A 144,179-nucleotide genomic window follows, 5' to 3' on the forward strand; every position below is an offset into this window, starting at 1 on the left:
GATCAAGGTGATATTCTTGGGTCTTGTCATTCTTCACTGTATGGTGGTCATCATGGTGGAGCAAGAACGGCGGCCAAAGTTCCTGATTATGGTTTCTATTGGCCTACTCTTTACAAGGATGCTAGTGGTTTGGTGAAAATATGTGATGAATGTCAACGGGTCGGTGGAATCTCAAAGAAAAATAAAATACCTCTCACAACCATCTTGTAGATTGATATTTTCGATGTTTGGGCCATTGACTTTGTGGGACCTTTTGCGAACTCTTGTGAAAACACTTACATCTTGGTCTCGGTGGATTATGTGTCCAAATGGGTTGAGGTCGTCACCTTACCCAACAATGAGGCGAGAAGTGTAGTGACTTTCTTGAAGAAGAATATTTTTACAAGATTTGGTATCCACGTGCAATCATAAGCGATGGGGGGTCATACTTTTGCAACAAAGCTTTTGACACTTTACTTATCAAGTATGGTGTTATCACCCACAAGCTAGTGGGCAAGTGAAAGTCTCCAGCCGAGAGATAAAGAGTATCTTGTCTAAAACGGTGAATGCTAATCGGACGGATTGGTCCAAGAATCTTGATGATGCGTTATGGGCTTATCGTACGGCTTACAAAACACCTATCGGAATATCTCCATACCGGTTAGTGTTCGGAAAATATTATCATCTTCCGGTGGAATTAGAGCACAAAGAAATATAGGCTCTAAAAAATTTGAATCTTGATTGGGATGTAGCCGCTAACTTGCGAGTTGCACACTTGAATGAATTGGATGAGTTCCGGTACCATGCATATGCAAGTTGGCCCTTGTACAAAGAAAAGATAAAATATCTTCATGACAAATACATGTGGAACAAAGAGTTTAAGGTGGGAGATCTTGTATTGTTGTTCAACTCAAGGTTGATGATGTTTCTCGGGAAGCTAAAATCCAAGTGGAGTGGTCCGTTTGAAATCATTGGTATGACACCTTTCGGTGCATTAGACTTGAAGAACAAGAACAATGAAGTATTCCGAGTCAATGATCACCGGGTAGAGCACTACTTGGGCAAGGTTGGAGATAGCCACGTGGTGGTGACCATTTACTTCATTTGAGGATGCTTTGACATTGCGTCATGCCGCGTCGTTAAATCATGCGCTTCTAGAGAGGCAATCCATGTTCTTTTCCTTTTTCTTTTATAGTTAGATGTTATTTGTTGTGTTAACTTGATTTGAAGTGCGCTACAAGATTGAGTGTTACATGTAAATGCAAGAAGGGTGGACGAAAACAAATAGCTAAGTGTTGAAGAGACTACGGACCGCACTTTAATTGTGCGGACCACAGAAGTTCATGTGCCACAGCAGAGGTGCTTGTATGGCCGCACATTTCACATGCGGACCGCACAATTGGAGGCTTGCCATAATGTCAAAATGTAAACTCTCTGAAGTTTGAGTCTATCAGTGCAGGGCAAATCTGCGACCGCAAGAACAATTGTGCGGCCACACTCAAAAATGTGCGGACCGCACATGAGGATTCAGAGAAGTCAGGCCCAGGTGAAAGAGTGTGGACCGCACTTGGAGTTGTGCGGCCGCACTCTATCTTTTTCCCTCTTATGACTCTTAGTATAAATAGAACTTTTGAGTTCATTTTACTTCACAATCACTGTTGCTCTGCAAGTTTTTTACTGAGAGATTTTAACTGCCCAGCATATACACCTACCTTTGCTCCCACACATTGTGCACTCACTCTATCTGGTATGTTTTATTTCATGTTAATCTTTGTAGTAGTTTAATTTTTGAAATTTTTAATTTCGTTTTAGGTCATCTGCTATAAGAGTTCATCCATGTGTCCATGTGGGGTAGATTTGTACTGGGTAGTTGATAATACATGTTCGGACTGCAGTTCCCTTTCCTGTAGCATGTTATTTCTGTAGTGACCTCACTGTGTCCACAATGTTCTCCCTTGCCTACATAATTCTTGACTTTGTTGAATGATGACTTGCAACTAACAATCCTCTTTGCTTTGATACAGATAACGGTTCGATCGCGAGGCTGCGACGAAACTACAAAAGGTAGAGGTGACTCTTCTAGGGGTCGAGGTAGAGGTACCTTTCCCCTTAGCCAACCCAAAACTATCATGAAGAAGGCCACAGCAGGAAGAGGGAGGGGTATAGACTTCTCAGAGTCTAGCTCTTATGTTCCGTCTAGGGAAGCTTCTGAGGGCAACTCCGTGTCCGTTCTAGGGGAGCAGTCAGTTGCACAGTCTAGGCCACAAGGGCAATCTGAGCCCATGGATGAGGCCTCTTCATCTCAAAGTACTTCCGAGCTGAAGTAGTGTATGCGATGTTTTCTACTCCTTCCACTCCCAGATATGATGATGATGAGATACAATTAGCAGACCCAACATGAGATGATGCTGATGGGGACACTAAGATATCCAAGGATGCTTAGGGATTTTTCTTCGCTCTCTCTCATTTCACTCTTATTTTATTAAGCATTGGGGACAATGCTTACTGTTATTCGGGGGTGGAGTTTATTTAATTGACACATTTGGATACATTCGGATTGTAATAATTGGATGATTCTGTTTCTCTTCTTATTTTTAGTTTATCTATCTTTAGTTAGTTATTGCTCTCATTAGCTTCTTTAATTTTCTACTTGGTTTCTATTCTGTTAGTAACTTCTTTTTATGTTAGTAGCTTATTTTTATGTTTTTCTTAGTAGTGTAGATAATAAGCCTTTGGTTTTCTTAATGCCACGATTCTTTCCAAAGGTAGTTTCGTGTGAACCTGGTGACTCTTCCCGAGGATGGATGGTGTGACAACCTTCTTAAGGGAATGAGTTCATTTTTGTGTTTAGGTAATAATAATAGTAATAGCAATGAATAAAACCATAATCAAGTCATTCTCTAAAAGGAGTTATTCATGCTTCATTTAGTACCAACACAGTTAAATACGTGCTTATGGTTTGAAACAAGGTTTTTGAAAGAAAATAGCTCTAGTTAGTGACTTTGATACTCTTTAGTTGACTTTGGTAATCATTGAGTGGCTTATTGGACCATAGTGATCTTTAACTTGATTGTGGTTGTTGTAGACTCTCGACTCTATCCACTTTTACGGTCTAGTTGCATGGGGGGTGAGGTGATTTTTTGTTGCTAGTCCAAGTATCTGTGCGAATGGTCTAGAACTTGCCCCGAATGTGTTTCAAGGTGAAATCCTAAGTTTGCTTGGTTTGAAAAATGATTGTAGGCTTTCCTTAGTCCGTTTGAGCTTTCTATTGCCAACTAATGATTTTATCCCTAGTCAATCCCCTTTGAGCCTTTAGCCTTTCTCATTTGGTAATCATGTTATAAGTCTTTACCCATTTTGTCGTGATCCTCTCTTGGCACCCGGACCTTTCTTAACACTCTTGTGAAATAAATGACTTAAGGCATAAGTTTGGGGGGCGGGGGGAGAATTGAGAAATTTGAAAGAGGTATCAAGGTACCAAAAAGAGAAAAGAAATGATCTCTATGAAAAGATAAGGCAATAAAAGAAAAGGAACAAAAAGAAAATGCCAAAAAGAGAATAATAAGAAGGGTTGATAAAATCAAATAGGGGTAATTGTCTCTAGTATTAGAATCAAGGGAGAAAAAAGAATGAAATGAATAAGAAAGAGTGATGTCAAGTCTCTCTAGCCCCCAAGAAAGAAAATAAAAAAGAATGCCTCTAAGAGTTGGTAAACATGAGCCAAGAAACGAAAATGTGGAATGCTTAAGGAACGGTGTAACCATTTACCCATACGATATCCTACCCCAATCCAAAACCTTCATTACAACCCGAAAAAAGTCCTACTTGATTTTGAACCGAGTAAGCTTACATTAGTGGTGATCTACATGAGGGGCAAGCCTATGGTATTTGAAGCCTTACTTGGAACATTCGTTTGTGAGAGAAGAGTGAACCTTTCATCGATTTAAAGATTGAGTGCTAACTCTTGAAGTGAGCTTGGCAAATGGAAGGTAGAGAAGGAAGAGTTTGGAGTCTACCATGATCTACATGATAGAACAAGATTCCTTGATGAGTAAAGTCAATTCTTGAAGCTCAAATGTCACATTAGAACTTATATGTGCATAATATGTGATTTGTCACATTGTTGATAATGCATGAGTAGTGTGGGTAATTGTTGGTCCCAACTGAGTATGATTGGCTTACCATTGACTCTCTGAAATGACCTTTCACTCTGAGAAGGTGGGAACTAATCTATTAGCTTGAGAACAAGCAAAGACTTAAGTTTGAAGGAGTTGATAAGTGTGGATTTCAACCACTTATTAGTACCTTCTTGCTTTAGTTTTAGTCCGAAAGTATTGATTTCTGTTTCCAAAACTAATAAAATTGTGCAAATTACAAGAATGTTGGAGAATTGAACTTGAATAAAGAAATCTAACTTAAAAAGGAGTATTTCGGCTCATAAGGTAAGAAGGAGCGCGGCAGGCCAAAAGTGTGGTCTGCAGAAGTAATTATGCGGCCGCGGAAGAAAGCGCGGACCACAGAATTCTCTATGCGGCCGTAGAACTGATGTTGATACTCAAATGATAATTAAAGTAAAGTGCGGACCGCACAAGTTCATGGTCGTACTTACAAGAATTCAAAAAGTTCAGAGAGTTTGCAAAACGACCAAGTATGAAGCCTTGCCAAGAGTGCAATCGCAGAAGGAAAAAAGCAGCCACAAAATTTGAAGTGCGGCCACAGACCAAATTGTGCGGCCGCCAAAGTCTTCAACCTGCATAGCCAAGAGAAGTGCAGACCGCACATGGAATTGTAGGCCCCGATCCTCCCGAAGGGCATTTTTGTCAGCAAATTTTGGGTCAATATACATAAACGAGAATCATTTTTTTAGCTGTAGCCATTGTAGTTCACCACTTTTGATAATTTGTAACCAATTTGGGTTTAAAACACATTAGTTTAAGTCAAGGTCAAGGTTGATTGATGAGTTCAGTGGACAGAACAATCGATGTGAGGCCTAGGTTATATTTTAATTTGTTATTATGGCTTTAATTAATGTCTCTTCTTTATTTTCTTCTATTTCTATTATGAGTAGCTAGATATTTTCTAGGGTTGTGACACAACCCTAGTGTGTAAACCTTATGGGTAATTAATCTAATGCTTTATGATTGGGTGTTTGTTATTTAGCCTTGTTCATGCTTTAATGCTAGAATTAATGGTTGCAAACATTGATTCATGCCTTTTTGACTTGATCTTTACTTGAGAAAGAGGGATCTAGTCTAGGAAAACTTAGTTAATAAGAAATTGGGCTAGTTAAGGTTTTGACTAACCTAATTAAAGGGTTTGAACTAAAGATAGAGAAAACCCGACTTGAACTCATATCAACTATTTGATTTGATACCCATTTGGGCTTGAGAAAGTCAAATTGGGCAAAATCACTCTATGACCGAGAGATATTGAGTAGGTAACTTAGAGTTGAGAGCTATAATACACCCCGATCACTAAATTAAGTGTTAACACAATTAACCCATTAGGCTAACACCTAGATGGAGGTTACATCACTAGGCCTTTTACCTATTTTTTTTAAAAAAAAACAATTAATCAATCTATAGTTTTTTCTCTCTAGTTAATCACTGTTAGCATAAATCGTAAAAGTAAATTACAAAACCATCTTGTTTGGAAGCGTATTTCTGTTATTTCTTCTACACTCATCAAGTGTACACTTTAACACCCACACTTAACTCCTGAGAAAATCGACCCCGACTCATTATTGGGTAATATTCTTCCAACGACCGTTTTCACTCATTATTAAGTAAGGATTGGGCATGGATCATAGAGTAACCACCTGCCTCCCCCAGAATCCCCCTTAACCCATCAAGTTCGCGTGTGAACGGTCCCGTTCGCTAAGGGTAATCCACTCATTGCTTTGCGTTCGCGATCGGTTCTCCGTGTTCGCGAGAGTACTTTCGCAATTGCGAAACACAAGGCCTCAGACACCAGATACAACTGAAACTAGCTATTTCCTAAGTCCAAAACTGACTCGTAGCCTATCCGAAACTCATCAGAACCTCTCGGGCTCCATACCAAACATGCACACAAGTGTGTTAACATCATACGAACTCGCTCGCGCGATCAAATACCAAAATAACACCTAAAACTATGAATCGGACGTCAAAATGCATGAAACTTTCAAAGAAACTCAAGAACTTCCAAATTTACAACCGAGCGTCTGAATCCTATCAAATCAATTCCGTTTTGCACCAAATTTGGCAGACAAGTTTTAAATAGTAAAATGAACATATACCAAATTTCGGAACCGAAATCCGAACCCGGTAGCAATAAAGTCAACCTACGATTTTTGACAAATCAAGTCAAATCAAGTTAGGGACTACTTCTGAATTATATTCCGGGCATACGCCCAAACCCAACATAACGATGCGAACCCACCGTGATCTTTAAAATACCAATTCGGGGTCGTTTACATAAAATATTGATCGTAGTCAACTCAAGTCATTTTTAAAGCTAAAATTCATATTTTTTTCAATTTTTTACATAAAAACTTTCTGGTAAAAGAGACGGATTGCGCGCACAAATTGAGAAATAGTGAATGGAGCTAATCGAGGTCTCAAAACACTGAAATAAGAGCTAGAACTCAAAATGACCTATCGGGTCATCACAACAAAGCTTCCAAATACTAACACAAAATATTACCAATCACCAGTTTAGTCGAATAACACAAAATCAAAAGATTCACTTTGTCTTCTTCAACACTTTCTAAGGTCCAACAATGGAGTTTTGAGATTTTTACAGTAAATCACCAAAATATGTATTTAAACTGAAAATTAAGCACAAATTATCAATATTCAAACGATTTTAACAATAATCAAAAATTAACTTTTATTTTCTACCACAAAACAAGAATTTCAAACTTTAAAAATTAAAGAACTATGGTATTCAAGTAAACAATGGGGGATATTTTGCTAAGACTATAAAAAATGGGGTCATTCCGCCAAAATCACCAACCCTGCACCAATTTTTACGTCAAATGCTATTTTGGTGTAAGATTTGGTGTTTTGGTGCTCCAACTTAATAGCATTTTTTATACCATTTTGGTGTGTGAATAGTGTTACACCAAATTTGGTGTAACACTATTCATCAACACCATTACTATTCATCAATATTTTATTATTATTTTTTATTATATAACACTTTTAATTTAACATATTACTATAAATTTTGTAATTACTTATCCTTTTTATGTAATTTAACATATTACTATAAATTTTGTAATTACTTATCCTTTTTATGTAATATCTTTATAATATTAATTTTACATCTTTATTTTGGTGTATAATTTTTATATTTTCTTATATATTATTTTTTATAAAAAATTTTAAGTTAATTTTATTATAAGTTATAATCGTATAAGAAAATATAACCATCAAAAAAATAAAAAGTGCAATATAAAATATAATATTTTGTTAATAAATAGCACAATGTTCATTAAATAACATAAAAATAAATATTTAATACAGTAGCGACTGACACAGATTAAAATTAAAAATACATTAAATAACATTATGGGATGAGAAAATTATAACAATAATTTAGTACTCTGATAGGTCGCTTCCAGATCCACCAATATTATTAAAATATTGAGTGTATGGGCAGAGGATTGGTATGGTTGTGACTGTTGAAATTATTGTCTTTTTTATCCATTATTCGTTATTTTTGTTCTTGTCGAATAAATTCACAATAGATGCTCATTTTGTATTTCGTAATGCATTAATAGAGCATTTATGGGAGCAACATACTAATCCTAAAAGTTAAATATTTATGTAAAAAATAAACTAAATTTTACCATAATGTAATATTTATTTAATTATATCATATCATTTCACTTTTATTTGAATTATCCATTAATATGTATAATGTATAATATTTACTTATAATTTATATTATTTAAAAATTTATGGTATAAAATAATTTTATATTAAATAGTTATATAAGAAATGAATATGAATTATATGGGATGAATATGTAAAAAGGAAACAAAGAAAGAATTTATTTTATGAAATAAAAAAATAAATTTAATAATATAATATAGAAGAGAGAAGAATATAAAAGGGATATTCTTTTTTTGGTGTAAAAAATAGTGTAATGGGTTGGAGTTAATTTCCACCATATTGGTGTTTACACCATTTTGGTATAAAAAATAGTGCTTAAGGTTGGAGATGCCCTTACAGCTTGTTTAGATGGTTGTTTCTTGTTGTATTGTATATATTGTATTGTTACTTTAAATACAATGTTTGTTTTGATTGTTACTTAATTTTTATTGTATCATATTGTTTAAATCCGTCGTTAAGTAACGGCGAAAAGTATCACTTTATTGAAACGACCGATTTGATGTGGTCGCGTCGTTCCCTTATTTTTTTCGTCTCATATTTTTCTTTTTATTATTAAATAATCATATTTTATCCTTTACCCTACCTTTTTATATAATAATATTACCTCGTACCTTACTTTTTCTTTATAATATAGCAAGTTTATTCTTCATATTGTTGGTGCATGAAATCATGAAACAACAGCAAATAATACAATCTATCCAAATATTGTATACATTAAAACGATAAAGTATAATACAATACAATACAATATTATATGATAAATTATGAAACGATACATAACAACCGGCCAAACAAACTGTTTGGTAGTCACACCGTGCTAATTTCAGGATAAAAAGAACTTAGTGGGCTTGACTGGACTTCTCAGCAAGTATCATAGAATTGTCTGAAATCATTTCTGGGGCCAACATAAAGCAATAGTTTGTTTTAGCAAAAATAACACTTTATAGCGTTTTCAAACTAATAGCCGAAAAATATTTATATATATATATATATATATATATATATATATATATATATATATTTGTATGTTTTATACAAAAAAATATACAAATTTATACGCTTTTGCGACTACCAAATGTAACTAGTTTCAGTCGTGGGCTAAACGTTAATTTTTTTATTCTTTATATCACCCAGAAGTGTATAAGATTATTGATCGAACCTCAAAAATAAAGAAAAAATATTTAATATTTAATCAAACGTTTTTCTGTAGTGAACTTACCAAATAGCAAATACATATCTGAAATAAGTCGGAATTTTGAATGTTGGATATCAATTGATTTCTTATAGAAAAAAGTAAAATCCTTTGGTGGCGGCTAATAAAGCTATGCGAAGTGCGAACTGTGACCTTTGTGCGTGCTAGAAAAGGACATGCATTATTTCTCCGTCCAATGAAAAAAATGTTGACATAATATAAATAAAGTCTATACGAAAGGAAAACCGGCAAAATTTCTCATAAAATTTCTAAATATACTTTTATCTTAAATTAAATATTTGTCTTCGTTTAAGATATGAGTATTGAATAAAAGTTATAATAAGAAACAATTTAGGTAGAAGGCAGGTCACTAGTAAATTTTACATTCCTTGGCCTCCTAAAGCAATCACGGCCCTATTTTATCTATTACTACCCACCCTCGTCCAAATTTCGGAGGTACTTCACACGTATCGAATGTCAATTTAACTAGTTAACCTAGAAAGTAGAAACTATACAAACGTACTAAAATATTTGATTTTGCATATCAAAATAGCACATGAATTTTATAATTGGAAATCATAGTTTATTTGTTTTGAGAACGTACTCTTAGAGACGAAGTCCCTTCGAAGACATTCAATAAAATTAGAATTAAGACTTTTAAAGACGAACAGTGACTAAAATAGTATTTAGCATTAAAAGAGTATCGTTGTGTTGAATTCTGATACGTAATAATAAAATTTGCATAAAAAGAAATGTAAAGAGCATATTGTAGAACTTTTGGAATTTTATGTACATAATAATTGTTGCTTTTATTACAAGTTTTATTCTTAACGAGAGCTTATCAAATTCGTCTATAATTATTGCTTATTGAATTATACGGTCAAAACCGATTTTGCCCTTCATGTGATTAATCAAGATTGTAACATGATGGACCGATGGTCATTTTCATAATATCGAGATGAGATCCGAAGCCAGGTTACCAAGCTCAAGATTCAGGAACCGATCAATACCGAGCTCGAAGTCATTATCGAACTCGAGTCCAAATCGAACTATGATGTGAAGTGGCGTCATCGAACTCAAGACCCGAGCCCAAGTCAATACCGAGCCCGAGTCAACATCGACCAAGATCGAGCTAAGAGACAAGAGCCGTTGTAGCCGCACTTGGGGAGAGAATCTCGGCAGAAATTAAAGAAAAATTAAATTAATTAATCTATCATGGAATCCCCACTATATATTTTTTATTATATCTAAAGTAAATTCCTCCATTATAAGAGAGTGGCTATCATTTATTTAAAGGCAGGAACATTAAGTCATCTACACACTCCCATATTGAAAAGATTATTGAAGGGAGGTTTTTACATTTACCAAAAGCCTCAAGGAGTTTTTAATCAGTAATGCATGAATAAGCAAGGATCTTATGACATAACGATATCCTTCTTAATAAATTGCTATACTCAAATCAGTCAAAAGTCAACCTACACCCAAAGTTCACACTAAAATTGCTGAATTTTGAACAATTTTTAACACTACTGGCTCATATTTTGGTTCTATAAATACTTCTATCTTCTCAGTCTTTCCTCCATATTCAACCTCTTTTAAAGATAAAACAAAAGAAGTAAAAATGATTAATAATTTTTCTTCAAGAAAATACTTCATTTTTATTTGTACTATAGCTATAATTGTAATTCCAAAATGGATCTCAGCTCAGAAATGTGGGTGTGCAGAAGGCTTATGCTGCAGCAAATGGGGTTATTGTGGCACTGGAAATGATTATTGTGGAAAAGGCTGCCAAGGAGGACCTTGTTATGGTTCACTAATAAGCAATGGATCAGCTTATCCAGTTTCTGAAATTGTTTCTGAAGCATTTTTCAATGGAATTGCTAATCAAGCTGCTTCTAGCTGTGATGGCAAAGGTTTTTACACAAGATCTGCCTTTCTTGAAGCTCTCAAGTCTTATCCTCGTTTTGGAACTGTTGGTTCTTCTAATGATACTAAGCGTGAGATTGCTGCTTTCTTTGCTCATGTCACTCATGAGACTGGACGTAAGTCATTTTCCTTACAACTCTCTGATGCCATAGTCGTCAAAATAGCACGGGCTAGCCAGTTTTCGAACTGGTAATCGAAAATAGCCAGCGTTTGCAAAGTCATTAAAAAATAATCATTGTTTTGCTGAAACACGAAAAGTTTTAGCATAATATGCTGGATTATGCAGCTCTTGCGTATAAACTTCCAGCATATTATGTTGGAACTCCAGCACACTGTAAGTTGCAGCATAATATGCTGGATTATGGAGCTCCAGCATTTAAACTTTCAGTATATTATGTTGGAACTCTAACACATTATGAAATTCCAGCACATTATGGTGGAATCTCATATGTAAAAAAATCCGAACTTTCCGGATTTTTGAGGGTGTTTTTGTTCCGATTTTATCTTTACATGAAAAAACGGTTAAATTTCGATTACTTTTGAAACTCAGACTATTTCTCAATTACTAGTTGTAAATCTTGCTATTTCTGTTTTGTTTTTTCCCAGGCATAGTCTGATTTCACATTTGTCGTGGGCTTTAACTTTACTCAACTAACAACATAGTTTTTTCTTCCCTTTTTTTTTTTTTTTTTTGCAATGCAGACATGTGCTACATAAGTGAGATAAATGGACCAACCAGGGACTACTGTGATCAGCTAAACATAGAGTACCCTTGTGTTCCTGGCAAGAAATATTATGGCCGAGGACCGATCCAATTGTCATGGAATTTCAACTATGGACCAGCGGGAAAGGACATCGGATTCGATGGCCTAAACGACCCTGATATCGTGGCTAGGGACAGCATTATATCATTCAAGACAGCCTTGTGGTACTGGATGAGCAATTGCCACTCTCTCATAACTTCTGGCCAAGGTTTTGGGGCGACGATTCGAGCAACTTATGGCCCGTTTGAGTGTGATGGTGGCAATCCTCCGGCTGTTGCTAGAAGGATTGATTATTACACTGAGTATTGTCACCAACTTGGTGTGGAGACTGGGAATAATTCCTCTTGTTAGGAGAATCTGAAATGTCTGAATAATGGCTACACAAGGAAAAATGTCAATCAAATGAAAAGGGTTATTTCACTATGAATGAAAGACGATACTACTTGAGTTCTCTTTTCTTCGGTAGCACAGACATTTACAAGCCAATTAGACCAACCAATGTTCATGGTTCAGAATAGGCTTGACCCATAAATCTGGCTCAACTCTACCCCCTATTAGCTGTTGGGCTTGAATTTCGTAGCGGGATCTTTATACAAATAGCACAAAAGATTAAATGTTATTAACACCCAACTAAACCAATACAAATAACATAAAAATAAGTTTTAATCCAGATAACCGCCAAATAGAGTGCCTATTTCATGACTTACTGGTTCTGGAACTTATGAAAAAGGCAACCAAAAAAAAAAGGTAGAATAAAAAGAACTACACAATCTCATGTTAGGTTCTGACAACCAAAAAGTATGTATAGCTGCAACCAAACAAACTACAAGATGGCATTGAAGTAGGTAACTAGTCTAATTTGGTCCACTCTACTCTAAGATTGCCACAGCTGTTCTTCAACGAACTAAAAATCAAGTTTATGACAAAATCTCTTCAAAGTTCCATAATACCAACAAGCTCTTCGAAAGCTTCACTAATTTAGAAGTGAAAAAATTGAGTAAAAACATCTCCTCTCATCATTCTATGCAGTTGGAGTTATAATGCAGTTTCAGACTTGTCATCCCAAATGGGAGTCAAATCCGACAACTCTATCCTAGAAACAAAAGTGGGGGAATAAACCAAGGACTAAAGTTCATGTAGAGGCCTTTTGAGCAGCTGATTTCTTCTTTGACTTCTCCAACTTTTTGTCAGAATCAGCAGCCTTTCTCTTGTCCTTTCTCTCCCTCTTTTTTAGTGCAGTCAAGCGGGCCTTCAGCAAAATCGCATAAGATGCTTGGAAACGCTGGTGATCTTTTGCTCCAACCTGTTAGTCCAAAGAAATCAAGTGCATCAGTGGCTACAAGAAGTGAAATGATGTATCAAAACATAAATAATAATCAGATACTACAACACTAAGTCAAACATGAATACAAATAAAGTAAAGAAAATTTAAGTGTGTGTACTTGTCTCCACTCTCCATTATAGGATGTAGAAAGACATTCAAGAAGGAAAAATGAGAAGGGATAGCTACCAGACATACCAGTCAAAGTTCTATATTAGAGGATTAACACATCCTTAGACATAGACACATGACGGGCTTCATCAACCCAACCTTCATTCATATACATGTGCACCACGGGGAAACTTTGGCAAGTTCAATTTCAAGAAGTAACAAACCAAGGAGTATTTGCAAATGCAGGTAAGCAAAATTCAGAACCAAAGTCTGCAATTAGGATTCAGCTCGCAAATGAATTCAGCACTACAATTTGCCGATCATAATTCATGCATGCCTAACATAAAGGGGAAAAAAACTACTGAAAGCAGGATTGTCCCTCTACAGCCAATGCTACTTCTGTGAAAATGAAGATGCTGAGCTTTTATTCATACACTGCAAAATTTGCTGCTTTAGCTATGAGGGCCCTTTCTTAGATTATCTCGCAGCAGTGGGCTATGAACCAAGACTAAGAGATATGGAGACTAAGTAACCACATGGAAACTAAGAGATATCACCTCCTTACCTGTAATCCCAGTCATCTCCCAATAGTTAACAGTTTCCTACAGTCCTTGAAGTAATGCATGCAGAAAGAGCTCACTATAAATGACTTATTGCTATTGAACTTGGATTACAATTCTGCAATAATGAAATGACCCGGTGATCAATGAAGTGGGTTTGAAATCATGAGGTTTCAGGCTCAAATCCAAATGGAGGCAAAAAGACTAGGTAATTTCTTCCCATCGGTCCAAGTCTTGATGGACAGAGTTAAACGGGTTCTATGTTGGTGGGAGGTAGGAGGTACCCCAGGGAAAAAGTCGTGCAAGCTAAAGATCCAAAAAGGAGACAGTTGTTATGCAGATAAAGTGACCAATTTCATTAGCAAGATAGCATCTGCTAGCAGACACGTTAAAGCTCAAAGGTGCTTATCAGCAATAGGGGTTAAAATAAAAGAGCATTAGACAATGTTCCCTGGAACTGACAATATATTGATAGCGAGAAATTCTCATGACAGAAAGCTAAGGAAGAAAGAAAGATTGATGTACTTGATGCAGATGTCATTTTTAGAAAATGAGCAAGTGACATGAAAGAATAAAGCATCTTGGTCAAACTAAAAGGAGACACGGATCGTGCAATGATCATGTATCTAGTAACTCCATAGATCTTAAACCTAATATCCCTCCCTCCCTCCCTCTCTCACACACACAGTGAGCATGCAGATGGGTGCAAATTCTTCAGCCTCTTATAGATCCACATATTAAAGGGTTTCTCTTTTTCAAAATAAGTCTCTCTCTTACTAGTCATCTTCATAGTCACCCGCTTGCAGAAAACTTGTGCCCAAAAACGCAACCAATATTAAGTGGAAAATTTTATCATTCCACCAAACATTGTTTTCCTTACAGTTTTTGCTATCAAATTTAAATGCTAACCCCAGATGCTGGAAGCATCCCCCAAAAGCACATTCAGATTCTAGCCTTAGATTTGTATTTTAATTAATAGTAAGGAAAGATATATAAGATTTCTTTGACCAGAATTATGGACTCACTTCTTATATAAGTACTAGGAAGTAGGAACTATACGTTACAAAATATGTCAAAATCAAACTCCACCAAGTAATGCACAATCAATCGCCAACTTTGCTCTGTTACTTTACTTGTTTTCTTTCTCCTTCCATCTTAATTGTTAATGTTGGGCATCACTGGAGGAACCGAGAAAGGAAGGGAACACGATGATCCAGAGGGCACAAAGGAGGAAAGTGCATCTAAAATAATATAGTTTTATGTTTAATAAGAGGAACAACAAATACCATCACTGTTGGTGCACTAACATTATATTACAAGAGTATACTTTAACTATTAATTATCAATCAAGTAAACAAGGACGGTATTATCATTCCAGTTAAACCACAAGGCTATCACCCCCTTTCTAAAATTTATTGCTCCCTATCTCAAAGGCAAAGACAAGGAGCACGAATTTATCTAACTTTTATCTACACATTTAAACTTATGCTACAACAATTAATTCATTAAGACGCTAACACAATCACATCTTCCTATCAGAGAACATCCCAAAGTTTTGTTCAACAAAGCAAAAAGAAAAGAAAAAGAGGCAAGACTTGCAGAAAGAAGCACTAAACCACACTCCAAACAACAAGACTAAGCAATGGGAAAGAATGACATGCTTCAACTGTTACCATTGTGGAAATATTCTTTTTCCCATCAGTTGCTCGAATGAGGCATTTAAATTCAATATTTTCTCCAGCTGTCTTCATTTTGTTCCGCTGGGCTTTAGATTTATCAGAAGCTGTAGATACAGGGGAAAAAATTGCTCATTCAGTATTTCAATCTACAGCTCCGTTGTTAATAGTTCAAAAAGAGAATTGCCAAAAATATGAAAAAAACTAATAAAGAGGCAAACTCACAGTGTTTGAGAGTAACCCAAACAGAACCATGCTCGGTAGTTCGCTCAAACATGCTTGTCAGTTCATTGAGGAATGGGTCTGGCTGTAATCGTACCTGAAAAATTCAATTCCAATTAATAGTTGTCAACTTATGTTCGACCAAAAAATGAACAAAGCCACTCCTTCATATTCCCTAAAATTAGCAAAAACACCATATAGTGTATTATCCACAAATAGGAAGCAAATTCAGCTTCGCTATGTGATTTTGACATAGCCAATTTCAGCATCGCATTGCTAGTGCGGTAGTGCCAAGCCCGGATAAATGAGGAAGAATTACAATAGGTGTGTGCCTGGGGGCGCACAATGAACTCAAAGTGCAGAGTTAGAGGATTCATGGAATTATGACTATTTCTACTTTGGCTATCAATCTATGTATTGTTCCTCCTTTATCCGGTACAGGAGGTTGACAGCCAGAGCAAATATAGTCGTAATTGCACGAATCCTCTAACCCTACACATGGAATTATCGTTACACGCTCTCCTAGGAACGCAGTACATCAGCACCTGGGTGTAATGTTAAACGGGTAAAGGAATCCATCAGCTCAACTAGTTTGAGACTGGGATGTAGTTAATTGATTCAAAAAGCACACTTAAACTGGTACTAAGTAATTTTCAAAATCAATATACTGGGAATTATGATGCAAATATATACCGATGCAAGCAATGCAAAAGATCCTGCATTAATTTTATAATCTACTGACCCCAGAATCTAAACAAGAAAAATTAAGATCAATGTGCTATTTAATCAGAAAAACAAAGCACTGATAAGTAAGAATTATTTATCGCTACGAATTGATCCATTTTCAGATTTGCTTCAAAGATTTAAACAAAGGATAATTTTGATGATGTGAATTTTGGGGTTACCATGTTCGAAGCCCTTTTCTCTAGTAGCAACGATTCCAACAGAGCAAAACCCAAAAACCGAAACTCAGAAGACGAAACACCCAGCAACGAAGAGGAAGGCAGAAAAGATGCGAGGTTTATATGGGTCAAATAAAGGTCGTGTAGAAATATGGGGAAAACCCAAAAAGATAAAAGGAGGCAATAGTCAAAATAATTAAATGGCAAAAAAAAAATAAAGGTAAAAGAAAAGAAAGTGAATGAATTATTAGGGGAAAAGGGTAATTAACTCTGGTTAAGTCGATATCATAGTAGGGAAAATGTTCGAATTTACTCCTCTACTTACGGATATTGTCAACATTTAATCCCCGTTATACTATTCGGACAAATATATCCTACTGTTATACTATCCGATCAAATTTATCCCTATCATCTATAAACTTTTAAAAATTACCCCTCAGTCTATTAGGTAACCCAAAATCTCCCAAATCCTTTTTATTTAAATCACTTTATTTTTTTTCTTGATCCATTATTTTCATAAATTACTATTAAGGAGAATGCTAAAGGTACTAAACTATATAAATTATTCACGGATATTTTTAATGGTCATTGCACCCACTTCTCTTCTTGTGATAATGATTTTAGAATTGATTTAAAAATTTTATAATTTTTCAATCATATACACATCGCATAATTTTTTGGTTCTATTTGTTATGTATTATATGTGGCTGGTCATCATGTATGTACATGTACATTCGAATATATTTTGTAATTGTCTAGTTAGTATCCGATCGACTAACTTAAGAGCGCACAATGCGTAGGCATTTAATTAAAGCAAAGTTGAATTTGACAATGCAAAATCTCCAAGTAACTTCAACATCTATCACTAATACTTGCAAAATCTCCATACCTTTTGTGGAACGAATTCATTAAAGGTAGGGTATTGTAAATACTTTTGCAATTTTGACAAGCTACCTAATTTAGATTCTTCAATTTACTATACTTTGTTTACTAACCACTGTATTATTTTAATATTTCTTTCTCTTATTTCTTTTTTTTAATTTATAAGAAAGCTGGTAAATACCAACTATTTTGAAAATAGTGGATCAAGAAGAAGAATAAGCGACTTAACTAAAATAATTTGGGAGATTCTGGGTCACCTAACGGACTAAGGGTAATTTTTAAAAGTTTACTGATGATAAGGGTAAATTTTGCCGGATAGTACAATAGTAGGGGTAAATTTGACCGAATAGTATAACGGAGGTTAGATGTAGACAGTATTCAAAAGTAATTGGGTAAATTTAGACATTTTCCTCATTATAGTATAGATATTATTTGCAATGATAATAATATAAGAAATATTATGTGATGATTAATAATTCTAGAATTATTTTAGCTGTCAATGATAATAATTGAGGAATTGTTTGATTAGTTGCATTATTAGTAAAAAATAATTTCCTTATAAAATTCCTCAAAGCTAATAAATATTTTATACATCAAAATAAATTTTCATAAAATTAGTGGAACAACAACAACAGCTAATCAGTGAAATCTCATAAGTGGAGTCATAAAATTAGTGTAATATTTGGTCTATATATAAGAAAATGAAAAAGGTTAAAACTGCCCTGAACTATAATCTTCGGACTAAATATACCCTCTGTCCACATATTGATCTAAAATTGCCTCTAACGTTCTTTTTGGCTCAAGTCTACCCTTATGATTAACGATCATTTTCACCAAAAATATATTTGTTTAGTAATGACATGGCAGCTTCTTATTGGCCGAATTTAAAACACATCTTACCATTAAAAAGACCTACACATACGTACTATTTTCGAACTAACCCGACCCGAAGTGCCTAATTTTTATTACCAAATCAAAACAAAAACTGTTACACCCTATATTTTCATACGTGAAAGTACGCCATAAATAAATTGATGAAAGCTCGGAAATGAGATGTTACATCCCGCATTTTTGTACGTTAAACTTTCGTCGTAAGTTAACCGACGTGAATTCGGGAATGAGGTTATTTTGGAATTAAAAGCATTATGCTATTTCAAACAAGTGATGAGTAAATTCATGAAGTTGAGATGGTAAGTAAATCGAAAAAAATAAATTTCGTCGAAGTTTGACATTTTGGGATAAAATACGGCCCGAGCTAAAATACTCGGTATTTATGGACTAGTACCATACAAGGTACCACATGCCCATGATAGTAAGGTGTATAAGGTATGTTTAAAGTGAGTAGTATTATAAGTAATTTGAGATAATTCTTAATTATGTGGGTAATTGGATAATTACTGGATAGAGTGAGATTATCAAATTAATCATAAAATTAGTGGTTAATTAATGGTAATTTTGGATAAAGTTTGGACTACAAAAATGTGGCAGCCCATTAATCTAAACACTGTGACTCTTATATAATACTTGAAAGGTAGCAAAAATTTAGTAAGATTATGTGACATAGTCATCAAAGTGGGGCCAAGTCAATTTGACAAAGCAATAACCTCCCTTCAATCATAAAATGGAAACGGAAGTGCATATCAGCAAATCTTTACTTTAATAAGAATTCAACCAAAATTCATACAATTCCTTATCCACACAACAATCAGAAGTGAGAAGTTAGCAATTCTTATAAGATTTCAATAAATTTCATTCTCAAACCACTTCAATCGGATTCTAAACATTACGTTGACAACATGATTTATTCAACCAAAATCCAATGAAGTTTCTTAGCACAATTAGCAACGCAAAAATTTTGGGGTTCTGAAGGAGTACGGTGCAACCTTTTCTAAAAATATCATACGAATTTTTTCCTACTCCAGGTATGTTAAGGCTATACCTTTTTTCTTTTTTGCATGATCCAAATGATACAAACGAAACGAGCAAAATACGCAACTTTCATAAATGACTCTATTCATAGAAATACTAGGGGTGTCTATATTCTTGATTCCCTATGTGAATTATTATTATATCTTCTATTTATGGGTCTCAAAAAAATACGTATTTGATAAAGTTTGTCCGAAAGGCATATTAATTTTATATTCGAGAAATCTTATTAACGTATTTCTTATGCATTTCATGCATTTATACATGTACATTGACCCATGACCAGAAGGCGTTATATACGCGTATATATATATATATATATATATATATAGGATATGGAAAAAAGGTTACGGTGTTATATACGCACCACCACCTGATCAGCTGTTATACATTGATGATTTGCCCACAGTACCCGAAATAATATGATGGGATGCCCTTAGAGGCCTGACGATGTTATGAAACATGTACCTATGCACGACATGACATTCATACGCATATGCGTAACACTATAATCATTTCATGAATTACAGAGTTATCCAGACTTATAGGTTGAGTCATTTACTCAATATTTCTTCCATGTCTATTATGTACTTATTTATGCGCCTTACATACTCGGTACATTATTCGTACTGACGTATCTTTTGCTTGGGGACGCTGTGTTCCATGCCCGCAGGTCCTGATAGACAGGTCGAGGGCCCTCCAAGTAGGCTATCAGCTCAGTGGAAGATGTTGGTGCGCCCAATTTGCTTCGGAGTTGCTTGTTTGGTTAGTATGATTTGGACGTGTATTGTTGGTATGGCGGGACTATGTCTCGACCTTTATGAAAATTATGTATTCTTAGAGGCTTGTAGACAGATGTCATGTACATAAAATATTGTATGGCTTTGTCGGCGTATGTTCAGTATACAAGTGGTTATTTTGGTCTTATAGGCTCGCATGTCTTGTGTATAAGTTGGTGGTATTACATGTTGTATTCTACTTATCCCACGGCAGCCTTCCAGCTCAGTTATCTATAATAGTATGACATAAAAATATACGTTATGTTGGTACTCGGTTGAGTAAGGTACTGGGTGCCCATCGCGACCCATCGGTTTGGGTCGTGACAAAAGTGGTATCAGAGTAGTTCTGTCCTAGGGAGTCTACAAGTCGTGTCTAGTAGAGTTTTGTTTATGGGTGTATTGTGCACCACACTTATAAACATGAGGCTACAGGGCATTTAGGACTGTCACTCTTTCTTCTTACTCTAGATCGTGTGGTAGAGCTCAGTTGTAAGAACTCAATTTCCTAAACTCGATCTTATTCGTAATGCAACGATTCCTACATTCAGAAAGACGATCGGTAAGAGATATAGCTGTGGAAGTGTTGAGTCAGAAGAACTCGATTTTGCATCATACTTATGATAAGTAAATGTGAGATCTTCAGCAGACCATGCGTGTACTAGAAGGTGTAAGGTTCTTGATAAGGAGTATTAAGGCAAGAATACTTATCCACTCTTATGGTAAAAAGGAATAACAGAATCGGAAGATGGACACAAGTTTCAGCAAGTAAAAGAAGCAAGGTGAAGAAGGGTACGAGGTACCCAGTTAATAAAGATTATCATTATTTACCCTTCAGGAAGGGAGATATAAGCATTTTGAGTTACCTTCAACGGTAGCGGAGATATGTACAATTGGCCACACCCATCTCATTTATGCCACATGAAAGCTAACAGAAGTAGTATAAGAGAAGAACGGATATCAGGATCCGGCTGGGGTTAGAGTGACCTAAAAGGGTGGATGGAATGTTTGTATTAGTTGACATTTCCGAAGGATATTCCAAATGTGCTAACAGATTTCCTTGTGAGACACCCAGATGGTGCACTCTAAATAGTATAGCTAGATATGAGTACTATAAAGATAGACACTGGAAGCCTTGAAGGGATAAATATTACCTCAATGTGGCTCCCGTCCCTGGTAGAGAAAGGATGCTAGGTAATTCGAAGAGCCAATGGATGGAGCAAGGGGAGCTAAAAAGCAAAAGAATGTCTTGTTCGACTTTTCAGAATAAAGTAATATACATAGATGTTAGTGGGAAATAAGAAAGGAGTTAATGAAACATTATGAGTAAAATGTGATACATGGAAGACAACGGTAAGTCAAAAAAAGACAGTATTACAGAGTCTATAGTCAAGTGAAGGAAAAGACGAAAGATGACAGGCATTGAGACGACAAAAGAGTATAGGCCATAAAGTCGTATCCTCATTTCGAGAAATAAGTTCGTGACGCTAACGTGATTACCAGAAGAAAAAGTTAGATCCCTAAGTAATAGAAATCAATATGGACTGGTGAACAAGATAAACTAAACATGAATTAAGGACTGAGTGATTTGATGATGACTGTCATCATGAGAACTTCATATTGTGTTCCGGCAATAATAGAATGGACCACATAAGAAGATTTATGAGAAATTCAGAGAATGGTTATTCAGGAAGACGCTTCCCTAAAACAAGCAATGTGAGCAAAGTCAAGCTTAAGGGACTGTATGTGCCAGTTACACTAAGTGTCACCATCACGAGTAAGGAATTTTTTTATCCTTGGAACAAAAGGATTACCGCAAGGCGAGTAAGGATCATCGATGATGTGAAAAATGCCAAAGTTGAGAAGGTAAAACATCTATACGTAGATCATCATATCACTAAATCTTAATGCTCCCCTAAAGGGGCGAATATGGAGTTACGCGGCATTAAGTCAAAATTAAGGAGTTCTAGTAATTATGGAATGGTAAAGGAAGAGTGCGACAAAAATGAAAAGGGATGAGATTTCACTTGTTCAAATCCTACAGATGTGCTACGATTCCAGAATATTATGCAAGCACGACGTCAAGGAGAGGAAGTAAGGGTTTCTGCCTGAGATGTTATTGATAGATAAGGAGCACGTGCGAGACGTAAGCTAAGATAAAGGGAGATAACCCAAGAATATTACGCGGAATATAGATATGAGAATGGACCAACGAATAATTAGCAGTTGATTCAGGAAGAGTCTAGTTATGGCTAGACAAGAGGATACAAATAAATCAAAAGATCGTGTAAGATAAATGTATTGAACCCCAGCATAGGGAATTCAGTCTCGCAGATGCGAGATCGCAATTGTTGAATATAAATAAATAAATAAATAAATAATAATAATAATAATAATAATAATAATAATAATAGTAGTAGTAATAATAATAATAATAATAATAATAATAATAATAATAATAATAATAATAATAATAATAATAATAATAATAATAATAATAATAATAATAATAATAATAATAATAATTCAGATAGGAGTTGGGGTAACTAACGATACCGTATGAGTGTTACGGAAATAAAAGAGAGTACCTATGGGAAGACAGTAAAAAATATAAGTTCAGGAGCAACCCTACAAGCACAAGGGCGTGGAGGTAAGTAACTACAAATAATTATAGGTGAGGAGGGACATCAAAAATTCCATCGGGTATACGATATAATAAGCTCACAGCTTTACAAGAGTCAGAGGATCCTCCCTAAATACTACAATGAAATACTAGCTGAGTAAGTAAGGAAGAAGGCTTCAACCTAAGCTCAGTAATCTAAGGAGGGAATGGTCTTATAACAACAGTCTCACAACAACTTTGTATGCACTCCATAAGAAAGTAGCACCTACCATGGCCAATGAGCGGGGAGTAAAACCAAAATTAATATTCGAGACCATATGAGTTGCACAAAAATCTCGGCATATGTAAGAACTCAGATAAGCTAAGTATGCACGCAACAAGGGGAAAAGACCAGGAAAAGCAATTGCTTACGTTTGAAGGAAATTGAGATGGAACGAAAGGAATTATCCGATTAATGATCAGGCGTAGAAGACTCCGGTATAAGTTAAAAGAAGGAATTGGGTCCAGATCATATACAAAGGATTGAATCATTAGAAGATTGTATCGTGGTTTTCCATAGCGTCCATGAAAGGCTAAAAGTAATAACTAAATGCCATGAGTCGTAGATTGGAAGATAGCTTAAGCCTACATAAAGGCTGATCAGAAGGAAGAGGAAACTGAAGAGTTATATCAACCAAGTAAATCAGGAGTCTGATACTCTGATTATTGGCCCCAGACAATTATAGAAAACGTGATTAAGAACATTGCAGGATCATCCTTAATATCAGAGGCACAAGAGATATAGTACAACAAAACCACCATATTCCATAACGACTCTACGATAGAGCCAGTTATAAGAGTACCAGTGTGAGATTGTGTATGCACCAGAGGTGCAAGTATTATAATAGAGCTTCAAGTTGTGGATGTGAATTATACCTATGTAGAAGGGACGTCATGAAAGAAGTAGAAGATATAATGTAAGATTTTTAGGGCAAGTAAGGTAAAGGTGAACAACGTACGAGATACACAAATGCAAAAGGTTGTGAATAGTCCAGACTTTGGATGGAAGGATAGAAACGCGGGGATTCAGTATCCAGGAATAATAGCAACATCGTTAGTGACATATTTTCTAACCTATGGGTTCTAGGTATCAAGGGGTCTAAATTAAAAGAGTAAAGAAGAGTTTGAGACAATGCGATGTCTCGCTCGATGTTCCAGAAATAATGTAAGGTGAATCGCATTGGGATACTATGAAGTACGGTTATGGAAGTATAGTATCACCCCTAGGTGGATCAATCTAATTAGTCCATATGTCCCCAATGGGACGTGATCCCTAGCGGCAATGTTACATAAGAGATCAAGTTAGCAGTGGCAGATGATAGATCAATATTAAGGTGAATCAATAATAGATGGACACAAGTCACAAAGTATGAGGTGAGATTAGGCCGTTATTCTTAAGATGAACAAGTAATGAGGAAGCATTAAAGGACTTAGATTTATACATATGGGATAAGTAACGAAAGTAACCTGGAGTTCGGTAACATACCTCAATAACGATATATCAAAGTAAGATTTATGGTATAGTATGACCTACCTAGATGAAGTAAAGTCATACGAATAGATAAGTGGACCTATGAAATAAGATATAACAATATACATAAGTTCAATAAAGTATCGAGTGAAGAACTTCATTGTACTTATAGATGCCCAGAGGGACATCTTATTATGTTTGTTCACAAAATTAGGCCTAGGGATTGGCTAAAACCTTGAGGAAAAAGGAGAGAAGAGTCGCATAGGCGCACTTACAAAGTCAGAATCGTATATGTTGTGCGATAAAAGATAGCAACAATTACAAGATTGGAATGATTCCGACCACGAGTCGCGGTGTGAGAAAGAGGCCAAAAGGGGGGATGCCCTAGCATTTTGGATTCATTCACACAACAGTTGCCTAGATGGAAAGAGGAGTACTAAAGTATTCGCAAGAGCTATGAGTTATGAGAATGATAAGTACATCAGTCAACATTCAAGGACGAATGTTCCAAAGGGGGGAATGATGTTACACCCCATATTTTCGTACGTAAAAATACGCCATAAATAAATTGATGAAAGTTCGGAAATGAGATGTTACATCCCGTATTTTTGTACGTTAAAATTTTGTCGTGAGTTAATCGACGTGAATTTGGGAATGAGGTTATTTTGAAATTATAAGTATTATGCTATTTCAAACAAGTGATGAGTAAATTCGTGAAGTTGAGTGGGTAAGTAAATCGAAGAAAATAAATTTCGTCAAAGTTTGACATTTTAGGATAAAATACGGCCCGAGCTAAAATACCCGATATTTATGGACTAGTACCATAAAAGGTACCACATAGCCATTATAGTAAGGTGTATAAGGTGTGTTTAAAGTGAGTAGTATTATAAGTAATTTGAGATAATTCTTAATTATACGGGTAATTGATTAATTATTGGATAGTGGATATTATCAAATTAATCATAAGATTAGTGGTTAATTAATGGTGATTTTGGATCAAGTTTGGACTACAAAAACGTGGCAGCCCATTAATCTAAACATTGTGACTCTTATATAATACTTAAAAGGTGGCAAAAATTTCGTAAGATTATGTGACATTAGTCATCAAAGTGGGCCCAACTCAATTTGACAAAGCAATAACCTCCCTTCAATCATAAAATGAAAACGGAAGTGCATATGTTTGGGAGGCAGCAAATCTTTACTTTAATAAGAATTCAACCAAAATTTCTACAATCCCTTATCCACACAACAATCAAAAGTGAGAAGTTAGCAATTCTTATAAGATTTCAATAAATTTCATTCTCAAACCACTTCAATCGGATTCTAAACATTACGTTGACAACGTGATTTATTCAATCAAAATCCAACGAAGTTTCTTAGCACAATTAGCAACACATAAAATTTGGGGTTCTGAAGGAGTACGATGCAACATTTTCCAAGAACATCGTACAGATTTCTCCCTACTCCAGGTATGTTAAGGTTATACCTTCTTTCTTTTTGGCATGATCCAAATGATACAAACGAAACGAGCAAAATACACAACTTTCATAAATGACTCTATTCATAGAAATACTAGGGGTGTATATATTCTTGATTCCCTATGTGAATTATTATTATATCCTCTATTCATGGGTCTCAGAAAAATACGTATTTGATAAAGTTTGTCCGAAAGGCATATTAATTTTATATTCGAGAAATCTTATTAATGTATTTCTTATGCATTTATACATGTACATTGACCCATGACCAGAAGGCGTTATATATATATATATATATATATATATATATATATATATATATATATATATATATATATATATATATATATATATATATATATATATATATAAAGGTTACGACGTTATATACACACCACCACCTGATCAGCTGGTATACATTAATGATTTTGCCCACAATGACCGAAAGGATATGATGGGATGCCCTCAGAGGCCTCACGATGTTATGAAACATGTACCTATGCACGCCATGACATTCATACACATATGCATGGCACTATAATCATTTCATGAATTACATAGTTATCCAGACATACAGGTTGAGTCATTTACTTTATATTTCTTCCATGTCTATTATGTACTTATTTATGCGCCTTACATACTCGGTACATTATTCGTACTGACATCTCTTTTGCTTGGGGATGCTGCGTTCCATGCCCGCAGGTCCCGATAGACAGGTCGAGAGCCCTCCAAGTAGGCTATCAGCTCAGCGGAAGATGTTGGTGTGCTCCATTTGCTTCGGAGTTGCTTGTTTGGTTAGTATGATTTAGACGTGTATTGTTGGAATGGCGGGACTCTGTCCCGACCTTTATGAAAATTATGTATTCTTAGAGGCTTGTAGATAGATGTCATGTACGTAAAATATTATATGGCCTTATCGGCCTATGTTCAGTGTACGAGTGGTTATTTTGATCTTATAGGCCCGCATGTCTTATGTATAAGTTGGTATTACATGTTGTATTTTACTTATCCCACAGCAGCCTTCCGGCTCAGTTATCTATGATAGTATGACATGAAAAGATACGTTACGTTAATACTAGGTTGAGTAAGGTACTGGGTGCCCGTCGCGACCCATCGGTTTGGGTCGTGACAAAAAAATCAAAAAATTAAAAAAATAGTATCAATGTTTGATCGAATACACTTATGTTCATGCTTTGTTTCTCAGTTTTCAAATTTCATTGGTATGAGCATTTGAAAATGCGACTAGGTTCATTGGTGGAATTGAGAATCGCTGATCCCCTGCTGAATTGAAGAGTTTTAGTGCTTAAAACTTTCCTTGATCATTCTACTGATTAGGATCTTTGGTGGGTCAAATTCGTGGCTTGAAATTGTCAAAGTTGTTGGGAGAGTTTGGTATTGAAAGTCGAAATTGTTGATTGGAACCTACTTATTTTTATTATTTGAAGCAAAGTTTATCTAATGTCTTGGTTGCTCGAAAATGCAAGGAACAAAGTTGTCCGGCATTGAAGCTAAGTTTCGAAGGTTGTCAAAATTTTCAAATCTGAAATTTTAGAGAGTATTAAGTGATTGTGAATGTTTATTTATGTCTAAATTTGTAATTTCCAACTGATTTGGACTGATTTTCTTGTAGCAATAGCTAAAAGTTTCATTGCAACCATTGATACGACTCTTCTTTCTTTGAAAACCCCTAATTTGAAGAAGAGGCACTTAGAAAAGAAAGAATAAGAGTCAAGGGCGTGGAGGTTTCCCTTTTTCAATTGATTTTGGGTTCGGGGTGGTTTAGTCCGGAAATGGGTATATATGGGTTGGTCTTCTTAATGGGGACAAGTGTTTTAAATTCGACGAATGTGAAGTTGCCACATCATTATTAAATAAATCTTTTTTGGGGGGAAATGGCCGGTAGTCATAAGGGTAGACTTGAGTCGACAAGAAAACTTTGGGGGTAATTTTAACCCAATAGGTGAACGTAGGGTATTTTTGACCCTAAGCTTATAGTTCGAGGGTAGTTTTGGCAATTTTTTATATAAGAAAAATGAATCATACATAGTTTGATTGAGTAATAATTTAATAATAATAATATTATCCACCATCGGATGTAAAGATCGATTCTTATTGGTCTATTTTTTATTTTATTTTTTTCTTATTTCAAGCTTCAAATAATTAGTAGCACCGATAAAATTCAAATAATCTAGTAGTATCATGAAAGATTTATTTCCACAACCCCCTCCCCCTTCCGGGATGGAATAAAATTTTTTAGATAATAACTCGTTTAACATCTTCTTCTTTTTCCCTCAATAAAGTGGGTTTAGATTTAGAAAAATAATGATTTTGGTCTTCTAGATATTGTGTTAATCTGATTTTGATCCTTCTTTTGTTCAACTTAACACGTTTTACTTTTAATCATACTATATTATAAGTGTGAAGACTTTTAGGTAAAGCTAATTTGCTAAAATGCCCATAAAAAGCTGAATTGCTATTTTACCCTCACTTAAACACAATTTCTTTAATATTTTTGTACAAAAAATCTACCTTTTAATAAATGATAAATTAAGTTGTACAACAATGAATCTGGTAAATGGGTATAGAAATGGGTGGAATAATTTTCTTACAACAGCCACTTAGCAGCCTATTCAATGCCTTATAATTGTTTCTCATCTTCCTGTACCTATTCAATGTTTGGAAATTCTTTTCAACTTCCACGACTAATTTTTTTAAAACTTACGGATTGCCAAACTATTGAACTTTTGAAGTTCTCTTCGGGAAGTGTTGATATCCATTATTCTTCTTCATCATCATTATTCATCTTCTCTGTTATGCGTCTATGTCATAGATTTTAGTGATATTGGCATATTGCTCATGCATCAACTCTCCTAACCATCTAAGTAAGCAATTATTTCTACCATAAGTTTAAGTTTCGATTCTTGCAATGCATAGGCCTGCTCCAAAATGATGTGTTAACAACTATTTTTTTTTTACAATATAGATCTGGTACATGAAAATTGAAAGGATGCATATTTGTTGCTTTTTTAGGTCTCATTGTTGGAAAAAGTACTACAATATTACCTCTCTTTTTTGTGTGTATTCATTTATTTTTATTTCTCTAGTGATTTTTATTTCTAACTTGAAGATTCTTTTTTAAATTGAAATTATTTGAGGTGGCTACTTCTGCTTCGTATTTATTAAATCATCTTTAGATATTCTAAAACAACAGAAGCATCTATATATAATTATTTATAAATTTATGTGAAGATAGGATTCTAATATATGTTGGAAATTATACTCTTTTATATATGTTAAAGGAAAATATTAATTATTGCAGTGATTTGGTAATGATAACATGTGCAAATGCTTAATGTGTTTAACATTTGAATAACTTTTATTTGTATTTAATTTTATTCTTTATTATAGAATCTAGGTAGGTTAGTCTATACCAATCATTACCATCGTAATGAAGTAGTACTATTGGGTGACAAAGAACTAAGAGCTAGAACTCTTCAGTCATGGTTCTCATGCTTTGGTCGTTTTAGTAGAAAAAATTGAGGTTGCAAGAACTCTAAGAGCTGACCTCAATAGTTACCTTTTTAATGGCCTTGAGGTAAATACAAATAATTCTTGAAAGAACAATTTTATTGTCTTGATATGCATAAGCTTTCGAAAAATTCTCACAGCATAATACGTGTCACATATGTACAAACTTGAATTGAAAATTACATAAACTTCATGAGTTTTGGTCATGGTATACCAGTTGAAACGTGAGAATGAAACATATATCAAAAACATCATTTCAAAATAAAATATTAGGTGTGAGATACGATTGTATCATATGTTTGGACCTAATAACATCAAAATTAATTCATTACACATTATTTCACTGTATTTACAGACCTCAACTTCACAGGTTTAGAAGATGTCAAATAATGTTGCATTAAAATTTTGTGTTACTCATCACACTCATGCATACTTCAATACAATAAAGTTATTTTTAAAAGTGTTGATGTGAGATACACATACAACGTACGTGTCTAGAAACTAGTTAGATTAAATATGTGATTCTTCAATTAAACCAAACATGTGATTTAGTCCTTACAACTATAACAATGTTATATGATGGAAACCAAAACTGCTATATTTTCAAATGAGGAAGGAAAAAAGGCATAACATCCTAAATAAATGGTATGGGGTAGAGTGTTAGTCGGTCAAGAGCATCCATATCCAGAAGATGAAGGTAACAAATATGAGAATGTTGAGATGGATATACGGGCACACCATGTTAGATAGGCTTAGGAATGAGGTTATTCACGACAAGGTGGGTGTGGCTCCTATTGAGGACAAGATGCGGGAAGCGAGGTTTAGGTGGTTTGGACATGTGAAGAGGAGAAGCACAGACGCCCCGGTAAAGAGGTGCGAGAGGTTGACATTGGAAGACCTAAAGAGGGGTAGAGATAGGCCGAAGAAGAAGTGGAGAAAAATGATTAGGCAAGACATGACACAACTTCAGCTAACCGAGAACATGATCGTTGATAGGAAAGTGTGGATGTCGAGGAGTAGGGTAGTAGGATATGTGGTCTGGATTGTTTATACCGGTAGTATTAGTACGTACTCTAGCATTCTGTTGGTATTAGTTTCTATGACTACATGTTGTTTCTTTCATTTTGGTCATCTTAATATCTTGTTGTATTTTATGTTATTTTTACATGACTTTTTGGTGTTGTCCTTTCTTGTCTGTCTTTTCATTAATGTGATGCTTATGTTTTTTTGAGTCGAGGGTCTATTGGAAATAATATCTCTATTTTCACAAGATAGGAATAAAGATTTGCATACACATTATCTTAGTACACTCCCCGGACCATACTATGTGGGGTTATACCGGGTATGTTGTTGTTGTTAAATAAATGGTATTATGACCCATAGGTATAAAAACTCTAGCAGAAATCTTGAAAAATGACACATTTAATATTTTAACCTCACAAAAAATGTCCTCTTCCCTCTACCGCCGTCTCCATAATGTCTTCACCAACACCGCTAAATCTCAAGTCCTTACAGCCATCACCGACGCCAAACCCAAAGTTCCTCCACCCTTCAACCCAATCAGTGAACCCGAATCCTCCAAAGAACAGAAATTTCGGCCACTGATTCGTAAATTTAAGCATTTGTCAAAAGATCCCAGATTCCGCCGCAGGCATGTAAATTATGAATCTTTCGTACGACGACTCAGCCGAACTCAACAGTTCTCAGCTATTGAAGATATCCTCGAGCACCAAAAAATTTACCCAGAAATAGAAGATGAGGGTTTCGTTGTACGACTCATTTCCTTATATGGGAAAGCTGGTATGTTCGAGCAAGCCCGGAAACTGTTCGACGAAATGCCTGAGTTAAACTGTGATCGTACAATCATATCATTCAATGCTCTATTGGCAGCTTGTGTTAACTCGAAGAAATATGATAAAATTAGTGAGATTTTCAGGGAATTACCTGGGAAATTAGCTATTGAGCCAGATGTTATTTCGTATAATACGGTGATCAAGGCATTATGCGAGATGGGTTCGCTGCATTCCGCAGTTTTAGTAATGAAGGAGATGGGAAAAAATGGAATTGACACTGATGTTGTTACTTTCAATACGCTTTTAGATGCGTTTCACAAGAATAATATGTCTTCTGAAGCTGAAAAAATGTGGACTTTGATGGAAAAGAAGAATGTGATTTCGGATGTTAGGAGTTATAACTCGCGAATACGTTGGTTGGTAGAAAACAATCAGGTAGTAGAGGCTGAGGAATTGTTTGAGGAGATGAAGAAAAGGGGAGTAAATCCTGATACATACAGTCATAATTCCATGATTAAAGCTTGTGCAAAGGATGGCAATTTGGAATTGGCTAAAAGCTGGTATGTTAAGTTGGAGGAAAACGATTGTGTTCCTAATCGTCCCACATTCGAGTTACTTATTACGCTGGCATGTGATAAAGATGATCCTGATTCTGCTTATGACTTGTGCAAGAAGTGTATTAATTTGAAACTAAATGTTTTTACTGGTACAATCCAACGGGTGGTTGATGCGTTGGTTGATCACTCGATGATCGAAGAAGCAAAGGAGCTTCTGGAGATAGGAAAGAACTGTCCTTTCCGTTATAAGCTGTCAATGCCAAACGATCTCCAGTAATATCACATCTCTGTTATCTCGAGTTGTTTGTCTCTACTCTCTACTGATTTGGGTTATGATTTAACAAGTTTCTAATTTCCTTGAGTGAGACATTCGTGATCGAAGAAGTAGAATATCTTGTGGAGTTAGGGAATTAGATGCCACCATTATAAGCTGGAAAAGGGAATAAATGCCCAGCAATACAATATTTCTGTCAATGTTTGATCGGTATATGTTTCCTCCATTGATTCGGGTTGCACTATATCATGAGCTTTTTTTCAATCATGAGACACCACCTATTCCAGCATTGATTTGAGTTGTGCAATATGTAATTACTTTTTTTTTTCCAATTGAGACACCACCTATTCCAGCATTAATTGGCACTTTCAATTGCCAGCTAATTAAAAAGATTAATTTTGGTGTTGCAAAAGGGTTCGTGAATATGTGCAATTCTGACATGTGTTTTACTTTAATTCCCAATGGAAGCTTATCTTAAGCTGAACTTTATTTGCGCAGTACTATTTTGCTAAGGCAGGACATTACCCATTTTCTTCTGTTGGACACAAAATTGAAATAAAGAAGAATAAGTGCAGTTTTTCCTGTTTCTTGAATCCAAAATTATCATACAGACCAAACTGGTTTGCATCCATCTTCTAGGATTGGAATCAGAACACGGACACTTATTTTTAGAGGAACTTCCTATCTCAAAGATTACGACAAAGGTTAAATACTAAATTGTATTTAGAGCAGGAAGTTGTTGACCCATAAAATCAAACTTGTAGATAGGGCAGCAGCATCGATCAAACCATGATCCAAAGATAATCGTTCTTAGCAAACAATTACCAGTGTAGGAGAGAGGAGATATGATGAGATAGGAACCCAAAGGAATCGAAAGGGACATGTTTAACATTACGCAACACAGTAAAATACAGTGATTAGCACACTTGGTTCATATGATTTAGGCATACTTTGGGCATGCAAAAAAGAAAAGCCTTATTATTGTCGTAGGCGATACATGCATAATACAAATTATACAATTAGGATGAGTGATTCATATATCAAACTATACACGTTATATCTTGCCATAGCTTTGTAAAGACACATGCATTTACATGGGAAAGAATGGAATAATGCAATTAACAAACTATCTGGGATGAAACTATCATTTTTGGTTTATTTCAAAAGCCTTTACTAAAGCTTATGTTTTGAGACACAAATAAATGTAACTGGGACATACTAATTACTTTTGAAAAGGTAATCCACTTTGCTAAAATGAAGATCCAATGATTCAAAATGAACTAATATTAAAAGTTCCTTTTAAAAAATTCTTCAATGTCTTATTAGAACGAATACATTTTGGCCGGTGATCGAACTTCCGTTCTCTTGCAAAATGTCTGTATACGGGTAAAACCGGGGCTAATGAGCACCCCGATTTCCCGGTGAGTCAAACAAAGTAAGGACATAACTACATGAAATCAGAATCGAAGCTGGGAACTTCTCGTACTAAGGCCCGAACGGAGTGCTTGCCACCGAGCCCGACAAGACAACACCCCCAGAACCCAGTATGAGCTCCAAGACCTCGAAAAGCACTACAAACGGTTGCACACGACTAACAAAGGGCCGTGATATCCGCACCCAACCGGATATTATGGCGCGGATCTCGCCTGATGTCGGTAGCATATCAGTAATTGATGTAAAAATGGATTATTATTTTTTTTACCTTTTTTAGAATTGTACTAGGGGTAAAACTCCCTTACTATATAAAGGAGAAGTTTCTTATTCAATGGAGATACGGTAACATACATATCAAGGTAATACAAACGTGTTTCTCTGCTTTCTAGTTATTGAAAAGTTCTTATTTTAATCATAGTTTTTCATACGCAATTGGCCCCGAATCGAGGGTCTGGTCGAGGGCAGAACTGTTATTAAGCTTAAATTCGACCCCGGATTCTACATCACAACTGGTTTGGTTATCCACATTACCTTTTGAAATCAGGTTTTGGGAACGGTTACGAATTGTTTAGAAATTTAGTTGCTAAAAATATTTATCATTTACTCTATGAGTTCTATCCTTGCTGTTTCATTAAAGAAATTTTGATTTCAAAAATACTAAATGTGTAATTAAGTGAAGTTTGTATTATTGGCTTGCCTGACAGTGGTGTTCAGCGTCATCACGACCTTTAGGTGAGATTGGGTCGTGACAACATGGTATCAGAGCACTAGGTTCACTTTGGTCTTACGAGTCATGAGCAAGTCTAGTAGAGTCTTGCGGATCGGTACAGAGATGTCTGTGCTTATCTTCGAGGGGCTACATGGCTGTTAGGAGCATTTCCCTTCTTGATTCTTCATCGTGAGATTCGATTCCTTTGAGGCTTATGCCTTCATTTCCTTCATATTCAATCCTATGCGGGGTGAAACGCTTGTTATAAATTGGGGATCGAGAAAATTTTTAATGGAACTATAGATGTAGTGCATGATGCTTCTCCCTGCATATTTAATTGGGCTATTGTCGTCGCCCTGCGGAAGGCCGCTCTGTTGTTTCAGTCCAGTATCAGTACTACCTAAGGTTTTGAGATTTGACATTGATTGTTATGACAATCCGTGTTTTGTTATCGCACAATGTTTATGTAATGGTAGAATGCCTGTTTATGTGTCAGGGTAGTAAACGACTTGAGAGAAGGTTTTTCTCAGTACATGATTCAGAGGTCCAATATTTTATTTCCAGTAAAGAAAAGGTAATCGTACTATGAATGTTCAGGTTTGGGGTTGATGGAGTAATGAAACTTGATATTTCCGAGCGTGGTGGAATTTTTCATCTGTGATATGTTAACGTCGTCCGTGATTGAATATGTTAGGATCGTCGGTGATATGATCTCCTTTGATTTTTCCTTTGGGGCAGGATATTATGAAATGAGGCCGGGAAAACGGCTGTAAGAGACCGCGAGGTGCAGTGGTTCCAGACCGAAGCAGTGTTTCTAGTATTGACGGCTCTAGAAAGATGATCTTCCAGGAGGATTAAGGCTGGTAGCAATTTGTTAGTTCAGTTGTTACAAAAATGGATATTGATTTAATGCAATATTTGGGCAGCGAAGGATGAGGAAGGACATGTGGAAGGTGTCTTGTGGTGGTTAGGTTCCTAAAAGGCCAAGTGTGAGAAACAGAAGTCGAGTAGTTGCTTAAAGGAGATGGTTTGACCAAAGTGGGAGAGTGGCAAAGTAGCATATGGGTTATGGGGTAGGATAACTACATGGCTTGAGGAAAGTTTGAAGTGATTGAGGATTCATGATGGACAGTAACTAGGTCTACAGACTTAAGTTGTAATATTGGCTACTATATTGAGGAAGATTGGGCGTGATAGGAGGGAGTTATTTAATATGAAGAGGGATACAACATGACTTTGGATTGGGATGTATGGTTGCACCTTTGGTTGATGTCAACGGGGAGTGAATCGACTGGTACAGCTGGTGAACGAGCATAAGCTCAGGATGGTTTATCGGTTTTGAACTAATAGTACTCGGTGCAGCATTGTTAGAGATGTCAGCATGGAATTTCCACAGGTGGGATATCTCCTGTGAGCAGATTAACGATTGAGTGGAGTTGATGGAGCCTCTAAGAAGGATTTTACTTGTTACCCGGAAAAAGGTCGAATAAGTGATTGTGACTGATGGTTCAGAATGTTTGGGGAAATCTTAACAAAAGAATTTTGAGAATTTGGCGGATAACAGCGCGAGATCATGGTAAATGAGGAGGGGGAATAGTTGTGGGCTCGATATTATGTAATTGTAGCTTCAAGCTAAGTGGGAGAGCCCCACCGTCTACAATTGGATTGCATGGTTGTATATTTGTGAGGTTTCTAGTTATCGGTATATTGGTGGGTCATTTCAACCAAGGAAAGAAAACATCAGTGGTAATTTGAGCAAAGGATTTGGGGGAATGTGTTCCATATTTGGCCTTATCGATTCATGTTCAGGTTTTGGGAAGACTCAGAGTTTATGTTTTATGTAGATGTAATGCACAGGGGAAGTGAGACAGTCGGGTGTTTCCTTGATAAAGTGTCCATGTGTTAACAAGGCCTTGGAGTTGATCATGTTTGGGAACAAGTTAGAGCAAGTGACTCTCAATAACGGTCGTAGTGGGTTCAAAAATTTAAGTACGATGTCTAAGGATCTCGAGTCCGAAGTATGGTTGAGTATCGAGCTTTTGCAGCAGATTATGAAACGGGGCTTGGAGTACTCTGCGTTTTCTTCAGGTTGTAGTGTAGCAGTAGAAAAACGGAAGTAAATAACCTCGGATTCATAAAAGAAGTATCAGAATGGGTGTACAGTTGAAGATGTAAAAGTGGGCACAAGGAGGAGTATGTGATGATTCAAGGATTTTGAAACTGCGTTGTCTCGTGAAATAAGGTCACTCGGGATGAGTGCGGATTTGAATTCGTTATGTAATGAATGGGACTATTATCATTTCTAAGGCAAGTTGAGAATAAATTGAGAAAAGACGGGTCGGCTAACAATGGTTGAATTGGCATGATGGTGGCAATGATCAGTTCCTTCAGAGCATTGAGTTATGCATGTGATTGTGGCGGTACGTGTGAGGTTTGACGGCCGTCGTAATTGATTGTATTTGGAGGAATTCAAGTATTATGTCATGTTATGTGTAGATGGATCCCGGGAGAGTTATGGTGGTTTAGACCATTACTTGAGGAGTTTATTTCCTGAGGATATGGGAATTCAGTCGCGTGTTGCAATGGTTCTCCTAAATTGAGTTAAGAAAAAGGTTGTTATATGATGAAGTGTTGGGTCTGTTAGTGGTTCAAGAGTTATGATGGAAATTTTGTACTCTCGAGTATTGGCATGCTAAGTACAGTGAACGACATGGGAATTTGAAAGTTGAGGATCGAGGTTGCAGTTCGGTTTTGACAAGAGTGTTATAAGCTCGGACGAGCAGAAAAGGATTTAGAGGTTTAAAGCAAGCTGGTATTGTCTTCAATGTCACCTGAGATCGGTGTTATGTGTAAGAAGCTTTGTGTATTGATTTGTGGATCCTTGATTTTCCTTACAATATTAGTATGGCCGGTGGTATAGATGTGCAGACTTGTCATCAGTTGCGGAAGGTCGTGGGAGCGTATTCCACGGGAAGATTGTATAAGTGTGCTAAGTAGTCACCTGATTGATTAAATATTTTAACAACCAAGTATGAAGATTGTGGCGGTATCACTAATTCGAGAATTTATGCCTGGAGGGCACTCAGTTCATTTGGTTGTGGACTGTGGAAGTTTGTTCCAGTTATGATGGTTGTTCTTATGTGTTATGGGAAAAAAGGTTATTATGGATCCTTGAAAGGTTATTAGCCTATTACGGTGCGATCAGAATCGGCTTGAGGTTTGTGGATGGATTTAAATATGAATACGGGCTTTATATCAGGTCAAATGTGTTCATTTCAGCATAAACGCTCCCTATGGAGGAGTATTCGGACGTTGGATGTCATTTTGTCGTTGGTTATTTCATGTAATACTATATTGTGCCGTGTGAGTTATGAAACAACTTGATAAATTTCTTATGTATTGAGGTTCCGCGTAGCGATGGTGTTGTGTGAGCAGGATGGCTCTCGAGTTTCAGATCATATATCGCACCTTAGTTGTGCTTGCATTTTGTAGCATATGGCGTTGTCGGTCCTTCCAGGGATGGTATTATGCACTTAGCGTGCTTGTGTTCGATATTCGAATATTTTGTAGTAATGAGCATTCTAGCCCGGTAAGTATTTCCTTATAGATTCTTTTTGTGCGGATCGTGTGGCACGCCGCCACGGGTATGTTGTTTGGATCAGGTTGCACGCCGCAACAGTGTGATGTTGAGTACAGTCCCCTATATTCTATTTTGTGTGTTTTGTGTCCCATTTTCTAAGGAAGGTTCATGACACCTTTTCAGTTGTCTAATTAGTTACGCGGGTTGAGTAGTTCTTTCCAGAGTTCATTTTTCCTTATGTATCACATTCCAGTTTGTAGCATGCTGGCGCATTGTTGGCATCATACGAGGCCTTAGTCAGGGTTTAAGGCAACCTATTTCCTCTGTAGTTTATACTGGGTGAGATGAGACTATTGGACCTGAAATCAGTGCAATCAGATTTATATAAGGTATATTAAAGAATAAACATCGCTATCCAGTTCAGAATGAGATAATGGTCCTTGTCAGAAGGAGAAACTCAGTAAATTATTGACTCGGCAGTTGGTTATGAATTCCTACACATTTCTTCCATCGTGGAAGCATTGCGAGAGTTGGAACATGACTTATATGTATCATGAGATGTGTTGTGGACACCAGATTCGTGGAATCTCGACTATTGTTATCGAGTATGTTTTTATGGGCATGTGAATGGTGCTGTGCATGGTTTAAATTCAACCAAGGTATACAATCATGTATTGGTGCATCGTGTAGTGATTGATACAGTGCTCATATGTTGGAAACAGGGATGGTGGAAAATTCTGTATGTTAGAATTTGGCTCTAAGGCTTATTTGCCAAGATAAATGGGAGAATCTTCAGATTGGCTCGAGCTAATATGCTCAACTGGGTGTGGTAGAACGGGTAGGTGCACGAGGTGTTAAACAATGATTTTGTACAATTCAGGAACAGTCTTTAGCACGTTCGAGGACGAACGTATATTTAAGTGGGAGAAAATATAATGACCCAACCAGTCATTTTAACTTTTAGAACCCCGTTCCCTAAAATAAAACTCCCTGAATGTGCTTTTATTGATTTATGACTTACGGGGATGGTTGGTTCGGTGCTTCGGCCAAACACTTTTTCTCGCTGGTCGAGCTTTCTACAAAAAAAGCGATGCAAGAACGTATTCTTTTATCTAAGCTTCTTCCTTGTGCATTAGCTCCCCCCATCGTAGATGGTTCAGCCACGCCCGGTGCCACGAAATGATTGAGAACTACGACGGGGTCGAAATGAATTTTGTTCTTTGTATTCAATAAGTATTGCATGACCGAATAATTCAAGGAAGGGCGGACTGCGGGTGGTTGAAATCGGAACACTTGGTTCCTTAAGTTAGCCTTAAAAGGCAAAGTTTGACTTCGGTCAACATTTTGAGAAAACGACCCCGGAACTGGGATTTGACGGTTCTAATAGCTCTGTATGGTGATTTTGGACTTAGGAGCGTGTTCGGAATTTTATTTGGAAGTCCGTAGTTAAATTAGGCTTGAAATGGCTAAATCAAGAATTTAAGTTTGAAAGTTTGACCGGGGAGTTGACTTTTTGATATCGGGGTCGGGATCCAGTTCCGAAAATTTTCATAGCTCCGTTATGTCATTTAAGAGTTGTGTGCAAAATTTGAGGTCAATCGGACTTGATTTGATAGGTTTCGGTACCGAATGTAAAAGTTGGAAAATTTAAGTTTGAATTGGAGGATGATTCGTGGTTTTATCGTTGTTTGGTGTGATTTGAGGTTCCGACTAAGTTCGTATGATGTTTTAGGACTTGTTGGAATAATTGGTTGAGGTCCCGGGGGGCTCGGTTGAGTTTCAGGGTGGTTTCAGACCATTTCTAGGCCATTTTTAACTGCTGATTTCTGCCTACAGAGGTGTGCATCGCGATCGCGAGCATTTGCTCACGTTCGCGAAGAGCAAACAACAGTTTGGGGCCTTGTGAATCGCGATCGCGGAAGCTCTTTCGCGATCGCGTAGAACAAATCTCTGATGCACTGACGCGATTTTGGAAGCTTATATTTCACAATCTATAAGGAATTTGGAGATGATCCAAAAATGAAAGTTGTAGCCCATGATGTGTAGTTTTCATAAAGATAAACCATTTGTGATTTGGAGTTGTGTACCAAAGGTTATGGTGGATACACTATAGGCTATCTGGGAAGAGTTTAGAAATCTCCGTTGCACAGGACTGAGTTTGGAAGCTTATATCTAGAAATCTATAAGGAATTGGGAGATGAGCAACAAATTAAAGTTATAGACCTTGGTGTGTAGTTTTCATAAAGTTAAACCATTAACAATTTGGAGTTTTGTACAAAACGTTATGACCATTATACTAGAGGCTGTCTGGAAGAGTTGGGGGTGTTTGTTCTTCGCGATCGCGATTAGTTTTCCGCGATCGCAAAGAGCAATTTTGGGGCTGAAAAAATTTGTGTTTCGCGATCGCGAAGAGTAAATGCCTGGACATAAGATATATTTTGAGGTTTCGGCCATTTTAACATATTTTGAGTTATGAAGCTCGGATTGAAGCGACTTTTGAGGCGATTTTTACCATATGGATTGGGGTAAGTGTTCTATATCCGAAAGTGATTATACTTCATGATTCTATGATTATATTCATCATTTATTTCAGATTTACATAGGGAAAAAATCAAGATTTTGGCAAAATCTTCCAAAAACAAAAATTTAAGATTTGGAGGTCGAGTTGTTATTGGAATTTGATAAAATTGGTATGGTTGAACTTGTATCGGAATGGGTGTTCGGATTTTGTAACTTTTGTCGGGTTCTGAGACGTGGGACCCACGGGCTATAATTTTGAGTTAATTTCTGATTATTATTGAAAAATATAGTATTTTCTTATGGAATTGATTCCTATAATTTTAGTGATTGTATCGAATTATTTTAGCTAGATTCGAGTCAGACGAAGTTGGATAATCGTGAAAAAGGTCTTCTAGTGGATTTAATTGGAGCAAATTGAGGTAAGTCTCTTGTCTAATCTTGTGAGGTGAAAATTTCCCTATAGAGATTAAAATAAATGATTGTGGTTAATTGCCGGGGCTACGTACGCACGAGGTGACGAGAGTCCGTGCGTAGCTACTATTCATGGTAAGGTTCGGGTAGTTTAGAACTCAAAGCATGAATTACTTGTGTAAATTGTATTCTTTATTATTTAAATTATTCGATGTATATATTGTGAATTGTTATGAAAGGTAGTAAAAGATAAAATTTTCATATGCTTAAATTTTTGTTTAAATTAATTATTTGTTGAAATAAATTATTTATCCTCTCGAATAAATTTTGCAATAAATACTCTCATTCCGGAGGTACATAAGAAAATATCCTCCTTTCTTGTGGATCGGGCCGAACGTCTCGGCAGGATAGATGCATTTATGGATCGTGTCGCACGTCCCTCGGCAGTGTACACGACACTCTGAGTCGGGCCGTACGTCCTCAGCAGAAATCGTGCTTAATAATAATAATAAATACACGATACTTTGATAGTTTATTGCAGCTTGTGAAGCTAATTGATAAATTGAAAATCTTTGGAATTTAAAGAATTATTATTCCTGCTTGTTAAGGAATTATTGTTATTTCTGAAAATGAGACTAATTGATAAATTGGAAATTTATTGGAATTGAAGGAATTTAATTACTTCTGTTGGTTCAATAAAATTATTGTTAACTCTGTGAATCATGTTGATATAAATATTTCTATTTCCATGATTATTTAATATTATTGACCCATAGTGAGTGTCAAAGTCAGCCATCTCGTCTCTACCTCTTCGAGATTAGGCTTGATACTTAATGAGTACACGTTTTTTTCGTACTCATGCCGCACTTGCTGCACATTTTATTGTGCAGCTACATATATGTCTAGCGGCCTTGTGGGCACAGTGGTGTGGTTAATAATTGTGGAGACATAGGCGAGCTGCATTCTGTATTACGATCTGCAGCCAACAGAGTCTCCTTCATAAATATTATATTTTCTTGTCTAATTTGTATTCTGGACAAATGCTGTATTTTATTTTTAATTCCTTAGTAAATGCTCATGCACTTTGTGATACCGGGTTTTGGGAACGGTTACAAATTATTTAGAAATTTAGTTGCTAAAAATATTTATCATTTACTCTATGAGTTCTATCCTTGTTGTTTCATTAAAGAAATTTTGATTTTAGAAATACTAAATGTGTAATTAAGTGAAGTTTGTATTGTTGGCTTGCCTGACAGCGGTGTCCGGCGCCATCACGACCTTTAGGTGAGATTGGGTCGTGATAATATTAGTAATTGATGTAAAAATGGATTTTTTTTTTTTACCTTTTTTAGAATTGTACTAGGGGTAAAACTCCCCTACCATATAAAGGAGAAGTTTCTTATTCAATGGAGATACGGTAACACGCATATCAAGGCAATACAAACGTGTTTCTCTGCTTTCTAGTTATTGAAAAGTTCTTATTTTAATCATAGTTTTTCATATGCAATTGGCCCCGAATCGAGGGTCCGGTCGAGGGCAGAATTGTTATTAAGCTTAAATTCGACCCCGGATTCTACATCACAACTGATTTGGTTATCCACATTACCTTTAATTTATTTATCTAGCATTTTTGATCATTTGTGTTGAATCAATCCACATATCTTTAAAACCGCGTATAAATTCAATTGTTATCCGTTTTAAAGGTAAACAGTTTGGCGCCCACCGTGGGGCTAAGGATAATAGTGGTGATTTGATTCAAATTACCATAACACACTTTATTTTATGCTTGTTCTTTAAGTTTTTAGTTTCAGGTTTGCTTAAAGATGTCAAATTCTCAGTATGCTCATTTGAACGTTGATGTTGAATCTGGCCATCATGGCAAAACAACAATATGTTGCCTAGCAATGAGGTGCCCCTTGCTAATCCCAACGGATTCCCGGTTGCCGATTCAATCGACGCCAATTCACAGGTCGTTATCGACGCACATTTGCCAACTGACCCCGAAAATAGCGTTCGTAGAGGCCCTCGACCAACAGTCTGCAAAACGCCTGAAGGTGAAGGTGAAGGTGATGGATAAGTCTGCGGCTTATCTTCGTGATATTGCAGACTCAACAAACGGCAATAACATAACTACATAATCAAGGCCACCCCTCGGTAGGGTCGCGGCCGAACGATCCCGGGAAAACACCCGAAGAAATGAGCAAACCACCGAAAGGTCGGGTAAAGTTATGCCCAGGGCCAGCCCTAAGATAATGAAAATGCTTGAAGCACTATCGAAGCTGGTGGAATCAGACGAAAAGAAAATTGAGGCCAATGACCAAAAAATGGAAACATATAACTCCAAGATCGATCAAATCTCGGGAGCACCCCCGATATTAAAAGGAATGGATTCTAAGAAGTTTATCCAAAAGCCTTTCACTCCGAGCGTCGCACTAAAGCCGATCCCAAAGAGGTTTCGTATGCCTAATATTCCAAAGTACAATGGAACCACAGATTCAAACGAGCACGTGACCTCCTATACATGCGCCATCAAGGAAAACGCCTTCGAAGATGATGAAATTGAGTTGATTTTGCTAAAACAATCGGCGAAACCCTGTCAAAGGGAGCAATGATATAGTATCACAACTTACTCCCAAATTCTATTGATTCGTTTGCTATGCTTGCAGATGCTTTTGTGAAGGCATATGCCGGGGCCATCAAGTTCGCAGCCAAAAAATCGAAGCTTTTTAAAGTTAAGAAAAGGGACAACGAGATGCTCAGGGAGTTCGTGTCAAGGTTTCAAATGGAATGAGATGCTCGGTTCTTCTCACTGTTGAATAAAAGGAATAGTTTTTCCTCGACCCCGGAATGCCAACAAGCTTTGGAAGAACTAAAACAGTACTTATCAAGTTCGCCCTTGCTCCACACTCCGAAGGCGGATAAGCAGGTGTACCTTTACTTGGCGATATCCGAGGTGGCGGTAAGTAGAGTTTTAGTCTGGGAAGAGGAAGGTACGCAATTTCCTATTTACTATGTCAGTAGAACTCTAGGCGAGGTCGAAACAAGGTACCCTTACCTGAAAATTTTGGCGCTCGCTTTGCTCAGCACCTCCCTAAAATTAAAACCGTACTTTCAATGTCACCCCATATGTGTCGTAAGATCTTACCAATTGAGGAACATCACGCACAAACCTGAGCTCTCGGGCCGGTTGGCCAAATAGGCCATCGAAATCAGCGGGTACGATATCTAGTATCGAGTTAGAGCCACCATCAAATCACAAATTTTGGCAGACTTTGTGACCGACTTTACACCGGCCTTAATACCCGAAGTCAAAAGGAAATTATTGTTAACCTCGAGGACTTCATCTGGAATCTAGACCCTTTTTACGGATAGTGCCTCGAACGCAAAGGGGTTGGACAATCTATTAGAACTGTGAAATTGACTAATAATGAGGCCGAGTATGAGGCCATGGTTGCAGGTATCGAATGGACCCTGCAACACGTGCCTCGAGATTAGAACAGTAAGGCCGATGCTCTAGCTAATTTAGGGTCATCGATCGATACCGATAAGTTCAACTCAGGAACAGTAGTACAGCTCATGAAGTCGGTGATAGAAGAAGGCCACGCCAAAGTAAACTCAACAAGTTTAACTTGGGATTGGAGAAATAAGTACATAGATTACTTGAAGACTATAAAATTGCCATCGGACCCTAAAGAATTGAGAGCTCTGCGTATGAAGGCTTCCAGATTTAATTTGGCCGAAGGGATTTTATTCTAAAGAACATTCGATGGTCCACTAGCCATATGTTTGGGGCCGAGAGATACTGAATATGCCTTGAGAGAAGTTCAAGAAGGCACTTACGGGAACCATTCGGGGGAAGAATCTTTGGTTTGGAAATTAATCAGGGTCGGCTATTATTGGACCAAAATGGAAAAAGGATACGAAGGACTTTATACGAAAATGCGACGGCTGCCAAAGACATGCATCGATGATCCATCAACCAGGAGACCTACTCTATTCGGTCTTGTCCCCATGACCATTTATGAAATGGGGAATGGACATCATAGGTCCCCTGCCCTGGACACCTGGTAAGGCTCAAATCATACTATTCATGATCAATTATTTTTCCAAATGCGTCGAAGCTCAAACATTCGATAAAGTCCGAGAAAAAGAAGTCATTGACTTCATTTGGGACCATATAATATGCCGATTAGGAATACCGTTCGAAATCGTTTGCGACAATGGAAAATAATTTATCGATAGCAAGGTAAATAAGTTCTTCGAAAAACACAAGATTAAGAAGGTACTATTAACACCTTACCACCCGAGTGGAAATGGACAAGCAAAATCTACGAACAAGACCATACTGCAAAACCTAAAATAGAGGTTGACCGACGCCAAAGAAAAATGGAAGAAAATCTTGCCCGAAGTCTTGTGGGCAGTACGACCTCAAAGTCTAGTATCAGAGCCACCCTATTTTCATTGATCTACGGTGCCGAATCTCTAATGTCAGTCGAAGTGGGAAAACCGAGCCTGCAGTTCCAATATGCGACCGAAGAGTCGAATGGCAAGGCCATGATCACGAGCCTAGAACTATTGGATGAAAGGAGTGAGGCCGCCCTAGTCCGGTTGGCTTCCGAGAAACAACGTATAGAAAGATACTACAACCAAAGAGCCAACCTCCGCCACTTCAAGATCAGGGATTTGGTGTTGAGAAAAGTAGCATTACACACCCGGGACCCAAACGAGGAGAAGTAGGGACCGAACTAGAAAGGACCATATCGACTCATCGGAATTATCAACAAAGGATCATACAAACTCGAAGCAAGAAACGATGTACAACTACCGAACAACTGGAACGTAACACACTTAAAGCGGTACTACTGCTAAGGTACGATTTCAATTAATCTTTAATAATATCATGAATCAGACTAACACTTGCAGGCAACAGACAATGATGAATGTGGTTGTTAGGTCTGAAAGCACGCGTTACACTATTTTTCTCTTGAACCAGTTTTGTCCCAAAAAGGGGTTTTCGGCAAGGTTTTTAACGAGACAACAGTAAATCGTGCTAACTTAGATTTGAAGGTCGGTCTTAAACCGGAGCCAATGGATGCATCAACAGTATCCGAGTCCTCTCAAGCTTGACCTCGAATACCGGGGCCATTACCCTCGGGTTAAGGTTCTTATCAAGGAAAGAAAGAAACTTTGTACTTGAATAGCTAAGGCTCGGTGGTTAGGATTCATTGTAAGGGCCAAACGATCGTGAGAACCGTGCTCACGTATCACGCCTTAGCCATGTTACAAATTTTTATCATGTACTTTACACATTGAAATAAAAGAAAGTTCTGCATTGCTATTACACATTTTCTTGCCTCTTAAAACCCGGATCCTAAGAGCCCATGTGCTACCTCTATTCGGCGACTTTCGAGCCCAAGGGCTACTCCTACTCCGGGACTATCGTCCAATTAAAGTTCGGATAAATCGGGCTACCAAATCTCGGGAGCACCAAACCTATTAGGCGGTGCCCAAAAACAAAAAGGCTACGGCCACCCAAAAAATAGCTCGGAGATGTCCGAAGCTCTTAATCAAAAGCAAGGCCTATATAAAAATTCAAAACATGCTAAAAGTTTACCCTCGGCAAAAGCATCGTCTAAAATCACTTAAGCATCTCGATAAAACTTTCGGTCATATCGAGTTTTCAAAGCCTTGAGCAAACAAACTTGTATCGAAGTTAGGCTCCATTCAGACCTCTAAAAATGAACGCCTTATACTAAGGCATTAGAAACATTACAAGTATAGAAATCTTGAAAAGATGTCGAAAAAGTAAAGACTCGAAATTGCCAGAAAGGAAAACTTTTATATATATTATGGAATATACTTACAAAGGCCCAATAAAAACTGCATCAAAATAAACAAAAAATGTACATAAGACAAAATCTAAAAAAGCACGAAGGCATCTACGCCTAGCCTTCACCAGGGCCCGACTCGTTACCAGAACCGTCGGAGCCTTTGGATCCCTCCGAGCCCTCGAAACCCTCAGAGCCTTCGGCACCTTCAGGTTGGTAAAGCCTCTTCGCCTTGGCCTCGGATTTTTTGGCTTCCTCGATCTCAACCGATAGGTCAAAACCTCGGGCGTGGATCTCCTCGGGGTGTCTCTCCGGGATAACTGCTTCATATATTCAGCCTTCGCCTTCAGGCGGACCTCGGCTGCCTCCACATCGGCCTTGTATTGGGCCACCATTTCTTCGGCATCAGTGGAAGTTATATCTAACTTGGACTTCACTGGCTCGTATTCTCTACCGAGGGCGTCCCGCTCTATGACAACCGAGCTCAGTTGTGCTCGGAGATCGTCATTCAACTGAGACCACTTGTCAGCTTTCTCTTTCGCCACCCATGTACCTCTACCGATTCCAGCTTTGCCTTGGCGGTTTCCTTCTCCGAAGCTAGCATGTCCATTTTCCTTTTCCACCCATCGTCCATGGCTTGGATCTCGTTCATCTCTGCTCGGAGTTGGTCGATCAGGTCGATCTTCTGTTGGACCTGCGAGGTTGTGTTGTTAGTCACAATGACTAGCTCTTCATTTTTAGCTTCAAAGACCTTTACCTTTTCAACTAGGTCGGCATGTTCCCGCCTCAAGGTCAAAACTTTATTTTGAGCCATGTACAGATCGGCGTGAAGGTCCTTGATGGCCCTGTCCTGTTGCTCATTGAGAAACTTGTACATATCCTTCTTTCGAGCCTGCTCCTTGAACTCGAACTCAAGTTGGTTGATCTCATAGCGGTACCGGAGGAAGCTCTCATGGTGAAGCACCGAGGCCTGAAAAGCAACAAAAACAGTAAGAGATATTGAAACCTAAGTGGAATTCACAAGGTAGTATTGATACCTTACCCAGTTCAGCGCCTGCTGAGCCTCATTGAAGAGACTCGACGCGCCCACCTCGTTCATATTCGCTGGGTCCTCTTCGATCACCAAGCATCGAAGGTAGCTGGCTATGCCCACTAGAGTAGATAAGACCCGAGAATCCTCCGGGACCGTAAGAATGACTGTTTTCTTGCGGCCGAGGTCCACACTCGAAACAGAAAACTACTTCACCAATTTTGGGCTCGAGCTCAGTCCCCCTTTTTCAGAAGGCACGTCCTTCTTTGGGATCTCCATGTCGCCCAGCCAGGTAAAATATTCCAAAGTGGACATGTCCACGCCATCGAAGAAGAAGTGGATATGGTCGTATGCACCGTGAACTCCTTCACTATACTTCTTCTTCTCTTCCGTGTTAGTCGCTTCCTTCAAAACAGAAGTGGCTTCTCGGGAGGTCTCAACCCTGTCTCCATTTCGGCCACTCGAGTCGGACGGAGATCGGCCTCATGGCTCTCTTCCTCAGCCTCCGCCTGCTCCCCGACAAGGGTTGATCTATGAGCGACAAATATGTCATCTTCTTAACACGCATCCCTGAGCCGGTGAAGCGAGTTAGAATCCGGCACCCAGGAGTTGGTACTCTTCTTGGGCTTACGAGCCCGGGAAGGCGCCCTTTTTTGGCTCCACCTAGGGACTCGGGGAGCCCGAAGACTTTCTTTTTCTCTTCTTTACCTCCCCCGCGGCAGCCCCGGGTTGTCCCGTAACGGAGGGATCAACGGATAGGGACGCATCCTCGCTCCCTTCCAACGATCTAAGTTCGGTGGTCTTAGGCAAACGTGCGAAGGAAAGTGAAAAGGTCAGTGTTATGTAATTTCGGGGCGTAATAACAACTATTCTGAGAAGAACCTTTCCATGGGAACGGGCCTCCTATCGAACCTTCAAAATCTTGCGCCACGAGCGCTCAAAGTACAACATCTGCTTACAGATGCTTTTAATCCACTCCTTGAGACGGGGGACCGTATTGGGTACCCGAGCAATCGTTGCACGATCACAAATGCTGATGGTGAGAAAGGGAACAAAGAAGACTCGACACTTAAAGAAAGACTACACTTAGGAGATGCATTCCACTTCTCGGGAAATGGCAGGAACTCGGGAGGGATCAAATATTCAGTCTTTACCTGAACGAAGTGCCCCTGCCAGCCTCAGTCTCGATCCTCGTCGATACTCGAAAAGGGGGCCTTACTGGCATAGCGAGTGAACTTTATTAGTCCTCCTCGGAAAATTTGGGGACTGTATAGACTGAGTAGATGGTAGAGGGTGAACCGAGAAGATTCATTGTTGTTCACAAAATAATGCAGGAGGATCATGATCCTCTAAAAAGATGGGTGGATTTGCCCAAGGCACACTTCGTATCTCTTGCAAAAGGCCAAAACTACTAGGTCTACCAGACCCAGTGTAAAGGAATATGTATAAACACTTAAATACCCCTCTACATAAGTGGTAATATCGTCCTCAGGCTCGGGGACTACCACGTCCTTACCTCCCCATTTTACAGTCCTCTCGGACTGTGGGAAGGGTATTTTCGATAATAGAGCATATATATCTTGATGCCCCTTTACCTCAATCTTGTTTGGATGAGGCTTTCTCGACTTTGAAGTCGTCTGTGATTGAACAGCCCCCGGGAATAAAGTTTTTCATAGGGGGTTCTGGGGCCGCTTTAGTAGCGGCCATGCCGGGAGTAACCACCTCGGGAGCAGCTGTCTCGAGAGCAACTACCTCGGGAACGACTGCCTCGGTACTTGTGGCTGGGTGGGAAGATGAAGAGGCAGCATGCTCAGGAACCGATTTAGAAGTCTTGGCTATCGTAAATCTGGAAAATATATGAAGATTTGGAGAAGGCGTATAAAGATTTGAAGTTTAGATGTGAAGATATGAGGTTCTGGGTTGAAAATTCAAGAAATTGTATGAAGATTTGGAGGTTAAAGATAAAGACATGAAGGTTCAAGAAATGAGGTACGAAGATTTGAGAAAGTCGAAAGCCTTTGTAGAGTTCGAAGGTAAAATCCAGGATCAGAAAGTGAATGGGGCGAAGCTTTTATTAGAGGAAATTAGCGACGTTTTGCATTCAGAGGCAGTCAGCCATTGAACGACACGTGTCCGAAGTTAGAATGACGCGACTGATGGGACGTTTCGTCTTATCCGCCATCTCGGTTGTAACGTGCAAAGGAAGGAACCAGGGTTCATCTATAGCTTCTCATCGTTGCGGCAAACCTACTCTCTAGGAAACGAGGGGACTATTTGTATACGGGTAAAACCGAGGGTAATGAGTACCTCGATTTCCCGATGAGTCAAATGAAGCAAGGACATAACTATATGGAATCGGAATCGAAGCTGGAAACTTCTCGTACTAAGGCCCGAACGGAGTGCTCGCCACCGGGCCCGACGAGACAACACCCGCTGAACCACGAGCTCCAAGACCTCGGAAAGCACTAAAAACGGTTGCACACGACTAACAGAGGACCGTGATATCCGCACCCAACCGGATATTACAGTGCGGATCTCGCCCGATCTCGGTAGCATTTTAGTAATTGATGCACAAGGAGTATTTTTACCTTTTTTAGAATTGTTCTAGGGGTAAAACTCTCCTTCTATATAAAGGAGAAGTTTCTTATTCAATGGAGATACTGTAACACGCATATCAAGGCAATACAAACTTGTTTCTCTGCTTTCTAGCTAGTTATTGAAAAGTTCTTATTTTAATCACAGTTCTTCATGCGCATTTGGTCCCGAATCGAGGGTCTGATCAATGACAAAACTGTTATTAACCTTAAATCCGAGCCCGGATTCTACGTGACAACTGGTTTGGTTATCCACACTACCTTTAATTCATTTATATTCTTGAGCATTTATGTTGAATCAATCCACATATCTTTAATAATGCGTATAAATTCAATTGTTATCCGTTTTTAAGGATAATCAATGTCATTAACCAACCAAACTTACATTTCAATAAAACAATTTAGGTAAGGAACTGCTGTTTTCCCTAATTATATGCTAATATTATTACTCATAATATTTCTATTATTAACCTACTTAACCTCTAGCGGACGCCTTCCTAGTCTGTAATTACTTCGAATGGATCTAGACATACGATGAGTGCCTTATTTAGAGTTCTTATATATAGGTACATGTTGACATGATTCCATTAAGGAGTGAACAACTATTTCCCAACTCCACAAGCTCTTTGCTTTTTTGAATGGGTTGATCCTGTAGCACTGTGGAATAGAAATTTGTCTCAAATCAGTAGACTTTTTGTTATCCATAAGTTGATCATGAAGTTTCTTACAGAAATTTGTATCACAGAAACAAAAAGTCCACCACTTGGTAAAGATTCTACCACTATGTTTACAATTAACTACAATTATCAAGGATATCAAGAAGTGAAGCAAATAATATTGGGGGAAAAAAATACTCCCATAAATGTGACACTGAACAAATACAATTTAGCTAAAGATAAGCTTTCCTTGGGGATCAAGGTAAAACACAAGTCAAAAATGCCTGTAGTCTGACGTTGCACATGAAATTCTACAAGTAAACAACAGAAGAACCCTTTGGCAAGAGTAAAATCTTTCTTGTTTAATTAGTTGGCAATTGGAAGTTTGGAAACTGGAAGCGCCAATTAATGCGAGCGGTATCTCATCATTGAAACAAGAAACTCCTTATATCCTGCTGCCAAATTCCTTACTTTGACAGAAAAGTAATATCACTAGGCATCTTTCCCCTTCTGTAAGCATATAATGGTTGCAGCTAATCTTCACTGACTCCACAAGATCTTCTAATTCTTTCACAAGGATCGCTTAATCATCGAAACAGAAAACTTGTTATATCATAATCCCAATCAGTGGAGACGAACTGTCAAAGAGATGTGATATTACTAGGCATCATTTGGCACTGTCAGCTTATAATGGAACGAGCAGTTCTTTCCCATTTTCACAAGCTCTTTTGCTTCTTCGATCATGGAGTGAGCAACCAACATATCAACAACCCGTTGTATTATACTAGTATAAACAGTATGTTTCAAAACAATACACTCCTTGCACAACTTATAAGCAAACTCAGGATCACCCTTATCACAGGCCAGAGGAATAAGTAACACGAATGTCACAAGATCAGGAAGACAACCATTTTCCTCCAACTTTGCATACCAGCTTTTAGCCAATTCCAAATCGCCATCCTTTGTCCGAGCGGAAATCATCGCGTTATGACTATGAGTATCAGGGTTTACTCCCCTTTTCTTCATCTCCTCAAACAATTCCTCTGCCTCTACAACCTGACTGTTCTCTACCAACGAGCGTAATCGCGAGTTATAACTCCTAACATTCGGAATAACATTCTTCTTTTCCATCAAAATCCACATTTTTTCAGCTTCAGAAAACTTATTATTCTTGTAAAACGCATCTAGCAATGTATTGAAAGTAATAACATCAGGGTCAATTCCATTTTTTTCCATCTCTTCAATTAGCAGAACTGCGGAATGCGGTGAACCCATCTCACTGAAGGCCTTGATCACCGTATTATACGAAACAACATCGGGCTCAATAGCTAATTTTCCAGGAAATTCCCTGAAAATCTCTCTAATTTTATCATATTTCTTCGAATTAACACAAGCTCCCAGTAGAGCATTAAATGACATGACCGTACGCTCACAGTCTAAGTCGGGCATTTCATCGAACAATTTCTGGGCATGCTCGAACATACCAGCTTTACCATACAAGGAAATGAATCGTACAACAAAACGCTCACTTTTTATTTCTGGGTAAACTTTTTGGTGTTCGAAGATATCTTGAATACCTGAGAACTGTTCAGACTGGATGAGCCGACGTACGAAAGATGCATATTTTTGATAACTGCGGCGGAATTTAGGATTCTTTGAGTCTTGCTTGAATTTACGAATCAGCGACTGAAATGTCTGCTCTTTAGAGGATTCGGGTTTACTAATGGCTTTGACGGGTTGAGGAACTTTGGATTTGACATCGGCGATGGCAGTAAGGACCTGGGGTTTGGCGGTCTTTGTGAATACATCATGGAGACGGCGGTAGAGAGAAGAAGCCATTTTTTGCGAGATTATAATATTAAACGCAATTTCGGCTACAGGTTATATACTCTACCGCTTTATCTAACCAACTAGGTCATGACTCATGAGTCTTTTTTATTTTTATTTTTAAATTATTATACTCATTTTAATTGAAAAATAAACTAGACGATAACTTAAACCTAAGTTTTGTTTTTTGTTTAATTTTTGTTTATTATGCATAGGGAATAGAAAAAGGGGAAAGAGAGACGATTAACTCGATTATATACATAAACTTCCACCTTGTTTAGCCTAGTTATTTAACACTTTTTTGAGGATGGGGAGACTTGGGACATTCTTTCGTTGTCATTTTTCAAGGTTTTATTGATGTACAACGTTATGAAAATAACCTCAGAAAACTTTAAAAAGGTGTTGATATTTTTTAGACACATTTTAACAAGAAAAATATAGCAAATATATTAGGAGGCTCACCTTAATTATCTAAGTCCTAAGGAGCTCATTTGCACACTCTTCTTCCTGTTTTTAAGCACACTATTTATTTTTGAATTTCTATACATATTTGACCTGAACGCAAGACAAAGAAGAAAGGAAAAAAGATAAAGAGAGAAAGATGAATACACTGGGTGTTTTGAAAATCAGAGTACGCAGAGGGATTAATCTTGCAGTGAGAGATGCTTTTGGTAGTGATCCTTATGTTGTAATCACCATGGGCGGCCAGGCATGTTCTTTCTCTCTCTAAATATTATAGTTTCTTTTTGTTTCAATCAATATTTTTGCATGGTTTTCATAATAATGTGGAATTATGATGGCTATTTTTGAATTATTTTTCATATCCACAAACAAAGACCGAATCTTGGTTAGATTTTGCTACACACATATCCCAAATTAAGAGGAGGGAAGATATGCTTGTGTTGCCTTCATGATCCCCTTTGTTAGAGTTAATACTTCTTTAGTGACTCAAACCCATGACTCTGAGGTTATAGGTGAGGGTGCCGATCATCTAAGCAACTATTTTTGTCGCCTTCACGAGGTTTAATTTGAAACTTCATCTATTTTACATTCCGTGTTGTCACATGAATGTGAGGAGACCATATTTTCCAATTTATGCAACCTTTTCTACATGGGAGTATGACCTATATATCCTTGCTTCGATTTTGTTCCCAATTATATTCTATAGAAAGTGAAGACTCGAGTTATCAAAGAGAACTGCAATCCTGTATGGAATGAGGAGTTGAGCCTTGCACTCTATGATCCCAGCCTTCCTATTACTTTAGTAAGTATTCTCCTCTTTATTTTTTCATCTTAGCAAGTATTCTCCTCAATAGCTGAATTTATATAAAAAAAGGTTAACGACGCTTATATATAGAATATAGGTTTGACGTTGATCATCCAATACTGTTGAATTTGTGGGACAAGCTTATCTTAGGAACTTAAACTGTTAGGAATGAGATACATTTAATTGTGCTTTCAGATAAAATTGTCACATAATTCAAATACTCTATCTATTTCAATTTAGATAACATATTTCGATTATGTCAGTTTGACTAAATTTTGAAACTAAATTGGATTAGTTCAATTCAGTATTTTAAAATTAAAATTTAGATATATTCAAAAACTATAAGAAAAGTATTATAAATTGTAATTTTCTTATGTCAATATGATAAAAAAATATTTTAAAATATTGATCAAACTTTATACAGTTTAACAATCGATTAGCGAAATGTGTCATCTAAATTGAAACAAAGGGAATAATATTTTAGGACAAATACATGTGTTAGAGTTTTAAGTCACACCCCCATGTATTAAAAAATTCACATGTTTAATCTATAATTTAAAAAAAAGGACTAAGATTTGCATGTGAGGGTAGTGTTGTAATTAGTTTAAACTTTTGGATGAAATAGTTATACGTTGGTTCAAATGGATAGCTTACATGGGTTGCCTAATTGTTCTTTTTTGTAGACAGTGTATGACAAAGATACATTCACTGCAGATGACAAAATGGGAGATGCAAAGATAGACATAAAACCCTATATTGATGCAATAAACATGGGATTAGAAGGACTCCCAGATGGTGTCAAGGTGGATAGGGTTCAGCCAAACAGGGACAATTGCCTTTCTGATGAAAGTTGCATAATATGGGAGAATGGAAAAATGACACAAAACATGATTCTTAGATTGCAACATGTAGAATGTGGTGAAATTGAGATTCAAGTTGAATTGATTGATGCTCAAGGTCGTAGAGGTGGTCTTTACATCTAAAAAAAAAAAAAAAAAATTGTTCAGTTTTGATATACGTAACCTATCAATTTTGACATAAATTTACATAACTATATTCGTTACTGTTGTAACTTGTAAGTACTGTCTCAAGATCTATTTATATCTTATTAATTTTTTTTGTTTATTGTATTGATATTGTATATACGTCCAAATGATAGATGAGATATTTTATATGTCAATGCCATACAAGAGGGGTGATTTGTGTGGTGTCCAATTTTCGCGTGTACTGGATTATCGAAGGACCTGATTCTTCTAAGTGTTCCTTGACCTACTGTTGCTGAAATAGTAAATGCGGAAAGTAAAGAACACAAATATTTTTACGTGAAAAATACCCATCTCAAAATGTAAAAAAAACCACGACCTACTACTTAGTAGAATTTTCCCCAACACTTCACTAAATCACTGAGCCAAAACAGCATTTACAAAGACTCTTTGTAAACCTAAGGATTACCTCTAATCCTGTTGTGGCAACCAGCCTCTGACTGTTGCGACAACTTCAAGTTAACTCTAACTTGAATACTCAGAGTACCTATTAAAATTGCTTCTAAATAAAGCTGAAAGGTGCAATTTGAAAATCACCTACTACAATTGAACTAGAATAAAAGACAAACACTTGGAACTGGTTCTTCTATCTGGTTCACGTAGCTTTAGGTTCGCACACTTGAATCACACAAGAATTGCTTGCAAATGCCTTGCTATTTTGCTCTCAACTCACGTTTAACTTTTGCTATTTTGCTCTCAACACACTAATATTTAGAAAAAAGGGAATGAAATATAGAGTAAAGAAAGAAAAAATATCAACTTGCTTAGATATCATGAAATCGCCACCGTAGTTACAAAATAACGAAATAGAGAAGGAGGACTAGAGATGAAACAGCTTCAACGACTGTATTTGAGCATCACAGATGAATCGCCCTCCTCGGTAATGACTTTGGAGCTCTAAATATCTCTAACACTCCACCCGTGGAAGGACAAAGGAACGGGGAAGGGGGCTGTGAAAGAAGCGGAGAGGATTATTCTCTGACTTGGAGGAAAATTTCTAAAGGAATAAAAGGGGTATAGGAGCAAGGGTTTTGTTGTTTCTTCGCCAAAACTGGGGGAGAACATTGAAACAAAATGGAAGGACAGAAGGGTTTCTTAGAGTGTAAATTTTTTATTTTATCTTTTAGGTGGAAAACTAAATAATTAATGGCTCGCTTTTAGGAGCGACATAGTCGCTACAAATTACATTTAGGGGCAAGACATTACATATCGCCACAATTACTTTTTTCAGTCATATTTTATTTGCAAAATTTAATACATATTTGTGATGGCATAATCATAGTCGCCACTAAAATATTACTTCTAATGGCAAGTTCAGGGTCGCAGCTAGAACTATCCTCTTTAGTGGAGACCTTTCCAAGTAGCTATAAAAAGTCTTACTTCTGTAACGACTAAATGAGTCGCCACAAAAGGTCGTCACAGAAAATCATATTTCTTATAGTGGTACCTGTGACAAGAGTGGGTTGCTCTAGTGGTAAGCACCCTCCACTTCCAACCAAGAGGTTGTGAGTTCGAGTCACCCCAGGAGCAAGGTGGTGAGCTCTTGGAGGGTAGGGAGCCGAGGGTCTATCGGAAACAGCCTCTCTACCCTAGGGTAGGGATAAGGTCTGCGTACACACTACCCTCCCCAGACCCCACTAGTGGGATTATATTGGGTTGTTGTTGTTGTTGTAGTGGTACCTGTAGAATGAGAACATCCTGAAATATATAGAGTTAGTAGAATAAAAAACAACTAGAGTTCTAATGCTACTCTTCCTTGGTGGAAGAGTTCTAGTTATCCTCAACTTCTAACTCCTCCCTTATCTTGAATAGTGTTCTCTTTGAGTAATGTGTACTTCTCCTTATCAATTATGCAACATTTTCGATCAGGAGATAACAGATATAACAAGTTAAGCTTATCTCTTTCTCGTGCATTCCTCATGCTCGAATATGTCTGTGTTTGTGTACACATGGGATGGACCTGGTTTATGCCTGAGCTTCCTTTGCCAATCTTCAAAATAAAACTTCACTTGGGCCAACAAATTCCCCCTTTTTGATGATGACAAACTCTATGTTTTTCATAATCTTAGGCCCTGTTTCAACTCAGCTTAACATCAACACAATGTTAGAATATTTTACCTTTTTAAAGTCACTTATCATCAAGGACCGGGTTCATTAGGTTATAAACATTACTGTCCAAAGAAATCATAACCTTTTTCCCCTTTTTGGCATCATCGAAAAGTTGCATAATAATGTTAGATAACTAAATTTTAAATAGAAATTACTCATGGCCACTGGAGCTATTTCACATGCAATCATGGATTAATCATCATATATCAATCTAAGGATATTAGCCATCTAAGAAATATAAACAAATAGTTAGAGTAAAAGACAGTGAATTTTATTGATTGATAAGATCCTACCACAAAGCATAAGAAGAATAAAAACATTGGAACATGAGTAAAAGAAACAAAAAAAATCCCGAAGTGGGTCACTGGTTGATCTACACTGGGCTAGGAGGCTTAAGGCTGGGAAAGACCAGGTTCTTGGTTTTTGGCTTGGAGTAGTTTCAGCATATCCTAAAGAATGCCATCATTCTTCTCCTTTTCTTTTGCCAGATCAACTCTGAGAGCATCTCTCTCAGTCTCCACTTCTGCCAACCTCTTCTTCAGCCTATCAATCTCAGCATCCTTAGCCCCACTCTCTTGCACCAAGGCTCGCACTTTGCTATTCATTGGTACCTTTTTGGATGAACCAGGTTCTTTAGGAGTGGTTTTGACTTCATAGTCACAAGCAGTCAGAGTATTTTCCTCAAAATGATCCTTGATTGTACCAACCTCTCATTTCTTGATGGGTACCTTGAAGTGTGCAAGTACAACCGTGAGTATAAAGCCATAGGGTATGACATGAGTCTTTGTGCCATTTAGAATCCTATCAAGAAGCTGGATTATAAACCCATGCCAATTGATTTGCCTCTCATTGTCCAAATATTCCATAAGGACCAGGTCCATGAATGTGGAAATGTGCCTCCTTTCCTGCCTAGGCAGCACACATTTGTTTACAAATTCGAACAACACTTTGTGGGGTGGCTTCATCTCACTTTTGTAAATAGCCTTGGGCTCAAGTTCCTCTTCATTGTCACCAAATTTCCTAGTAATGACAAGGGCAGTAGGGAGATTCTCTAGACTTGGCCATTTTAGTTTCTTATAATCATTGTACCCTTCAGCAGGTACACTCCAAGATCTCTCCCAGCTCTTTCTCGTCAAAAGTTACTTTCACCCCCTTTACCACACTAGTGACCCTACTATCTTTTATCTCACAATTGGCCATAAACTCCACAATTTCATTTATGGCCAGCCTACCATCCATCTGAAGGACCATATCATTCCAGCCTTGCAACTGTAACTTCTCCAAAAAGCATCACCATTCCTTCCTCCTCCAAGTCCCTGGGGAGTCTGCCTTTCAAGATAGTTCTCTTTCCAAATTTGACCATCTTGTCTTTCTCAGCATCAGAATCATCTTTTTCTTCCTCTCCACTCTATTCTTCTTCCTCCACAATTTTCACTTTTCTTGATTTCACAGCAGACCTAGTTCTTTTAGCCAAAGTGGATGGTTCAACAGACTTTAACTTTGAAACAAACTTCTTTATGAAAGTCTTGGCTTTCTTAGCTTTAAGAGTCAGAACCTCCACTTTTTCTGTCTCATCTTCATCTCGAAGGACGAGGTCTATCTCATCATTTTCAATAGCCTCAACAGGCTTACCCATCATTTTATTTCCCTTAGCAGTAGGTTTTCTTTTACTTTCTTCTAAGGCTTTCTCCAGGTCAACCTCACTCTGCTTCTTCTGACATCTTGTGGCTCTTCCTCTTGTGGGAGGAATTTCAACAGGGATAGAAGAGGCAACCTTCTTTTTCTTGTTTGCCCTAGCAGTTCCAGGGGTGTTAACTCCTGAACTTCCTTTCTTCTTTGGATTGTAACTTACAGTCACCCTTTTCAGTAGGTCTGTGAGAGTTTCCTGTTTGTATGGAACAAGTTCATCTACATTTTTCCTAAGTTGAACCAGCCCCTCAATAGCTTCTTCACATCCATTTTCCCTTGTTTTTCTCACACTCTCCTCTATTCTAGGAGATTCCTCACCCCAAACAACTATTGCACCTGATTCTTTAGTTAGACTAACAAGAATGGGTGAAGAACCAACCATTCCTTTTCCCTTTCCCCTCACAGTACTCCGAGCACCCTCACTCTTTTTTTCTTTTCCTTTTTTATTTTTACCACCAACCCTTCCAGACTCAGTAGTTTCAACACCTGCCATGGATCCTACCAGCACAAACCTATTCTCCAGATTCGTAGTAACCTCATAAATAGTTTTAGGAGTAACTTTAGGGCCAGATGATACATGTTCAGTCTCAAAAGAAACCGATTCTTCTCCCTCAGTAGCAGACTTAAATGAGTCTTCAGATTTCTGAGGTTCCTGGACCTGGCTATCCTTCAATTGTTTATCTAATTTCTTAGAAAATGTGCTCCCAGCCACAGTCTTGCGAGCAAGCATCTTAGTTTTTCCTTTATAAGACAGAGGTGTGGTTGAATATGTGATAGATGGTGTGGATGTGGTTTCCTTGGGTGGGGATGAAGGATTTTCAGAAGGGTTTGCCATTTCTGAGTTTGGGAGCTTTAGAAACGAGTTTGTGTGAGAGTAGAAGACGAGAGAAGTTTGAGAGAATTTGGACGACTTGAAAATTTAGAAGTGAAGAAACAAATTAATCCCAATCAATATAAAGTGGAGGAGTTCACTTGATTAACGACAGCTTTTGCAGAAGTCTAATCAAATTGCAAGTCTGTTTGAGAAGACATTCAAGACTATCCCTAGAATCTAGGCACTTAATATGGTTAGGACTTCTTTTGAACGGAACTGGTTCATTTTGTAACGGATAAGTCCAAAAAGATTTGTTATTAGACGGGACTCTTCTTTTAATCATGATCCAAATATAATTATTTCAAATTATGCAGAGTGTAGAATACATACCAAGTAATCTTGATGAACCAGGTTCTTCAGTGAGAAATCTCTTGTGTAAGTCTGAATTTTCCAAGAAAATATAGATAATATCATTAGAGATTAATAAGTCATTTTAGCACATGGCACATGAGTATACTATTGAAAGTATTAGACTGAGCAAAATCTAATCTAACTATATATAAAATTTATAGATTTTCTAACCAAAAAAAAATCGATTGTGAAATTTTAAACTGGTCCTTTTAGGTGATCTTAATCATCCCTAATTCTAACGTGTTCCTTTCAAAGTGATCTCTACTTAGAAATTTTGTGAAGATGTCAGTTATTTACTTGTCAGTAGTACAAAATTCCACAGTGATCAAACCATTTTCATAGTTGTCCCTCAAAAAGTGATGCCTAACATCTATGTGCTTAGTTCTCTTGTGATGAATCAGGATCTTGGTCATACTAATTGCACTAGTGTTGTCACAAAAGATGGGGATACAACCAACATCAATTCCAAAGTCCATTAATTACTGTTTGATCCACAACAATTGAGTATAACATGAAGTAGCAACAACATACTCAGCTTCAGCAGTAGATAAGGCCACAAAATTTTGCTTTTTGGTGGCCCAAGACACAAGACATGGGCCAAGAAATTGTGCCATACATGAGGTGCTCTTTCTATCCACAAGAAAGCCTGCATAATCAGCATCAGCATATCCCTAGATTGAAATTACTACCTTTTGGATACCATAGACAAAGGTCAGTGGTGCCTTTTAGGTATCTCAAGATCCTCTTGACAGCAGTCAAGTGAGACTCCTTTGGATTCGCCTGAAATCTTGCACAAAGGCCTACACTGAAAACAATGCCAGGTCTGCAAGGAGTGAGATACAACAATGAGCCAATCATTCCCCTATACAACTTCTGATCGACAGATGAACCAGGTTCATCTATATCCAACTTTGTAGCTGTTGCAATAGGAGTGTCAATTTCTTTGGAATCTTCCATTTTAAACCTTTTAAGCAACTCCTTTACATACTTCTGCTGATGGATCATAGTTCCATTTGAATTTTGTTTAATTTGTAAGCCTAAAAAGAAATTAAGCTCACCCATCATGCTCATTTTAAATTCACTCCTCATTAGTTTAGCAAATTCTTTACTTAACTTATCAGTGGTTGCTCCAAAGATTATATCATCAACATATATCTGAACTACCAAAAGATCTTTACCTTTTTCTTTCAAGGATAAAGTATTATCAATTTTACTTCTCTTGTAGCCATGCTCAAGTAAAAGTTTTGATAATCCTTCATACGATGCTCTTGGAGCCTGCTTGAACCCATAAAGTGCCTTGTCAAGCTTGTACACATGATCAGGGCATTCCTTGCTTTCAAAACCCGGAGGTTATTTGACAAATACTTCTTCCTTTAGATAACCACTGAGGAACGCACTCTTGACATCCATCTGATGAAGAGTGAATTCCATGTAAGCAGCAAAGGCTATGAGGAGTCTAATTGCTTCCAATCTTGCAACTGGAGCAAAAGTCTCATCATAGTCTATGCCCTCCTCTTGACTATATCCTTGAACCATCAATCTTGCCTTGTTCCTTGTAACTGTTCCATCTTTATCAAGTTTGTTTCTGAAGACCCATTTTGTGCCAATTACTGATTTGTCCTTAGGTCTTGGTACCAGATGCCAAACTTGACTTCTCTCAAATTGGTTGAGTTCATCTTGCATTGCATTCACCCAGGCTGCATCCTGCAAAGCCTCAACAACATTTTTAGGTTCAATAAGAGATAAAAAAGCATCAAAAGCACAAAGATTCTTCAAAAAAGACCTGGTTTTGATTTCAGAGGTTGGATCAGTAATTATGTTCTCAATGGGATGAGAACTTTGGTACTTATAAGTTTTCACAACTAGCTGGTTTCCCTTAGATGTTCCTTCAGTGTTTTGTTGTTGAGGAACAAGTTCATGGACAGGTTCCCTCAAGGTTTGAGGATCAGTTCTTTTTTGTTCAGTTCCCCCTATCAAGTTGCCCTGGGTAGAATGACTTATTCCATCACCTGTTTCTTCCTTTGGTGCAACTTCAATCTGGGCTGTGGTTTCATTTGAGTTTCTAACAGCCCAATTGCTTCATCTTCATGTTCCCGTCTCTTAGAAAGAATGCTAGTTTCATAAAAAACTACATGTACACTTTTTTCTACATACATAGTTCTTTTGTTATAAATATTCTAGGCTTTACTATGTGAAGAATATCCCAAGAATACTCCCTCGTCACTTCTGGGATCAAACTTACCTAGAGAGTCTTTACCATGTGCACAAAGCACTTGCATCCAAATGCCCTAAGATGGTATATGTTTGGCTTTTTCCCTTTAAGTAACTCATAGGGAGTCTTCTCTACAAGAGGTCCAGTCATGCACCTATTTATGATGTAACATGCAGTGTTCACAACTTCTGCCCAGAAACTATGGCGCAGTTTACTAAAAAGAAGCATAGTCCTAGCCATATCTTCAAGTGTCATATTCTTTCTTTTAACTACTCCATTTTGTTGTGGAGACCTATGAGTAGAAAAGTTATGATCTATGCCATGTTCATCACAAAATTTAGAAAATTTAGCATTCTCAAATTCAGTACCATGATAAGACCTAATTGATGCAAGTTGATTACCTAGTTGTTTATGAGTTTTTCTAACAAACGAAGTGAACATGCCAAATGCTTTATTTTTAGATGTTAAAAATAATGTCCAAGTAAACCTAGAGTAATCATCAACAAGCACCATTACATATCTCTTACCACATCTGCTTAATGTTCTCATTGGTCTACAAAGATCCATATGGACCAGTTCCATCGTCCTGATGGTGCTTACCACTTTCTTGCTTTTAAAAGAGGATCTTACATGCTTCCTCTTGCACAGACCTCACAAACCTTATCTTCCTTAAACTTAATGTTAGGCAGTCCTATCACCAAGTCCTTGGAGATAAGTTTGTTGAGTTGACTTAGACCGGTATGTCCAAGTCTCTTGTGCCAAATGGGGGGATCATTATCCAACACACTTAAGCAAGTGAGTTCATTTTCTGAAAGTGTGGACAGATCTACAACATATATGTTATTCACTCTTTTTACCTACAAAACTATCTTGTCAGTGGTAAGATTAATCACAAAATATTTGGTAGATGTGAATGCTACCATGTTACCTCTATCACACAGTTGTGATACACTTATCACACTGTACTTTAGTCCATCTATCAAGTAGACGTTCTCAATAGAATGAGAATCATTCTTGCCTACCTTTCCAACCCCAATGATCTCACCTTTCTTCCCATTTCCAAAGGAGACATTACCTCCTTTAAGGTCCTTAAGTGAAAGGAAATGGTTATTGTTTCATGTCATGTGCTTTGAGCAGCCACTATCCATGTACCATATTTGACTGCTCTCCTTCACTTGGACCTGCAAAAAGAAATCAGGGGTTAGTCTTAGGAACCCAAACTAGTTTGGGTCCCTTTCTATAGGCAAAAGGATGAATTAAATTCTTTTTAGCCCAACTTGATAGCCTATTTTTCCCTTAAGCAAATTCTTTATTCTTTTAACTTGCCTTTTCTTTTGTAGTGCATTCACTTTTATAGTGACCTATTTTACCACAGTATGTGCAAATCTTGTTCTTAGGAAGTGTGAGGTACTTGCTTTTAAGATCCTATTTAGGTACCAGGTTCCCAAAGCCAAGTCCTCTTCTATTGGCACTATGATGTTCCTGTAGCCATGAAAGTGCATTGGAGGACCTGTTCCATTTACAAGTTATGTCTAGCTCATGCTTGACCTTGCTTAAATCCTCTTTTAGGATTCTTACCTGCTCATCCCTTTTATACAACTCATAATTCTTTTTTCCTATATTTTCTTCTAGAGTGAGTTGTGTGTGATCAACTGTCTTTTTACCTGTTCCTAATTTCATTTTAGATTTTCAGATCTAAGCTATAGGATAATTGAGTCAAGTACATGAACCTAATTTTTCAAAACAGTATTTTCACTTACAGTTTCACTAACCCTAAGTTCCAGGTTTTTGCACTTAGCCTTTAAAATCACACATTCTTTAGACAACTGTTCCTTTTCATTGTTTACATCCTCAAATTCATTAATTAGTTCTAGAAATAACTCAGATAACCTTTCTTTAGACAATAATTTAATCTTGTCTTTGAGATGAATTACACTTACCTCAATTTCCTCATCAGATTCTCCAATGGCCATAGTGTTTGTTCATCCTCCTCATCATCATCTGAGCTTTCTCCCCAAGCAGCGACTATAGCCCTGGTTGATCATTTGCTTTTCTTGGGTTGAACATGTTCCTTCTTCCTGTTCCTTCATTCAGCTCTTTCCTTCTTCCATTCAATTTTCCATTGGAGACAGTTTTTGATGTGGTGATCAGTCTTTCCACACTTGTAGCATCCATCATTGGTTTGCTTCTCAGAAATTTTTGATTTACTATAGCTTCCAATTCTTGAAGGACCCTTTCCTCTCCTCGAGTATTTCTCAAAATCCCTAGTGATCATAGCCATTTCATCACCTTCAAGATCAGAACCTTCAGAGATTATGAGTGCCAGACTCATTTCCTTCTTTGGTACATCCATTTTTATGGTTTGTCTCCTAAGTTCATAAGCAGTGAGATTTCCAATTAATTCATCCAGTGGGAGGGTGGCAATATTCTTTGATTCCTGAATGACAGTAATTTTGCTCTCCCAAGTAACAGGCAAAACCCTTGTCAATATTTTCTCGACTCTATCTTCTTCAGAAATAATTCTTCCAAGAGACTTTAGTTCATTTGTCAATGTAGTAAACCTTGTGTACATCTCTTGAATGGTTTCTCCTTCCTTCATAGTAAAGTTCTCATATTGAGAATACAGTAGAGTTCCTCTGGACCTTTTCACCTGAGGTGTTCCTTCGTGAGACACTTGCAGAGTGTCCCAGATTTCCTTGGCAGTGGTACAATTTTGGATTCTGCTATACTCATCTGGACCAAGTTCACAAATAAGCCACTTCTTGGCTTTGGCATTCTTCTCCCATTTCTTCAAGTCCTCATCTGTGCAATCTGCTCTTGTCTTTGGTACCTCTACTCCTTCAGCATTTATCTTCATGGTAGTCAGTGGACTATCTGTGACAATGTCCCATAACTCATAGTCTTCTCCTATGATGTGATCTCTCATCCTATTTTTCACCAGAAGTAGTACTGGCCATTGAAGAATGGTGGCCTAGCAGTGGATTGCCCTTCCCAGTTTCCAGGTGGTACACTCATCTTGATCTTCTCCTAAGGTGTTAGCCTCTTTAAGGGTAAAATGCTCTAATACCAATTGATATTTTATATGTCAATGCCACACAAGAGGGGTGGGGGTAATTTATATGGTGTCCAATTTTCGCGTGCACTGAATTATCGAAGGACCTGGTTCTTCTAAGTGTTCCTTAACATAATATTGCTGAAATAGTAAATGCGAAAAGTAAAGAACACAAGTATTTTTACGTGGAAAACACCCGGCTCAAAAGGTAAAAAAAATATGACCTACTACTCAGTAGGATTTTCTCCAACACTTCACTAAAGCACTGAGCCAAAACAACATTTACAAAGATTCTTTGTAAACCTAAGGATTACCTCTAATCCCGTTATGGAAACCAACCTCTAACTGTTGCGACAACTTCAAGTTAACTCTAACTTGAATATTTAGAGTACCTATTACAATTGATTTTAAATAAAGCTGAAAGGTACAATTTGAAAATCACCTACTATAATTGAACTAGGATAAAAGACAGACACTTGGAACTAGTTCTTCTATCTGGTTCATGTAGCTTCAGGTTCGCACACTTGAATCATACAAGAATTGCTTGCAAAATGCCTTGCTATTTTGCTCTCAACTCACGTTTAACTTCTGCTTTTGTGCGTACCTGAAAATATTCTGCAATATATAGAGTTAGTAGAATAAGAAACAACTAGAGTTCTAATGTTACTCTTCCTTGGTGGAAGAGTTCTAGTTATCCTCAACTTCTAACTCTTTCCTTATCTTGAATAGTGTTCTCTTTGAGTAATGAGTCCTTCTCCTTATCAATTATGCAACCTTTTCGATCAGGAGATAACAGATATAACAAATTAAGTTTATCTCCTTCTCGTACATTCCTCATGCTCGAATATGTCCGTGTCTGTGTACACAGGGGATGGACCTGGTTTATGCCTGAGCTTTCTTTGCTAGTTTTCAAAACAAAACTTCACTTGGGCCAACAAGATGTAAATTGTAAACTAGTAAATCTTTTTTATTGGCAATGTATAGAAAGTAAATGTTCTACTCATTTCTTTATTGGGAAATTTTCGGGAAAAACAATTACTACAAATGGTACCAAAACAAAACCAAATGTCACCTTGAAATTTTAAACATCACTTAACTGGGATACTAATTTTTTCGTTTGATATATAGACGAATCTGCAAACTAAGCCAATAATTGTTTTTTGAAATACGAGTTTGGAGTTTCCCCACTAGCTTGATGTTTACTTAGAGACTTAGAGCATAGGAAGTTTACAGTTTCTCCTCATGTTTGTTTTTTGAGTTGGCAATATGAACCTCAAATACAAGGAGAAAGTAAAAGAAAAGTTTGATGAGGATCAAACTTAATATTTTTTTTTCCATAATTTAATTTTCCTTATATTGTTGAAGGAAATATCATCATTTTTTTTACCATTTAATTAGACGTTTTTGGTATGGCGAAAGCCATTTTCACAATATATTTTTCATGCTTTTTTTTTTTAAATTTTTGATAGAAATAGTTTTCAGGATAATATTTTCATTAAAAGGGAGAAAAGAATAGGTTAGTCTAAATTAGTGGGCAGCCACACCTTCAAGACTTGTACTTAAGTTTGGATTTTTATAATCATATCCTTCTAGTATTTCTTTTTCAATTAATACTTTAATGTCTTAGGTAAAATCTTTTTGGCAAGAGAGAGAACCCGCAACGGCTACAACCTGTGCACTTCGGACGAACACTTTGTGCACCTATTCCTGTGTAATAGAAACCGCACTAGCCAAGTTCTATGCAACATATTCAATCCTAAAAACCACACTATGCAAGTCCTGTGTGACAGGCTCAACCAGAAGGTATTGAGGGGAATCGATCCCGCATATTTAATATGGATAACCACCTTAAAATCTTATTAATTTTATTTTTTAAAATTTTCTTTTGTCAAATTTCACACTCGTGCGCCGCCACTAAAACCCACTCACACCCTTCATCTTTGACTCCATCATTCCCAACTCTCCACACAACTCCGCCCCTCTGTTCTTCTCTTCTCCTCCAATGGCGTCTATCACCGCAAACCATACATTTTCCCGTAACCCTAACATCTCATTGCATCCCCAAAATCCTCTCATTCAAACCCAAGCTCTCTTCAACTTCAAATCATCAATCCCCAAATGTTCCCCTATTATCTGCTGCGCAATCCGCCGTCGACCCGACTATACCCCGAGCCACATTCCCGACCCGAAATACATCCGCATCTTCGACACCACTCTCCGCGACGGCGAACAATCTCCAGGCGCCACAATGACCACAAAAGAAAAACTCGACGTTGCGCGTCAGTTAGCTAAGCTTGGTGTTGACATAATTGAAGCCGGTTTTCCTGCTTCTTCTGAAGCTGATCTCGAAGCTGTGAAATTAATAGCGAAGGAAGTTGGAAATGGTGTGTATGAAGAGGGACATGTTCCGGTAATCTGTGGACTTGCGAGGTGTAATAAGAGGGATATTGATAAGGCTTGGGAGGCTGTGAAGTATGCGAAAAAACCGAGGATTCATACGTTTATTGCGACTAGTGAGATACATATGAAGTTTAAGTTGAAGATGAGTAGAGATGAAGTTGTGGAGAAAGCTAGAAGTATGGTTGCTTATGCTAGGAGTATTGGTTGTGAGGATGTTGAATTTAGCCCTGAAGATGCTGGAAGGTTTGCACTTTACACTTCCATTTTGAACTTTCCAAAATGATTGAAAAATTTAAAGTTATTCAACTTTTCAGGTATTAAAAATTTAAACTTTGATGTGTTAATGTCCCTGTTACACTAACTTACTTATTAACCATTACTTTATTTATTTTTTCATTGTCAGTAGTATGATATATTGTGTAAGATAATATTTACATCAATTAACATTTAAACTTCGTGCCCCATCAAATACTGTTGTATACATACTTTGGGTTATCATTTCACTTCATATAACCACATCCCTGCTAGAATTGTTGATTCTGAGGCCTTTTTTGTGTGGTGATGCTTATTAAATTTAGGCAATCCAGGAATGTCCCTTTTTTTTTTGATAAAGTAATCAAATTTATTAAAAAATAGCAAATATCTTCCCATGTACATGAAGTATGCCCAAAAGCAGAAAGCTTTCAAAATAATATGATTTTCTAATTAACAACACTCAATCTTCTATGCTTATAGGGATCTCATGGATGCACCAAAAAGAAATAAGGGATAAGATGCTATTTTTTTTATTTCTCTTGTGGATGAGTCATGGCCATTATGGTCTTATAGCTGGATAGATAGTTTTATGCTTAAAGATAGTTATATATAGATTCAGATAAAAATGATTAGCATTTTAGCTGGTGAATCATGAATGATCCTTCAGAATTCTGTAAAGTTTCTGGAGATGATCTTGTCACAAGTCTGTTGACACTAAACTGGTTTTTAATGAACACACTTGTTCATTGCATTCTTCTCTATTAGCGTGTGTAAGAGCGTGAAATTTATGCTCTGTTAAGTTGCCTTTTCCTATTAAGGAGTTTTCTGGTATGATGCTTTGAGATCTCAAGTAAGAGGTTTAAACTACCTACTATTTTTCTATTGTCATGCATAAAAGCTCGTGGACTAGTTCAGTGATTAAAATTGGCAATGGTAACCACTTTCATGCATTTCTGTAGCTTGGATCTGTTGCCGTCATTGTATTCTGAACTGAGCCTTATTTCCTGTTTATTCCTCTCAGATCTGATCCTGAGTTCCTCTATCATATCCTTGGAGAGGTCATCAAAGCTGGGGCAACAACCCTTAACATCCCTGATACTGTTGGATACACTGTTCCCAGTGAATTTGGAAAATTGATCGCTGATATAAAGGCCAATACCCCAGGAATTGGAGATGTGATCATCTCAACGCACTGCCAGAACGATCTTGGGCTTTCTACTGCCAACACCTTAGCTGTATGCAGTTCAATGTTGTTTAGAACCTAGTGGTTTATACCAACTTAAACTGTATGTTCATTAAAGTGTGTTCAATTTCAGGGAGCATGTGCAGGTGCAAGACAAGTAGAAGTGACCATCAATGGAATCGGTGAAAGAGCTGGAAATGCTTCTTTGGAGGAGGTGTGTGTGGGTTCTTCACTGAGAAACTTCAGTTCTCTTATGTGCATGATTTGAGCTCCAAAATTTGAGGGGTGGTAAGAGGTGGAATCACTAAGTATACAACCGGACTATGAGTTCCCCTCTATTCTTTCCCCGTCATAAAGATGGGTCTTCAAAATATTTTCCCATAGCACTGTAAGGCATTCTCTGCACAAAAGGAACTATTCTACCTCTTCCTAAACAATTAACATCTTGACTTTAAACTGATATTTTTCTTTTCGAGAAAGGTAACGATGTATTATCATCAGCACAAAGGCTGTGCTGGACTATATTTACAGTTCAAAAACAGCAAAAATGCTCTTGTTCATCTTACAAGGACTCTATTAACTCAAGTAAAGGCTGAGCATCTTCCAAAAATCTCTCTTTACACAAAAAGTGAAATGAAAATATACCATCATCTTGATTTTAAGAGTTAAGACAGAGGGAGGACTTTCTTTTTGACCATATCCTCTGTAGCCTTTAGACGCATTGGTCCATAGGTGTGACACTATGATGATTGAAGGTGATAAAAGCGGAAAAAGTAGACCTTAAGTCATAGAAGGAAGTTATATCGAAAGTCCTCCAATCTCGCGGAATCAATTTGACTAGCTATGAAATATTACAACTATAAGTAAAGGATCTATATAGGCGATATCTAGTTTGAATTAATGTTTAGCTGTTATTATTACACTCCCTTAAAGTAGTTGTTTCTCGATGATCTTTTTTTCTTCTGGTTAGAAGGCTTGTATGTCCCTGTAGAGATAAATGTGAAACTTAGACACCTCTGGTTTTAGATAAACCTACTTTGTGTTAAAAGTCAAAGTTTGAACAAAGTGAATGGGTATAGCATATTGATATGGCTGAACCCAACTGATTTGGGATTGAGGCATAGTTGATTGATGATTTCCTTTTGTTGAAGTTAGTATTTCCTATGCCTCGCATTTGGTTGCCTTTCCTCTTTGGATTGACTATTTTCCACAATTAAAATTATGCCACTCACTTCTACGGTGCACAAGTTTTCTACTTCTCTGAGGCTAAGAAAAAAGCAAACTTTATAGTGACTACAGATTTTCATTTATCCTTTTGAAACTATTTAATGTCACAGCGAGACATCCAATTTTGGATGAAGGATGGAATTTCATGTGCTATCATAGTACATTCCTCTCTCTTTCCCGTATGTTAGCTTTTCACTATTATTTATTAGGTTTGGTTTTGCTCATCCTTTATGGCTTGATCGACCATCTATGTTTCTAACTATTTGAAAACAATAGTTGCAAACTTGCAACCAAATTTTGAAGCAAATTTCTGCTATTGGTTGTGATGTGTTATGTTGAAACGGACAACTACTAACTTGTATGGGGTTCTTTTGTCCTCTGTGTTGCTTGTTCTGTTTGCTTTTCCTCTTGGGCATTTTGGGCTTTCATTTTCTAACCTGTTACCTTCGACAATGCTGGAATAGGTTGTAATGGCCTTAAAATGTCGTGGAGAGCAAGTACTAGGTGGCCTGTATACAGGAATTAATACACAACATATACTCATGTCAAGCAAGATGGTTTGTCCCCTACTATCTTATAGTCTCTGGAGATATTTTGCTGGTTAATATCTTTCTGAAGCGCCTTCTGCTGACCCTTTTCTATGCAGGTAGAGGAGTACACCGGGCTTCATGTGCAGCCACACAAGGCCATTGTTGGAGCTAATGCTTTTGCTCATGAAAGTGGCATCCATCAGGTCTGCGTAATTTTGCTCTAATTCATTGTTGAAAGAGATCAATGTTCTAAACCCTAAACAGTTCTTGAAAGAGGCAACTCAATCCTCTTATTAGTTCAAGGGCATATTTGCTTGAATGTTAATTTTTGCTTTATTCTGCTTTGACTAAGCACAAAATTTTGCTATTTAAGTTGAAAATAGATACTCTATTCATCCAATAAGTTCTGTAACTTGTATTACCTTGCTTTGAGCAAAGACTTTTTTTTCACTATTCCCTCGGGTAACTGGGTAAGAACAAAGACTTTTTTCTTGCACAAATCCTATAAACAGTACAATTATCCGCAGACGAAGAAAACAAGTGAGCATAAACTATATTATCTTTTATCTTGTCGCCCTAAAATAACAGAGATTTCAGAATAGGTCTGGTTCTGGTTACTAGGTTGCTGAATCTGACATCTACAAAAGCATAATATGGGAGCTGTTTTAAGAGTAATTTGCGGATATACACTGAATAGTGAGCAGCATTATCAAAGGCGAAAAGCGCAAAAAAGCTCTAAGGTCCGTTGGGTCTTTAAGTGCAAAACGCAAATAAAGCGTGAGCTTTAATGAAAAAAGGCGCAACTGGAGAAAAAGTAAAAATATGTATATGTAGTACAAGACTAATAATTATAAGCATGAATAACAAATATATGGACAAAGAAATTGGAAAAAGATTACGATAAAGTGAAATATCAATTGTTTAATGTTGCCTTTTCATGATTACACTCATTGGCAAGGAATAGTATGCCTTAGAGCCTTGATGTGATACTAAAGCGCCCACAAAGCGAGGCGAAGCGCTCAACATGTTTTGAGCCTCGCTTCAGGGCTTAAGCGCACCTTTGACAACACTGACAGTGAGTTGACGCAAGAGTTTAAGAGAATGAAGGAGAAGCAGAGAAGGAGAACAGAAGAAGGGAAAGGGATTATTAGATGCTTTTGAAACTATCATTAAGAGCTGCTGAAAGCTCGAGGATACACAATATCTTTTTATTCTCAGTGACATGTCTAAAAATTTGGGACAATGCGAAGACTATAGCTTTCTTTGCTGGTATGTCACAGCTTTTCAGTTACTCTGAAAAGTTGGCTCTGTTAGCTTGAAGGGTTGTTCTCCAAGTTTTAAGCAACAGCTCACAGCCAATAGAAAGACTTTTAAACTAAAAGAGAAGCCTCAAAGTACCAACAAACCACTAGAAAGTAGCTCCAAGTATTCCTTCTTGGGGCATTAGATCATTGTAGACATTGGTGAGCATATTCCAGGAAGGTCAGAGATCTTATACCTCCTGACATAGAATAGCTTCCCTTCAAGAGTTTGAATCCACTTACTCTTTCATTTTTCAGATTATCCATTTGCTTTTGGCCCTTTTCACTTTAGATGCGTAGTTATTATTCCTATATTTGGATATCTGTGAATAAATCTGCCACATATCTAGTTAGAGATTTGTTAGTTGTTCTGTTTGCATCTGTTTTTGATTCATCTTGAACTGCATAAAGTGTTTCAGTTGAACATCTTTGAAAAAATGTAGTATATAATGTCTCCCGCTCCCTTTTCTTGCCTCAAAGCTGGATTCTCTACCTTTTTATTATTGTAAGGTTGTGAAGTTTAATTAATTCAGTTGTTCTTTTTCAAACTCTTTAGCTTAAACTACTTTGTGGTCTCTAGGATGGAATGTTAAAACACAAAGATACATATGAGATTATATCTCCTGAAGATATTGGGCTTAACCGAGCTAATGAATCTGGTATCGTCCTCGGGAAACTCAGGTATGTGATTTTCCAATCAGTGCTTGTTGCTATGATGGCATAAATGTTAGATTTCTGTGCTCTTCTAGCTTTTGCTTATTATCCGTTAATTATTGAACTTGCTTAGATTTACTACATCCTTTTTGTTGCTATGGAGGATATATTTCTGTAGTACTCGAATAAGGCTTCCTGATCAACATACTGTTGCTGTTTCAATAATGAATCACATCTTTGTTGTTTTAAAATACTGTAGAGGTCTTTAGGAACTTCCTCTCTTCTCATGGAGGGATGAAGTAGAAGAAGCTTATTGAGTTTGCCTCACTATAATTTGGTCAGAGCCACCGTTGCATCAGATAATCATCATCATAGTCTGTACCATTGTCCCTCCCATGCCTCCCTCTGAACCTGCACTATTCATCATTTAAATCTAATTGCTTCATTCCTATAAGAAATTAATACATTGAACATTTTTGTGTAGTGGGCGTCATGCTTTGCAAGCCAAAATGCTCGAGGTAAATTGTATGCCCTGGAATTGAGTTTATTTCTTATATTTAAGAGCATGAAACAAATACTTTAATCCTGATGCAGCTTGGATACGATATTGAGGGAAAAGAACTTGAGGACCTCTTTTGGCGATTCAAATCTGTGGCTGAGAAGAAAAAGGTGAATTACGTTGTTGAAATTTCCATTGTTGTAAGGTATATTTACATTGTCATTCAAATGCATGTGGAGATGCCCCGTGGTGCAGTTTATTAATTTTGCGATGTTGAGAAGCTTTTTTTGGGGGGGGGGGGGGGGTTTGATGGGTGGAACATTTCTCCTTCATAGATTGACCTTGTGGATACTGGATAGAACACGGGCTAAAAATATAATTATCTCTCTCTCTCAGTAATCATTATTACGTTTACAAAGTATGTCACATTTTTTTGAACAAGACGAAGTATGTTGCATCTTCTAATTTTATTAGTTGTAGTGTTTTCTTTATCTCTGTGTCTGGGTTGTATAATCACTCGTGTGAACCTGGAAACAACTGGGTGTGTAAGTACTTCTAAAATGCTGTAAGGTGACACGAATTAAGTATGAGAAAAGGTGGAATTGAGAGAGAAACAGATGAAGAAAATGGAGGGTGGATGTGAATGAAAAAGTCGGGTGGTAAAAATCTTAGAAATGACTCCTGAAAATTGGTATGGTCCAACTCCATGTTGGTTATAAACTGAAGTGTAAAATTTTCCTATTATACCTTGTATATTATAAAATACCCCTCTTCTCGAGCTGGGGTAACTGACAAATTTGTGCTAGGACCTTTTAAATCATCTTTTCCTTGTGCAAACTTTCTTCTGCTCATTTGAAAGGGTTATCTGGCTAACTTTTATCAGTTCAATTTGAAACTAAGGTTAAGCTACTGTGTGGATCTAATATGATGTTGATATCGTGGATATGTTTTTTGACCATCTATTTATCTCCTACTGCTCATTCAGAAAATTACAGATGATGACCTGATAGCATTGATGTCAGATGAAGTTTTCCAGCCTCAATTTGTTTGGCAACTTGAAAATGTACAGGTAAATGTCAATGTTGACTACATTTACATTGGTTTTATTTAATTTTCTGACTTAGGTCTGGATTGGAAAGGATAGTTCAGCTGATCGAAAGAGTTCCTGTTCGATGGACAGGTTACATGTGGAAGTCTTGGCCTTTCTACGGCAACTGTTAAGCTCATTGACGCTGATGGTCAAGAGCATGTTTCTTGTTCTGTTGGAACGGGGCCAGTTGATGCGGCTTACAAGGCAGTTGATCTCATTGTAAAGGTCTGAAATAGAAAACGAATTTCCTAATAATCTTGTCACAGTATTAGGACTCATGTTGATTGCAAGCTGATCTGTTGGTTAATGTTCAATTTTGAAATGCACATTCGGTAGAATCTCTTTTATGCAAATCATCAAAATTATACAGATACTGATTTTGTGTCTCCCCTGGCTATAGGTTGGAGATTTGTTGAGCAAAGTATTCGAAAGCACATGATTTTGGATTTAATGTCTTGTTGAGTCCTCTTACATGTATACTTTTTGTCATCATCTGTTCTACAGAAAAAGTGCCTTAGGGTCAATTTTTTTTTTTCTGACAGTTTTCTTGTTGTGAAAGAAGTCAGGTCAGCCCAATTATATGGAGTTGTACTTAAAAACTATGACTAGAGTTCCATTTCAAAACTAATAACCACATAAAGTCCTTTTTTAAAGCTAGTCCAACCCTAACTCAGCATCCAGCACTGAATTCAACAATGGCATAGCAGACAGCCAAATTCTGCGTAACAAGTGCCTGCTATTTACTCTAATGCATTGTGAAGATATCTATCGAGAGCCATTTCATCATGTTCCACATAAATGATCAACCTACTGGCTTTATAATAGTTTCTAAAAATACGTAAAACTGTGTTAAACAACCATTTTGAGTGAGAAATCTACATTTTGAACTTGTCTTACAAGCAGATTTGGCTCTAGGAGATGGTGTTTGGCTCTAAAGTAGCAGTCAATTTTTGGTTTTCATTTATTCATCTTTTTTTGTTTAATGTGAAGCTTTAATATTTGATGCTCTTCTTGTACTGTTTGTGGCCTCTGTTATGAATGTAGTTTTCACCCATTATGCAGGTACCTGTAGCACTACTTGAATATTCCTTGAATGCAGTCACGGAAGGTATAGATGCCATAGCTTCAACCAGAGTTTTAATTCGTGGGGAGAATGGACATACATCAACCCATGCTTTAACTGGAGAGACTGTACACCGTTCGTTTAGGTATGAAATGTACCGGCCATGCTGTTTCCGTTTATTTGCGCTCTTTCTTTGATAGAACCTAGGAAATATAGGGAGATGTTGGTAAATTTTGGAAGCAAGGACATGAAATGGAAGTGAAATGAGCCAAATTGATATGCTTTTCTATAAAGCTAACTATACATAACTCAGATTTAGGGTTAACACATGAATAGAAAAATGCTGTATGAGAACTATGATAGATAGCAGACGGGGATATTTGAATGGAAAATGCATAGCATGAATATATTAGCTGAAACATAGCCATAGTAGTTCCCATATTAGTCTTCTTTACACCCTATGCTAAGGGGAAGACATACACCAGCAGGCCCTCGCAACAGAGCATTCTATGGCCGAGACTCTTCCCTCTCTTCTTCTTCCTAAGATTCCACCGCGCCCATCAAGAGCTAAGCTTCCCGCGTCCAAACCCCAGTAAAGTTCTCCGGCAACCGAGCCCTCACGCGCCGCCAACTCGCTTGTTTTTCCGGCGAGATCTCAGCCATGCGCCGACGCGTGTGGCTTTTTCCGGCGACCTTTCAAATTTTTTTCTTCAGACAACCTCTTCTCGAGGCTTTTCCGAGTCTTCCCGTGCCAGTTTCACCAAATTCCGACGACTTTTTCTTTTTCCAGCCTTTAAACCCCAAATTCTGACGATTGTTTTCTTTGTTCAGTACGAGAAAACCTTCCTCCCTTCCTATATACTGTTTTCACCCACTGTGAATACTATTATTCCAAATTATTCCAACTATTGAGGCTTTTTCCGGCCAGATTTTTCGGGACAACCGCATTTAGAATATGATAGATTGTACAGAGAGAAGTTCTTTTTTCTCTCTAGAATCTAGAAAACTGGAAAACATGTCTTTTATCAAAGTTGTCTCTTGGCCAGCCCTAGAACTTGGGGGAAGATGCCATCGAAAGCTCGATGTAGGACAGGAGCCGGACTTCTCGCTGTCCGAGGAGCACACTCTCAGGTGCAAGGGTTTCTTGGAATCTAGTCTCAGTGGGTCTTTCTCCAAATGGGTTGGTTCTCCAGAGGCTGTTAGGAACTGGGCAACAGAGGCATGGAACGTCAAGGACGGGCTGAAAATATCGCAATTGGGGGGCACTCAATATCTCTTTCGTTTTGTTGACAAGTCTCAAGCTTCAGAAATTCTTGTCAGAGGAAACAGTTGGTTCGATGGGAACTTCTTAAATCTAGACAGATGGGTGGAGCATGATGGGTGTCTTGACCCTTGCTTCACTGGCGAAACATTGGTGGTCAACATGGTGGGTCTCCCGGTGCATCTTTGGTGTCTTGACCTATTCAAGAAGATATAGGAAATTTGTGGGGGTTTTTATTGATGTCACTTGCAGTCAGTGTTTTGGATAGCGTGCGGCGACAAATAGCGACGAAGACCCGCTTCACTGAGGCGAGAGGCGCGCAGCGAAGCGCTCGCCTTTTTGATGTGAAGCGACAATTTATACAAAAACATAAAATATTATATATATATAAAACTAAAAACTCAATAACAATAATAAGTTTATAAATATATCAATTCAAAAATTAAAAACTCAATAGATTCTATATGCTATTAATTCTACTCTATAAGACTATTAAGTCTATAATTGAAAAAACAGAGCAAACAAAACAGAGCCTAAAAAGAAAGAGCTACTGCCTCTGCTGCTGATCGAAAAACATAGCCAAAAAAAAAAATAAGAGAAGAAGAAAGAGGAAGGGAAGAGCCTCTGTTATTTTGCTCGAAAAACAGAGCACAAAAGCAGACTCTCTGTTTCTGTTGTTCTCGACAAAAAACAGAGCAAAACAAATAGAAAGAAGAAGAAGAAAGAAGAAAGAAGAAGAAGAAAGAAAGGAAACTCAGAGAAGCATACCTGGTTTTTCAGATGGCAGAAACTTGATGAAGAAGACTATGGCACAGTAATCGCGAGCCCTAATCGCGACCTTTTTTCAGAAACTTGGCTGCTCTGTTGTTCGAAGTTGAAGAAGAAAGAAACTTCTGAGAGTCAAGCCCTAATCACGACCTTTTTTCTTAAGTCTTTGCCCTTTTTCTTTTTTCTTTTTAAAAAAGCGACGCTTCAGTCGCCTCTCGCCACACTGTCGCCTCTCGCTACACAAGCAGAGGCGATCGCTTTATGTAAATCACAACGCAACAGATGAAAGAAGCGACACAGTCTCGCATCGCTACGCTACTCGCTATTAGTGACATAGCGCTCGCTATTTACAACACTGCTTGCAGTTTACACGATCTCTCGCGAGTGAGGATTGTGGTGAGGAAAGGGGGCAGAATCCCTGTCTCCAATGTGGTGGAAGATGGCTACTTGAGTTATAGGGTTTGGTTGAGCCCTGAATTTCGCCCTATCTTTATGCCTGTGATAGCGACGGAAGAAAAGGTAAGGTCAAATAGAAGGGAGGGGAGGGGAAATCAGTCTCTGAGGGGGGGAGGGCTCACCGGATCACTGGATTAAGCCGAAATAAGACGTTAGATCGAGAAGAGACGGGAGGTTTGAAATTGGGGGAGGAAGACAAAATTTTAACAGGAGGAGAAGACGTGAATGGGTTAGTGATGCGGGCTGGAAAGGCAGAATGAGACGATCCTCTTTTACTTATCATAGGGCCGGGCAAGTTTTCAGCAAGTATAGGCCTGGGCCTCCTCACATGGGTCCAACAACTTTCCCCAATTCCATTAGAATTAATCCTAAGGGCCCCAGATTATTTCAAGCTGCGCATGATAAGGCTCCTAAGCATATGGGAACAGTCGTTCCTCCTTCCTCTGGCCATGGTGCTTCACACAATGGCACTCCTTCACCGAGCTCTAGTGACCTGTGCCCCTCTACGATGGCCGCTGCTGCAGGGGCAGAACCGGCTAAGGATGGTGCTGTTAATCCACGACCCCCCGCCTCTGATGGACCCGGTTCCATCAACCCCTCACCTGCTCCTGGGCTTAGTTGTGCTGAGGTCACACTTAAAGTTTCTTCTTCTTCCGGGGAGATTGTTGAGCATGCCCCAATTGATGTTAGTGTCGGACCAGTACTTTCAGTTAATATGCCGCCAATGGTTCCATGCTCTCTTCCGCCATGCTACCCTACTGATGGTTCTGGACATTCCTATAGCAGCGGGGTGTTAATTTCAGAGGTTGTTGCCCCTCAAGGAAATGGTGAGACCCTTTCGGAGGTTAAAACTCCTAGTGCTAGCAATGCTATGGTCTTGTATTCCTCTGGTAGTAGCAAGGAAAGGGTACATATAGAAGACGCCTGTCCAATTTCGTCAAGGATCGGAGGAGGGGATATGTCTTTCTGGATGGAGGATAAACTATTATTTATATGTTTATTTCCTTATAAAAAAAAATGGAGGATAAACTATTAAACTTTGGGAAGTTTCTAGGTGTTTCTGTTAAAGGGAAGGAAGATAGGGTGTTAGAACTGTTGAGGGAGATTGAGCAACAATCTCTTTACGATGGTGCAGGGAGGGAGTTGGGTAAAGGTGTTAAGCAAAATAACTTAGGGGATGTGGTGTATCAGAGAAGGGGGCGAGTGTGTGACAAAGAGAAAGGGACCTCGGCTAGGGGAGGTGGGGAAATGGGGGCTATTGTCGCTTATGGAAGTTAAGATCCTTTCATGGAATGTGAGGGGGATGAATGACCCAAACAAAAGGGCCATCATCAAAGTGGGAGTTAGGGAGTGGGGTGCCAACCTAGTTTGTTTTCAGGAGACCAAAATGGAAGTTTTGTCGGATGCGATCGTGAGACGTGTCTGGGGAGGTAGTTGGGTGAAATATGACTGGGTCCCAGCAGCGGGAAGTGCCAGGGGCATTCTACTTATGTGGGATGATAGAAGCTTGGAGGTAAAGGAGATTAGGAAGAGAGTTTTTTCTTTGGCAACTCTCGTCAAAGATAGAATGAGTGGGGTGGAGTGGGGATTTGGGGGAGTGTACGGGCCGGCAGGGGAAGGGTCCAAGGTGTCTTTCTGGGAGGAACTGGCCAATATTATGGGGGAATGGGACATTCCATGGGTTCTAGGGGGAGACTTTAACACTATCTGATTCCCGGAGGAGAGATTAGGGTGGTGTGATTTCGAGGGCCATGGAGTAGTTTTCTAACTTCATCAATGATCACTTTCTCATTGACCTTCCTCTGTCAGGGGAAAGGTTTACTTGGGCCAGGGCGGAGGATTCCAACTCAAGGTCTAGACTTGATAGATTCCTGATATCTCCCTCATATGATGAGCTGGTGCCGAATGTGCTGCAGATTCCTTTACCTAGGTTGACTTCAGATCATTTGCCTATTTTGCTAGATGGATGCAGAGGGAGGGGGGTGCGTGATCCCTTCCGATTCGAAAACATGTGGTTGAAAGTGCCAGGATTCGGTGACAAGGTGAAAGAATGGTGGACAAGCTACGCGGTATCAGGGACACCTTCATACCGTCTTTCGAAGAAACTCAAATTGCTCAAGAGAGATATTATTAGGTGGAATAAGGAGGTTTTTGGGAGGGTAGAGGTTAAAATGAGGGAGCTTATGCATGAATTGAGGGATTTAGAAAGAGGGGTAGGGGCGGGGGAGTTAGATGAATCTGAGAAAAAGAGATTGGGGGAGGTTAAGAGGGAAATAGTCGAGTTAGCAATAGCTCAGGAGACTAGTTGGCGGCAAAAATCGAGGGCGCTTTGGTTAAAGGAGAGGGATTCGAATACCAAGTTTTTCCATAGGGTGGTGGTCGCAAATCGAAGGAGAAACTTCATAAAGTCCATAGTTGTAGATGGGGTGAGAATTGAGGGAGAGGAGGTAAAATGGGCAATAGCGGGGTTTTATGAGAACTTATATAAAGAGGAAGTTAGTTGGAGGCCGACTTTGGGGGAATAGAGTTCAACCATATAAGGGAGGGAGACATCGAGTGGCTAGAAAGGGTTTTCGAGGAGGAGGAGGTGCACGAGGCTGTGTTGAGTTGTGCTAGCGATAAGGCCCCCGGGCCTGATGGTTTCTCTTTGGCTTTCTTTCAGCTCTTTTGGGACACCATCAAGGGGGAGTTGATGGAAGCCATTGAATACTTCCATGTGAATGGTGTTTTCGAGAGAAGTATCAATGCAATCTTTATTACTATTGTGCTTAAGAAAGAATGTGCATCTTGTATCAGAGACTACAAGCCTATTAGTCTCGTGGGGAGCATTTACAAGATTATTTCTAAAGTGCTTTCCAACAGACTTAAGAAGGTTCTTGACATGACTGTTTCGTCCTCCCAGAATGCGTTTGTGGAAGGTAGGCAGATCCTGGATGCTGCTTTGGTGGCAAATGAACTTGTAGACTCCAGAAGGAAAAATAGAGAACCCGGCTTACTATGCAAGTTGGACCTTGAGAAGGCTTTCGACCATGTCAATTGGGAGTTCCTGGACTTCATTATGATGCGGATGGGGTTTGGGGAAAGATGGAGGGGATGGATCAAGTTCTGCATTTCCTCAGTCAGATTCTTTGTCCTGGTTAATTGTAGCCCATGTGGTTTCTTTGGCAGCTCCAGGGGTCTCAGGCAAGGTGACCCCCTATCCCCATGTTATTCATTCTAGTGATGGATGCTCTGAGCAAAATGATGGATCGTGCGGCGGGCGGAGGCTTCTTGAGAGGATTCTCAGCTCCGATTGGGGTGCTCAGTGCCCGAAGAGTCTCACATTTGCTATTTGTGGATGACACACTGGTTTTCTGTGATGTCGATATGGATCAGTTGACCTACCTGAAGCAGGTCCTGCAGTGGTTTCAGTTAGTATCAAGACTCAAAATCAACATCGGCAAGTGTGAGATTTTCCCGGTAGGTGAGGTTACTAATATTGATGCCTTGTCTTATGTTCTCAGATGCAAGGTGGGCTCCCTTCCCACTACTTACCTGGGCCTCCCTTTGGGTGCTTCATATAAGGATACTACGGTTTGGAATCCAGTGATCGAGCGGGTTGAAAAAAGATTAGTAGGGTGGCAGAAAAGGTATTTGTCAAAAGGAGGTAAGGAAGTGCTTATCAAAAGCACTTTATCGAGTATGCCCATCTATTACTTATCCCTGTTTCAAGCACTGGTGAGCATCACAGAAAAACTGGAACGACTTCAAAGGAACTTTCTTTGGGATGCGGCGGATGGAACTAGAAAGTTTCATCTAGTGAATTGGTAGACAGTCACTTCCCCAAAGAAGTGGGGTGGACTTGGAGTGAAAGATCTTAGGGTATTTAACAGAGCTTTAATGGGAAAGTGGCTGTGGAGATTCGGGGTAGAAGAGCATGCTCTATGGAGGGAGGTCATAGTAGAAAAGTACGATTCCACGGGAGGGGGTTGGAGGACCAAGGCAATCACAACACCTTTCGGGTGCGGCATGTGGAGCATCATGAAAATTGGGAAGCATTCAGTGGCAACATCACTTACAGGGTGGGAGATGGAAGGAGAATCAGCTTTTGGAATCATAGGTGGTGTGGAGAGGATACTCTGAGGGTCTCCTTCCCCCACGTCTTTAGAGTTTCAAACCAGAAGTTACTGATGGTCCAACAGATTCGTAAGGAGCATGAAGGGGGTAGTATGAGACCTCTCATTCAGAAGGAACATGCAAGATTGGGAGATTGCGGAGCTCCAAGATTTGTTGGCACTGCTGTATAGGCAAGACATGCCCCAACCATCCTGCGACTCTTGGAGATGGGGCTTGCGTGGCGATGGTTTGTTCACCGTAAAGTCCTTTTACCAGAGTATGTTGGTGAGAGAGGAGACCACTTTTCCATACTCCTCGATCTGGATTCCTAGGGTGCCCACGAAAGTGTGCTTTTTTGCATGGCTAGCGGCGAGGGGAGTGATCTTGACCGATGAAAATCTCCGAAAGAGAGGAATTACACTTGTTAATTGGTGCTACATGTGTAAAAGCTCAGGGGAAGAAGTTGATCACCTTTTGTTGCATTGCCGTGTGTCCTCTACTTTGTGAAGGGCAATCCTGAATCTTTTTGGTGTTCAATGGGTGATGCCAAGCACTGTAAAGGAAATATTATATAGCTGGGCTGGTTTCCGTAGAAGAAGAAAGCAAAAGGCGTGGAACTTCGCCCCGTTAGCTCTCATGTGGGTAGTATGGGGGGAGAGAAATAGGAGAGCTTTTGAGGAGATTGAGTCTCCTTTTTCACATCTTAAGAATAGTCTTTTATCTTTGATCGCTTTTTGGTGCACTCATTTAGCCCCTACTTGTATAGAAGATTAGGCGTCTTTTGTAGAGAATCATGTTCTGATGTAAATTCTTTACGTTTTTGGTATACTTCGTGTATACGGGAGTTCTCTCCCTTTTGATTAATACAATTTACCTTATAAAAAAAAAACATAGCCATAGTAGACGTCAGATTCATGTTTCTGCCACTACAAACTCTCTCCCCTCCTCTCCGGAAATACTGCTCCCAACAGTTATCCCTGTACCCCCAAGTCCTTTCTCCAATCTTTATTTCGTCATTTGACTTATCCAGAGGGAAGACTTGTGTCAGTGCGTCCAGCAAGTTGGGGAGTCAAACTTCATAGTAGACCGACATGATTGGCTGGATGTCAAACATGTACCCGATATATTTTCGACCGACATATAGCTAGATACATTATGTTTTCTAGAGAGTCATGAATTATTGTTTTTTCTTTTCTCCTATTAGAAATGTCTTACACAAGTTGTAAATTCTGGCTTCCAGTACAGACTCTCTGCTGATGATTTGATTAATATATGGGATATGTTACCAAAAAAAGTCTTATATGTCTACTCTCTTCTTCCACAGTGGAACCGGAGCAGATATGGATATTGTTATCTCTAGTGTCCGAGCCTATATTGGAGCATTGAATAAGATGCTGAGTTTCAGAAAGCTGGTGTCGAAACACAGCAGACCTGAAGGCAGTGCAGTCGTATAGGCATCTAGTGTGATCGAGTTTATGGTTCTTATGTTTCTTGTGACTGTGCTGCAGCTTTATCAATTGTACACAAGTGGGGAGGCTGTCCAAAGAATTTTGACCTACCTGTATTCTCATTTTTAGATTGTGGTGGCAAAAGAGATGTCATACGCCTATTGTTTTCTCCAATCTCTCTCCATTCTTCTGCATGTTGATGTATAACCTGTAATTTACATCTAAATTTAAATGCCTGTTAGTGCTTGAAGATCATTTAAGTTTTTTGGTGTATCGGGTAACCATAGACACATTGTTCATATAAGATGTGGTTCAGCATTTACTATGTTCATGCTCTCGCTTTACTAAATCATGGAATTTCATTCTAGGTTAATTGCACAAACCTCTTTTTAGATTCCCTTAATCCCATAGGTTTTATAAATGTTTCCGAAATTACTGGACTCTCGTTTTAAAATTACATTTAGCGATGTTCTTACACTTGCAACTCTCTAACGTTTTGCCATTTAAAGCTCTCTTAAACTGAAAGTGAACAACTTTACCTTCACTCTTCCCTTTTGTTAATTTAAGTCTTCATCAAAGAAGATAGAATCTTACGAAATAGGCGTAAATAATACCTAGTCTTTAAATTTTTCCTTCTAGTATCTGCTTTTAAACCATGTCCGGTACCACCTTATTTTTTAAGGCAAGATAGATTGTGTCTTTCGATATATTTTCAAAAGTACAAAGAACTTTTTGAGTTTTGGCTGTCAATTTTTCCAATTTGTTTTTCCAAACAAACACCTCTTGGCGTTTATGTTTTCAAATTTTCAATTGCTTTTAATATGATTACGACTATTAATTAGTATTGCTCAAGGTTTCTTTTTTGAGGCAAAGCTACTCTTGAACTGTAATTTAGTAATGACAAATTAAAGACAGAGTGGGAGGGAGTTAGTAGGAAAGAAGATTGAAAAAGAAAAAGAAAAAGAGCAGGACCATGAAATCTAATGACTACATCAAGCACGTAAAAAGCATAAAATCCAGTTCATAAGTTGCTAATAATTGCATGTTACGAGCTCTTTACTTTAAAAACAATCTCCGGGAATAAGAGATTTCTGAAACTTGATGCAGGTTTAAGAAAAGCCCATGCTTCCCGCCGCTCTTGATCAAAACGAGACGAGACCACCAGCAACGTTAGCTATCTGATGATGGTTTAACCTTCTCTTTCAAGAACTGCAATATGTGCTCGCGTTTCCAGTTATCAATTCTGCAAGATGTAACAAAGACATTAGAAAACCAGAATAAGATCTTGCCGATATTAAACAGAAGTGCACAGGAAGATGCAATGCAGGGTATTAATCTTTGTTGAACAATAAATTAGAGTTAAATAAATAGCTGAACTCCAGAAATTGCAGCTTTTGCAGCTCCTCGCGTTACTAATCAGAATGAAATTGGTTAGCATGCGATGCACTCATGACCCAAAGGTTGATCTTCTAATGGCAACTAAAAGACTGATACCAGTGTGCTCAATACAGTTATGTTTCCCAAGCATGAAATAGAAATCCATAAGAAAGCAGGATTTTAGAAAATGCAACTGAGCGCAAGGATCCTGATGGGGCAATACTTCTCATGCTCCATGCACTCTAACAACGACAGTATAGAAATAGAAAATCGGTTGTGAACACACACAAAACACAAAGGAAAGAGGGGAAAAGGAGACGGGAAGATGACCTAATGGTCTCCTTGTGCTCTCCATGATCATCCAACATGATCAACTTTGGCGGAGAATTATATGCATATTGAACTTTTACGTAAGGGAACTTATCCTTTTCTTCTTCAATGAATCCAACGACTTCAGGATAGAAAACCAGCTTTCTCATGCAGACTTCCAAAATTGCTCCAGAATAAACAACCTGCAATCACAATCAGAGTAGATTAGAAGTACCATTTCAAAGTAAAGGGCATCATTTCAAGAGTGTTCAAGATTTACTCTAGTCATTGTATGATAGCATGCAATGTACTTGCGCAACAGTCGTAGATTGTCTTAGAATCTTTAGGAATTCCACAATCCCCAAGCAAGAGAAAAGGATGCAAAAAGAAAGAAAGAAAAGACAGCCTTCTCCAAAGCGATTTTTTGACATCTTATTTTCTCCCTCGACCTCCCAATAACTTTTTGGTCAAGGTGCTTGAAAAAAGAAGAATGAGTCGCCCGCTTCTCATTTTTTTACAGCTTTATTCATTTCCTAAGCAAGTGGGGATTGTGAACCAAGTATCGAAACCAAAAAGGTGATATTTTCAATTTTCCCAAAACAAGCTAACACAAAAAAATAAAATAATGGATGGATACACGTCCAGGGAAGGGCAGATAAGTGCCTTTATTGAGTCTTAGTCTTGCTGCTATTTTATTTTGATTATTTATTTTGGGTGCAAACATGAGTCCATCTTATCTCTACAATATATGCATGGAAGCCAAAACTTTCAAACAAAATATTGGGCAACACTACAGGAAAACCAGAGGAGAGTCTTCAAAACTCTAAATACAACCCTAAATTAAAGCCGCCGAAAAATGACCTCTAGCAGAGGAAATGTATCGGTCGCATCTGTACCTTACTCATGGCATCATCAGAGTCTTCAGTGCAACAGCTCAAACATTCAGACACCAACTCTGTAAAAAATATATAATCAATACTATTTAGCAAGATATAACCATACTGTCACACACATGGAAATTATACAAGAAAAAAACGACAGAAAACACTGAGAGAAGAGCAGTTTATTTTTTTGTTCTTAACTCCTTATAATCACAAAAAGCGGAACAAACAATAAAATGGAAATTGTTCCGGCATCAAAATATGGTTTCAATGGACCTATTGGTTATTTTTTTGGCCATTTTTTTGCATTAATGCCATTGTTTCTATCACACTATTCTTTTTCCTTTCATTGGATAAAGTTGTTTTTTCTAACTATGCATGATCCTTTTCTCAATAAATCAAAAATAATTAGTGTGCTTCTATCATATACACTGAGGTCAGTCTTAAAATACAGGACATGTCCATCAAAGGTTGAATAAGTTCAAACATTTCCAATCACAATCAGACATGGATGACTGACATTGACACAACCTTTTACATACCCATATGATCCTCTCATATTACAGTCAGCAAATGAAACCTCCCGATTTTCTAGAGGTTTCAGCATTTTCTAGAAGGCAATGGACCAAACATCAAGTTCTGGAAAGATAGATGTTTAGGGGACTCAACACTGCAAGCTGAATTCCACGTCCTATATTCAATATCCACAAGCAGACACTCAACAATTTCACAAAGCAGAGCTGATAACACCTGGAATCCTTAATTCAGGAGAAACATGCAAGACTGGGAGCTACAGGATCTACTCAATCTACTGGAGAGGCTAGGGTCATTCCTAATCAACGGCCAGGGCCAAGACAGACTCATTTGGGGTGATAAAGAAGATGGAAAATACTCAGTGAGGGCAGGATACCTCTCCCTTTGTGCTCAAAATGAAATGGTAGTCAATTGGCTATGGAAGTTCATTAGGAGAACCAAGTTACCATTAAAGTTGATTCGCCTTAGCTGGGTAGCCTTATATGAAGCATGCCTCACTCAGGACAACCTTAGTAGGAGAAATTTTCACATTGTCAAGAGATGCTATATGTGTCAACGGGCAATTGAAACCAATAGACACCTTTTTTACACCGTGCAGCAGTTACAGACATATGGAACATATTCATATCAGCTTTTGGTCTCAAATGGGTTATGCCTGACAGTGTAAAAGATGCATTGATTAGCTGGAGTACATGAAAGGTTTGAAAATCCATCAGGAAAGTATGGAATATGATTCCAGCTTGTGTTTTATGGTGTATATGGACAGAGAGAAACATAAGATTTTTTGAGGGCATTTCTTCTCCAGTTTACATTCTTAAGGCTAGATGACTAACAAGTCTATGTAGTTCGAGCAATCTTTCCCCTGTTAATTCCCCTGATACCTTTTTGGACTTTGTTAACCCCTTGACTTTAGACTTGCCCTTTTGTAATAGAGATAACAAATCTTAGTTATCCACAGATGTGGGATAAATCTTGTCTTGGATGAGTTAAAGCAACTATTGAATGCCATTTCCATTTTTTGTGCCTGGAAAAAGAGCCGACTAAGCATGATAAGTATGTAAAAGTTGTTTTGGATGGGCAACCAACATATGGATGGGAGATCTTTTGTTAGTGCTATTACCAGGTCTAGAATTCTTATCCTGTAGCTTATCAAAAAAAGAAATTCTGAAGTTGTATATGGCTCGTTACTACCTTTCCTCCATTATGAGTAGTGGAGAAGCCAGGAATTTATAAAATTGAAGGATGTGAGTTGTGACAACTGGGATTTGAACTTAGGACTTGCAACAACTTTGCACCCCCTTTACCACTATGCTAGAATTTCTTTTCATGCCAAGGGGATTAAACAGTTTTCATATAATAAAAAGAATTCATTTTTACCCTATTGGTACAGTATAATTTTTTGACGAAGGGGTTTCAATTGAACCCTGAAACCCCCTTCCCTCTACTTAGTCGCCACTGAATATGAGGCTGTCAATATACAGGGAAAACAATATGACTTGGATTTAGTGCCTAGGCCCATTCTATCCAACTCCTCCAATTCCCTGTTCTCTTTCAATTATACTGCAATCTCCGAAGTTTTTCCCCAATTCACACCCGCTCAGCTAGCTAATCACCGCTGGATAGACTATTTTATAGCTCCTTTTTTGCTTTAACCTTAAATCATCCCCCTTCTGGACCCATTTCCTCCAACCTAATTACCACATTTGAACTAAACTTCAGGCCATAAACACCTACGGATCCAAGCTCATCTTCAGCCGCCTTGAATACAATGTCAAGGTCAATACTTTCCCCCAATCCTTTTTTATGGATTTATGTTTGGACCCAAAAGTATTAATTTAAAAAGACATAAATTACAAGGACTGAAAAATGAAAAATATGTGCATATTAGGTGTAGACGTAGAGAGAATAAAGGATCGGAAAAAGAACCTTGATCTTTAACATACTCAACAAGAGTTCTACAATCGGAGCACAGAGCTAGACCCGAAAACCCGAGATTTTCACACTCTTTCGTGCTCAACTGCTCTGATCTTGCACCATAAACTCCAACAAGGAAGCACAACAATGCTGCGTAGATCAGACCCATCTCTCTCTCTCTCTCTCGCTTCTCTTTCCTTTGCGGAGTCTCTATGATGAAGGTTTGACCCGAATAGAAGTTAACGGGTCGGTTTGGGGGACCTTTTTAATTTGACTTTTGACTTTGCACTCCAAGTTAATTGTTAGTTGTGACTTGTGACCATGAAATTAAGCTCAAACTCGTTTTAACCCCTAAAACTTTATAGAATTTGAGCACCCTTACAAGCACACACATTTGAGTTACTAGAAAGAGTCTCTTACATCTTTTAACAAATCAATCGTATAATTAATTAAAGAAAGTGATAATAGTTGACCCACAAACTAGCACTATCTTCTTGTATCAACAAGAACAACAAACCGAGTATAATGTCATACGAGTGGGGTATGAAGAGGGTAGTGTGTACGCAGACCTTAAATCCACGTTGAGGTTAGAGAGACTACTGTGAATAGGAATAACTCCTTGCTATGGTAAAGTTTGTTTATGTTTTTGGTTAATCTTGTAGTTCGTGGAATTGAACACATATTCTTTCATCTTGTTATATTTCGTATTGTGATTTCTTCTCTTGTTTTAAGTTAATAGCTAGTTCCTATAATCTATGTACAAGCGTTCTATACATATATAGTGTTTCTCATAATTTGAGCACCTTTTGTTTATCAGAATCATTGCTCAATTCTGATTCATTTGCTAGAATACCATTAGATTGACCAAAAATGCTCATATCGATTTGTTGCATCATCTTTCATTCCACTTTATTCTTTCACACTGTTTATAGTAGCTTCTTTAGGTTCTAGATTATATATCACAAAAAGTAGAGGAGAAAAAGTAATTCCCCGATATCCCAATTTAGAAAAGATGGATAATTTACCCCCTCACTATAACGTAACTTACCCTTTTGAAATTCATAGGACATGCTCGCCAACTGTCTAAAATTTTGGGGCATTAAAATAGTTTATAGGAGATGAAAGTTAAGTTGCTAAGCCTGTAACAATAAAAAAATTTGCCCTGATCTTTCCCGTTGAAGAGAGCAGCTTTGGAAAAGAAGATCTGCAGATATCACATAAAATAGTTTTCCATTAGATAAAAAGTTGCATCTTCACGTATTACAAAGACGGACATTGGATCTCCTTGGTGGAGATAAGTTACAATGTTGATACAAGGATTGTGTTGTGGAGATGACATTTTCTATTTCACTCACTGACACTCTTGGTTTGGCACTTTCTATTTCACTCACTGATACTCTTGGTTTAACAAATGAACGAGCCACCTCCAACATTGTTGCTATCTCTTTCTTGTACTGCATAAGTAATTGAAGAGTGTAAGGGGGGAAAAGTCATCACATTAAGTCCAAGGAAATTAACCACTCAGTTAATAAAACGAATGGACAGAATAACTAACAGAGGCTAAATAATACCTCGTTAATAGATCCTGACTTAATTTTTGACTGCATAATGCACCATTTCTTGAAATGTGCACCTGTTGAAATTGTTGAAGTTAGTTTAACTTCGCATCACAGCTGCACTCTTAAAGATGTACAAATTTTGACTTTTGAACTACTAATCTTCAGGATCATTCAAGTAGAGAAACTTAGGTCAAGAAAATCCAATGTTCAATAGGCAGCTCCGATTTGCATTCAACTGTATCATGCTTGCCACTCACCAGAAAAATAGAATAAAGAGGAAAAAAGATGACTGTCAAGTGCTGGAGATTCAGTTGGTAGCTGTCCAAAGGAAAACATAAATATGATATCTCTAGGGTTTCAAAGAAAGAATCTAACAGCTAGTTAGATCAAACAATCTTGGAAGGAGAAACTTGGTCAAGCACAACATCTGTGAAAGCATTCATAAGCCCTGAACTCAACATTGCACCAGAAAAATAGTTTCCTATCTAATCAAATCCAAGTGTGATGAATGACAAGGGTATCAATTCTCTGTAAGAGTCTGGTGAGAGCTATGTTGCTCGGACACTCCGAAAATGACGTCTGGTGCGTGTCGGATCCTCCAAAAGTAGTGTATTTTTGGAGGATCTGACACAGGTGCGGCAGCATTTTGGAGAGTCCCCGCAACATAGGGTGAGAGTGCAACATTAGGGTGACAGATGTTTTGCCTAAAAGTATAAGAGATGATAAGCAAAATGATTTGTTAAAAGATACTCCAAAGATACGTTTAAGTGGTTTGTTAACCCATCAAATGAGAAGAGATCAGGGCAAGTGGATTAATTTCGACAAGCAAAGGTGATCAGTGGATAGTGGCTTGTACACTGACAGCAGAGCAAGAAAGCAGGATAGAAGAACTTACCGGCTTTTATGTCCAAAGTGCAGGATGATTCAGAAGTTGTTTCTAAAGACCACCTACAGTGAACCTGATGGAATAGAAAATCTAATCAGGGATTAAGATAAATAAAGAGCAGTTCTCTAGTCTATAGGAGGTAAGAGATGGAACTAAACAATGGAATTATGTATAAAAAATTCCACCAAATTGTACTGGGATAAGATCATGGCCTGACACGCAGAGTCACTAGTACCTCAAAGCATGACCCAAACGGCACATCATGGGCCTGCTGCACAGTCTCAAATACCTAAGGGAAGATACGAAAATGGTAAGCATAAACATGACCAAACATACAACATTGAATGTGAGATAAGATAATTACAAGAGTTTTTTTATCCAGTGATAAAACAGCATGCTGATACTCTGTCACTGCTGTATCTGGAGGGCACATAGGGCTGTTACACACGGTTCTGAATGTAATTTCTCTGACTTGACCATCATACTCATCAGCAGAATTCCATTGACCCATCTACGGAAAAGAATTACATTCAATATTTTACTCAAGCAAAAGCAACTGAAGTTCAAGAGGTGTGGGCAAATCCACACTACACTAGACTTCATGCACATACACATATAAATACTTATTACCTTGATCAAGTTCACTTCTTTCCGCCTATTTTTTATTTTCGATTGTAAAGAGGTACGAAGAAGAAACTGCACCACAGGAGGTGCAACCGTCTCTCTCTCTCTCTCTCTCTCTCTCTCTCTCTCTCTCTCTCTCTCTCTCTCTCTCTTTTGGGAACAGGAGGTACAACCTCTTTTTGGGCTTTTCCTGTTTTCACTTGACAGTCAATTTTTGCTAAGTTACTACTACTTTTGACCAGGTCCATGCCCCAAAAGATGCATTTCGGGTGAGACATATCTTACTTATCAAAATAAAAATGTGAGTCACACGCACTAATCAAACCTCCTCACACACCCACAAATAAAAAAGAGGATATTAAAGAAGATATAAAAAGAACCTCAAGAGTGTATCCAGAACTTAAGGTCCAAACCAGAAATGCATAAAGAAGCACAAGCCATAAACATTTTCTACATTAAATGGAATATGGGGCTTACATTGAGATTGAAATCTTTCCCTGCTGCACGGTATTCATTAGTGAAATTTGAATCATCAGCCAATAGCAAGTCAAAAAATTGCTCGGCTGTGCATGGCAAAACATCCTTGCAATTTTTAAGAGTATTATAATTCATGGAGAAAGAAGTTCTAGTCCCAAAAAGCAAGAGATCAAATATACTTTATGTACACCAGAGAGGACTTATATACATTATATATACTAGAGAGGACTTCTTCTTTAATAAATGGTTGAGATTTCTGAATCTTCGTCACACTTTCTTCCTGATTTAATTCCATCTTTTTACATCCTTTAACGGAGCTGCTATGTGCACGCAGTGCCGACTGTTCCATCTCCTACAAAGAGAAAAGAGGGAAATTTAAAACAAAAAGAAGGCCATGCAAAGCCAATCAATAAAAGGTAGAGACAATTTAAATCTAAAAAGTAAAAATGATGTTAGAGACAACTTAAAGCTAAAGTAAAGACAGTATTCTTATGTTCTAGCTGTAGCAGTGAATACAAGAAATGCCAATCTGCAGGACATGTTGCTTCAAGAAGCTCAGAGGTAAAATATAATTACATATCACCATTAACATAGACTGGAAGTAAACGATCAAAACCGGATGTCTTGTAGACAAACCTGTATTTCGTAGCAAAATAATTATGGGCATGCTAAACAGGCAAAGAAAGATGACAGGAAGCCAGTAAAAATGTAAAGCCTTCACGAGATACTGAGATGTCAAGTTGCTTGTAACATCAAAAGCCTCATGCTTCTGCTCCCCTTGGTAAACGTAGACGTCCAGGATAACTTATATACAGATTATAGATCCATGATAGAGTGCATTCAAGGAGGCTCTAAGGAATTCATTATGCACCAAAGGAACCCAAACAAATAAGAGAGACCATGCCAGCTCAATACATTCATTCTAGTCTCTTTTTTTTGCTGTTTCCTTTCCTTTTCCTGCTTTTCGTGTCCGGAAAGGACACTGACATGCTTCGGCGTGGTTACATTAAATGGTATGCTACCAAAAGAGAGCTCTTCATAATGCTGGAGATGGTAATCATACCGATCTTCATATGGAAAGTTCTTGCCTTGAGCACAAACAAATATGATAACCATGCCATGCAACTTTTTAGATAAAAGGAATTAGAAAAAGGAAGTTCCATAAACACAAAAAAACACCTTTGTTTATGCTCAGTGGTGCAATTAACAAGAGATCTCATTGACAGAAGGAAATCCATATGTGATGAATACTAATGCATTCAACGATGTCATACATCTCAGCTTTCAGAATACCTCTTTTATTGAATACATAAATGTTTTTAAGACAGCTAAGGTTAAATATTCAATTTGATTCATGGGTGGTTGTATCACTATTCACTATAGATATATGATAAGCAGGACTGCTTATTGTCTCAGATAACAATCAGAAAAAGGACCAACTAAAAGCACAGAAAGAAAATAATATAACCTTCTTCTCAGCTTCTAGCATTTCATGATAGTTATCTGCTGAACGTTGCAAGGCTCTTAACGAATGATTCCTATTCCAAAAAGATGCGAATTTATATCTTACTCTACCTGAAAGTAGAGAAAGCTAGGTGACTACCATATCGGTCATAATACATCCAGAATCTCAATTTCAAATTCAACTATCTAACATGAGCAAAACAAACCACCTCCCTTCTCTCCAAATTGGATGTCTAGTCTTCAGTTGACAAGATTGTAAGAACGTAGTTTCTCAGTGATGAAGAAACATGTCAGGCCAATAGGTTGAGTTAGTCTTTCTGTAGCAGAAATAGGAACATATCTTGAAAATATTCAAAGTTAGTTTCCCGAGAAGTACACATTATTTTGTGTCAATGGTGGAAGGAGAAATTTATCTTGGGATGGAGAAAATACTTGGGTATAATTTCTAGTCTTGCATGATAACACTAGCAGTGCTAATGGTGATATCATAGAATCTTCTCATAACATATCAAAAGGTGAAACCTCGCGAGGAGAAGCTCACTCACAGCTAGCCAACTTCCTATTTCTTTTAAAACAAAAGAAAATGTGTTTCCTAATGAAATGAAGAATAAGGTTAAAGGATTAAGTAAATACTAACCATCAGGATTTCCTAACGGAGGCACCCCATGGCCGCCAGCACCCATGCGGAGAATTACTGTAATAGCAGGATTAACAAATGCATGCTGGCTCCTCCTTATCTAAAAGAAAAATAACACTCTTGCTGATTTCTGCAATGGCCCAGCTAATTCCAAGCACATTGACAACTTGGAAAGAACAGATCATCATAAATATTAGGGAGAATACCATACCTCATCTATTTCTGCTAAAGGAATAATTACCTGCAAATGCAGAATTATAAGCATGGTTAAATAAACTAACCAATTTCAGCATTACTGAGATTTGTTTGCCAAAATCAAAATGGTACAGTCGTTACCAGTTCTTTTTATGCTTAGAATGGGAAGGAAAAGGATATATATCATAACCTTGAGAAATTTAAAAAATTCAAATAGTCTCTATCCAGATTTAAATCCCTTTATCCAACATTTATCCATTAAAAACTGTTATTAGCAATCTTTCCTCATAAACCTTGCTCCAAGTTTCAAGATATCCACAGGCAGGGTGATATTACAAAATTCTGAACTAGGCTTCTGGCCGGAATGTAGAATACCCAGAACAAACCCATGGCGGTCAATAAGATAAAAATCAATGGAGAAAACAAATTGATCATAAGCATTTAGCTTAGATTTTTTTTTTTATAAAAAGTAGATCCACAACAACAACAACAACAACAACCCAATAGAATCCCACTAGTGGGGTCTGGGGAGGGTAAAATGTACGCAGACCTTACCCCTACCCCGAAGGAATAGAGAGGTATAAAAAGTAGATCCAAATAGTTAAAAATCGGGAGGTACAATCAAAAGGGAATCTGACCTTCATTTGCTTTGAGAATACGTTTGAGTGGAAGCAGATATGCCATGTACAAACATACATACGGCCATGATACAAGAATGACCTTTCCAGAGCACATGAATAACTATGTTCCACAACCTGAGATAACTACACTGATTAGCAAAGAACTAACTCACAACAGTCCAAAATTTCTACCTAAGAATTCTTCCAAACCAAGAGTCCTTTATCAGTCAAAATTTAGCACTTGCCTCATCTGCAGGGAGATCAAATATTGTTTGCAGCGGTCCAGGTTTCTGATGAACAACAGTAGGTCCTTGTTTATCCAAAGTGATCCTTCTACGAGTATTAACATAGCCGTTCAAACCTCTAAAACAACCAAATGAAGGGGGAATAAGAGTATTATCTTCCAGCTAAGATGAACACTAATCTTTTCAAGGAACAGTGATGAACCATAAGTCATTACATAATTCTATGATGGATCACGAATCTTCCAACAGTAGAGAGAGAATTCGACCCTAAACAAGACCCATATGACACTACATAGTGTGTGGATAATGATCGTAAAGTTGCTTAAAATTATTATTTTTCCTGACTTTTAAGTGTCATCGAAGCATTGCTACATAAAGCCATACTAGAAATATATCTTAATAAAGAGTTACCAGCTGACGATTAAAAGATCAACGCTGATGCCTCGCTCTTTATCTCCCCCATTCCCATCTTTTCTCATTAAGTGAGGAAGTGTTTTGTTACTAATTCTTCCCTATTCTCCATTGTTCTCTCTATCCACCTATCATAAGCAGAGGCGGATCCAGAAGTTAAACTCAATGGGTTCAATATTTAAGATTTTTAGCATTGAACCCATTATATTTTTAAAGTTATGGGTTCATATCTACTTTTTTTTTGCAAATTTAGTGAATTTTTATACAGAAATTTATACTTTGTGCCGAAAGTTATGGGTTCAATCGAACCCGTCGCTTTAATACTACATCCGCCCCTAATCATAAGCATCAAAACCAAAACAATATCCATCACTTGTGTATTATTACATCTGTATCCTTCATTACTATTAAAGCATGAGCTGTACAAGAGGGAAAGCACACCCCCTCCTAATAGCAGCTAAATTACTACTCCCTCCGTTCACTTTTACTTGTCCACTATTGACTTTGCACACCCTTTAAGAAATAATAAATAAAATGCATAATTTACCATGATACCCACATTAATTGGTGTATAGTCTTAATGGATTTGGAAAATGATTTGGAATGAGTAATTAATGCTAAGGGCAAAACGAGAAAAATAAATTATTTTTGTCTTGATATGCGAAAATTTATTTTTAGAATACTTGACAACTAAAAGTGAACGGAGGGAATATATTCTAGAACTGTGTTACTGAAAAATAATGTTCACTGATAAACAACCATAGAAGCTATCCAGAATAGAACCAAGTTCACCAAACATTTAAAGTAACTTATCCAGAAGCTGGTAGTGCCGCATTTTACACTATGCACAAACTCAAGTTTCAAGGTTGTACTGTATTCTCGAGCCACAAATTGTTTTATAGTAGTTCATCGCATAAGCAAAACCTTGACGAGATGGGGGAAGGGAATAAAAGATTCATTTAACTTTTTTTTTTAATTATCACCACCATCATGCGTAATATTCGTAAGCAATCCTTTCACAACATCTCTAATAGCACATAATCCCCAACTGAATTGAAAGAGTATGTACATTTGACCAAAAGAAGGAACCTATGAGTGGACAAATAGCTGATTAAGCATTCACATATAAAACACTAGTCCCCAAGATGGTTGAATTCAAATGAAAAATAACGCAAGGCCTTAAAAGAAAAGGGAGCAAAAGAGCACCTTGAAAAATTGACATTGTGCTTTAACGTTTTAATATGAAGATAAACCTGAAAAAGAAAAAGACAACAGCCATAACTCTGTAAAGAACAACCTCTAAAACATCCACAATAAAAATGATGCTTTTTTTTCCCAAAGAAAAGAGGATAAGGTAATCAATAATACCTGCCCAGATGGACTGTCCAATGTATGCCATTCTGCACCAGTTGGACCTTCATTTTCAACAGGTACAGTCACTGAACCGAGAACAGCACTTTTCCAGATTATATCCCAATCATATATTGTCACATTAATCTGCCATACATCAAGTAAAAGAATTCTTACAAAAGATAATAAAAACGGGAAACCAATATAATATTAAAGTGATCAAACAGCAAAAACAGCACACCTTTACCTCTACTGGAAGCTCATCAACAGAGAAGTTGAACTCCTCCCCCCACATAGGATTTCTTGAACCAGGAACCATTGAACTGCAACACTTTGAAGAGCATAACTTGAAAAATGTACAATGTAAGAGCAATAATCATGCTGAAGAGATAGTTTTACAATTTTCTGAAACTCCCCAATCCTCATTGTACACATTGTTGACAAACCAATCACCATAAAAAGGTAAGCTCGCACTTGACCTTTACTGTCAGCTATTACAACACAGTGTAATGGAGCAAAAACCATCTCAAAACTAAGACTAACCTACCATATAACTATCAAAAGGTGTTCGTCTGATTTCTCCGTCATATTATATCTAAAGGATTTCATTTTACTTCGCCACTGTTATGAAAGTCTCATAGTACATATTATTCTTTATTCCAAAAATGTTCGATAAAAAACTCAAAGATCCCAAGTAACTGAGCAGAATCATATCAGGTAGAAGGCTAGAAATTGCATGCACTTATAGTAAAAGGAAAGAGACTAACATGAAAAAGAAGGTTCTCAAAGCGCTTCCACTCATGTTTAAATATCAGACATAGATTACAAAGATGTATATTCGCGCAAGCACATCATGACACATGCGATCTTTGATGATGCAACTTGCAAGCTGGTTTGAAAATCATCAATAATAGAAAAGCATACTCATAACTACTCATAAACAAGGTAAACCACAATGCCAAGATCATAGGATAACAAAAATAGACGTAATCACCTAAATCTCTTTTGTTTCCCACAAGTGATGATTGCATATGGATCTGAAGTCCCATTTAAATTAGCAGCAATAAGATTTTTAGCAGCCAACAATTCAACCTGAAACATAGACAAAATACAAGTAGTCAGCAATAAGATATGGCCATCACATGAATATTTTAATGCTATAAGCATTTCAACTAATAGAAATACTATAATGCATCAAATCTAGAGATAAGAGTTATAATAAGTGCATGAATATAAAGTACAAAGTTACCTTGATTATATATGCAGAATTAGTTTGAGCATCTCCTTTTAACTGGCACATCTACAAAATAAGTGCACAACTGTACGTCAAACAAGTGGAAAATCACATGATGAAAATGAAAAATAAGTTTATAAATTTTCAACTAGGGGATCATTTCAGCTTGGATAGATGATAATTGGACTCTGCAAAATCAAATTTCAGCTTATCATAAATTCGACGAAGCACACATGATTTTTAAGAAACAACCCAACACCTGATTAATTTCTTATAACAATATCTAGAGTTAGGTCCGGAAGTTGCCCCAATTATAGATGCAAGTTAAAACTAAAGCAAATATAAATAAGTATAATACTTATCTACTACTTAAGTGAATATCATCACTCATTATTAGAAAAAGCTAGGCCAGTGATCTCTACTTCATCTTCTAAACTCTCAAGGACTCTTACTATTTGGAATAAAATTGTTGAGGTTTTATTTTAAGATGTAATATTCTTAAAATGAGGGTGAATGGGAAATGGAGGAAAATGAAATTTTGAGTAAAATTTTAAGTTTCCCCTCTTAACAATGAGACATTGTCCCATATTGGAAGTGGAAGACATTTTTGGTGGGTATATATATAATTGCTCTTCTTGTAGCTCTTAAAGAGTTAAGAAGAAAGCAAGCCTCGCGCCGTCGTCGTCGTCGCTCGCTCGGCTCGGCTTCGGCTACGGCTACGGCTACGGCTACGGCTACGGCTTCGGCTTCGGCTTCGGATTTTGATTAATTTTTTGGACCAAATTTATTTGTTAATAGTAAATATTAACGTAAGATTATCCGTATTTGTAAACGGATATTTTCCAATCCGTGTATTGATAATTTGGCAGCCGGATAATGGTCTTCCCACTATGAAGTGCTTGCTCCACAAATATGAAGTGCTTGCTCCACAAACATGTAATGCTTGCTCCACCGTGAAGGGTGGACGTTTGGTCTTGCACTCCTTCTTGGCTGCTATATATATGAGCAGCAAATGTTGAAGAAATACTCAACTCAACATACAATTCGCTCAACAAATTGGCTATACATTGCACTCCTTCCTCTCAGAACTTCCATACGTTTTTCTGAGTATATACTCCTTCGTTCTGCATTGTTTTTAACTTCAAACAAAGCAACTGTAAGTGTGATTTGCTACCGAACTTTGTGTTCGCCGAAACACTGGGGTTTGAAGTACCGCTACACCAGTGTGTTATTCGTTCTATCCTGGGAGGAAATAATCCATTACCTTGGGTACTAGGAGGGGATTAAATTCCTTAAGGAAACACTGTGAATTCAGTGGGCTCGAATTTATTATTATTGTTTCATTACGTTAACTTATATTTTGCAGAATTAATATTTACAAATACAGGAATATTGACCGGGAATAACAATCTTAAGGAATTTAATATTTATTTCTGTACTTGTGTTATTCTTATTATTCTGCAAACTAAAACCTTTGTGGTTTGTGTACTCCCGTTTTGGAGAGTTAAGCCTTCGTGGCGTTTTGTTGGATATTAAAATCTACGTGATTTTTACTCCAGTTTGAAAACGTGTATTAAACGTTTGTTTGTGTCATTCTTTTCTGAAAAAGATGATGACTGAAAACGAAAACCAAGCTGTTCCGATGGCGACTGCCAACGCAACGACAAGCCGAACACCGGCGTTGGCACCGGCAGAAAAACCCGGAAAATTTTCCGGGATTGATTTCAAACGCTGGCAGCAGAAGATGTTCTTCTACTTAACTACGTTATGTCTACAGAAGTTCATCAAGGAAGATGTTCCTGATCTGCCGGATAAAACTCCAGATAATGAACGCTTTCTCGTGATTGAAGCGTGGAAGCATTCTGATTTTTTATGCAAGAATTATATTCTTAGCGGACTGGATGATAATCTGTATAATGTATACAGTAGCATGGAGACATCCAAAGAATTGTGGAATGCACTTGAAAAGAAATATAAGACTGAAGATGCCGGGATGAAGAAATTCGTTGCCGCAAAATTTCTGGACTACAAAATGATAGATAGCAAGTCTGTTATTACTCAAGTCCAGGAATTGCAAGTGATTATTCATGATCTACTTGCTGAAGGTCTTGTAATCAACGAAGCATTCCAAGTAGCAGCAATGATTGAGAAGTTGCCTCCGTTGTGGAAGGACTTCAAAAATTATTTGAAACACAAACGAAAGGAAATGTCCCTTGAAGATCTCATTGTTCGGTTGAGAATCGAAGAGGACAATAAAGCTGCTGAAAGGAGAGGCCGTGGAAATTCAACAATAATGGGAGCAAATATTGTTGAAGCTAACAAAAAGAGGAAGAAGGCTTCTGGTCCGAAATACAACCCAAGCAAGAAGCGGTTCAGTGGAAACTGCTACAACTGTGGGAAAACCGGACACAAATCTACGGAGTGTCGTGCTCCGAAGAAAGACAAGAAAAGGGGTCAAGCAAACATGGTAGTAAACCATGATGATGTTGATAACTTGTGTGCCATGCTCTCTGAATGTAACTTGGTGGGAAATCCTAAACTGTGGTGGTTTGATTCAGGAGCCACTCGCCATGTTTGTGCAGTTAGAGAGGCTTTTGCTACCTATGCTCTTGCTGAACCCGGAGAGACAGTTTATATGGGAAATGCTTCAACAGCAAAAGTTGAAGGATATGGGAAGGTATTTCTAAAAATGACTTCTGGCAAGGTCATGACTTTGAACAATGTCCTTCATGTTCCCGAAATGAGAAAGAATTTAGTCTCTACTGGACTTCTTGTTAAGCACGGTTTTAAGTGCGTTTTTGTATCCAACAAGGTTGTAATTAGTAAGAATGGAACATTTGTGGGAAAAGGTTACCTCACCGAGGGCCTTTTCAATCTAAATGTAATGGTTGTTGAAAATAATAATAATATTTCAGCTTCTTCTTACTTACTTGAGTCAAATGATTTATGGCATGTACGTTTGGGTCATGTCAATTATAAAACCTTGCGGAAAATGATTAACTTGAAAGTACTGCCCAAGTTTGAATGCGAAAAATCAAAATGTCAAATATGTGTGGAATCTAAGTATGTTAAACATCCTTATAAGTCAGTTGAAAGGAATTCAAATCCTTTAGACTTAATTCACACAGATATTTGTGACATGAAGTCAATACCATCTCGCGGTGGAAAGAAGTATTTCATAACTTTTATTGACGATGGTACTCGATATTGCTATGTTTACTTACTGAATAGTAAAGATGAAGCAATAGACGCATTCAGGCAATACAAAAATGAAGTTGAAACGCAACTTAACAAGAAAGTAAAAATGATAAGAAGTGATAGGGGTGGTGAATATGAATCTCCTTTTGAAGAAATATGTTTAGAATATGGAATTATTCATCAAACAACAGCCCCTTACACGCCCCAATCTAATGGGATTGCGGAAAGAAAGAATCGCACATTAAAGGAGATGATGAATGCGTTGTTGATAAGTTCTGGTTTGCCACAGAACTTGTGGGGGAAGCCATTCTTACGGCTAATCGAATATTAAATCGAGTGCCCCATAGCAAAACACAATCCATTCCTTATGAACAATGGAAAGGAAGGAAGCCCAACTTGAATTATTTTAAAGTGTGGGGGTGTTTGGCAAAAGTGCAAGTTCCTAAACCCAAAAGGGTAAAGATAGGACCGAAAACCGTTGATTGTGTTTTCATAGGATATGCGACAAATAGTAAAGCATATCGATTTCTGGTTCATAAATCAGAAAATCCCGACATTCATAATAATACGGTTATAGAATCAGATAATGCTGAGTTTTTTGAAAATATATATCCGTATAAAAAGGAATGTGAGTCGTTTGGTGAAGGATCTAAACGACCTCGGGAAGAAACAAAAGAAAGTACATGTAATCAGGAGAATCCAAGACGTAGTAAACGTCAAAGAACGTCTACTTCATTTGGACCAGATTTTGTGACTTTCTTATTGGAGAATGAGCCTCAAACATTTAAAGAAGCTATGACTTCTTCGGAATCATTGTTTTGGAAAGAGGCAGTCAATAGTGAAATAGAATCCATATTGAACAACCATACATGGGAATTGGTTGATCTTCCTCCTGGAAATAAACCTTTGGGTTCTAAATGGATTTTTAAGAGAAAAATCAAAGATGATGGCACTATTGATAAATTCAAGGCAAGGCTCGTAGTCAAAGGGTATAGACAACGAGAAGGTCTAGACTACTTTGATACATACTCTCCAGTTACAAGAATTACGTCCATACGGATGTTAGTAGCATTAGCTGCAGTGTATGGTCTTGAAATTTATCAAATGGATGTTAAGACGGCCTTCTTAAATGGAGAGTTGGAGGAAGAAATTTACATGGAACAACCTGAAGGGTTTGTGGTTCCAGGTAAAGAAAAGAAGGTATGTAGACTTGTTAAGTCTCTTTACGGACTAAAACAAGCACCCAAACAATGGCATGCGAAATTTGACCAAACAATGTTGTCAAATGGTTTTAAGATAAATGAATGTGATAAATGCGTGTACATTAAAAATGTTCCAAATCACATAGTCATTGTTTGCCTATATGTGGATGATATGTTGATAATGAGTAATGACATTGCCAACATAAATGCTACTAAGCGTATGCTCAATAGCAAGTTTGATATGAAAGACTTGGGAGTTGCTGATTTAATTCTGGGAATTAAGATCAATAAGACTCCTCAAGGTCTGGCATTGTCACAATCTCATTATATTAAGACAGTACTTGAAAAATTCAAGCACTTGGGCTTTAAAGTTGCAAAGACTCCAATTGACGTGAATCTTGCATTAGCAAAGAACAAAGGCCAAAGCATATCACAATTGGATTATGCTCGTGTATTGGGATGCTTAATGTATATCATGAATTGTACACGACCAGACATAGCTTGTGCTATAAGTAAACTGAGTCGATATACGAGCAATCCAGGCCAATCTCATTGGATGGCAATGAAACGAGTTTTGGGATATTTAGAACATACCCAGAACTTTGAATTGCACTACAGTAATTTCCCTGCGGTGATTGAGGGATACTGTGATGCAAATTGGATCACCGGTTCAACTGATTCTAAGTCCACGAGTGGATATGTATTCACTATTGGTGGAGGAGCGGTATCTTGGAAGTCGTCCAAACAAACATGTATTGCCCGCTCTACAATGGAGGCTGAATTCATAGCCTTAGATAAAGCCGGTGAAGAAGCTGAATGGCTCCGGAATTTCTTGGAAGACATTCCATTTTGGCCCAAACCGTTGGCACCAATATGCATACATTGTGATAGTCAAGCGGCAATTGGAAGGGCTGGGAGCGTCATGTATAACGGTAAATCTCGTCATATACGACGAAGACATAAAACCGTTAGGCAATTACTCTCTAGAGGAATTATCACAATTGACTATGTAAAGTCAAGTGATAATGTGTCGGATCCACTTACAAAAGGCCTAACTAGAGAGGTAGTTGAGAAATCATCAAGGGGAATGGGGCTATGGCCGAGAACAAGTCATTGTGGCGGTAACTCTACCTAGAAGACTGGAGATCCCAAGATCTAGGTTCAAAGAGATCAAACAAAGTCATTAATGACGGTTCAACATTGTCAAATAAAATTTTAGTCCATTCTCGTGATGAGACAATGTTCAGTACCAAGGATAAAGCATTAAGGCTTTTTAATGATTTCTAAATTTGATACGGGGTATATCAAATAGTGTATCTACAGGATGACACGTTTAGGAATCACCTATTTAAGTGTGAAGTGTGAGCCGCTTCAAGGAGAACTTTGTAAGGCCAGTTCTCTACGCACTTATGAAACCAGGCGGTGTTCATGGCTGAAACGAACACAACAATGAGAACCAAAGACGGTTAAGGGTTGATTGTGTGACTTATGGTTGTCTAGGTATACACCAAAGATCGACGGTTCAAAGATATCAAATCTACCGATTGACCGAGTATATCCGACATAAGTTTACTACGGAAAGTTCAAAGGGAAACCTATTTATCCAGATGCAATTAATCCTTGCTTGTAAATCACACAGTTTTTTCATGCATACTTCCGTGATATAGCCATTCCCCATTCATGTGGGGGATTGTTGAGGTTTTATTTTAAGATGTAATATTCTTAAAATGAGGGTGAATGGGAAATGGAGGGAAAATGAAATTTTGAGTAAAATTTTAAGTTTACCCCTCTTAACAATGAGACATTGTCCCATATTGGAAGTGGAAGACATTTTTGGTGGGTATATATATAATTGCTCTTCTTGTAGCTCTTAAAGAGTTAAGAAGAAAGCAAGCCTCGCGCCGTCGTCGTCGTCGCTCGCTCGGCTCGGCTACGGCTACGGCTACGGCTACGGCTTCGGCTTCGGCTTCGGCTTCGGATTCGGATTCGGATTTGGATTTGGATTTGGTCAAATGATCGATTGATTGATTAATTTTTTGGACCAAATTTATTTGTTAATAGTAAATATTAACGTAAGATTATCCGTATTTGTAAACGGATATTTTCCAATCCGTGTATTGATAATTTGGCAGCCGGATAATGGTCTTCCCACCATGAAGTGCTTGCTCCACAAACATGAAGTGCTTGCTCCACAAACATGTAATGCTTGCTCCACCATGAAGGGTGGACGTTTGGTCTTGCACTCCTTCTTGGCTGCTATATATATGAGCAGCAAATGTTGAAGAAATACTCAACTCAACATACAATTCGCTCAACAAATTGGCTATACATTGCACTCCTTCCTCTCAGAACTTCCATACGTTTTTCTGAGTATATACTCCTTCGTTCTGCATTGTTTTTAACTTCAAACAAAGCAACTGTAAGTGTGATTTGCTACCGAACTTTGTGTTCGCCGAAACACTGGGGTTTGAAGTACCGCTACACCAGTGTGTTATTCGTTCTATCCTGGGAGGAAATAATCCATTACCTTGGGTACTAGGAGGGGATTAAATTCCTTAAGGAAACACTGTGAATTCAGTGGGCTCGAATTTATTATTATTGTTTCATTACGTTAACTTATATTTTGCAGAATTAATATTTACAAATACAGCAATATTGACCGGGAATAACAATCTTAAGGAATTTAATATTTATTTCTGTACTTGTGTTATTCTTATTATTCTGCAAACTAAAACCTTTGTGGTTTGTGTACTCCCGTTTTGGAGAGTTAAGCCTTCGTGGCGTTTTGTTGGATATTAAAATCTACGTGATTTTTACTCCAGTTTGAAAACGTGTATTAAACGTTTGTTTGTGTCATTCTTTTACAGAAAAGATGATGACTGAAAACGAGAACCAAGCTGTTCCGATGGCAACTGCCAACGCAACGACAAGCCGAACACCGGCGTTGGCACCGGCAGAAAAACCCGGAAAATTTTCCGGGATTGATTTCAAGCGCTGGCAGCAGAAGATGTTCTTCTACTTGACTACGTTATGTCTACAGAAGTTCATCAAGGAAGATGTTCCTGATCTGCCGGATAAAACTCCAGATAATGAACGCTTTCTCGTGATTGAAGCGTGGAAGCATTCTGATTTTTTATGTAAGAATTATATTCTTAGCGGACTGGATGATAATCTGTATAATGTATACAGTAGCATGGAGACATCCAAAGAATTGTGGAATGCGCTTGAAAAGAAATATAAGACTGAAGATGCCGGGATGAAGAAATTCGTTGCCGCAAAATTTCTGGACTACAAAATGATAGATAGCAAGTCTGTTATTACTCAAGTCCAGGAATTGCAAGTGATTATTCATGATCTACTTGCTGAAGGTCTTGTAATCAACGAAGCATTCCAAGTAGCAGCAATTCACTATAAAAGCCAAATTTTTGCGAAATTAATTTTTATGTTATGTTATAATGTTATTATAACAACATTTAACTATAATATTTAAAAATATTAAGAACAAATGAGGTTGTTATAGAGAATTTTGACAGGACTAATAGACAATTTAGGGGTATTATGGAACTTTGGAAACTTCCTAACGACTAGAATATTATGGAAAATGGTAGAATCTAAAATAGAATGTTTTTCAATAAGCCGTCCATGTGAGTTATAGTGGAATTTCCAGCTTTTGCTACTTTGTAAAGGACTAAAAAGTGTGTGTTTAGAAGTTTGGGAAAATAATTACACCCCACTCCTTTGCTGTAAAATAAGAAGATTTATTATCAAATGAAAATTAAAAACCTTCTTAAAATTAATTTAGATTTAATTAGTTAATTATTTAATCTCATTAACATGATTGTATACAAATAACAAGTACAAAACCAAACCGGAAAGTAATCTATATTGATTTGATAAAATAAAATGAAGAGAAAGCAAAAAGCGTAGGAAGAGGTGCGAACAATGATGGCTAAGAGAGAACAATCATGATGGCCGGCGGCCCGGCGCACGGCTTAAAATAATTATAGTACTTGCTTATTTTTAACAAAACTAATTAAACAGTAGAATCTAGGAATTAAAATTGACATGTTCAAACTTATAGTCTCTAACTTTTACACTCATTGAAATTTTAAAATTACGAGCTTAAAATTTAGTACTATTTGTTAAAATGCTACTGATGTTACACGCATAATGTGTTCTTCGATAAAAATACTGAATATACTGATTAATAGGCTCGATCCGCCTTTGCAACCAAACCAAACACAGCATAGAAGTAGGCAACAACCAGCTCTCGTATGGTTTAGGAAAATTGAAAGGCAATACCTTGGTCGATTTGGACTAAGAACGTATTGAACAAATCCTTCAACAAGTAACATACCAAGATTCTCATATAGTTAAGATTGACTTCATTATAATCATGTGAAGTTTTAAAAAGGCTGAATATATATGCGACTCCTTAAACTTGCTAAATTAAAAGGTAGTACCTATTGGAAAACCATCCCAGCTAACATGATTTAAACTACTTGTCAAGATTTTCCTTTTGGCGGTTTAAATAATAAGCTGAATTTGGCTCTGTAGCATTGCTCTTGCTCAACTTACAGTAGAGATTGCTTCCGAATTTCGATAGGAAACCAAGTTGTATTGTTAAAACTGCTGCTACAAATAAGTAGCAAAGGTTTCAAGTGCATTAGGTAACTACTGTTTGACAAAAAAAATATGAATCTTGGTTAAAATAATTAATTTTATGTAATTAGGGGTTAAACTTAGTTAACAATAATCTTTCTAAATGAAACTTTCAAGGATGCAATAAATAATAGATGGGTTCGGTCAGATAGTAATGACATCATGCAATAACTGTTCTAAAAAGCATGAACAAGAATGTAGCATTCAATAGCAATGAATATCAATAAATGACATTTAAGTAAATAGGATGAACGATTCACCAATAAAGGATAAAATAGATGGATGTTCCTCCTGAAAATGATGAATGACAGACAAATCCTTGAATATTCGAGTTATTCTCGGATCTGGTGGAAAAGTATGAAAAAATATAAGCAAGAATCTTAGTGAAAATGCAGTGTTTGTATCTTAGCAAGAGAGAGAGAATCTTTTTGTTAAAGTGTGTTTTTACAAATGAATGTCACATGCCCCTATCATTGTCTCTTTTTTCTATATATATGGGATATTTTCCTAAGAAACTCTAATCGTACAAGTACAGAGAATATCCACTAGACTATTCTCTTTTACTACCCTATCCTAACAAACTAGCCGTTACAACTCTTATCAACGATATTCAACCTCGACATCTCGACTAAGGCTCTCGTCGACATCTCAACCACGATTCATGTCGACACTTTAGCCAGGACTTTGCTGCTTCTTGACCCATCTCGACCAACGACGACTCGAGAATTCCTTTTTAGTACTCCCTCCGTTTCAATTTATGTGAACCCATAAATAGGTTCACATAAATTGAAACGGAGGGAGTATTATCTTGCCTCAAATATTATAAGGGCGGATTTTGACCCATACAGTTAGTCCCGCCGCTTATTGAGGTCGTGCCCCCATATGAGGTCGATGAGCGGATAATGTCGTGCATAGTTGGCAGGGGTCGTGGTTATGGAGATGGGACTACGTGGCTCTTTGTGGTCCGCATATTTTTGAATTTATCAAACTGCCCGGGAGATTATTTGGAGTTATCTAGGCCTTGAATAGAAGTGATGTCATGGCCCTGTGCGTCATAATGACGCCATTTGCCGATGCATTGCATCGATTCAGGTGGGCTATTGATTGGCTCTATCGGTTCGAGTTTCGTGCTAATTATGTCCCATACAGTTTCGATTCGGGTGCCTTCCAAACTTATAAATAGGGGAAGCTTTTCTGATTTTGGAACATTTCAAACTCCTTCTTCTCCGCTATCACCAGCTTGCTTAATTCACTTTGCCGATCACTCCTTTTCTTATATTTCTTAGGCTTAGCATGTCCTTCGTTCGTCTTCTTCTTTCGAAACCCCATTCTCTTATTGAAAATGATGTCTAACATTCCTTCTGATTCCGGTGAGGGGAGTTATGTCCCACCCTTGGCAGTGGCATATCCTCTCCATGAGGAGGGTATTCCTGCCACCGCTGACGACGGAACCTTCCCGTTGGTAGAAGAGATAATTTCACGCAACCCCGATTCCCGGTATGCTTTCACCAAGTCCCTTGACGCCGAACCTGGGGCTTTCCGGTCAGTGATGACGGTTGATGGTAGGCTATAATCCTGTATTTTAGTTGCTTATTATACTCTAATTCACTGTACTTTACCTGTGTTGAGCTTTAACTGGTAGTATTTTTGCATTTATTGTGTGTTTTATGCCTTGTAGGAGTGATTCCGAGTTATGTAGATGTTGTGGAGCTAATTCGAGCTATTTGTACTATAAAAAATGGGTAAATTACGGAGGTTAAAATTACAGTTTGCGGAGGTTAGAAACCTCCGCTATTTGATGTCACGGCGGTTGAGCATGCCCCTGTAGTAAACATCGCCACTATTAATTTGCGGCAGATAAATGCGGGGGTTTCCCGAACCACCATGATAGCAAATAGCGGAGGTTTCTAACCTCCGCAAATTGCAATTTTAACCTCCACAATTTCATGCGCGAAAATAGATTTTTATTTTTAAAATTTAATTTTTTTTTTGAGTGTAGGGGTTGTAAACCCCCGCAATTTCTTATGTGTACACCATCAGGATCTGTTCAATTTCTCTTTGGGGGGTTTATCCCCATCTATTTTTAAATATATTATAGAATTAATTTTTTATCATCAATTTGCCATACTCTTTCCCAAATATCAATTGAAATATTTATGCTTAAACCAAAATATTAAAATTAAGAAACATCAATATTTCATTAATCGTGAAAAATACGATGACAGAGTAGTATCATATGTCATCAAGCTAAATTAAAACATAGTTAACTGTCTATATTAGTCAGCTATTATATTGTCCTAATACATCCACTTCAATTAAAATGAATCTCAATGGCTGTCACTGGGATTATTAGCGCCAGGAGATCTTCTTGCATCCGTCGGTGAAATGGGTCCACTGGCTGTATCACTTGGCTACAGCAAAAAGTAAAAAAAAATACAACTATTAAGAGAAGTATTAGAAAATAAGTCATTGAGATAAAATATACGTTGACTACTTAAATCAACAAAAAAGAATGAAACGGGACAAGGTACGAAGCCTCTAGTCTAAAAGGTAGACGGTATGCAACACAAATACAAAGAGAATAAAGCATTTGTTTAATAAGTGATACAACACTACCGTGCCACAGAACCAAGAAGCAGTGATACAACACTGCTACTACCACCCACTACTTAGGAAACAAAATGAATGACATTGATTTCAAATCCATTCAGAGCATTCTCTCAGTATCTATATTGACAAGTAAGTATTACTCAATAGGCAATTTTCTCACCATGTGATAGAACATGCAATTAATGGGAGAGGAACTTTGTGGTTTGGGTATCAAAGACCTAACAAATCTGGAGAATCAACTGGAAATGAGCTTAAGGGGCATCTGCATGAAAAAGTTCAGCAACCAACCTGATACTATCTAATTAATATTATTGGAACTGTAAAATACTAGTAGGAACTAAACATGTTCTGGCTTTATAGGAGCAAATATTAAAGGATGAAATTCAAGAGCTAACTCAAAAGGTATGTGCAAAACTGTAGCAGCTTTCATCACGTCAAGAATAGATCAGCAGAATAAATAAGTAGAACGATCAAATCAAATCGAAAATGCATTAAACACAATACTAAAACACAAATAGTACGAGAGAAGCAGGGGCGGTCTGGCAAATTTTGTGGCCTAAAGCCAAACTTTTATGAGGAGCTTAACTTTTTAATTTTTTTTTATTATTTATTTGAAGTCTATTTATTTAGCTTTTCTTAGATACAAAATTATTAATAATTTTCTTATAATCAATAACTCCTAATAAGTATTTCTCAATTGAAAATATAGCTAATCCATTTAACCTTTCTTGTGAGTTGTGACATTGTTGTTCTTAGGTAAGATTTTATCAATTTTAATTTTGAAAACTTCTTTCTGCCGCAGCAACGGTAACATGAGTTATGAACATTATTCCATAAGCAATTTAGGCATTTGAAAAAAAAATTAATCTTTTTATTTGACTAAGTGTATCAATTAAACTATTATCTTCTAATTGTACTATTTTTCTTAATACTTTTAATTCAGAAAATAAATCTAAACCATCAATATCGAATTCATTATTATGCTTTAAGGAACATTCAAGATTAAGGCAATATTTTTTAAAATTTCCAACATCTAGTGATCTTAGTTTTTACTGCCGAATAGAAAACCAAAAATATTTTCATATGTTGTTGCATATTGCATTGTTGAAGGCTGCTGGTTCTGGTATTTTCGCACCTGCGGAAATAGACTCGCAGGTGTGATATCGCAGAAGCGACGATGAGGTCGCAGAAGTGAAAGGGAAGGGGTTGGGCAGTGTGCGCAGGTGTAGAACGTTTGCCGCATCTGCGAAGCCGCAGAAGCGCCCCATCCCGCAGAAGCGGACCCATTTTCGCAAAAGCGAAAACTGCAAATGCAGTCAAGCGTCCGCAGATGTGGAAAGGCCTCGACAGAACCCATAGAATCGCAAGTTAGCCATTTTTACTCATTTTTGAGTTTTGAGTCTCGAATTTAGGCGATTCCAATGGGATTTTGTAAGTGTTCTATAACCAAGAGTGATTATATTTCATAAATCCATGTCTATATTCATCTTTTATTTCGGATTTAGAAGGAAGAAATTGAAATTTTTGTAAAACTTTTCAAAAATGAAAAATTAAGATTTGAAGGTCCATTTGACATCGGAATTTGATAATTTTTGTATGGTTGGACTCGTCTCGGAATGGGTGTTCGGATTTCGTAATTTTTTCCGAGATTCGAGACGTGAGCCCCACTGTTGATTTATGAGATGAATTTTAGATTTTAATCCGAAAAATTAGCAAATTCATATAAAATTAATTTTTATGATTTGTATTGAGTATATTGAATTATTTATGACTAGATTTGAGGATTTCGGACACAAATTCACGAAGGAAAGGTTTATTGGATTCTTGAATTTGGTTGCAAGCGAGGTAAGTGTCGTGGTTAACCTTGACTTGAGGGAGTAAAACTTATTTGTCTATTTGCTACATGATTTAATGTGCGGGTACAATGTATTTGTGAGGTGACGAGTACTTATGGATTGTGGTTGAGTCAAAGCATGCGAGTGGAATTTGTTTATTGTGAATAATTGTCTATTTAATTAAGATATTCATGCTTAAGTTTATTATTGATTATTTGATCATTATTCGTGAAATTATTATTCATTTAATTATTGTTGAATATTTTGGAAGGTGAAGTCGGTATTTTGTTATTGAATTGATCGATAAGTGTATATCCCCGTATTTAAATACTCTTCCGAATTTATATTATTATTTTTATGGTAAGGAAGAGTGTAAAAGCACGAAGGGTGTTGTTGTGCCATTTGTGAGTGTAAAAGCACGAAGGGTGCCGTGTCATTTTCACAGAGTGTAAAAGCACGAAGGGTGATGCCGTGTCATTTTCACAGAGTGTAAAAGCACGAAGGGTGATGCCGTGCCAAATGAGAGTAAAAGCACGAAGGGTGGTGCCGTGACATTTTCATATTATCATTTGCTCATTTTATTGTTGATGTCTTAATTGACTACTAAGTGATACATCTCCTGCGGCAATTATTTTATCTTTCCCCTTCGCATGTTCCCTCCCAATTTATAAATTGTTATTTATTGTATTATTGTTGCTTCGTATTGTATATACTTGTACATATTGTTTATGTACGTATCTTGTCATAGCCTCGTCACTACTTCGTCGAGGTTAGGCTCAACACTTATCAGTACATGGGGTCTGTTGTACTGATACTGCACTATACATTTATTGTACAGATTTCGGAGTTGGTCCCAGTGGCATATAATAAATTTACCCGGATACAGCTACCCGTGGAGACTTGAGGTATAACTGCACAGCGTTCGCAGTTCTGAAGTCCCATTCTATCTTTATCTCAGTTGTGTATTATATTTCAAACAACTTGAATTTTGTTCAGACCTTTAATTGTATTATTCTAGAAGCTCGTGCACTTGTGAATCCAGTTCTGGGATGGTATTTAGATATCGCGATTATTATAGATTACTCACTCTATTTCAGACTTTAATTCCCCATTTGTTTCCTTATTATTAATAAATTTAAAATTTTATTAAAATGGCTAATTATATTCTAACATTGGATTGCCTAGCAAGTGAAATGTTAGGTGCCATCACGGTCGTGAAGGTGAGAATTTCGGGTCGTGACAATTAGACCACCTCCAATTGCAGCCAATAATTTCGAGCTGAAGCGTGATTTGCTTCAAACCATTCAAAACAATTGCATTTTCAGAGGGAAGATGAACGAAGATCCAAATACGCAACTGATGGACTTGGAGAAGATTATGAATACCTTTTAATACAATGGGGTGTCACACGATGCAGTTTATTTAAGCGTATTCCCCTTTTCACTTAAAGATGATGTGAAGCAATGTCTTCGAAGCTTGCCAAATGGATCAATTAGAACATGGGAGGAAATGACTAGAAAATTTCCTGATAAATATTTTTCCTCAGCTACGACGGTCAAGTTTAGAAGAGAAATCCATAACTTCTGCCAGAAAGAGAATGAAAATGTTTTTGAAGCATGAGAGATGTTTAAGGAGATAGGTAGGAGGTGTCAACATAGGAGATTTGAACTCTAGATGCAACTCCGGGATTTTTGGGATGGATTGACACCGACCCCTCGTAGAACATTGAGCAATGCAGTTGGAGGTCCCTTTATGAAGAAGACTTCAGAGGACATAGTTACAATTCTTGATGAGTTATCCGAAGATGCTAATCAGTGACCCTCTGATAGTATGGAAAAAAGATAATCAACTGGTGCTCACCAAGTTGATGCTACTACATCTGCGCAAGAACATCTTGATGCTATGGCTAAAGAAATACGAAAGCTAACAGTAGCTTTGATGCAAAATGTACACCATGCAGTTTGTGATATATGTGGAAGAGGACACCCTACTCATGAGTGTCAAGACTCAACTGAGGAAGTGAATGCTGTAGGAAACTACAATTTTAATGTAATGGGATAGAGGCACCCCGGTTTTTCATGGAGTTCACTTGGGGGTACTGCAAATGCATGGAAACAAAACAACCCCAGATTTTAAGAACAAGGAGCTCCAGGTTTTCAAAATCAGCAGAGGTAGCAGTATCAATCTCCACAGTCGAATCGACCCAGCATGGAAGATCTTATGAAGACCTTTATTATCAAGACGGATGAGAGGCTTGATGCCCATGATACAGCTATCAAAGAATTGGGTACATCTTTTCGAAGTCTGGAAAGACAAGTTGGGCACTTAACTACTCTAATGTCTGAGAGAACCACAGGAACACTCCCGACTGATACAGAAAGAAATCCCAAAGAAACAGTGAATGCTGTAACTTTGAGAAGTAGGCAAATGTTAAAAGATCTCACCCCAATACACAAAGATGTGAGACATGAAAAAGAAAGCGGGGAGCAGTTGAAAAGTGGTGTCGAAAAGAAGAAGGAAGAAAACTCGAGAAGGGAGGAACCTGAGGTGAGCAAGTATATGCCTGCACTGCCTTTTCCCCAAAAGATAAATAGAGAAAAGCTGGACAAGCAGTTTGAGAGATTTATAGATGTTCTAAAACAGGTTCATGTAAACCTACCATTCACAGAAGTGCTCTCACAAATGCTGGCTTATGCCAAGTTCTTGAAGGAGATCCTGACAATGAAGAGGAAAATAGAAGAGACCTCAGTGGTCAAACTCACAGAGCATTGCAGTGCAATATTGCAAAACAAACTCCCACAAAAGTATGGATATCCAGGGAGTTTTACCATACCTTGCTCTTTAGGCACTATTAATTTTAATAAGTTTCTATGTGATTCTAGTGCATCAATTAATTTAATGCTTCTATCTATTTATAGGAAACTGGAGAAGGAGATTGGAGAGATAAGGTCTGCACCAATATCTTTGCAGCTGGCAGACCAAACGACTCTAATACCCGAGAGAATAGTTGAAGATGTCTTAGTTCAGGTAGATAAGTTTGTATTTCCTGTGGATTTCATAGTGGTTAATATGGAAGAGAACAAGGAGGCCTCCCTCATCCTAGGAAGAACATTCCTAGCAACGGGTAGAGAAATATTAGATATATATGAGAGAAAACTTATGCTTAGAGTGGGCGAGGAAATTGTGACTTTTGAGATGGATGTAGAAACGAGGGTAAAAAGGGAGAAGCTAGCTGCTAGTGTGGTGTGGAAAGTGAAGGGCGTGACAGAGAAGGCTGCAGGGAGTGAAAAAGATAAGTGTGGGGTGTACCCTAAGAAGGCTGAGAAGAAGTTATCTGCATGGATGAGTGCACTAGTTCAGGCGCGAGGGATGGATCCCAACTTCGACTCAAACCCCGACTAGATGTTCAGGGAAGTTGTCCTTACCTCTTTCTTTTTATTTGTGTGTCATAGGGATATGACACAATTTAAAGTGTGGGATGGGGATGTATATATGTATAGAATGTATAAATGTCTATGTGTGTTTATTTTTTTAATTCATTTGATTGAAAATTTTAATTTTTTTGATTTTTCTCGACGATGGATGTCATTCGACAGGTTTCTTGAAGGATTAAGTCGAGAAAAAAAATTATTATTTTCTTTAGGTAGTATAATAATTCTCCCTTGGGTTTTCTTTATGCTGCGGTTCTTTTTCAAGAGTTTTGTTTGAACTGGGTGTAGTTAGTTTTATTTTTTTAGGAGTAGGAAATTTTGTGCTGTGATTTGAAATAAAAGCAATATCTCTTGACTGTATTATGCCTTGAGAATAGTAAGTACCTTAGTTGTTATGCGTAAGCTCAATTTCTTTACTCTTGTATAAGCACCTTAGATGGTACGATCTTAACTTTGCTTAACTGCTTTGATTAGAGTGTCTCGATGAGTCTGATCCTGAGTGAGTTATGTGCCATGTGTGTGTGAGGTTTCGTGTATTCTGTGCATTGAATTTGATGTATAGAACTTGCCCCATGTGTTTGCAAAGCGAAATAGAAGTTTTATTCAGTCTTGAAAGTGTTATAGGTGTTTTGTTGTTGAACCAGTTATATGTTGTACCCACATAATTGTTATGTATCTTAGTTAACCCCTTTGAGCCTGTAATCCCGTTTCTTTGGCAACCACATTACAAGCCCTACCCATTTTACCTCTCGCGAGCACTTGAAATTGTTATGAACTTTGTAAAAGTTAAAGTGTGGGGTGTTTATTGGTTTTTGAGTGGAACTAATGAAATAAGGAGAAAGGTGCACTGTTTTGAAAAGAAAAAAGAGCCACGTGAATTGAAAAAAATATAGTTGCATTGTTGTACAAATATTCATTGATTTGTGGTAATTCTTAATGTATTTGTGCTTAAAGAAATTGGAAGTTGGCATATATTGATATAAGGGTGAAGTTATGGTTTGACATAAGTGTGGGGTTTTGAACAATGAAACGCATGTATTAAAGTTCTTAGGGAGATGTAGTCAATATATTCAAATGTATCCTATCCGTCCCGCAAAATACATTACAACCCAATAAAGTCCTACTTGATCCTTGACTGAATGAGCTCAATTAGTAGAGTAATATATTACAGGAAAGCTTATAGTACATCTTTTGTGCAACATGAATGTTGTTTCTAAGAGTGAGCGAATTATTCCTATCTTGAGTTCCTAATTGTTCTTAAACTTTATTGTGTGTGGAACTACTCTCTATTGTTGTATGAGGGCACTTGATTCATGAAGTAAAGGTAATGTCATTGACCTATGTGTTAGAGTAAGTGAGAAAGTTATGAAAAATGCGTGGTGTAGTTGAGTCAACTCTTGAGGCGAGTATGTTACGGTATTGTGCTTAATTTGTTTGATTATTCTTGGAGTAATGAGTTAGGAGAGTTGTTTAAAAAGGTCGTGTCTATGTGAAGTATAGTTTGATTGCTCAAGGACAAGCAATGGTTTTAAGTGTAGGGTATTGATGGTAGGCTATAATCCTGTGCTTTAGTCGTTTATTACACTCTAATTCACTACAATTTACTTGTGTTGAGCTTTAATTGGTAGTGTTTTTACACTTATTGTGTGTTTTATGTCTTGTAGGAGTAATTTCGAGTTGTGTAGATGTTGTAGAGCTAATTCGAGCTATTTGGAGCTTTGAAGTCTGAGTAGAAGCCCAAGCAATTAAGTTAGGATCACTTTCGGGGGTCGAAAACTAAGTCTCGATGTCAAAAATTTGAAAAACTCATTTCTGGCCACAATTTGCACTACCGCCCCGCGGGGCGCTAGTGCAAAAAGTGGTCAGAAATCATATTTTGGCATGTTCTGAAATTTCCTACATGCGTGCCGCATGGGGTGGCGCGGCATGCGGCGCAGTAGCCCAAAAATGTTAGAGTTACTTCCAAATTCCGCTAAAAAAGGGTAATTTCATCTGGGGATTATTGGGGGATGGCTTAAATACACGGGAAAACACCATTTTCGAGACTTTTGGACAGAATTCGACCTAAGGAGGCTCAGATACCAAAGGAGGAGTTGGAAGAACACACGCACAAGGATTTCATCATTCCTTCCTCACTCAAGATCCGAGTTTGGATTGAATCTATATTTTCCTATTCTTTAATTACATTTGTGAAAAACTTCTCCATGTCTATGGAGTAGATCCTTTTGGGGTTTTGATGGATTTGGTGTATTGATGATTATTTGTGGATTATAACTCTATTTTTATGTATTTGAATTATTTTTGGAAGATTTAATTGTTGCATCTATATTCACATGTTCTTGTAATCGAGAGAGGTATAACTTGTGATATTTTTGCATTATCTTGTTGGTTGAGTTCATTATTTCTTCTTAGTAATCGAAAGAGGCTAGTTGAATCATTGATTAAACCTAGTTAGGAGGATAATCGAAATAGGTTCTCCTAAAGACCAATCCATTACGAATTCTTGTGTATCTTTACCGGGCTTAAATTGGTTCATATTGTGAGGTTGAGACTTAATCGAGATAGGAGTTTCTACGAACATTTGAACTAATAATTGAGTAAATTCGAGAGACTCATTTGAACATTAGGAGTGAATTAACTAGAGTTAATCCAGACAATTATCTTGCACCTATCTAATCAAGCCCGTATTTTCTTCCATTGATATCTTCCTTGCATTCTTATGTTGCGATTGTCATAGTCAATTAGCTCTAGATTCTTAGTTAATTTTAGTTTTTAATCACAAAATTCTCAACTGTTGATCCTCCTGATTAGCAATCAAGCTAGAAACTACGAGAATACTATTTAAATCCAATCTGTATGGATACGATATTATACTATACTATCTTTGACTAGCGAGCACAATTTAAGTGTGTGTTTTGCGCTCTTCAAATTTTGGTGAAAGAATTGGAAGAGCTCAGGGCTAAATTCAATATTCCTAGTCATGTTGAGTTGATTCCGGTGGGGTGGGATGCTGTGACGACTCACCGTCCTGGGTACTGCGCCTTCTACGCCTACCCGTTCCAAGTTGGCTACACTCTTCCTCTTCTTCCATTTACGGAGGAATTCTGCCGTTATTACGGTATTTGCCCGACTCAGTTCGCGCCATATGTTTACAAACTTATCCGGATGCTCACCAAATATGCCGAACTGGCCAGGGCCAAACTGATGCTTTGACATTTGATACATCTCTTTGCCCCTAGTTTTTATAGATGAATGACAAGGCCAAACGCCAATTCTGGTTCAATTTCTTCTTCATCAAGATCGAAGATGTGGTGGCCAATGTCGATGGTTTTTCTGAGACTTGGAATTATACTCATAAGTATTCAATCTCACTGTAGATACTTGATTTGATTTTCTTTTTGTGCCCGACCAGGGTTTTTTGACTTTACGTCCCTTACTTGTGTAGCCAAGACTACGGCTCCTCATTCGGTCGCCGAAATTTCTGATTGGGTTGGTCGACTCCTTCCCCATATCGTAGGGATTCACGAGTGGTCGAGTTTTTTGAAGAAGTTTGGACCTTCTCCCCTCTCAACTGGTAAGTTCCTCTTATTATTGGCATCTTGGGTTTCTTTTGTTCACCTTTGCTGATTTTCCTCTCTCCTCGTATTCTTCTCAGCTTCGACCATGGGATCTTCAAGGAGGTCTAGATTTCCCACACTCATATTCCGTAAGAGGAAAGCTACTGCATCTTCAGCTCCCGCCCCTTCTATGATTGCGGCTAATTCCACTCTCTTCTCGATCCCTCGTGTTGATGCGTCTAGTCTTGCGCCTTTTGCGGCTGTGGGGATTTTGACCACGGAGATATCGGCCTCTCCTATATATCATCTTATAGATGAAGACGATGAACTTGTGCCGGGTGAGGGGGACTTGATGCCCCGTAAGAGGATATCTATGGATGCCGTCTACGGGTCGCCCGGACCGTTGACTCAGTGGGTGGTAATTTTTCACTGTTTGAGAAGGCAACCATTGTCATTAGGGATGACATTGAGCCAGAGTCTGGGACTCCGAGGTTTGAGGCAGCCGAAATAGATATGCCTTTTATGGCGGCGGAGGTGGAGGGATCGGCTACTAACGTTCTCGATACTTAGAGGCGAGAGGAGGCATCAACTTCTCAGCCGACCACTGATACTTCTTTGCTGACCAACGAGAGAGGTAATGATGTGACCAAGGAAGGCGAGGAGTCGGTGTCGGACGTTGATGTAGATGACCTGAAGATGATGAGGGAGGGTTTTACCCAACTGGAGGTAATGTTGTAGGGGTCTACGAGGACCATTGTGATCCTTATGGACCGCGACTTGCTGAAGAATACGGAGAATGTTGTACCTGCCTGCGGCTCTCTTTGCTCTGACATAAGGGGTAAGACCCTCCAAGAATTGGGCGACATCACCTTGTCGAGGAGTATAGCCGGTCTTGCTCTCAAGGTGAATGCTCAGTGTTTTGTCCCTCTATTTTTTCCTTTGTTAGCAGGGGCGTTTTCATGTTTGCCTTACTTCTTTTTTCATTTTATGTTTGCAGACAGTGATTTTGGAGATTGAAAGTGCCCGAAGGGAGGAGAAATATAGGGAAATATTTGTGAGGTTAAAATACAAATATTTCGAGTACCGTGGCAAGTACCGGGAGTTCCGCAGGCGGTTTGGTGAGGGCGAATATTTGCAGGCCCTTCGCGATGAGTTAAAGGAGAAGGATGTCGATCTGGTGAGAGTCATTGAGAAGTGTATCGACCTTGAAGGGACATTGAGGAGTAAGGAAGAGGAGCTTGAGGTCAGCAGAACCATGGAGGCCCAGTGCGGCAACCTTCAGGCATAAGTGGTCGAGCTACGCAGGCAATTGGAAGAATGCCAGCTTCAGATGGAGGTCCTTAATGGTGAAGTTGTCGAGAAGCAGAATGAGCTTTAGAAGGCGGAGTCTTCCCGTTTGGAGGCTCGGAGAAAATAGGAGATGCTAGAGTTGGCGAATAGGACTCTCCGCGCCGAGCGAGAGATTGACCAGTCTATGGAAAAGGTAAAAGAGGATCGACTAGAGGAGAGGAGAGGAATGTTGGAGAAATACAATTCCCTCATCTATGATCGGGTGGCCACTTTAGAAGCTGAGAAGGCCCAATTGCTTGCACAACCGTCTTCTTCTCGTACTTCAGAATTTACCAACGTTCCTCACGACCTGTATGAAGAATGGATTCACGCTAAGGCTCAGTTGGACATGTTTCGAGCTTTGCAAAAGGCGGGGTCTGTTTCTGTGGTTGCCCTTGATGATGTTCGTGTTAAGGCCTGTGAGGCTCGGATCGCCTGTGGATATTATCCCGCCATGCCTGAAGCCGGTGATGACGAGGGGGACGAGGGCGTGGATCAGCTTGAGGAGAATGCCTCGTATGATGCTGCATACCCCAAGGGCGAAGATGGCGGTGATGAGGGGGATCAGATGGTCTGGGCATTTATGGTCAGGGCAGTGAAGGTTCAGGGGATCACAACTGTGGCGATCAGTAGTTTTTCTTCTTCTTTTTGTGAACTTGTGTATTTTTGCCGGCGTCTTCATGAGCCTTTGCAAAAAAAATTAAGTATGAAATGCCAAGGTTGTTCTCTACATCTGTTTCCTTTCCTGTGGTTTATTTTCTGTACTTGTATGTTTTTGGTTTCTAATGTTTAGTTGCCTTAGCTTTTTTTGTGCTTTGAGACATGACCGAGTTCCTTGACTTGTTTGGTCATGACCCTTCGTTAAATTGCGACCGAAAACCAATAGGTATTTTTTCGAACGAGGTCGAATATAACCTGAGTTTAATTATGGCCGAAGGCCGGTAAGTGTTAGTTTGAGCGAGGTCGATTGTAACCTTCATTTAATTATGGCCGAGGGCCGGTAGGTGTTTGTTCGAGCGAGGTCGAACATATCCTAAATTTAATTTACAACCGAGGGCTGGTAGGTGTTAGTTCGAGCGAGGTCGAACATAACCTGAATTTAATTATGATCGAGCAAGGGCCGGTAGGTGTGAGTTCGAGCGAGGTTGAACATAACCTGAATTTAATTATGGTCGAGTGCCGGTAGATGTTAGTTCGAGCGAGGTCGAACATAACTTGAATTTAACTATGGTTGAGGGCCGGTAGGTATTAGTTCGAGCGAGGTTGAACATAACCTGGATTTAATTATGGCCGAGGGCCGGTAGGTGTTAGTTCGAGCGAGGTCGAACATAACCTGAATTTAACTATGGTTGAGGGCCGGTAGGTGTTAGTTCGAGCGAGGTCGAACATAACCTAAATTTAATTATGGCCGAGGGCCGGTAGGTGTTAGTTCGAGCGAGGTCGAACATAACCTGAATTTAATTATGGCTGAGGGCCGGTAGGTGTTAGTCCGAGCGAGGTCGAACATAACCTGAATTTATGGAAGATATGTTGATAAGTGTAAAGTTTATTACCTTGAAATTGTTGCATTTGTTACATACTTGGAGAAATTTATAGATTTTTGGGTGTTGGCTGGTGTTCCAGTCCTAGTCCCGGTCTATCTAGTCCCTTCATTGGTTGATCTGGAGAATAGTGAGAGGTCGAGCAATGAAATAGTAACCAGGGCCTTGCCTTCACGTACTTCGACTTGGAGTGTTCCCTTCGTCGCCTCGTTAAAAACCTCCTTCAGAAAACCCAACTAGGACAAAACTCAAGTGAGGGAAAAAAGAGTACGACTTGGGGAACACTTTTTCTAATAGAAGTTGAAGTATTTGAGGTGGTTGATATTCCATTTGTTTGGTAGTAGCTTTCCTTCGATTGTTTCTAGTTGAAGTGATCCTTTATTTGCTTTTGCTATGATTTTGTACGGGACCGTCCCAATTTGTTCCCATCTTTGCTCGCTATAGTTTTAGCTTTCAGTACGTAGTCCCCGACTTTGAGCAGAATGAACTTTGCTTTCTTGTTATAATTGCGTTCTGCTTGTTGTTTTTGGGCTATCATTCTTATATAGGCCATATCTCTTCGTTCGTCGACTTCGTCGAGTTATTGCCTTCTGCCCTCGTCGTTGCTTGTGCCGCTCTCATGGGAGTACCTTATACTGGGCTCTCCGACCTTGACTGGTATTACTGCCTCGGTCCCATAGACAAAGAGTAGGGCATCTCTCCTGTGCTCATTTTCAGAGTTATTTGGTAGGCCCACAATACTTCTGGTAGTACTTCCGGCCACAGTCCCTTGGCATCCTCAAGTTTCTTCCTCATGATGTTTAGTAATGATTTGTTGGAGGACTCTTCTTGCCCATTGCCCACAAGGGGGTACGGGGTTGAGAGTATTCTTTTGATATGCCATTTCTCGAAAAATTCGACGGTTTTCTTTCCTGTGAACTGGGGTCCGTTGTCGCAGCCGATTTCTTTGGAAAGGCCGAACCGACATATGATATTTCTCCATATAAAGGTGATTACTTCTTGTTTTCGTATTTGGGCGAATGCTCCTGCTTCCACCCACTTAGAGATATTGTCAGTTAAAAACAAAATGAATCGTACGTTACCTTACCCTGCCGGGAGGAAGCTCACGATGTCCATTCCCCATTTGATGAACGATCAAGGTGAGGTGATCGGGTGGAGGTATTCGCCCGCTTGGTGAATCATTGGGGCGTACTTCTGGCATTGCTTGTATCTTTTCAAGAAATTCGCGGCCTCTTTTTTTATGGTGGACCAGTAATATCCCACCCGTATGAGGCATCTAACCAGTGCTCAATTGCCGGAATGAGCCCCGCAATGACCTTCCTGGATTTCTTCAAGGACGCGCCGAGTTTGGTTTGGGCCCAGGCACTTTTCTAAAGGGCCGCCGTAAGTTCTCTTGTATAGGTCGTTGTAGAGGATACTGTATCTGGTTTCTTGCATTCTTAGTTTCTTGTCCTCGTTTTTATTTCCTGGAGTGTGCCATCCTAGAAGTATGCGACAATATGATTGCGCCGGTCCCAAGTTAAGTTAATGGTTCTTACCTTGAGTTGGTCTAGCAATGAGTTGAGGAGATAGACCATGTTCTTGTCTCCTGTTGTAATGCTTTTGGTGGTTGCGGCTAGTTTAGCGAGGCAATCTTCCTCGACATTCTGTGCTTGTGAAATTTGGTCGAGCTGGATTCGTCGAACTCGAGGAGCAACTTGTAGATTTCGGTCTTGTATTTTTCAATCTTTGTTCCTTGATTTGAAAAGTCCCCATGACTTGGTTGACCACGAGCTGGGAATCACAACGTAATTTTAAACGCTTTGCCCCATAGTTGAGCGTTAGTCTCAAACATGCAATGACAACCTCATATTCAGCCTAGTTGTTAGTCATATTCAGATACCTTATGGACTGGCGAATTACTTTGCCTATTGGGACTTTGAGTACGAGTCCCAGTACGGACCCCGATGCGTTGTATGTGCCATCAGTTTATAGGACCCAGACGTCTAGTGTTTGGGGGAAAGTTTGGACGGCTTCCCTTTCGACTTCAGGCATTATTTTTGCGTTGAAGTAGGCGACGAAGTCAGCAAACACTAGTGACTTTATCTCTGTTCGCGGCTGATACATGATATCGTGCTCGCTTAGCTCGATGGCCTATTTGGCCAGCCTTCCCGATAGCTCGGGTTTAGTTAAAATGCTTCTTAGGGGGAAAGTTGTGACGATCGAGATGGGGTGACATTGGAAATATGGTCTAAGCTTTCGTGAAGCTATGACTAAGGCCAAAGCCAGTTTCTCGAGGTGCGATTACCTCATCTCGGCATCGACTAGTGTTTTGCTAATGTAATAGATGGGAGATTGCGTACCTTCATTTTCTTGAATTAGGACTGCGCTTACAGCTACCTCAGATACAGCTAGATAAACAAGGAGATGCTCCCCCGACTCCGATTTTTAAAGGAAGGGCGGCGACGACAGGTATGCCTTTAGTTCCTTCAAAGCCTGGACGCACTCTGAAGTACATTGGAGGCTATTATCTTTCTTAAGTATGGCAAGTAATTTATGGCACCTATCCGACAATCGCGAGATGAACCTTGATAGGGCGGCGATGCGGCCAGTCAACCTTTAGACCTGGTTTTTTATGGTCGAGAGTTTATGTATCCACTCGATGGCTTTGATTTGGTCAGGGTTGACATCGATCCCTCACTGTGATACTAGGAAACCTAGGAACTTTCCTGAGGCTAACGCACACTTCTTCGGGTTCAATTTCATTCTGTACCTTCTAAGTATGTCGAAAGTTTCTTTTAGATGGTCGATGTGATCTTCTCCCCTTTTGGACTTGACCAACATGTCGTCTTTATATACTTACATCGTTTTACCAAGCTGTTACTTGAACACCCTTGTCACCAACCTCTGATAAGTTGCCCTCGCGTTCATTAGTCTAAAGGGCATGACCCTGTAGTAGTACGGTCCTTGGTAGGTGATGAACGTGGTTTTTTCCTGATCTTCCTCTTCCATGAGGATCTGATTATAGCCTGATTAAGCGTCCAAGAAGCTTAGTAGCTCATGCCCAGAAGTTGCGTCAATGAGTTGGTCGATGTGAGGTAGCGGGAACGAATCCTTTGGGCATGCGCACTGGGTCGAATTGGAAGGGGTCGACGTTTTATTTGTACGTGGCGATTTCCTTTGGAATGCTCGACATATCTGCATGGCTGAAAGCAAACAAATCCACGTTAGCTTTTAAGAATTGACTGAATTTACTTGGTTCTTAAAGTTTGCAACCGATATAGGCCTTCTTTCTATGGTCGATTGGATCTAATTGAATAGGGTCGAGGTCTTCTATGGTCGATCCTGCGGCTTCGACTATGTCAGGATATTTGATGCCTTCCCCGATCTTGTCATGCCCCGACCTCGACCCTGCTGATTGCTATGCCTCTTTTTATTTGTCCTTCCTTTGTTGGGTGGCCGTGGTGTCTAAAGCAATACGATATCATTCCCGGGACGTATGCTGCTCTCCTCATATGCTGAATATTCCCCATAGAGTTTTTGACTACTCGGTATAAGCTAGAGGGGACGACCTTCATGGGGTGTATCCACGGTCGTCCCAATATGGCGTTGTGCGTGGTGTCTTGGTCCATGAAGTGGAATGTTGTTTCCAGAGTCACACCGCTATCCAAAATGAGAAGCGTAATTTCCCTGGACGTCCGTTCAACTGCATTGTTAAAACCAGTTAGCGTGATGCAGCGCAGAACTATCTTATCCTCGAGGTTCATTTGGGTGAGTACTCAGGGATGGATAATGCACGCGCCACTCCCGTCATCTATCATAATGCATTTAACATCAGTATCTAAAATTTGCAGAATAATAAGGAGGACGCTATTATGAGGAAAAGCCAAACCGTTGGCGCCCGACTTGTCGAAGATGATACTTTCTTCGAGTTCGTTATACCGTTCGCGGGTGATAGATTGCTTGAGTTTGTGGGTAGTGGTGAACTTTACGCTGTTGATAGAGGTGTCATTGCCGGTGATCATGTTGATGGTACCTGGTGGTGAGGGTGGCTTAGGCGGCCCTTGATGCTCGCGTCCTCTGGCGAAATTGGTTCTTCCCTTATCGCTTAGCAGCTCTTTGAGGTGTCCTTGTCGTAGAATATTCACGACTTCCTGCCTCAGAGCGATGAGTTCTTCAGTCTTGCGCCCTCATTCCTGGTGGAATTCACAGAGGGCATCGAATTTTCTGGTGTTAGGGTCCGATCTCATCTTTGGTAGCCACTTCACTTTTGGCCCGAGCTTCTCCAGGGCGTAGACTATCTCTGTAGGTAACACACAAAAATTATGAGCAAATAATATGGGGGGGGGGATACCTCTATCGTTCCGATGGGTTCTAGTCCTTGGTCTGGGTGGACCTTTTTCGTAGCGGGGGGAGGGGACGGCGACCGTTCCGATATATGGTTGATGTCGTTCCCTGTTAGGTCGCGAAATTGGATGATCTCTTCTGGCATTGTCTCTTTGATCCTTTCTTGATTCTGCTTGTACCGAGGTTAGTTAGTGGGTTGGCCCATTGAGGTCGTCCTCATCTGCACGGACCTCGGCACAATAAGCATTGTAGATTTCGTCCCAAGTGGTTGGGGGTACTTCATCAACCGACTCAACAGCTTCCTAGTTTCTCTTGAACCATCCCTACTCAGCCCACTCTGAAAAGCTACGACCGTCATCTCTTCGGATACGTTTGGCAAAGTCATCCTTACTCGGTTGAACCGGGCGAGGTAGTCCCTCATCCCCTCTCCAAGAGATTGTTTAATAGCAAATATGTCATTCACTCTCGCCTCAGCCTTCTTGGTTCCGGCGTGAGCCGTTATGAACTTGTCGGCCATTTCTTCATAGGTTTCTATGGAGCGTGCTGGTAGCTACAAACACCAGGTTAATGCCCCTTCTGTGAGGGTTTCACCGAACTTCTTCAGCAAGATGGAAGACACATGTTCTTTGGCGAGGTCATTGCCTTTTACAACGGTGACGTAATGAGTCACATGATTTTCGGGGTTGGTTGTGCCGTCATATATCCTGAGGTAGGGCGGCATTTTAAAGGTTTTTGGTGTGGCATGCAGTGTTGCATCATCACTGTAGGGCTACTCGACGAACCGGCTGGCGCCCCTATGCGGCAACAGCTTAGGAGCTCCCAGTATCTTGTCGACCCTTTCTTGGTATTCTTTTGATTTGATCTCAGAGCGCCTTGTTTTCATTTTCCATTTCTTCCATCCTTTTTAGGATGGCTGCGAGGGCGTTGTCACCTGCACTATCAATAACATTGTGAGTAATACCTGTCGTTGGAGGAAATAGTTGGTTGCATTGTTCGTATGCTTGTTGTATCATGCAAGTCCTTACGTTTTCTGCAGTCGTGTCCCGAGCGGGCTTGTTGAGGACGCTAGTTAGCGTGTAAGTTAGCCACGCTTCGAGGAGCTTTTTTTACAGCTGGGGGAGTCTCCCCCACAGACGTGGAGGCTCCCTTACCACGAGACTTTGTGATGCTGTAGTGATGGGGCAGTGATCCATCTCGCCTAGGGGAAGCACTGGCATCGCGCCTTCGTCTGCCATTTCACAGCTTTCGTTGATCATGTTCATGAGGTTGGTTGGGAGGTCACTTATTATTCTCGTCATTTCTTCTCGGTTACCTGCCATGTTGGAATTTGTGTACACAAAGAAAGGAGATCTTGTTTTTGTTTTTTACGTTAGTGACCCCTGCTAGTTGTAGATCTAGAAGGAAATAAAATTTTTAACTAAGAAATCACCAGAGGCGACGCCAAATTGTTTGATCAAAAAATATGTATCTTGGTTCAAATAATTAGCCAAAGAAAGATCCTCAGGAGATTGAATACTCAAGCTTATTATAAGCGGAAACTACTCTGGTACAGAGGCGGATTTTATACAGTTAATTGGGTTAACTGAATCTATTATCTTTGCTTGAACTATATGTATGCCTATTTAAACAAATAAAAAAGAAGACATACTCGATTAAGATGTATATATAATAAGATCACAATCATTTTGTATCTATTGAGTTTAGATCTGGATTCGCTTTTCCGTCCAATGGTAATTGCTAGTATCTCTTTTCTTTTGTAGATGCCAATTTTGATGACAGGTACTTAGTTTCTCCTAGCACTTAGGTCCTCACTTTTGCCTACTTCTCCTTGATTTTATATCACTTGTAATGATTGTAGTTATAGCCTTCACAATCTGTTTTTTTATGCCCAAGCCACCCAAAATTTAAGCAGTTTTTGTTCTATATGACTCCTATCAGTTGCAAGCTCTTTAACCATTGTCTTTTTGCCTGATAATTGGTTTGCTAATCATGATTATTTGTCAAATCTTGGAAACACCATTGGTATTCTAGAGCAGAGCTTTCGAAAACCCGAACTACTACATTCTCAGATTCATAAGCTGAAGGATTAACTCGACACATTGATGATCAAAATTGCTAATCTGAGTCATTTTTTGTCATGTGATGGAAAGGCAATCCTTGTATCGTACATTTGCAGTTTGCAATGGGAAAACCAGTGTTATATATGAAAAGACATCGCTTTGAGAAATGAAATAAGGGGCTATCTTCATCGGCAAAACCATGTGCTTTAAAAGAGTGTGCGCTTCAAATTAGAAGGGTTGACTTTTTGAATATTCTTAACTTTGACGAGTTGGATTAATATCAACATTGTTGTAATTTGAATGCTAAAATTAGTTAGTCAATTAGAAGTCGATAATTATAAATTATAATATTAAATTCATATATGTTTGTTAATTTTGTCGATTCTTTGTGCTTTTCACTTTTAAAAACAGTGAGAGAGACTGTATCAGTGGAGGTTTGTATGCATAGCAGATTGGAGAAGTCAGAGGCTATTCCTGTTCAAGACATGCTAAGGTGCAGTAGCACTTTTGTCTTCTGTAGATGTGACTGAGCAGCAGGTACAAATTGGAGATTCCAGCAAAAAAGTGAAACATGTCCTTTGAAAGTGGAAAAAAAAAAACAGAAGTGATTATGTCAAACAAGGATTTGTTTTCTGGCCATGTTTGGTTCATGAGTGTATACTAAGGAACAAAAATAGCCTTCCTTACGGTCATTTTAATAAACTATTCGCCGATGACATAGTTCTGATTGATGAGTCGCAAGCCAGTATTAACGAGAGGCTGGAGGTTTGGAGACAGGCTCTTGAGTCTAAGGGCTTCAAGCTGAGCAGGACGAAGACGGAATACCTGGAGTGTAAGTTCAGCGCTGAGCCAAGGGAAGAGGGCGTGGATGTCATGCGAGGCTTGATTCGCAGGTCATCCCGAGTAGAGGCAGCTTCAAGTACCTTGGTTCGGTTATTCAGGGGGAGGGGAGATCGACAAGAATGTCACACACCGTATTGGGGTAGGATGGATGAAGTGGAGGTTAGCATCTGGAGTCCTGTGTGACAAGAGAGTACCACCGATACTCAAAGGTAAGTTTTATAAAGCGGTGGTTAGACCGGCCATGATGTATGGGGCTGAGTGTTGGCCCGTTAAGAACTCACATATGCAGAAGATGAAAGTAACAGAAATGAGGATGTTGCGGTGGATGTGCGGGCACACTAGGATAGATAAGATTAGGAATGATGATATCCGGGAGAAGGTGCATGTGGCTCCCATTGATGACAAGATGCGGGAAGCGAGGCTTAGATGGTTCGGACATGTTCAGAGGAGAAGCCCATATGCTCCGATACGGAGGTGTGAGCAGCTGGTTGTGGAAGGCATGAGAAGAGGTAGAGGGCGACCTAAGAAGTATTGGGGAGAGGTGATCAAGCAGGATATGACGAGGCTCCAGATTTCCGAGGACATATCACTTGATAGGAAGATGTGGAGGTCGAGCATTAGGGTTGTAGGTTAGGAGGTAGTTGAGTCGTGCCTTACTTCATACCATTATGGGACTAGCCATGTAGGGTTTTTGTCTAAGATAGCTAGTGGCAATATTGTGGATTACTATTTCGCTTTTCAGTGCATGTCCTATTTACTAGCTATCACTTTTGCTTTGCATCTTTCTTCTAGATTTCATGGTATTCCTATTTTTCTTATGATTGTTGTGGTGATACTAATATTTACTAATATTGTCTCCCCTTGCTTTGCATCTTTCTTCTGGATTTCATGGTGTTCCTATTTATCCTATGATTGTTGTTGTGATACTAATATTGTCTCCTTTTTATCATTTTGTCATTTTATTTTTTTTGAGCCGAGGGTCTTTCGGAAACAGCCTCTCTACTCCTTCGGGGTAGGGGTAAGGTCTGCGTACACACTACCCTCCCTAGACACCATTAGTGGGATTTTACTGGGTCGTTGTTGTTGTTGTTGTTGTAGTTTATAGCGCACCTGTACTTCCGCTGAATGAGTATAACATTTTAAAAGAATTATATAAATTTTATATAAGATTTTGTTCGAGTTATATTATATATATATAAATTTTTAAATATAATGATTACATATCTTAATAATTTAATTACTCAATAAAAGTAAAACACTCTGCCCTGCAGAAGTCTGATATTTTTTCTATACATATGCGATATTTCTCTATTTTCAATTTAAAAAGAAAGTTAAACTAATTGAATCTTAAAGAGCTAAATATTTAAACTCCTTCATAGTTCAAATACGGAAAAATAGTTCAAATAAAGAAAGGTTTGATACATAAAGTTTAGTTGATTTCAAACTACTAAATATTAGGAAATATTGAGTATTCATAAATATTAGGAAATTAATTAAATAATTATTTTTAAAAATTAAAAAAATAACTAAATGACTATTTTGTCCAGTATGAATTCTCATTTTAAAAGGTAAAAAAGGCGAACGACATTTCGCTAATGTAACAACCCGATCGGTCGTTTCGAGCATTTACACTTTGCTCAGTAGTTTGAGGGCATGAGTAGCTCCGTATGGTGCATAATGACTTATGCAAATCGCCGATTTTGGTTTTCAGGTTATGCGAAATCAATTTGGAAGAATGAATTTCACGATTTAAGCTTTAAGCTTTAAGATGGAAGAGTTGACCAAGTTTGATTTTTGTGAATTTGACCCCGGAATGGTGATTTTGGACTCGAGCGTATGCTCGGATTTACATTTGGATGTCCGTAGAAGGATTTGGCACTTATTAGCGAAAGTTGAAAATTTGAAGGCTTGGAAAGTTCATAAGTTTGACCTAGAGTTGACTTTGAGGATATCGGATTCGGATTGTGGTTCCGGGAATTGGAATAGCTTCGTTATGTCATTTGGGACTTGTGTGCAAAATTTGAGTTCATTCCGGGTTGATTTGATATGTTTCGGTGCGAGTTTTGGAAGTTGAAAAGTTCAAAGTTCATTAAGTTTGATTTGATGTGCGATTCATCGTATCGATATTGTTATGCGTGATTTAAGGCCTCGAGTAGGTTCGTCTTATGTTATTGGACTTGTTGGTATATTCGGACATGGTCCCGAGGGGCTCGGATGAGTTTCAGATGAGGTTCAGATTTATTTGGATCACTTTTGGCTAAAGTTACTGGTGGTAGATCTGGTGTGATCGCACCTGCGGCTGGGTTGCGCAGGTGGGATGGTCGCAGAAGCGACAGAGGAGTCGCAGAAGCGAGGTGCAAGCTGGTGAGGAAGATCGCAAAAGTGGAAGTAAGGGCGCATCTGCGCGTCCGCAGAAGCGTAAGATTAGTCGCAGAAGCGGCTTGCGGCACAGAAGTAAGAGTTGTTTGTCGCACCTGCGTGTGCGCAGAAGCGGGGAAAGCTTCGGAGGTGCGGAAGTCTGGTCTTCAGAGGGCTTCGCAGAAGCGAGAATTGTCCGCAGAAGCAGAGGTCGTAGATGCGACAATGTGACCGCATATGCGAAAATGCTGGGCAGAAGCTATATATCGATGTTTTGGTTCTTTTGTTCATATTTTGAGATGTGAGACTCAGATTGAGGCGATTTTGAAAGCAAATTTCATTACAAGGATTGGGTTAAGTGTTATACACTCGGTTTTGATTATATTTCGTGATTTCATCTTCATTTTTGGTAATTGAATTATGGGCTTTAAAGAGAAAATTGGGGAATTTAGCCTAAAGATTCATAGAGTGAGTTTTTGAGTTTTGAATGTCGATTCGAAGTCGGATTTGAGTGAAACTAGTATGGTTGTACTCGTAATTAAATGAGTTATCGGATTTTATGAGTTTTATCGGGTTCCGAGGTGAGGGCCCGAGTTGGGCTTTTGAGTCGATTTCGGGTTTTTTTATTAAGATTCGACCTTTATCATTTGGAATTGTTTCCTTGGGCTTTATTTGATGTATTTGAGAGTTGCTCTAGTGGTGAGCACCCTCCACTTCTAACTAAGAGGTTGTGAGTTCGAGTCACCGCAAGAGCAAGGTGGGGAGTTCTTGGAGGGAGGGAGCCGAGGGTCTATCGGAAACAGCCTCTCTACCCCAGGGTAGACGTAAGGTCTGCGTACACACTACCCTCCCCAAACCCCACTAGTGAGATTATACTGGGTTGTTGTTGTTGTTGTTGTTGTTAAGTTACTTTTGGCTAGTTTCGAGTCATTCAGAGGTCAGTACGCGCAGGATGACATTTCGGAGCATCGCTTGGCTTGATCGGTATTGGAATTGGCTTGTTCGAGGTAAGTAACACTTCTAAACTTAGAGCTGAGAGTATTAAACCCCGAATTTTGGGTTATGTGTTTGCTGTTGAGGTGACGCACATTGTGATGACCCAAAATATCATCTTTAAATTTAATAAGTAATTCTGTGTTCTAAGACCTCAAAAAGTATCATTTATCATTCCTCGACTTGCGTGCGCAGTCCGTAAAATTTTTCGAAAAAATTTCATGTGAAAAATGAATTAAAATATGAAATAGAGCTTTAAAACTCAACTGAGTTGACTTTGGTCAACATTTTTAGCAAACGGACCCGGATCAGTATTTTGACAGTTTCGGTAGCTCCGTATTGTGATTTGAGACTTGGGCGTATGCCCGAAAGTTAATTTGGAGGTTCCTAGCTCAAGTTATGACCATTTAACGGAACTTGCAATTTAAAGGCTAAAGACTTCCAAGTTTGAACACGGGGCTAACTTTTGATATCGGAGCCGGAATCCGATTCTGGAAATTTGAATAGCTTAGTTATGTCATTTATGACTTGTGTGCCAAATTTGAAGTCATTTCGGATTTATTTAATATGTTTTGACACAAACTTTACAAATTGAAAAGTTTAAAACTTAAAAGATTGAATCGAGGTGTGAATTAAAATTTAGATGTTGTTTGGCGTGAATTGAAACCCCGAGTAAGTCCGTATTATATTTTTGGACTTGTTGGTATATTCGGAGGGGGTCCCGAGTACCCCGAGCGTGATTCGAATCGAAATCGGAATAAGAATTGGACTTAAGCCAATTTTGGAAATTTCTGCCTCTGATGTAATCGCACCTGCGAGGGTCTTGGCCGCAGGTGCGATGCCGCATGTGCGGCGGAATTGTGCAGATGTGGGCCTGGCCTGGCCTGGGATCTTCGCAGGTACGGCCATTTTGCGCAGAAGCGGATGTCGCAGGTGCGACAGGAATGTCCGCAGATGCGGAACTTCACCTGGCAGCCAGGCATCGCAAATGCGAGCCTTGTCTCGCAAATGCGAGTCCGTAAATGCAAAACTTTTATCCGCAGATGCGAAAATGACTGGGCAGAACCCATAAATTCTGAAGTCTCCGTTTTTACTCATTTTTGAGATTCAAGTCTCGGATTTGGGCAATTTCAAGGGGGATTTTCATGACTTTGAATTGGGTAAGTGTTCTATAACCAAAAGTGATTATATTTCACAAATCCATGTCTATATTCATCATTTATTTCGGATTTAGATGGAAAAAATTGGAATTTTTGTAAAACTTTCCAAAAAAATGATAATTTAGATTTGAAGGTCCATTTGACATCGGAATTGAATAATTTTTGTATGGTTGAACTCGTAGCAGAACAGGTGTTCGGATTTCATGAGTTTTTCCAGAATTTATGACGTGGGTCCCACTATCGAATATTTTAATAAATTTTAGATTTTTATCCGGAAAATTAGTAAATTCATATGAAATTAATTCCTATGATTCGTATTGAGTATATTGAATTATTTATGAATAGATTTGAAGCTTTTGGAGACAAATTTAAAAGGAAAAGTTGTGGTCGAGTAATAGATTGGAATTTGCAAAGCGAGGTAAGTATCGTGGTTAACCTTGACTTGAGGGAATAGAACCCTTAAATTATTTGTTATGTGAAATGCATGTGAACGACGTATAGGCAAGGTGACGAGTGTCTATACGTCGTGAAATTAATTGTTTGCCTGCATACTTGAAAAATCATAAATTATTTTAAATCATAAATTAATTATTATAATAATTGTTTCTCTCCTATTCTTTGTCAAATATTAATTCTTGAATTCCTGCATTAATTGTTACATGATATTTGAATTATGTGTTTTAATTGTTATTTGACATTTAACATATTAAATATTAAACTGCCTATTTTCTCCCTGATTTCCATAATAATTTGCTATTTGTCATTGTTTGTTTCATAATTAAATCATAATTATTGTATGCTTGTTGTCTTATAATTTTATATTAATTGTTGTATTTATTGAGGAAATTTCTTCTATAAAAATTGGTAAATGGATATATTAGAGGATCGGGTTGCACGCCGCAACAAAATTGATTGAAATGGATATATTGGAGGATCGGGTTGCACGCCGCAATAGACTTATTAAAAAGTCCATATTGGAGGATCGGGTTGCACGTCGCAACAGACTTATTAAAAGTCAATATTGGGGGATCGGATTGCACGCCGCAACAGACTTATTTAAAAGTCTATATATATACTTGATTCAAATAAATATATAACATACTTATTAAAAGTCAATATTGGGGGATCGGATTGCACGCCGCAACAGACTTATTAAAAGTCAATATTGGGGGATCGGATTGCACGCCGCAACAGACTTATTTAAAAGTCTATATATATATACTTGACTGAAATAAATATATAACAGACTTATTTAAAAGTCTATATATATACTTGATTGAAATAAATATATAACAGACTTATTAAAAGTCAATATTGGGGGATCGGATTGCACGCCGCAATAGACTTATTGAAAAGTCAATATTGGAGGATATTGAAATATATATATATATATATATTTGACTGAAATAAATATATAACAGATTTATTTAAAAGTCTATATTTATACTTGATTGAAATAAATATATAACAGACTTATTAAAAGTCAATATTAGGGGATCAGATTGCACGCCGCAACAGACTTATTAAAAGTCAATATTATGGGATCGGATTGCACGTCGCAACAGACTTATTTAAAAGTCTATATATATACTTGATTGAAATAAATATATGATAGACTTGATTAAAAGGAATATATTGGGAGAGCGGGTTGTACGCTGCAACAGAATTGAATGTGAATATATTGTAAGAGCGGGTTGCACGCTGCAACAGAATTGGATGTGAATATATTGTGAGAGCGGGTTGCACGCTGCAATAGAATTGGTTGAAATAATAATGGATTATGACTGCTGAGTTGGCTTCCATTATTATAAATGAGTTACCTTAATTATTTCTATTATTTGTTGTTGTTATTAATATTGCGTACTGGTTAATGTAAGTGAATCGCCTTAGCCTCGTCACTACTTCGTCGAGGTTAGGCTCAGCACTTACCAGTACATGGGTTCGGTTGTACTGATACTACACTCTGCACTTCTTGTGCATATTTTGGAGTTGGTCCCAGCGGCGTACCATAGACTTGCTCGGATTTCAGCTACTCAAAGGAGACTTGAGGTATAACTGCACGACGTTCGCAGTTCTGAAGTCCCCGTCTACTTTACTTTAGTTGTGTGTTTGTTTTCAGACAACTTTATTTTATTCAGACCTTTATTTATATTTATTCTAGAAGCTCGTGCACGTGTGACACCAATTCTGGGATGGTATTTAGACACCGTTATTTTTATGGATTATTCACTATATTTCAGACGTTACTTTCGCAATTGTTCTTTATTATTAATAAATTTAAAAATTATTTTAAAAATGGATAATATTATTCTAACGTTGGCTTGCCTAGCAAATGAAATATTAGGCGCCATCACGGTCCGAAGGTGGGAATTTTGGGTCGTGACACATATGCTAGATGACGGGCGTGTGGGCGTGCACCGTGTGAATTGTAACTCCGTTATTTTTATGGTGCTGTGTAGTTACCTGAACTTATCTGTAATCATAAAATCTCTACGTACTAGAGTTATTGAGCTGTGATCCATGTTAGAAACCATGTCTAGGCTACATGTTTATTATGTTGGGACCCACTGAGGTCATTACTGCTGTTGAGTAGTTTGCTTATATTGCAATTTTATACTCAGTCATGTTCATTAATTTCTTGTTATATCTCAGTCTCTGTTGCTATATATTGACACATCATATCATCATTTTGGGGCTAGTTTCATGGTATTGTGGGCCTGAGAGACTGGAGAGATTGATGATTGAGTGAGGTCGAGGGCCTGATGGTGAGGTTATTGATACTATAGCATGTGAGTTGTCCGTGCGGATCCAGATATTGATACTATAGCACGTGAGTTGTTCGTGCAACACATGAGTTGTCCGTGCGGATCCAGTTATTGATATTATAATACGTGAGTTGTCCTTGCAGATTATAGCGCTTGGGCTAAATGAGCCTCTCCGTAGTCTGCACACACACCCAATGAGCACAGGTACCTATTGAGTGCGAGTGCAAGTGCCGAGTGATTGGGAGGACTGAGTGGATTGATACTCTCAGAGTATGCATATGGTTTTTCACTATGTTGTACTGCATTGACATGCACACTTGACATACAAGCATAGAGACGCATTTTTCTCATGCTGTACGGTATCACGTCATTCATGACTTCTCATACATATTGACATGTAGGCATAGAGATGCATCTTTCCTCATACCATTTGGTAATGAAACATTTACCTGTTGAAAAGTTTTGGAAGAAAAATCACGATTTTACAAACTTACTCATATTTTGGTGTTTTCGATAAAAGATTTAGGATTTTCGCTGTTATACTTGAAAAACATGTCTATTTTCTGGAACTGTGAACGAGCTGAATATTTTATTTCTGAGTTACTTCTTGTACCACTTTTTATTCTATGTTTATGAACTATTGTTTGGCTATTGGTGTTGGACTCTGACCTTTGTCCCAGCTCGACACTACTTTCAACCTAAGGTTAGGTTTGTTACTTATTGAGTACATGGGGTCGGTTGTACTTATACTACAGTTATGCACCTTGCGTGTAGATATTGGATGTTGATGTTGCTATGATCGGCGGGAGCGGGATTTGAAGACGTACCTGCGTTCCGCCGGTTATAGCTGCCTCTTATTCATGGTAGCCTTAGATTTATAAAAACCTGTTTATGTATATTTCGAACAGATGATGTATTCATTTCATACCGGCTTTGTAAATTCTAATCTTAGAAGCTCGTAATTTGTACTACCAGTCCTTGGGAATTCTTGTATAAAAGCAGTTTTATTATCCTTTCTTTTCTTAGTAAATCTCATCTAAATTGGATAGTTGTTAATTGGCTTACCTGGCGGGTTGGGTTAGGTGCCATCACGACTAGGTGATTTTTGGGTCGTGACAGCTAAGGGCCTTCATGCTTTTAATATACTACTAGTATCTATGAATGTGCGTTGCACGTTAATAATGACACGTGATGATTTAAATAATTATTTATATGAAGGAACAATAAAATTTAATTAATAAGAGAAATTTTATGTAAATAATACAACAATCATCTAAATGCCAAAAAATATTTTTACAATAGCATAATACATTGTCACGACCCAAAATCTAACCATAGTCGTGATGGCGCCTATCGTGTTACTAGGCAAGCCTACTTCCCAAAATATTACTACTAAATCGATTATAAGAATTTAATAAAATATTTTAACATTTAAATTTTTCATAAACTAAATCAACTCTAAATATAATATAGAAAAATACGGAAACAAGCCCCAAACATCGGGGTGTCACTAAGTCATGAGCGTCTAAAACTATAAACTAAGATATATAAATTGTCTAACTGTCCAAAAGAAGAAATGACAAAAGGAGTAACAAGGTCCTGCGGACGCTAACAGCTACCTTGCAGTCTCCAAAGATAGACGGCCTGAACTCAACGATCGCCGTGCTCTAACTCACCTGGATCTGCACATAAAGTGCAGGGTGTAGCATGAGTATAACCGACTCAGTAGTTACAGAAATAAATAAGGAACTGAGCAGCAGTGACGAGCTAAGCAGAATAATCCAATTATTATTTCCATAATTAAGTACAAACAGGAGTAGACAGGTAATTTCATAAATCAGTAAGACTACAAGGAAAATTAACAGGTAAATGCAACAACAAAAAAAGTAAATGCAACCTCACAGCAATGTCACTCTATCACTCAGCACTCGCACTCAGCACTCAACGCTCAACATTCTGCGCTCACTAGGGATGTGTACAGACTCCGGAGGGGCTCCCAAAGCCCAAGCGCTAAGCACGGACAACTCACATGCCATCATATCAATACCTGAATTCGCACGGTCAACTCACATGCTACGCGGACAACTCACGCGCTATGATATCAATACTTGGACCCACACGGTCAACTCACGTGCTACACGGATAACTCACGCGCTATGGTATTAATATCCTCACAGGCCCTCGGCCTCACTCAATCATGTACCTCACTAGCCTCAACATCATCAACAAATAAGGGAACACAGCCCACATCAAGTATCACAGCATATTAGCAAATAATAGAGACTGAGGTAAACATGTACAATAATTTCTATGACTGAGTACAAATAATGTGAGCATGAATAAAGCCTAAGCATGATCTCTAACATGAAGGCAGACAAGTTCAACAACAAGTAACTACGTAAACATAGATGATGGTCATGAGGCCTCACGGGACGGACCAACTCTCAATCCCTCGAGATATACACCCATACGCCCGTCACCTAGCGTGAGTATCGCCTTTCAACAGTCACACGATATCAAATTCTCCGGGTTTATACCCTCAAAGCCAGAGTTAAAACTGTTACTTACCTTAACAACATAAAATCCTACTCTGGGATGCCTTCGTCTCTGGACTCGGTCTTCAAAAGCTCCAAATCTAACCATAATCAGATTAATACCATCAACATAGGCTAACAAATCGAATTCCACAATAAAAACTACAAAATATACCAAAAATCCGAAACCGGCCAAAACCCGGCCCCCGGGCCCACGTCTCGGAACCAGTCAACAATGGCAGAATCAAAACCCTCGTCGTCTACCTAGTCTTACCATATAAAATTTATCAAAATCGGACTCCGTTTGATCCCTCAAATCCCTACCTAAATCTCTCCAAAACTCAAGCCCTAACTCCCTCAATTTCACTTTGACATCATCAATCAAATCCCAAAAACGAAGATGGATTCATGAAATATAACCAAAACCGAGTAGAGAACACTTACCCCAATCCTTATGGTAAAAATCGCACCCAAAATCGCCCAAATCCGAGCTCCCCAACTCAAAATATGATCGAATGAACAAACCCTCGTTTTATATATTTTTCTGTCAGTTATTCTGCCTCGTTTCTCATTCCAAATGATCCCGAAACTCTCTTTTTATGCCTCCAATGAATTTTTTGTGAAATTCTAGTCAAGTTAAGCTTTTGAATCACTCAATTTGACCTTATAATGAAGGAGATATGTTGGTTTCAATATTTGTAAATAGTGCAAATTTTTAAATACGCCGGCAGTAGCAATTTCGTAATTAATCTGAAAAATCTGGCAACCTAATTCTTAGTAAATTAACCATAAAATTCTCATACGATGTCCAAATTCGATGATTCTTTTTGTTACGGGTCCGTAATTATGATACGGATCTAATTCTTCAATTAAAAAATAAATCGGAGCTCATTTTTTCAATATGATATCATTTATGCTTCAAGAAACGACGTCGAAACATAAGAAGAACGAGCGCAACACAACCCAAACCTATTCGAAACTCACCCGAGGTCCTCGGGACCTCAACCAATAATTCCAACAAGTCATATATCGCTACCCAAACTTAGTTGAACCTTCGGAACACCCAAAACAACACCAAAACACCAAATCAACCTCGGATTCAAGCCTAAGAACTTCTAAACTTTCAACTTTCGCCAATTCAAGCCTAATTCTACCACGGACCTCCAAATTACAATCCGGACATACTCTTAAGTCTAAAATCACCCAACGAAGCTAATCGAATCATAAAAATCCAAATCCGAATTCGTTTACTCATAAGTCAACTTCCGGTTGACTTTTCTAACTTAGCTTTCTAACTAAGGGACTAAGTGTTCATTTCACTCCAAAACTACTCCGGACCCAAACCTATCAACTCGATGCAACTCAACACAGTTGAACAACACATAAAGAAGCAAAAATGGGGAGACATGGCTATAACTCTCGGAACGACTGTTCGAGTCGTTACATACATGAATTTAAAATAAAAGGACATCATCAAAACTTACACAAATAATCAATGTTGTCATGTTAGTTAGATATTTATGTATTATAATTTAAAAGTATTTAATGTGATGGTATCTTAAAGAACACTTCTTTGTGGACAATATTGTTTTGTACATGTTCCCTCCTAATGCTTTTGTTGCTCTGCCTTAACCAGAACTCTTGTTGTCGATCTTGATATCCCTCTTGAAAGTGCAACATATAGTTGTTCGTGCAAGAAAATATATTGCGGTAAATATAGTTAAATATTTAGGATGTTTGTCTTTATGCTTTATTCATTATATTTGTAAAACATAAACATACTAAAAATTATTTTCACACAAATTTAAAAGGATATTCCTTAGTTTCGAAAGACGAAAGTTGAATTCAGGGATAAAAATATACTTAAAAGTACATTGACCAGTATCATAATTTTTGCATGTGTGACAGTATTGTCAAAACTTATATATACCATATGTGTACTATTGCATAAGCTATTCGGCGTATTTAAGTTTTTTAGTAGCATAGCGGGCATATTTTTGTTCAAAATCAACCTATATACAATGAAAGATCAACTTAGTCTATTATATATATGGTGACACTAACATACGTAAGAAATAATAAACTTGACAACAAACATTTATGGTAGAATGCCACTTGGTATTAAAGTATTTAAGTTTTTTTCTTGGTAGTAATTATTGAGATCATTTTCTGTTGAGCCAAAAACAGAAAAATATTTTGTTTTTACTATAAAATTTTGCAATCAACCTTTTATTTAGTTTATCAACATATTCATTTCTGCTAGCTAAGATATCTTTTTAATTCTATCATGCGATTTGCACAAATTACGTTTTAATCTAATGATAGAAATAATTCTCTTATTAAATGCACTACTATTACCATTGGGATTGATAACCAGTGTTTAGGAAGCACCATGTCACGACCCGAAATTCCAACCTTCGAACCGTGATGGCGCCTAACATTTCACTTGCTAGGCAAGCCAACGTTAAAATAATATTAGCCATTTTAAAATAATTTTTAAATTTATTAATAATAAAGAAACAAATGCGGAAGTAAGGTCTGAAATATAGTGAATAATCCATAAAAATAACGGTGTCTAAATACCATCCCAGAATTGGTGTCACAAGTGCACAAGCTTCTAAAATAATAAAAATAAAGGTCTGAATAAAATAAAGCTATCTGAAATAAACACACAACTAAGGTACAGTAGACGGGGACTTCAGAACTGCAAACGCCGTGCAATTATACCTCAAGTCTCCTCTGAGTAGCTGAAATCCGAGCAAGTCTATGGTACGCCGCTGGGACCAACTCCGAAATCTGCACAAGAAGTGCAGAGTGTAGTATCAGTACAACCGACCCCATGTACTGGTAAGTATTGAGCCTAACCTCGACGAAGTAGTGACGAGGCTAAGGCGGTTCACTTACATTAACCTGTACGCAATATTAGTAACAACATCAATAATAGAAATAAATCAGGTAACTCATTTATAATGGTTGAAGCCAACTCAGCAGTTATAACCAATTATCATTTCCATAAATTCTGTTGCAGCGTGCAACCCGCTCTCACAATATATTCACATTCAATTCTGTTGCAGCGTGCAACCCACTCTCCCAATATTTTTCTTTTAATCAAGTATGACATATATTTATTTCAATCAAGTATATATATAGACTTTTAAATAAGTCTGTTGCGGCGTGCAATCCGATCCTCTAATATTGACTTTTCAATAAGTCTATTGCGGCGTGCAACCCGATCCTCCAATATTAACTTTTTAACAAGTCTGTTGCGGCGTGCAACCCGATCCTCCAATATTAACTTTTAAACAAGTCTGTTGCGGCGTGCAACCCGATCCTCCAATATGGACTTTTAAACAAGTCTGTTGCGGCGTGCAACCCGATCCTCCAATATATTCATTTCAATCAACTCTGTTGCGGCGCGCAACCCGCTTCTCCAATATATTCATTTACCAATTCTTATAGAATAAATTGCCCCAATAAATGCAACAATTAATATAAAATTTTAAAACAACAAGCATTCAATAGTTATGATTTAATTATGAAATAAGCAATGACAATTAGAAATTTATTGTGAAAATCGGGGAGAAAATAGACAGTTTAATATTTAATATGCTAAATGTCAAATAGCAATTAATACACATAAATCAAATAGCATGTAACAATTATTGCAGGAATTCAAGAATTAATATTTGTCAAAGAATAGGAAAGAAATAATTATTATAACAATTAATTCGTGTCTTAGAACAATTTATGATTTTCAAATAATTATGCAAATAATTAATTTGACGACGTATAGACACTCGTCACCTCGCCTATACGTCGTTCACATGCATTTCACATAACAAATAATTTAAGGGTTCTATTTCCTCAAGTCAAGGTTAACCACGATACTTACCTCGCTATGCAAATTCCAATAAATTACTCGACCACAGCTTTTCCTTTTAAATTTGTCTCCAAAAGTTTCAAATCTATTTACAAATAATTCGATATACTCAATACAAATCGTAGGAATTAATTCCATATGAATTTACTAATTTTTCGGATAAAAATCCGAAATTCACTTTAAAAATTAACAGTGGGGCCCATATCTCAAATCTCGAAAAAACTTACGAAGTCCGAACACCCATTCCGAGATGAGTCCAACCATACAAAAATTATCAAATTCCGACATCAGATTGACCTTCGAATCTTCATTTTACATTTTTGGAAGGTTTTGTAAAAATCTGATTTTTCTTCCATAAATTCATGGATTCATGAAATATAATCAATATAGGATAAGGAACACTTATCCCAATTTTTTCCCATGAAAATCGCCCAAAAATTACCTAAATCGAGCTCCCCAAACTCAAAAATGAGTAAAATGGCTAAACTCCCCGTTTTATGGGGTTTCTGGCGTTTTCGAGCGCCACAGGTAGCGTGGGGCACTGCCTGTGGCGCACTTTCCAGAACACCAATAATTTCCAGCGCCAGGGCTAGCGCCCCACGCTACCCTGGGCGTTGGCGGCTACGAAAAATCTTTTCCGACACGAAAATGGGCATAACTCTCTCAAACGATATCCGAATTCGAGGATTCTTTTTGCTATGGCTCCAAAATTTCAATACGGATCTAATGCTTCCATCAAAACTGAATTTGAAATTCATTTGCTTAATAGGATACCACTTATTCTTGAAGAAACGATGTCGAACGTTCTTGAAATGCCAAAATTAAATTCCGTTGACCACCCGAAATCCACCCGAGACCCTCGGGATCTCAGCCAAATATACCAACAAGTCCTAAAATATTATATGGACTTACTCGGGGTCTCATATCACGTCAAACGATGCTGAAATTATAATTCACACCTCGATTCGATCTTTTGAGTTTCCAAACTTTTCAATTTACAAATCTTGTGCCAAAACATGTTAAATGAATCCGGAATAACTTTAAATTTGGCACACAAGTCATAAATGACATAACAGAGCTATTCCAATTTTTCGAATCGGATTCCGTCCCCGATATTAAAAAGTCAACCCCGTGGTCAAACTTGGAAATCTTTAGCCTTTAAATTGCTAGTTTCGTTAAATGGTCATAACTTAAGTTAGGGACCTCCAAATTAAATTCCAGGCATACGCTCAAGTCCTAAATCACGATACGGAGCTACCGAAACTGTCAAAATACTGATCTGGGTCCGTTTGCTAAAAATGTTGACCAAAGTCAACTCACTTGAATTTTAAAACCCTATTTCACATTTTAATTCATTTTTCACATGAAAACTTTCTAGAAAATTTTACGGACTGTGCATGCAAGTCGAGAAAAGATAAATGGTGTTTTTCAAGGTCTTAGAATACATAATTACTTATTAAATTTAAGGATGACATTTTGGGTCATCACAAACCATCTCTTCTTTTATTGGATGCTCTTATTCATTTCCAACACGAAACAAGAAGACACTGAATAGGATCTGTTCTTACTTTATATTTCTTGTCAGTTGAATCTTTTTTATTTGAGGCCAGAAGTATAACTTTGGCAAGCTCGCTTTTACAGTCTCTGCTTTTGTCGATTTTAGAATTACTGGTAGTACTTGGCATAAATTACCTCCCAAATCATTAATTTTTCACCAAACGGTTCATTAATATCCAATATATCTCTAGAACTCCGTTTGACACTTAGCCATAAGTGCTTCATCCCATATTATCAATTTTGCTTTCCTTATAAGTTAGCACCATTGCTCTGCTTTGATATATTTGTGATAGTTATTTAAGTTGTTTGAAGAGGTATATTAAAT

At 38.1% G+C, this 144,179-nt stretch overlaps 10 protein-coding genes and 1 long non-coding RNA gene across 14 annotated transcripts; 6 read left to right on the top strand and 5 right to left on the bottom strand.

The window, feature by feature from the left end:
* The first annotated feature begins 10,625 nt into the window (after positions 1-10,625).
* Positions 10,626-12,198, top strand: LOC104088174 (endochitinase EP3-like). Its single transcript, XM_009592815.4, has 2 exons — positions 10,626-11,093; positions 11,680-12,198. The coding sequence occupies exons 1-2, from the start codon at positions 10,673-10,675 to the stop codon at positions 12,090-12,092; spliced, it is 834 nt and encodes a 277-aa protein (XP_009591110.1). The 5' UTR covers positions 10,626-10,672; the 3' UTR covers positions 12,093-12,198.
* A 320-nt stretch (positions 12,199-12,518) lies between these two features.
* LOC104088173 (signal recognition particle 14 kDa protein) lies at positions 12,519-16,741 on the bottom strand. The gene is made up of 4 exons (XM_009592814.4): positions 16,537-16,741; positions 15,635-15,728; positions 15,407-15,516; positions 12,519-13,044 (listed from the first exon to the last, which is right to left on the bottom strand). The coding sequence occupies exons 1-4, from the start codon at positions 16,537-16,539 to the stop codon at positions 12,874-12,876; spliced, it is 378 nt and encodes a 125-aa protein (XP_009591109.1). The 5' UTR covers positions 16,540-16,741; the 3' UTR covers positions 12,519-12,873.
* A 3,051-nt stretch (positions 16,742-19,792) lies between these two features.
* Positions 19,793-26,708, top strand: LOC138894984 (uncharacterized). The gene is made up of 2 exons (XR_011409169.1): positions 19,793-20,106; positions 26,431-26,708. It is a non-coding gene; the product is annotated as an uncharacterized lncRNA (long non-coding RNA).
* Positions 26,709-30,701: 3,993 nt separating this feature from the next.
* Positions 30,702-31,883, top strand: LOC104088182 (small ribosomal subunit protein mS79 (rPPR3b)-like). Its single transcript, XM_009592826.1, has one exon. It carries the CDS (start codon positions 30,702-30,704, stop codon positions 31,881-31,883), a length of 1,182 nt encoding a protein of 393 aa, XP_009591121.1.
* A 19,419-nt stretch (positions 31,884-51,302) lies between these two features.
* On the bottom strand, positions 51,303-52,481 carry LOC104097568 (pentatricopeptide repeat-containing protein At3g13150-like). Its single transcript, XM_009604156.1, has one exon. It carries the CDS (start codon positions 52,479-52,481, stop codon positions 51,303-51,305), a length of 1,179 nt encoding a protein of 392 aa, XP_009602451.1.
* Positions 52,482-53,009: 528 nt separating this feature from the next.
* On the top strand, positions 53,010-54,870 carry LOC104097563 (protein C2-DOMAIN ABA-RELATED 7-like). The gene is made up of 3 exons (XM_070177626.1): positions 53,010-53,182; positions 53,642-53,733; positions 54,420-54,870. Exons 1-3 carry the CDS (start codon positions 53,071-53,073, stop codon positions 54,717-54,719), a joined length of 504 nt encoding a protein of 167 aa, XP_070033727.1. The 5' UTR covers positions 53,010-53,070; the 3' UTR covers positions 54,720-54,870.
* A 9,230-nt stretch (positions 54,871-64,100) lies between these two features.
* LOC138894473 (uncharacterized) lies at positions 64,101-64,940 on the bottom strand. Its single transcript, XM_070179171.1, has one exon. The coding sequence runs from the start codon at positions 64,938-64,940 to the stop codon at positions 64,101-64,103; it is 840 nt and encodes a 279-aa protein (XP_070035272.1).
* Positions 64,941-66,965: 2,025 nt separating this feature from the next.
* LOC104097564 (2-isopropylmalate synthase B) lies at positions 66,966-83,551 on the top strand. Its single transcript, XM_009604148.4, has 12 exons — positions 66,966-67,709; positions 68,743-68,956; positions 69,038-69,118; positions 70,596-70,688; positions 70,778-70,864; positions 72,543-72,643; positions 73,101-73,134; positions 73,211-73,285; positions 74,101-74,184; positions 74,296-74,430; positions 75,268-75,413; positions 83,173-83,551. The coding sequence occupies exons 1-12, from the start codon at positions 67,069-67,071 to the stop codon at positions 83,300-83,302; spliced, it is 1,821 nt and encodes a 606-aa protein (XP_009602443.1). The 5' UTR covers positions 66,966-67,068; the 3' UTR covers positions 83,303-83,551.
* Positions 83,552-84,264: 713 nt separating this feature from the next.
* On the bottom strand, positions 84,265-88,634 carry LOC104097565 (uncharacterized). Its single transcript, XM_009604149.4, has 4 exons — positions 88,324-88,634; positions 85,879-85,937; positions 85,004-85,185; positions 84,265-84,539 (listed from the first exon to the last, which is right to left on the bottom strand). Exons 1-4 carry the CDS (start codon positions 88,478-88,480, stop codon positions 84,467-84,469), a joined length of 471 nt encoding a protein of 156 aa, XP_009602444.1. The 5' UTR covers positions 88,481-88,634; the 3' UTR covers positions 84,265-84,466.
* An 890-nt stretch (positions 88,635-89,524) lies between these two features.
* On the bottom strand, positions 89,525-98,117 carry LOC104097566 (BAG-associated GRAM protein 1-like). 4 transcript variants are annotated; one of them, XM_070177628.1, is made up of 17 exons: positions 98,029-98,117; positions 97,774-97,871; positions 97,027-97,102; positions 96,798-96,926; positions 96,636-96,682; positions 95,019-95,136; positions 94,792-94,908; positions 94,170-94,199; positions 93,959-94,058; positions 93,326-93,432; positions 92,066-92,209; positions 91,858-91,962; positions 91,121-91,267; positions 90,992-91,045; positions 90,766-90,829; positions 89,883-89,944; positions 89,525-89,765 (listed from the first exon to the last, which is right to left on the bottom strand). In XM_070177628.1, exons 1-17 carry the CDS (start codon positions 98,077-98,079, stop codon positions 89,565-89,567), a joined length of 1,650 nt encoding a protein of 549 aa, XP_070033729.1. In that variant the 5' UTR covers positions 98,080-98,117; the 3' UTR covers positions 89,525-89,564. The 4 variants fall into 4 exon arrangements, with proteins under 4 accessions (XP_070033729.1, XP_070033728.1, XP_018626822.1 ...); XM_070177627.1 differs by having other exon boundaries at positions 97,021-97,102; XM_018771306.3 differs by lacking the exon at positions 98,029-98,117 and having other exon boundaries at positions 97,027-97,110.
* A 15,611-nt stretch (positions 98,118-113,728) lies between these two features.
* On the top strand, positions 113,729-114,922 carry LOC138894474 (uncharacterized). The gene is made up of 3 exons (XM_070179172.1): positions 113,729-114,163; positions 114,439-114,468; positions 114,548-114,922. Exons 1-3 carry the CDS (start codon positions 113,729-113,731, stop codon positions 114,920-114,922), a joined length of 840 nt encoding a protein of 279 aa, XP_070035273.1.
* The last annotated feature ends 29,257 nt before the right edge of the window (positions 114,923-144,179 follow it).

This window comes from Nicotiana tomentosiformis, chromosome 6, assembly GCF_000390325.3.
Source record: "Nicotiana tomentosiformis chromosome 6, ASM39032v3, whole genome shotgun sequence".
Classification (NCBI taxonomy): Eukaryota; Viridiplantae; Streptophyta; class Magnoliopsida; order Solanales; family Solanaceae; genus Nicotiana; species Nicotiana tomentosiformis.

What these genes read in the sequence shown, in the direction of transcription:
- LOC104097564 (XM_009604148.4), top strand. Translation starts at nt 67,069, where the DNA reads ATGGCGTCTATCACCGCAAACCATACATTTTCCCGTAACCCTAACATC. An exon ending in ATCGTCCTCGGGAAACTCAG is followed by an intron (nt 72,644 to 73,100) that starts GTATGTGATTTT and finishes ATTTTTGTGTAG; the next exon opens with TGGGCGTCATGCTTTGCAAG. An exon ending in ACTGTACACCGTTCGTTTAG is followed by an intron (nt 75,414 to 83,172) that starts GTATGAAATGTA and finishes CTTCTTCCACAG; the next exon opens with TGGAACCGGAGCAGATATGG.
- LOC138894473 (XM_070179171.1), bottom strand. Translation starts at nt 64,940, where the DNA reads ATGAGAGATCACATCATAGGAGAAGACTATGAGTTATGGGACATTGTC.
- LOC104088182 (XM_009592826.1), top strand. Translation starts at nt 30,702, where the DNA reads ATGTCCTCTTCCCTCTACCGCCGTCTCCATAATGTCTTCACCAACACC.
- LOC104097566 (XM_070177627.1), bottom strand. Translation starts at nt 98,079, where the DNA reads ATGTGCCAGTTAAAAGGAGATGCTCAAACTAATTCTGCATATATAATC. An exon ending in TTGATCTCCCTGCAGATGAG is followed by an intron (nt 94,909 to 95,018) that starts GCAAGTGCTAAA and finishes TAGTTATCTCAG; the next exon opens with GTTGTGGAACATAGTTATTC. An exon ending in TATTCTCAAAGCAAATGAAG is followed by an intron (nt 94,200 to 94,791) that starts GTCAGATTCCCT and finishes CTGCATTTGCAG; the next exon opens with GTAATTATTCCTTTAGCAGA.
- LOC104088173 (XM_009592814.4), bottom strand. An exon ending in TTGGGTTACTCTCAAACACT is followed by an intron (nt 15,517 to 15,634) that starts GTGAGTTTGCCT and finishes CTGTATCTACAG; the next exon opens with CTTCTGATAAATCTAAAGCC. An exon ending in AAAAGAATATTTCCACAATG is followed by an intron (nt 13,045 to 15,406) that starts GTAACAGTTGAA and finishes TTGGACTAACAG; the next exon opens with GTTGGAGCAAAAGATCACCA.
- LOC104097565 (XM_009604149.4), bottom strand. Translation starts at nt 88,480, where the DNA reads ATGGGTCTGATCTACGCAGCATTGTTGTGCTTCCTTGTTGGAGTTTAT. An exon ending in TGAGTATGTTAAAGATCAAG is followed by an intron (nt 85,938 to 88,323) that starts GTTCTTTTTCCG and finishes TATTTTTTACAG; the next exon opens with AGTTGGTGTCTGAATGTTTG. An exon ending in GAGCACAAGGAGACCATTAG is followed by an intron (nt 84,540 to 85,003) that starts GTCATCTTCCCG and finishes TACATCTTGCAG; the next exon opens with AATTGATAACTGGAAACGCG.
- LOC104097568 (XM_009604156.1), bottom strand. Translation starts at nt 52,481, where the DNA reads ATGGCTTCTTCTCTCTACCGCCGTCTCCATGATGTATTCACAAAGACC.
- LOC104097563 (XM_070177626.1), top strand. Translation starts at nt 53,071, where the DNA reads ATGAATACACTGGGTGTTTTGAAAATCAGAGTACGCAGAGGGATTAAT. An exon ending in CACCATGGGCGGCCAGGCAT is followed by an intron (nt 53,183 to 53,641) that starts GTTCTTTCTCTC and finishes TTCTATAGAAAG; the next exon opens with TGAAGACTCGAGTTATCAAA. An exon ending in CCAGCCTTCCTATTACTTTA is followed by an intron (nt 53,734 to 54,419) that starts GTAAGTATTCTC and finishes TCTTTTTTGTAG; the next exon opens with ACAGTGTATGACAAAGATAC.
- LOC138894474 (XM_070179172.1), top strand. Translation starts at nt 113,729, where the DNA reads ATGGAAGATCTTATGAAGACCTTTATTATCAAGACGGATGAGAGGCTT. An exon ending in TTATAGATGTTCTAAAACAG is followed by an intron (nt 114,164 to 114,438) that starts GTTCATGTAAAC and finishes ATCTATTTATAG; the next exon opens with GAAACTGGAGAAGGAGATTG. An exon ending in AAGGAGATTGGAGAGATAAG is followed by an intron (nt 114,469 to 114,547) that starts GTCTGCACCAAT and finishes GTCTTAGTTCAG; the next exon opens with GTAGATAAGTTTGTATTTCC.
- LOC104088174 (XM_009592815.4), top strand. Translation starts at nt 10,673, where the DNA reads ATGATTAATAATTTTTCTTCAAGAAAATACTTCATTTTTATTTGTACT. An exon ending in TGTCACTCATGAGACTGGAC is followed by an intron (nt 11,094 to 11,679) that starts GTAAGTCATTTT and finishes TTTGCAATGCAG; the next exon opens with ACATGTGCTACATAAGTGAG.